Source organism: Gopherus evgoodei, chromosome 18 (assembly GCF_007399415.2).
Source record: "Gopherus evgoodei ecotype Sinaloan lineage chromosome 18, rGopEvg1_v1.p, whole genome shotgun sequence".
Classification (NCBI taxonomy): domain Eukaryota; kingdom Metazoa; phylum Chordata; order Testudines; family Testudinidae; genus Gopherus; species Gopherus evgoodei.
Window position 1 is genome coordinate 3810124 of NC_044339.1, and position 143741 is coordinate 3953864.

Here is a 143741-nt window from a genome sequence, read left to right on the forward strand (position 1 = left end):
AGGTTGTTCCAGGTGGAGAGGACAGCAGGATAGAGAGTTTATAGGCATGTCTCAAAACAAGCCCTTGGTTCTGTGACTCTAAATGGCTGAGCATCTGAGGTCCTGTTTAAGCCCAGCAGGTGAGAAGCCAAGAAGTAGTCAGCGCCTCTTCTAGCCAGGTCCAGGGAAGAATCCCTCAGGATAAGAAGGTGAGTGCCCTTGCCCTCGAAGGCCCTGAGCAGACTTAGTCCCTGGGTCTCTCTCCGCAGCCCGAGTCTCTGGCTGGCTTTGCAGGCACAAGCAGGAAGATCTGCTCAGATCCTTGCCTGGAGCAATTCTCCATGTGGAATGTAGGGAGAAAGCTGCTGTGGATATTCTAGTGCTGCTCTGTGAAGATCACTGTCTGCTGTGTGAGTCAGTGTTGCTTCTGGGGGGAGGGACAGGGAAGGGACGCTGCTCTGGAGGGCGGGTGGGGGGCACCCAGTGTCCCATCCAGGCATCTAGTTTTTCTGCTGCACTGGAAATTTCTTATTTCTCTCTCTCCACTCTCAGCCTTGTGAACTGCCTGCTGGGTCTGCATTGCCCATCCTTCCTCTCCAGGGAGCATTGTGTCCTGCAGTTGCACTCACTGCCAGGGCTGGTCAAATATTTTTGGATAATTCAAAAATTGCCCAGTCAAGGGCATTATCTGGCTCGGGAGCAGCAAGGTCTGAGATGGCAGGAGCTGAGCAGAGGAGCTCATCTAGCTTTGCCCCACAGCCTCTGTGTCTGGTTTATCTCTGACATAGCTCGTTCCCTTTTGCTGAGCTTGAGCTCCCTCCTGAGCTCTATAACTCATGCTCTGAGGATCAGGAATCAGTTCATTATGACTCCTGTATACAGCACCAACCCAGCTACAAGGATGGGACAGAACCGAGCAACGAGTCTGCAGCCTGCTGGATTGAAATCTGGTGGGAGGGAAATGCACTTGGTTTGGCTGAAGTCACGTAACACCCTGGGTTTTCCCCAGAGGCATTAAATAAAGGAGTTAGAAATACTGTTGGAACAAATTCACATTCTGTTCTCCAGACCTTCATCACCCTGAGTCAGACAGGCCTGGTGCAGAGACTCTCCTTGGGTTAGATTATAATCAGAGACACTAGAGATGGAAAAGACCATTAGGTCATCTGCCTTGGTCAGCCCTGGGCTGTCCCCTGCTGTGTATTATCTAGTGCTTAGTTTGGAATGACTCAAGTGATAGAGCTTCCATAGCTCCCCATGGGAGATTTTTCCACACTCTAATAAACCTAATAGTCGGGATGGAAACATTTCCTGATATGCTGCCTAAATATTCTATTGCTCACATCCATCCCATTACTTCTTCTGACACCCCCTTGGGTACCCTGAAAACACGTCTCTCTTCTTGGTGTTTCTACCCTTCAAATTCTTGCTAACAGTTATCATCATATTTTCCCTCTGTTGCCATCTAGCCAAGTTATACATTATGGTGTCACAGGAATGGCGCCACAGTTAAGACTGTAAACAGCTTTCCTCTATTAGCCTTTCGAGCCCATTTTGATGCCTCATATCCAGCTTCCTCAAAACTAGTCCCTTCTGCCTGAAGTTGTGCATGTGTAGCCTTTATTCAGAGGGGAGTTCTTCTGGAAAGTTTCAGATAAAGTTGGTGTTGTGCAGATACGGGCCTTTGGAAAAGGAGTTTGTCCTCTCCTAGATGGTGTTTTCTGTAGAGTGAAATCTCAGAAATGACTCAGGGTAGAAACTGCAGCCTCCCTTTCTTCTTTAATCCTTGATAGGATCCAGTGCACGGGGTGACTGCAGAGATGCTTTGGTGCAGAATCCTGGCAAACTCCATAATGGATTTTGGAGCATCCCATAAAAATTGGAAGTCAAATTCTTCTGAGGAAAAGAGAAAGGAGCATGAACTCTGGCAAGTCAAGTGTAAAAGTATATTTAAGCAGGCCAAAAAAGAAGTCAAAGCGCAACTAGAAAAAGACACAACAACTAACAGCTATATTTATTTGACAGTTCTATATATTAACTACATCAGAAGCAGGAAGTTGCCAAACAGTCAGTGGGGCCACTAGACAACTGAGGTACAAAAGGAGCACTCAAGGAAGACACGGCTATTGTGAAGAAGCTAAATAAATTCTTTGCATTGGTCTACACTGAAAAGACTGTGAAGGAGATTCCTACACCTGAGTCATTCTTTTTGGTGACAAATCTGAGGAACTGTCCTAGGCTGAGGTGTCACTAGAGGAAGTTTTTGAACACATTGATAAATAAAACAGTCATAAGTCATCCGGGCCAAATGGTATCACCCAAGAGTTCTGAAGGAACTCAAATATGAAATTGCAGAATTACTAACTTTGGCATGTAAACTACTGTTTAAATCAGCTTCTGTACCAGATGACTGGAGAATAGTTAATGTGTCATCAATTTTTAAAAAGGGTTCCAGAGGTGATCTTGGCAATTACAGGCCAGTAAGCCTGACTTCAGTACTGGGCAAACTGGTTGAAACTATGGTAAAGAACAGAATAACCAGACACATAAATGAACATGATTTGTTGGGGAAGAGTCAACAGCTTTTGTAAATGAAAATCATGCCTCACCAATCTATTAGAATTCTTTGAGGGAGTGTGATAAATGATTGAGGAGGGGACACCCAACCAGCCAGTTAGCTATAAAGTTCCTCTTGGTGGCTGTTCTCTGCTTGTTTTATCTGTAAAAGGTTAAAAAAGTCTCCCTGCATAGGTAAAAGAAAGGGAGTGGGCACCTGACCAAAAGAGCCAATGGGATGGCTAGAACTTTTTAAAATTGAAACAAGATTGTTCTCCAGGGAAGAGGCAAACAGGGCAGCAGTTATGATGTGAAAAGCTGAAGGCCAGGTATGAAAATCACCAGAATCATACCTTGAAATTGCTTATTTGGAAACCCAGATATGTAAGTAGATCAGAAAATGTGTAGAAAGATGTGATTAAGTTTATTTTGTTTATTTCTTATGGCTTGTGGATTCCTCTGTGCTAACCCCAAGTGCTTTTGGTGCTTGCAGCCTTTAAGCTGAACCCCCAGAAAACTATTTGGGGTGCTTAATTTTTGAAATTGTTCATTTAAAAATCTAGCAATAGCCTGAGTTTTCAAATGTATTTTCTTCCTTTTTGTTTTTGATAAAATTTACCTTTTGTAAGAACAGGATTTGGATTTTTGTGTCTTGAGAGGTTTGTGCACATTTTTTTAGTTAGCTGGTGGCAACAGCTGATTTCTTTGCTTTCTTTTTCAGCTCTTCCCCAGAGGTGAGGGGATGAAAGTGCTTGAGGGTATCCCACAGAAAGGAATTTCCAAGAGCACCTTAGCTGTTACCACTCAAGAAACAGATCCTGGAGTCATTGTGGATAGTTCTCTGAAAACATCTGCTCTGTGTGCAGCATCAGTCAAAAAAGGGAACAGAATGTTGGGCATCATTAAGAAGGGATAGATAATAAGGCAGAAAATATCATATTGCCTCTGTATAAATCCGTGGTACACCCACCTCTTGGATACTGAGTGCAGTTCTGATTGCTCCATCTCAAAAAGGATATATTGGAATTGGAAAAGGTACGAGAAGGGCAACAAAAATTCCATCTGAGGAGAAATTAAAAAGGCTGGGACTCTACAGCTTAAAAAAAGAGATGACTAAGGGGGGTATTATGGAGGTCTATGAAATCATGACTGGTGTGGAGAAAGTGAATAAGAAAGTGCTATTTACCTCTTCACATAACACAAGAACCGGTGGTCACCCAATGAAATTAATAGGCAGTAGCTTTAAAACAAACGAAAGGAAGTACTTCTTCACAGAATGCCCAGTGAACCTGTGGAACTCATTGCCAGGGGATGTTGTGAAGGCCAAAAGTATAACTGGCTTTAAAAAGAAATTAGATAAGTTAATGGAGGATAGGTTCATCAATGGCTATTAGCCAAGATAGTCAGAGACACAAGCTCATACTCTGGGTGTCCTAAGCCTCTAACTCTCAGAAGCTGGGAGTGGATGGTGGGATGGATAACTTAATAATTGCCATGTTCTGTTCATTCCCTCTGGGGCACCTGGCATTGGTCACTGGGCTTGATGCACCATTGGTCTGACTCAGTATGGCCCTTCTTATCTTCTTACTATACAACGATCCATCAGGTTCCAGCTGAGTTTAAAACTTTGCAGAAGGGTGTGTGAAGACCCCATATGAGATATAGTCATATAGACAGATTTCCTTAGTAGTAACCATGTGTTCCTCCTCTGCCTCCCCCTGACGTGCTTTTGGGTATGACTAAACTGTAATTATGGTGTGTGATTGCAGTTCGAGCTGACAAACTCGAGCTAGCTTTAATCATGCTGACTCAGGTCCTGGAGCTGTGAAGCTGCCGCAGCTAATGTCAGCGTGGGCTAATCACAGAAGGAATTACTCAGGATCCCAGAGCGGCTGGCCCTCAGAGACCGAGTACGGGCTCTTGAGACGAGAGGGACTGAACTGGAGGAGCTAAGGGAGACAGAGATGTACAGAGAGGAGACTTTCCAGGACACAGTAGACGGGTCCCACTCCCCCGTCTGTCAGCCTCTGTGCTGTTGAGAAGGATGAAAGTCTCAGGAAGAAGAATATAAAGCTGGAGCAGAAGGAAAAGGTTCCATAGTGGGACCCTCCCTCCATATGATGTCATGGCATCCCCTCGCACTGAGGATACCCCTCCGGGGGGGACCCCATGTATTAGGAAGAGACAGATAATAGTAATGGGGGATTTGATCATTAAAAATACAGACAGTGGTTTTTGATGACTGGGAGAACCGCATAGTGACTTGCCTGCCAGCTGGGTGCAATAACTGCAGATCTCTCAAGATATCTAGACAGGCTTATATGTAGGGCTGTGGAGGAACCGGTGGTCATGGTACATGTAGGTGCCAATGACGTAAGGAATGGTAGGAGAGAGGTCCTGGAAGCCAAGTTTAGGCTGCTAGGTAAGAGATTAAAGTCCAGAACCTCCATGGCAGCATTCTCTGAAATGCTTCCAGTTTCACCCACAGAGCCAGTTAGATAGGCAGAACTGCAGGGTCTCAATGCATGGGTGAAACAATGTTATTGAGATGAGAAATTTTGGGGGAAAGGAGGAGCCTATGCAGGAAGGATGCACTCCACTAAACCAAAATGGAACCAACTCTTGGCATGTAAAATGTGTAGTTCACAGCAGAATTTTTAAACTGAGGGCTGGGGGAAAGCCAACAGGTCTGGAGGAGCACATGGTATGGACAGAAACATCCCTTAACAGAAAATTTGGTAAAGCAGACATGCTATATCCTAGTAAAGAGGAGAGAATAGAAGTTGATAAAGTATAGATAGGAGCTGAAGAGAAACAGTCAAATGAAAGAAGAGTCACCATTCAGTTACATCACATGAAGGCAGACAACTAAATATTAACAAATTTTACAAGAGCTTGTGTACAAATGCAAGAAATCTAACTACTAAGAGGGTGAACTAGAGTGTCTGGTGTTAATGGAAGATATTGATATAAGAGGTATAACAGAACCATAGTAGAATGATGATGATCAATGGGACACGATAATACCAGGATACAAAATGTATGGGAATGACCAAGTAGGTCATGGTGGTGAGGCAGTGGCACTATATGTGAAAAAAAGCATAGAATCAAATACAGTAAAAATCATAAATGAATCAAACACCTCAAGAGAGATGCAAAGACACCATTAATGACTTGAACCCACAAGAGGAGAGGCAATTCTTGATTAAGTCCTAAGTGGAGCAGAGGATGTGATCCAAGAGGTGAATATAGCTGAACTGCTCAGTAACCATGACCACAATGTAATTCAATTGAACATCCTTGCAGGGAGGAGATAGTATTTAATTTAAAAAAGGGGAACCACACAAAAATGAGGAAGCTAGTTAATTGGAACAGTCAGACGAGTGAAATGCCTGCAAGCTGCATGGAAACATTTTTAAAACACCCTAATAGAGGCTCAAACCATAAGCATATCCTAAATAAAAAAAACAGAAAGAGGACCAAAAAAATTCCACCAGGATTAAACAACAGAGTAAAAGCAGTGGTTAGAGGCAAAAAGACATCTTTTAATAATTGGCAAAAAGAACAGGAGTACTTGTGGCACCTTAGAGACTAACACATTTATTTGAGCATAAGCTTTCATGGGCTACAGCCCACTTCCATGCAAGCTTGTGCTCAAATAAATGTGTTAGTCTCTAAGGTGCCACAAGTCCTCCTGGTTTTTTTGCGGATACAGACTAACACAGCTGCTACTCTGAAAACTTTAACAATTGGAAGTCAAATACTACTGAGAAAAATAGAAAAAATGATAAACTTTGGCATGTCAAATGTAATAGTATAATTAGGCAGGCCAAAAAAGAAGTTGAAGATAAACTAGCAAAAGACAAAAATTAATAGCATTTTTTAAGTACTTCAAAAGCTGGAAGCTGCCAAACAATCAGTGGGGCCACTAGACAATGGAGGCGCTAAACGGGCACTCAAGGAAGATAAGACCATTGCAGAAAAACTAAATGAATTCTTTGTACTGCAGAGGATGTGAGGGAGATTCCCACACCTGAGCCATTCTTTTAAAGTGACAAATCTGAGAAAGTGTCCCAGACTGAAGTGTCAGTAGAGGAGGTTTTGGAACAAACTGATAAATGAAACAGTAATAAGTCATCAGGACCAGATGGTACTCACCAAAGAGTTCTGGAGGAACTCAGATATGAAGTTGCAAAAATACTAATTGTGGTATGTAACCTGTTGCTTAAATCAGCCTCTGTACTAGGTCACTGGAGGATAGCTAATGTAACGCCAATGGTTTAAAAAGGCTCCAGAGGTGATCATGGCAATTACAAGCCAGTAAGCCTAACCTCAGTTCCAGGCACTTTGGCTGAAACTATAGGAAAGGACAGAATTATCAGACACATAGAAGAACACAATTTGTTGAGAAAGAGTCAGCATGGCTTGTGAAAAAGAAAATCATGCCTCAACAGTCTATTGGAATTCTTTGAGGGGATCAGCAAAGGTATGGACAAGTGTGATCCAGTTGATATATTGTTATTGAACTTTCAAAAGTCTCTGATAAAGTCCCTCAGCAAAGGCTCTTAAGTGAAGTAAGCTGTCATAGGATAAGTAGGAAGGTCATCGCATGTATCAGCAAAAGATAGGAAACAAAGGGTAGGAATAAATGATCAGAGAGAAGTACTGGGACCAGTGCTGTTCAACATATTCATAAATGGTCTGGAAAAAGGGGTAAACAGTGAGGTGGCAAAATTTGCAGATGATACAAAATTACTCAAGATAGGTAAGTCCAAGGCTGACTGTGAAAAGTTACAAAGGAGTCTCACAAAACTGGGTGACTTGGCAACAAAAAGGCACATGACATTCAGTGTTGATAAGTGCAAAGCAATGCACTTTGGAATATATAATTCCAATATACAGTCAGAATGCTGGGGTGTAAATTAGCTGTTACCACTCAAGAATGAGATCATGGAGTCATTGTGGTTAGTTCTCTGAAAACATCCGCACACTGTGCAGCACAGACAAAAAAGCCATCGTATGCCCACACCTTGAATACTGAGTGCAGTTTTGGTCGCCCCATCTCCAAAAAGTTATACTACAATTTGAAAAAGTACAGAGAAGGGCAAAAAGGTGATTACGGATATGGGACAGCTTCCATTTGAGGAGAGATCTGTTCAGCTTAGAAAAGAGAAAACTAAGCAGGGGATATGATAGAGGGCTATAAAATCATACATGGTGTGGTGAAAGTGAGTAAAGAAGTGTTATTTACTCCTTCACATAACACAAGAACTAGGGGTCACTCAATGAAATTAACAGGCAGCACATTAAAAAAAAACATTAGAAAGTACTTCCTCACACAATGCACAGGCAACTGTGGAACTCATTGGCAGCGGATGTTGTAAAGACCAAAAGTATAACTGGGTTCAAAAAAGAATGAGATAAGTTCATGGAGAACAGGTCCATCAAGATGGTCAGGGATGCAACCCTATGCTCTAGGTGTCCCTAAACCTCTAAGCGCCAGAAGCTGGGACTGAATGGCAGGGAATGAATCACTCTAAAATTGCCCTGTTGTGTTCGTTCTCTCTGAAGCACGCATCATCACTAGTTGGAAGAAAAGGATACCGGACTAGATGAACCATTGGTCTGACCCAGTATGGTCATATTTATGTTCTTATGTACTCACTTGGGATGTAGGAGACCTCAGTTCATGCCCACCCCCACCTGAAGTGCCCCCATCTCTCCTGTTGATGCTGCTGCACTCTGAACAAATAGTTACAAATATGTTATTGAAGCAGGGAGTTGTGCTCTAGCCCCCAGGTTATTGAATTATTCTCCTGCCTGTGCTGTGTCTCTCTCTTAAAGAGTCTTTTGGGCCAGAGAGAGACAGAGAGAGTGCTTGCTTGGCCATATTTTATGATTAGCTGAGTCAAGTGAGGCCCTACCCTTAGCTGATGGCATCTCTTTGTCTGTCAAAAGGTCAGGGAATAGCCAGAAAAGTCATTCTGGATACAGTGAAATCCCATCATCCCAAAGTTCTGGCCAGTTCCCACAAGTGGACCCCTTATGCCCAACTCCATCTTCTCCCTCCAGCCAGGCACCTTGTCCCCAACTCCAGCCAACAGCCCCCACCCTCTGGGCCTCTATTTGCATTTAAAAAGTTGTATAATACGCAGAACTCAGCAGACATGAGCAACCAAGTGTGTAACCCACTGATTCAGGGTTTTGTATAATTGTTACAACATCACTAAAGACTTTAAACAAAATATCCTGTGTTGGGCAAGGGAATGCAGTGTGAAATTAATGGATGATCCATTTAGTCACATTTCAGTTGTGGGAACTACACTGGAGAAACAAAAATCACCAGCAACAGCCCATTCCAGGCACATAATTACACAGCAGATTGGTTGACTGGGGGTCTTTCCCAGCAGTAGGGAAAAAATGGTGATCCAAGTAACTATAGGCCTGTTAGTTTGACATCTGTAGTATGAAAGATTTTGGAAAAAATTTTGAAGGAGAAAGTAGTTAACGACATTGAGGTTAATGGTAATTGTGACAAAATACAACATGGTTTTACAAAAGGTAGATCTTGCCAAACCAACCTGATCTTAGACAAAGGAAATACAATGGATCTAATTTATCTCGATTTCAGTAAGGCATTTGATACGGTTCCACATGGGGAGTTATTAGTTAAATCAGAAAAGATGGGGATCAATATGAAAACTGAAACGTGGATAAGGAACTGGTTAAAGGGGAGACTACAACGGGTCGTACTGAAAGGTGAATTGTCAGGCTGGAGGGAGGTTACTAGTGGAGTTCCTCAAGGATTGGTTTTTTGACCAATCTTATTTAATCTTTATATTACCGACCTTGGCACAAAAAGTGGGAATGTGCTAATAAAGTTTGCAGATGACACAAAGCTGGGAGGTATTGCTAACACGGAGAAGGACCGGGATATCATACAGGAAGATCTGGATGACCTTGTAAACTGGAGTAATAGTTAATAGGATGAAATTTAAACTTAATAGTGAAAAGTGCAAGGTCATGCATTTAGGAATTAATAACAAGAATTTTAGTTGTAAACTAGGGACACATCAGTTGGAAGTAACAGAGGAGGAGAAGGACCTCAGAGTATTGGTTGATCACAGGATGACTATGAGCCGCCAATGTGATATGGCCGTTAAAAAAGCTAATGCAGTTTTCGGATGCATCAGGCGAGGTATTTCCAATAGAGATAAGTAGGTGTTAGTACCGTTATACAAGGTACTGGTGAGACCTCATCTGGAATACTGTGTGCAGTTCTGGTCTCCCATGTTTAAGAAGGATGAGTTCAAACTGGAACAGGTACAGAGAAGGGCTACTAGGATGATCTGAGGAATGGGAAACCTGTCTTAGGAAACGAGACTCAAAGAGCTTGGCTTGTTTAGCCTAACCAAAAGAAGACTGAGGGGAAATATGATTGCTCTTTATAAATATATCAGAGGAATAAATATCAGGGAGGGAGAGGAATTATTTAAGCTCAGTACCAATGTGGACACAATAACAAATGGATATAAACTGGACACAGGAAGTTTAGACTTGAAATTAGATGAAGGTTTCTAACCATTAGAGGAGTGAAGTTCTGGAACAGCCTTCCAAGGGGAGTAGTGGGAGCAAAAGACCTATCTGGCTTCAAGACTAAACTTGATAAGTTTATGGAGGGGATGGTATGATGGGATAGCCTAATTTTGGCAATTAACTGATCTTTGATTATTAGCAGGCAAATATGCCAAATGGCCTGTGATGGAACACTAGATAGGGTGGGATCTGAGTTATTAGAGAGAATTATTTCCTGGGTGCTGGCTGCTGAGTCTTACCCATGTGCTCAGGGTTTAACTGATCACCATATTTGGGGTCAGGAAGGAATTTTCCTCCAGGGAAGATTGACAGAGGCCCTGGAGGTTTTTTGCCTTCCTCGGCAGCATGGGGCACGGGTCACTTGCTGGAGGATTCTCTGCAGCTTGATGTCTTCAAACCACGATTTGAGGACTTCAATAACTCAGACATAAGTTAGGGGTTTGTTACAGGAGTGGATGGGTGAGATTCTGTGGCCTGCGTTGTGCAGGAGGTCAGACCAGATGATCATAATGGTCCCTTCTGACTTTAAAGTCTATGAGTCTATGAGCAGTACCATATAAGAAACAGGCAGATCTCCTCTCTTACTGCCTATAAAGGATAAATATACTCCTTTTGCAAATGTGTTATATACTGCAAACTTTTATTTATTTTTTATAGATTATCAGGGTGAAAAGGGACCTCAGGAGATCATCTAATCCAACCCCCTGCTCAAAGCAGGACCCAGCCCCACACAGATTTTTACCCCAGTTCCTTAAATGACCCCCTCAAGGATTGAGCTCAGAACACTGGGTTTAGCTAGGCCAATGCTCAAACCTCTGAGCTACCCCTTCCCCATGTAGAGTAGCATTTCTTCATCTGAGCAGTCCCCTTGGGGTAACTCACAGGATTAAATACAACTCACTGCTACTGAGGACTTCAGAAGAGGGCCCTGTACATTCCAGCTATCCAGCTTGGAAATACAATTGAAGATGCTGGGACGTGTCTAGGCTTAGAACCACAATAAGAACTTTAAATGCAAAGTGAGGAATAAAGCAGTTTCCGTGAGTGAGAAAGTGCTAGTTGAGGCTGCAAAGCTGTTTCCATTTGAATCCCCCTTTTTTTTTCAGGTTGCTTATAACTTCTGAATTCTTTTCCTTTGGGAACAGAACTTTCAGCCCAAGAGGAACTTTTTGTTTCTTAATTTGGCAAACGTATAAAAAAAAGCACTTTCCCCATGTAAGCAGAGTCAGGATGAGCTCTACCCTGACATTTGGTGGAAAGAATTTCAGAGAGTGTATTTGCATAGGCACACCTACCCCATCCCAGGCTGCCGAGCTGTGGGACTGCTTTGTGACAGAAATGACTCAACCTCAGTTGGTGGTACTTGCTAGACAAGGGACATGGGTTCCAAAACCCAGTGAATGGAGAGAGGCTGGGGACAGGTATCTGTGCCTGGTGGTGCAGTCTCCTTGTGGAGCTAGAAGCACCAGTTACAGCCCCTCCTCTCTCCACTGTGGAATGTCAGAGTTGATTTTTTATTCCCTTAAGAATCTAGATACAGGTGACTGAGCTGAATTCACTTTGGGCTAATGGTGCACTAGCACGGGGGCTCCCCTACTATGAGCTGAGATCACTAAGAGTTGAAATCACTAAAGAGCTGAAATTACTGAGAGCGCTGAGTACTGTGCTAACTAGTGGGGGAGCCTGAAGCTATATTGCGGAACAGAGCAGCTGGTGGAGTGGAGCAGTTTGTGGGGACGGCTGGAGCGGATCACTGGACAGCTGGTGGAGCAGAGCGGCTAGCAGAGTGGAGTAGCTGTGGGATGAGTGGAGCGGCCCACAAAGTGAGCAGAGCCGAGCAGTTTGCAGGGACAACTGGAGCAGCTCACAGGAAAGCTGGTGGAGCAGAGCAGCTGGTGGAGTGGAGCAGTTTGTGAGGACGGCTGGAGGAGCAGAGTGGGGCGGCTGGTAAAGCGGAGCAGTTTGTGGAGAAGGCAGAAGAAGAACCCATGGAGAGGCAGGGCAGTTGGCCCTGGACCACGTAAGGTGCCCCTTTCTACCCAGGCTGGGGGGAGGGACCTCTGCAGATAGACTCTCGAACTTTGGGGCTGCACTGACCCAGGACAGAGACTTTTGGATTGTGGGACTTTTGGGACTGTGGGTGATTTGGGGGTTGCTGGACTCAAGAGCCCAGGGAAAAGGACACAGCCCAATTCCCTGGGGTGGGTCTTTGCTCACGGTTTGGTCTAGGAACTTTAGCTGAGGTGTTTTCCCAATTTAGTGCTTGTTGTTTATCTCATGTAATTAAACCTTTTCTGCTACACCGAGACTCTGTGCTTGCGAAAGGGGAAGCATTGCCTCTTTGAGGCACCTAGGGGTGTGTGTAAGATTTTCCCAGGTCACTGGGGGGGGGGGGCTCGAGCTGGTTTGGCATTGTGTTATTGAAATGGAACCCCTGGATACTGAACCCGGCCCTTGTTGCTGCCAACTCAGAGGGGCAGAAGGGTTACACCCATGTAGAAATAGTCTTCTGCATTGGTTATTTTAGACAGCCAAGAGGGCCAAAGTGTGATGCTTGGGGAACGAGTCCTTCATGAGTGGGGCCAGGACCAGACCCGAGAATGGATCAGCAGTTGAAATGTTGTTTCTGAGCATGCTCAGTGCATGACAGAGCCCTGAAGGTTTTAGGAAAACCCTGCCCCTTTTCTGATGTCACTACCCAAACACCCTGCCCAGCCTGACAGAAGGGGGATTCCTGGGATTCCAGTCAGTCAGAGACAGGGTTGTGCCTGCAGTTACTTGCATCCTCTAGTTAGGTTGCTGTAATTTGTAGGTGCAGATCAGGACCCCTGTCCTTCACCTGGGTCATGAGTGTCTGTTCAAACAGGGCCCATTGTAGGACCAGGGCATTTGCTACCATAGAATATCAGGGTTGGGAGGGACCTCAGGAGATCATCTAATCCAACCCCCTGCTCAAAGCAGGACCAATCTCCACACAGATTTTTGCCCCACTTTCCTAAATGCCCCCCTCAAGGATTGAACTCATCACCCTGAGTTTAGCAGGCCAAAGCTCAAACCACTGAGCTATCCCTCCCCCCAGTTTAGTGTCCTAACTTGCAGGCTCAGATAATTGCAGCTTGAGAGCTCAGTGTACCCCCTTTGCTGTTGACAGTGCAGGGACATCTGTGCAAATGGATTTGTGTGCACACCGATCTGTGGGGAACAGCTGCTTTTTATGGGGTTACTGGTATTCACCTTTTGGCAAGAGGAGCTGGGCACAGACCAGGGGATTTGCCATCCATTAGTTACTTTTTACCTTCCATTGCCCTTCTGTTTAAAAAGTTTCAGTCATCCAGTGAATGAGCAGCTATAACAGCCTGTTATTCAGAGCCCAGACACGCACCATGAGTAATGAACAGTGAATAGGTGAACAGTTCTAAAAATAGCATAAGGCTAACCGCTATTTGTCCAAACGATTTGACCAATAGCCATGAATAATGAATCCACTGGCAGAAACTGGGCTCATCTTGGGAATGATTCAGAAAAGAGTGAAATTCACCAGATCATTTATCACAATGAACAAGTCAGACATCCAAGCTTTCCTGTTTATCCAGTCATGTATTTCAATTGGTATCATACCTACAGCTGAGTGGCGCTGTATTCCAACTAAATACAAGCCTTCGTCCAAACAGATGTCTCTAGATTTATTATTGGAGACAAGTCAGGTGGCGAGTTATCAAAGCACATGACTGGGAGATGACGGATCCCAGTTCCAAATACAGAAATGATACAGACTAGCAGCAGTCACACCATGAGGCACAGGTGCTGTGGACACCTTGAGGAGGCTGCCAACCTTCCACATTATAACCACCTGGGACCCCAAGAACATCACTTGGAAATGAGAAAGGGGCACATTGTAAAAGAAACTCGCAAACGGGATAACCCAGGTGCCAGGCTTCTCAAATGAGCTTCCTCACTTGGAACTCTAACGGGTATCTTCCTGATAACTGATCACTCAACTTACACCAGGAAATAGCCGGCCTGTTTTATGAAGAGCCAAAGGCGCTGGAGCACCCATGGAAAAAATAGTGGGTGCTCAGCATCAACCAGCCACCCACCGATCAGCTGTTTGGCAACAGGCAGAACGCACTGGGGGAGCAGGGGCAGAGCAGGGGGAAGAGGTGGGGCAAGGGTTCTGAGGGTGGGGCAGGAAGAGGCAGAGCGAGGGCAGGGTCTTGGGGGAAGGGGTAGAGTGGGGCAGGGCCTTGGGGTGTAGCAAAGCCATGCAGAAAGAAGAAAGTTGGCACCGGTGTGAAGAGCATTAGGTTCTCCACAACATTTTGCAATCCCAGACCAAACACTGTCCCCAGCTGGGATTCAGGCTGTAAATATGTGTCAGTAATATAGGAGACAAATTTTAAAAGGACACTTGTAGGTTTAGAAAACCAAACCCTGGCAAGGCAGAGAGCCCCAGCATGGGTGGCATGTGAACCGCCAGCTGGGGGAGGTTAGCCCCCACCCCTTCTGCCCAAGGCCCCGCCCCTTCCACATCCCCCACTTGAGCCCAGAGCACCCTCCCACCACAGCCACTGGCCCCCACCCCAGGCTAGTGCCCCCAGCCCTGGAGCGCCCCCAGCTTCCCCCTCCCAGCCTGAGCGTGCAGCATGGCTCCAGCCCCCCGAGCCCCTGAGCGATGGGAGGGTGAGTGGCACAGCCTGAGCTGGGGCCACCTCACAGGGAGACTGGACCCACCCCGAGCAGAAGCAGGGGGGGGCCTGGAGGCAAAGCATGGGTGGGGCCATGTCTGGGCGTTTGGCTAGGCACAGCCTCCCCCAGCCTATGATACCCACTGCCCCCAAGCCCCAGCAGGCAAAACTGGACACACAGCCTAAAGATAGAAATCTGGCAAGGCTGAGCTGAGGCCTGCAAACAGCATCCCGAGCTTCGTATCGGAGACCTGGACAAGGTCAGCGCCAGTAACGTGAGCCACATGCCCTCACTAGACTAGATGCTGCACAGCGGCAATGAATGCATTCCTAACCCACCTTCCCCCTGGGACAGCCAGACCACAGTAAGTCTGTCGTCCCTGGAGCTGGGGGTGTGGTGTCCAGGCTGGGGAGACAAACCTGCACTAAAAACACCAGTGGTGGTGGGAGTGGTGAGAGGGACGAGTTGCCTCACACATGATCCTGTCTAGGACTCTAGGCGCAACCTTGGGGCTGCTACCCCAGCTGGGTGCACCGCTGTGCTGGTGGCTACGTTCTAGTTTTAGCGCTGATCAGACTAGCATGGGTGTGGCTATTCAGGCTGGAAATTATACCTCCAGCTCCTGTGTAGACGTAACCCAAGGATTAAATTCACCTCAGGCAGGGGGGCCTTTGCACCACACAAATCATAGTCAGGCCCTCACTTATGTGGTGCTTAGGACTTGTGCTATGCAGGGGGAAATTTCATATCAAGACCTCTGCTCCCCCTGGGGTGGAGGGAGGGAGACAGAATGTGTCTCTCTTCTTCTTTCTCCCCGAGGCCAGGCCAGCAGTAAGAGTGCTAAATGGGCTCCGTTTTCCTTACTGAATGATAGCCTGGAGGTTACTGTAAGTCTCCCATTCAGGGAAGGACCCTTCAGGAGAGAGTCTGACAGGAGACCTGCTCAGTTGAGTGATGAGCTACTGTCCAGCTCAGTAACTCATGCAGTTACTAAGTTTCTGAGCCCACTGCTGCAGCAAAGTTGGAAAACAGACCCTCTGGCCTATGCCCTCTCACCGAGGGGGGATGTGCAGCAGAGAGCTGTCTAGCAGCACCAAGAGCTCTGGTGTCTTGTGGATGTGGAGCCAGTTGTCAAAGACATTGTAAAGGTAACACAGCCAGAACTGCTGAAAGCTCTCGGCCTGACAGTCCTGGTGACCAGATGCGTTGATTTAGCCAGGGGAGAGGCGCAGCCTGGACAGAGGCAGGGCAAGCTTTCCACCCACATCCTTGCCTGTCCTTGAGGCTCAGCCTTCACCTACGGGAATCATCTCCGAGGGGAGAGGGGAGGTCAGTCCTCATGGGCCAGTCAGTCCTTGAGCTCTCTGCTGACATTCCCAATCAGAGGCCTGTAGAATTTAATAGGGATGAAACTAGTGAGGACATATCGATATTACGCTACAAGCCTATAGAATTGAATAGAAAATAAATCCTTTCCATGGGTGTTTTTAAAAGAATTTTATTGTAGAGCCAGAATTCCCCATTCAGTTTTACAGGATGGTTCACAATCCTGGTAGCTAGGATCTTAGCCTCTACTCAGCCTACAGGACCTTTTCTTAAGGTGGAGAATGGTGGTGGCTGGACACTCATCCACTAAGAAGTGAGCTGACTCTCCCAAGTCAGCCTACACCACCATACTGCATGTTCCTAATGGTGTCTGTTTGCCTTCTGGATGAAGAGCTTGTCCTTCAAGGTTACTATTCCTGCAGCAACCAGTACAGAGAGTTGAAGACATGAGTGACTCACAACCAAAGGACCTTCTATGAACTGTCTCATCTCAGTAGAGAAAGCTACCATGGTTTTAATCCCAGCTAGGGGAACAGCAGATGTGTGAGGTGTGATGGCAGTAACCTCCCATCGAGATGTGCTGAGCTGGTAGGACATACAGATTGGTTTATACACAGCTGGCAGGAATGCAGGCTGGGATTTCTGGGTTAGAAAGAGCTCTTCTATCCCAACAGCATTCTGAGGGCTCCAGGGACCTCAAGCCCTAACCATCCAGAAACAGAGACGTGCTGAAGAATATTTGATCAAAATTCACTCCAAATGTTGAGACATGTTGAAGAAACATGTTGTCAAACTGTCTGGGCTGAAGGCCTGACCTCCATGTGGTTTGTGTGGTTACTAAAGTAACCAGGAAAATTCTCCCTTTGCCTTTATAAGCTGTTTGAGGCAACGAACACAACTTCTGGGCTTGCAAAATGCCTAGTAAATTTCCTGTGCTGCTCTGGAAAGGTTTGTTAACAAACCAATAAATACCAACCTTGCATGCTATAGATTTGTTTTTGTCACCGTCAGCCTAGCTCATTTCATCTGCTCACATTTGATTCTCTTCAAGTTCTGCAAGAGCTCTGTGTCTGATGCACTGCCACAGAGAATGGCTGACTTCCTCTTGGAGAAAGGAATTTCCATCACAGGGCTCTGTCTGAGCTGGGGAAGAAGTCTGGCTTCAGCCAGAGGTCTTCTTCTTAGAGGCATTTCTTTGCACCTTCCTCTGAAGCATCTGGCGCAGACCCCATCAGAGACAGGACACTGGGCGAGACGGGGATCTGATCTAGGGTGGTAATTCCTGCCCCAGGAACAACTCCCTGGTAAGGCTCCTGCCAGGCAAAGCTAGTTACTGAGCATGGAGAATCCTGTCACTCCCACTGGAATAGCAAAGCAGAATTTCTTATATGTCAACATGCATCCTTACCGAGCCGTGGTTCCCAGTCAGGTACCTGCTCCTTCCCTGCTGCCTATTTAGATCCCACTTTTCTCCAGGAAACAAGCAGCAGGCTGCCAGTCAGCCCCAGAAAGCAGCTCTTTGGTTAGAGACTCTGTTGGCAGCTGGCTGCTGTCCTTTGCAATCCCAGCAGCAGTGGGGGGACAGGGTTTTCACCCCCTCAGTTCTAGGATAAATGTACTTGTCCTGTCACATGCCCTGCTCTCTGAATGGAGGTTAGCGAGGTGAGAATCACTACCTTGTCCTGAAGTGCTGCATTGTCCTTCCAAATGTCATTTACATGGTCTGAACTTTGTTCAAACCAATCATGGAAATCCTTAGGGCAGAACCAGAACTGCCATGGCAAGTCCCAGTCTTCGGCTCTGAAGGCTCCATCAGCTCCCAGATGTCTGCAGAGAACTTGCCAGGAGCTGGGCTAGACTTCAGCCCACATTCCCCACAAGGAATGGAGCGGCTGAGAGAGTTGTACGGACAGCCAAGAAAATCCTACAGCAGGAAGCTTCATTCAGCTACAGGTAAACTTTGAAAACAGCTACTGCATATGACACTAAGCAGGGGGGAGTGGTAAATATGCTGGAGCGGCAGTCCCCAACACGGTGCTCGTGGACGCCCGCCCGCGTCCTGGCTGGCGGTCAAGCATCTGCCAAAATGCCACCGAAATTTGGTGTCATTTCGGCGGATGTTTGACCACTGCCATGGTCCTTCGTCTGGCGCCTGCCAGACGAAAAGGTTGGGGCTGCTGCGCTGGAGGGTAGGGATAGGGTCCAGAGGGACCTAGACGAATTACAGGATTGGGCCAAAAGAAATCTGATGAAGTTCCACAAGGACAAGTACAGAGTCCCGCACTTAGGATGGAAGAATTCCATGGACTGCTACAGGCTGGGACCGACTGGCTAAGCAGCAGTTCTGCAGAAAAGGACCTGGAGATTACAATGGACAAGAAGCTGGATGTGAGTCAGCAGTGTACCCTTGTTACCAAGAAGGTCAATGGCATCTTGGGCTGCATTAGTAGGAGCATTGCCAGCAGATCGAGGGAAGTGATTATTCCCCTCTATTCGGCACTGGTGAGGCCACATGGAGTATTGTGTCCAGCTTTGGGACCACCACTATAGAAAGGATGTGGAAAAATTGGAGAGAGTCCAGCAAAGGGCAATGAAAATGATCAGGGGGCTGGAGTACATGACTTACAAGGAGAGGCTGAGGGAACTGGGCTTGTTTAGTCTGCAGAAGAGAAGAGTGAGGGGGGATTTGATGGCAGCCTTCAACTACCTGACGGGGGGTTCCAAAGAGGATGGAGCTTGGTTGTTCTCAGTGGTACCAGATGACAGTACAAGGATCAAAGGTCTCAAGTTGCAGTGGGGGAGGTCTAGCATGGATATTAGGAAACACTATTTCACTAGGAGGGTTGTGAAGCACTGGAATGGGTTACCTGGGGAAGTGGTGGAGTCTCCATCCTTAGAGGTTTTTAAGGTCAGGCCTGACAAAGCCCTGGCTGAGATGATTTAGTTGGGGATTGGTCCTGCTTTGAGCAGGGGGTTGGACTAGATACCTCCTGAGGTCCCTTCCAACACTGATATTCTATGATATAGTCCAGCACAATGCTTGATGGGAAGACAACTCAGAACTGCTGGTCTCATGTTGGAAAAGAACCTATCTCCAAAGTGGTCAGACTTGAAGAGAACTGCTGGGGCTAGAATGTGGTGATCACGTTCATGTCAAACTGGATGGAGAAAAAGGATGGAGAACTCTAGCTGTTGTAAAGAAAAAGAATTCAGTGCCAAGATCATCATGTTCATCAACCATCAACATCTACGGTTTGCAGCTCAGAAAGAACAATCAACAGAGCAAACTCCACAGATGCAGAACAAAAAGAAGACTCAAAGATTCCAAACGGACCACAGTCAGTCATTGCAACTAATAGACAACCAGATGACCAAGTTGTTACATATTCAGGTTGTGAAATTAGAAAACCAGTACGATTCAGAGACACTCAACAGTCGGATCCATACTGAACTTCAAAGACAGTATAAATATTGTAAATGACAGGAATGTAGAACTTCAAGGGGGAGATGTAATAGAACGCGACACTGTTCAGCCTCTAGGTGGGGCTGCATGTGACATCACTTAAGCCAACCTCAGCCCTACCTGGCAGAGCATTCAAGGAGCTCGTAGTGAACACATCTGGTGTGTATCTCTGGGAAGGACGCTCTGTGGCCAGTCGATAGCTGTTGCAGAATCCTGACCTGCTAGTAGCAGCCCTGCAATCTACCACCTACCTGCTTCCGCTGTGAAGAGACTCCTCCCCACTCCCTCAGTGCAGATACCCCCAATGGAGAGACCCCTACCACCCTCCAAAGTTCAGAGACCTTCCCAGCCATCCCAGTGCAGAGACCCCCATCTACTCCGCCCCCTCTCAGCTCAGACACTCCAATGCTGAGATAGGAGGTGTCCAGCATGGCCTGTCCCCACCAGAGTTAATGGCTCAGTAGAGAGGTTTGGGGCAGGGCGGAAAGAGGGCTGGCTTTCCTCTCTTCCCCTGGGACTGGGCAGCAGCTTCACATGGAGCAGGCTATGGAGGGCTGAGAGGACTGTCTCTGCCTGCTCTGCTCCTGAGCCCTCCTATCTCCTGCCTGGGGCTGGGGCAGGCCTGCCCCTTAGCTGTTGAGCTGTCTCCTTGCAGATCCCATGAACAGCAAGCAGGGCCCTGACCTTTTCCCGCACACATGGCTCTGCTAAGGCTGGGCTCTGTGGTCTCCGTGCTTTGGGACCCACTGAGTCATTCATCTGACTCACTCCGCGGCTGAGTTTCCATCACCCTAAATTATTCTGATTTACTAATCCTGAAATCCCCTTCCCCGGGGACCTTCTCCTCAAGGCAGTGAGGAGCAGCCCCACAGCTCTGTTAGCAGGCAGGGAAGGGGCTGAAAAATGGATCAGTGGTTCGGCTGCAGGACGCAGAGCTCTCCGTATGCAGCTGCCACACATGTGGGTCATCAGACACAGCCTCAGGACCAGGCAGTCCCAGCTGCTGGGATCTGCCATCACCCCTGCAGAAGGACTCGCTCTGCCTGCTGGTGCTGGTGGAACACTGTTAACTTCTCACAGTGCACTGCGGGGGGGGGGGGGGCGGGTCACCTGACAGTGCTTAGGAGGGGCGGGGAGCTGTGCCGGGGGCAGGTCTGTCCCCTGACCATAAAGGGGCAGGGGTGGGGGCTAGGAAACTGGCTGTGTGGGGCAGCCCTACAGCAGAGACCGCCCGAGCGCCTGTGGCTGCCCTTGTATCTGGGATTTCCCTGCCAAGTGCTCCCTGGCTGATAGCAAACACATTGCGCTCTGGGAGGGGAGATGGTGCTGACTCTTATCTAGCTGGTTTGAATTAGGCAGCGAGGCTCTCTGGAAACATTGTTCTCATTAGCTCCTCGCGCCCGCCCTGGCGCCGGCTCGCTCATGGTTTATTGTGCAGTTTTTGTTACAAAATGTTCACCAGACCCCACAAAAATGCAGCCACTCTGCACGCTCGCCGGGCCTTGGCCAGAGCCACAGACGCTGCTGGGGGCAGCTAATGTGCCCTCCACTCTACAGGCCAAGCAGAGCCCTGATCTGCCCCAGGGCACCCACTCAGAGCCCTGCCCTGCCCAGGGCACCTGCCCACAGCCCTGCCCTGCCCCAAGCGCCCACTCAGAGCTCTGCTGAGCCCCAAGGCAGCTACCCACAGCCCTGCTCTTTCCTGAGGGCCGGCCACAGCCCTGCTCTCTCCAAAGGGGCTTGGCCAGAGTCCTGCTGTGTCCTACAGGCCCTGCCCCGCATTCAGTGGCGGCTCCAGGCACCAGCGCACCAAGCCAGTCGCCGTGAGGGTGGCTTGCCTGCGGGAGGTCTGCCGGTCCAGCGGTTTCGGCTACAATTCAATGGTGGGTACGCTGAGGCTGAGGGACCGGCGGACCTCCTGCAGGCAAGCCGTCCAATCCAAGGGACTGGGGACCTCCTGGAGTGGCAAAAAAGCTAGAGCTGCCCCTGCCCACGCTCTCCTAAACCGGGGCCTGATGGCACCACACCTTAACACTAGGACCTGCTGCAAACCACACCTCACCACTGGTGGCTGCAGAGAATCAGTGCCTGGGCGCACTCACCACGGGGATCCTCCAGCATGGCGACACTGCAGACAGCGCTGCTGTCACCCTGTGATTAACACAGAGCCCTGGGTGCTCAGTGCTGCCCAGACGCAGCCAGGTGAGGCTCTAGACATTTTGCCGCCCCAAGCAGGGCCGCATGCCGTGGGGGGCGCTCTGCCGGTCGCCGGGAGGGCGGCTGGCGGCTCCGGTGGACCTCCTGCAGGTGTGCCTGCGGAGGGTCCGCTGGTCCTGTGGCTTTGGTGGACCAGTGGGAGGTCCACTGGAGCCGTGGGACCAGCGGACCTTCCGCAGACGTGCCTGCGGGAGGTTCACCGGAGCCTCCAGCTGCCCTCCCGGCGACCGGCAGAGCGCCCCCTGCGGCATGCAGCCCCAAGCACGCACTTGGTGTGCTGGGGCCTGGAGCTGCCCCTGGAAGCAGCACAGATAGGCCTTGGCCCAGTGTTTACACAGCAGTTAGGCGGCACACAGCCATGGAGTCAGAGCTGCCAAGGCCAGAAGGGACCATTGTGATCATCTAGCCCAGGGGTAGGCAACCTATGGCACGTATGCCGAAGGCGGTACGCGAGCTGATTTTCAGTGGCACTCACACTGCCTGGGTCACGGTTACCAGCCTGGGGAGCTCTGCATTTTAATTTAATTTTAAATGAAGTTCTTAAACATTTTAAAAACCTTATTTACTTTACATACAACTATAGTTTAGTTATGTATTCTAGACTTATAGAAAGAGACTTTCTAATAACGTTCAAATGTATGACTGGCACGCAAAACCTTAAATCTGAGTGAATAAATGAAGACTCGGCACAGCACTTCTGAAAGGTTGTTGACCCCTGATCTAGCCTGACCTGCTGGGTAACATGGGCCAGAGACCTGCCCCAGTGTAATTCCTAGAGCACGGGACAGGAAGGGATGACGTACCAGACTTCTCATATCTTTCCCACTTCAGGTCTGTCTCTGTTGTGTCCCCGATGCCATCCTCACTCTCACTTGGTTTGTTCTAGCCTGTTACCCTGCCCACAGTTCCGGACATGCTGTCACCTCTCAGCCCTTCACCCAGGTCCCTCCCTAGCTGCTTTCTGGACAGCTGTGCCCGCGCCCAGACCCCCCACACTCATGAGAACACTCACAGAGTGACACAGCTGCTGGGCCTCCTTGGCTACTGGACTCAATGACTGGCCCATGTCAAGAGATTCGTGTCTCCTGGGCTCTGGTGGTGACTGGGGTGGGAAAGTGCAGAAAAGGGGCAGGCTGCTTCTCCATTCCCCTGCTACTCCTGGTTGCTGCTGCTCCCTCTGGGGGAGTCAGGGCTGGTTGGGGCTGCCCTGGATGGATGCTGTGAAGCTGTTGCCTCACATGCAGGAGCACAGTGCCAAGAGACGGGGGCGCTGGACCAATGTCTATAGGGTGTGCAGGGGGTGGGGGGCGCTGAGAGCCATTGAATCAAACTGTAAACCCTGTCTGTGATGAAAATCACTTCCAGCCAGCAGGTGCAGCAGCACCCATAGTTTCAGCCCTTATGCTGGGGGCAGGCAGGGAACAGAAACACAAGGTCCATGCATGGCCTGTAGAACATAACACCCAGCACAGCTAGAACAGCCAGAGGCAAGGGGCAAATGTCTTCTTGTCTGCGTATCCCGTGTGTGAGCTCCAGCAGTGCCTGAGCCCAAGCGGAGGGCTTAAGGCCCAGAGCTAGTCTGCAGTGACATTGCGCTGAACTGGCCTCCAGCTCTCGAAAGCTAAGGTGGAGCTGAAATGGGCGAGCCCCCCGCAGCTTGGGAAGGGGCTGTCCACTCATTGAGTAGCGCTCTTCTCTCTGAATTAGAGCTGACTGCCCCCGCCCAGGCTAGGAGACATGGGACCAGATTCTACTGTGAAGCTGGCGGAACCCATAACAGTCTCTGGGTTAATCTGGTGTAACTGCAAACCGGGTCTTGGCCATTGCACTGTTTCCTGGAGGTGCCACTTCTGATGTAGCCATGGTCTGCGTCTCTATGCTCTCGGAGCCCTCTTCACAAGATCAGGCTGGTGCTCTCAGTAGATTCCTGCTTGGTTCATTAGATTTTGTCTCCCTAAATCCGCCCGGCACATGCTCTGCACTTCCTGTCCCGAGCTGCGGGGGCACCTGCCCCATGCAATAGCTGGTGCTGTTCACCCCAGACCCACTGGCTATTGCCTTAGGGGAGGAAGTGGGCGTCTCTCTTGGTATCTCAGCTGGGATGATGTTTTCCAGTGTGCGTTATTTTGCATTTATCAACATTGAATTTCATCTGCCATTTTGTTGCCCAGTCACCTGGTTTTGTGAGATTTTCCTGTAACTCTTCAAAGTCACTTTTGGATTTAACTATCTTGAATAATTTTGTATCATCTGCCAACTTTGCCACTTCACTGTTCACTCCCTTTTCCAGATAGTTTATGAATATACTGGACATCCCAGTATAGATCCTTGGGCACAGGCCCGCCGATAGCAATTCCGGGCCCCAAGGCAGAACAGTCTATTACCTGCCGAGAAAGCAGCTTTCTGGCCCCCTGCCCAGGGAATATCCCCATGGAGGGGTCACTGACCCACCCCTCCCACACGGGATCACCTGGTGCAGGGCCAGGCAAGACGACAGCCTGGTTAGCTGCAGCAGAGAAGAGACTATGCAAGGTGGAAAGCAGGAGCACGGCCAGGGGCCGGGAGGAATTCACCTTGGCACTGCATCCACCAGTGCCAAGGGGCCATAAATCCCCATCCCTCCAAAATAACCCCAGCACAGGGGCCTTACTGGACCCCAGAGACAAGGGAGCAGGACCAGGGGGTTCCGAGGCGAGGCAGAAGGGGACGTGGTCAGGGTCAGCCTGTGTCCTGGCTATTCCTAGCTGCCTGCAGGCCCATGGGGCTCCGGCAGCCAGAGCAGAGGAGAGGGCAGCCCTCAGGGCTCCACCCACCAACACTGAGAGCTCAATTGCCAGGAGGCACAGGCACCCCCCTCTGACCCTGCACGGAGGGGGTGTGACCCAAAGGACCTGGGTCCCCAAAAGTGTGTGGATCTGAGTCCCAGAGGCTGTGCTCCCCACCTGCACCATAGCAGGTGCCTGCTGGTGGACTGTGCCCCCCTCTGCTCCCAGTGGGGAGGTGACTAAGAGGAGCCATGATTCAGCAACATGGAATAATGACTGGGATAGAGACGGTGGCTGGGCAGGAACAGGGGCCATGCAAGAAACTGGAAAGGAAGATGGCAGGAAATCCTCATCCACACAATGGACAATTAGCCTGTGGAACTCATGGCCACAAGGCTCCTGGAGACCAAGAGCTTACTAAGCCTCAGCTCAGAGGCCTATTTCAGTGCTGGGGCACACCTACAGTTAGTAGCACCCTATCTCATCCTGGTGACATTACTGCTTAATGTATCAGTTTGTTCCAAAACCTCTTCTACTGACACCTCAATCTGGGACAGAGCTTCCGATTTATTGCTCAGAAACAATAGATCTGGTGTGGGTGTGTCCCCCACACCCTCTGCAGTGGAGACTGAGGTACTTGCTCTGTCTTCAATGCCAGCCCCAGTAAACAACATTTCCTTACTTCATGGAGGGGTGCGTGTGAGCGGTTATTGGGAGCTGCCTACACAGCAGAGGGCCACTGGTTAATTACCCCCTCTGATACTAGGAAGAGGATAGATAGATGGACAGTTCAATGTATGTTATGGACGTTGTATATAAAAGATAGCTAGATCTGTGTATATGGCAACGGTTTGAATAAAGAGCACTGTCCACAGGCTCCTATGACTGCAGACATGCCAAGTCTCATGAATTGCTTGCGGGAATCGCAATTTCTAGGTAAAATCAGGCCTACTCATGATCTCGTGATAGAACTCTCAAAATTTGAGGATATTTTTTTCAGCCATGGCACATTCTTAAAATGTGTTTCCAGTCAAACAGGGGTTACCTCACCCTAAACAAAGGAATGCGGTTTCTCCACCCAGCAGCAGCTTCCAGAGACAATGAGAATGCATTTACATGTCAGATAAACAAAGCTATCGGGCTAACTGATGGGGAGAGACACAGCTAGCTACACTCTAGGAGGGAGGTAAAGAGGTGGGGGAAGGCCAGACGCAATGAAATCAACTGATTGCATACAGTAATACTGTACCATGTAAGGTCTTTGGTGATTAATACCATGGTGAAATGTCTGTATGAAACGCGATAGGAGGAATTATGAAAACTCATTGATATTATGTTTTAAAGTGTGTGGCCAAACCAAGGAAAGCACAGCAAACTGTCAGCCCTGGGCAGCTGCTCCCCTGCCAGTCTGGGAAGTGGGAGAGAGGGGACCCCACTGCAGCTTCCCAGGCCTGGGGAGGGTGAAGAACCCTATGGAGCAGAGGTGAAGCTGCAGGCTGCAGTGGGGCTGAAGTGAGGAGAGTGAAGACTGATGGGGGTCGGGGGCTGTATTGATGGTGGGTTGTGAGCAGATGAGGCTTTGCTGAGAGGGTGAACTGAGGGCAGTGGGGGTCGATGGGGCAGTGATGAGGGTTGGGGGACTGAACTGAGGGGGTTGGGTCAGGAGAGAACTGATGGGAACTTGGGGGATGGGGTTAATTGTTGGGCAGATGTGGGGGTGAGAGCCCCTGAATGTGGGGGAGTGGGGAGCACCAATTGTCACATGCCCATTCCCTGAGATGGGCAGGGGGAATCCAAACATCAAGCAACTGACCAAAAAAACACAATATGAACTTTGTACATGTGAAAAGAACAGGAGGACTTGTGGCACCTTAGAGACTAACAAATTTATTTGAGCGTAAGCTTTTGTGGGCTACAGCCCACATCTTCGGCCAATCACATGATTCTGGGGGGTTCGACTGTTGATCTCTTGATGCTGGCAACCCGGTGAATGTGGAGCATTGTTCATAGATGTGTAGGTTCAACAAACTTGGCTGTGTGCTGTAAGTGCAACTCTTAGCAAGCTAGGGAGTGGGTTTTAAGTGCTGTCCTGGTCAGATAAACAACCCGCTCAGTGGCCCATCCAGAGGGGTCCAGTGCTCTGATCCCTTGCTACCCCCTTGTTTGTCCGCCTCCCTCTGCATTCCCCAGTCCCATGCGTGCACAGGGGCTGGCGGCGCTCGACGTTATCAGCCCTGTGAGTCGGTGGGAGAAGGTTGTCCCAGGCAAAGACCATGATTACCAGGATAATACACACCAGCCCGGGGCACACAGTGCAGCCCAGCCCAGAGGCACTAACCCAGCTAGGGGTGGGCAGTGGTGTATTCGGGGAATGCCCCTTTCACTGAGCTCTGAACTCAGCAGGCCAGGCAGAAGCCTTTTCCCTTCCTTTCTAAGGGCTCCTGTGACCGACAGACTCTTTCCAGGTCCCTGCTCAGTGAGACGCCAGCATAAATATCCCAGCGGCGTGGAACAGCTGCTGAGCCACTCAGGGAGCGAGGAAAAGTTGCCAGGAGCCGGGCACTGGCTCACACGCGCCAGCCCCACATACAGGCCATTCACACAGATCCACACTGTTGACAGAGCCAAAAATAACTCCAGCGGCTCCATTTAAAAACCCTCCCGCTCTGAAAGGGGGAGCTTCCCCGAGGACAAGATCAATATTTATAAACGCTGTGACTTCCGTGACCTGGTGATTTATACGGGAACTGGGCTGTCAGGCTCAATTCCTGCAGCCCCTGCCTGGTCGCTAGCTATTAATAGCCTCAGTCAGGCTTGCTGCGCCCAGGGGAGGTCTGCTGGGCCTTGGTGGTTCTGCAGAGACTGCTGCTCGGGGGGCCGGAGGATGTTGCAAGCGAGCTGGGATTCTGTACTGGGAACACAGGCAGGAGCTGCAGTCACACATCAGCCCCCTCAGCTCGCAGGTGTCTTGCCCGCTGGTCTCTGGGCAGAGGCTGGAAAGAAGACAGGATGGGGATTGCTGGATGCTCTGCTGCACCCTAGGCTGAAAGATGGAGGTGTTGAGTGCACTCCACTCCCACAGGGACTGAGGACTGTGCCGGGCCAGGAAGGCAGCGCCTCACATCCTCAGGGCTCCCTCCCACTCCTGAACTGGCTTCAAAGAAACTCACATCACAAACATGCGCACCATCCAGCGACAAAACCCTCACTCTGTGTCATGGTATTTCTTGAACTGAAGAGGAGGGTATCTGCAGTGTAACTTCAACAGATGCAAAGGCTCGCTGTGTACACACACTGCAGGAGAAGGCTGCCAGCCTTTCAACTGCTGTTTTTGCAACTCTGTTATTGGACTGATTGCAGCTGCATTGTGGAACCAGCTCCAATGTAATCCCAGCAACACTGATAAGCAACAATATTAGACTGGAGAAATGTGACCACACGCTGGTGATGTACAATAAAACCATTCTGAGGCCACTGGACAAATACAGAATGTCGATAAGAAACCCACAAAACAAAGAGATGTAGTCACTTGGAGTTTAGAGAAGCTGACACGGGGGAGAACCAACAACTGCTGAATAGCTGCAGTGCAAGCCAGAGATTTGATCACAGCTCAACACCAGAATATCCTCAACAAGAGAGAGGAGGGAGAAGAGTCACTGTGGGCCTAGCCCAGCATTCTGACAGAATAGAAGGACATACTGCAAAGAGATGGACACCTGGAGGCCAAGCTGAAGTTAGATACAGACCCCCTCGTGGAACCCAGGAGACGAGTCACACGCAGAGTTCTATTAGCCCCGACAGAGCCGCTGAAGGAACTGGCAAGCCTGACATTCTTATTGTAGGAGAAGGAGATGTTTAGGAAGAGGCAATGCAGGACTCAGAGACGTTAAGGACAGAAGGGACCATCATGATCAGGCCAAACTCCAGCAACTCTGAAACTGTTGCTGGGAGTGGAATATTAGGCTGAATGCAGATGAGCTGAAGCTGAGGAAGACTGTGATCCCCTGCATCAAACATCTATTGACTTCACAGGGACTCCAGCCAGATCCTGATGCACAGGAAGGGGATATAGACTCATAGACTTTAAGGTCAGAAGGGACCATTATGATCATCTAGTCTGACCTCCTCCACAATGCAGGCCACAGAATCTCACCCACCCACTCCTGTAACAAACCCCTAACCTATGTCTGAGTTACTGAAGTCCTCAAATCATGGTTTGAAGACTTCAAGCTGCAGAGAATCCTCCAGCAACTGACTCCTGCTCCACTCTGCAAAGGAAGGCAAAAAACTCCCAGGGCTTCTGCCAATTTGCCCTGGAGGAAAATTCCTTCCCGATCCCAAATATGGCGATCAGCTAAACCCTGAGCATGTGGGCAAGACTCACCAGCCAGACACCCAGGAAAGAATTCTGCGTAGTAACTCAGATCCCACACCATCCAACATCCCATCACATGCCATTGGGCATATTTACCTGCTAATAATCAAAGATCAATTAATTGCCAAAATTATGCTATCCCATCATACCATCCCCTCCATAAACTTATTAAGCTTAGTCTTGTAGCCAGATATGTCTTTTGCCCCCACTGCTCCCCTGGAAGGCTGCTCCAGAACTTATCTCCTCTCATGGTTAGAAACTTTCATCTAATTTCAAGTCTAAACTTCCTGATAGCCAGTTTATATCCATTTGCTCTTGTGTCCACATTGGTACTGAGCTTAAATAATTCCTCTCCCTCCCTGGTATTTATCCCTCTGATATATTTATAAAGAACAATCATATTTCCCCTCAGTCTTCTTTTGGTTAGGCTAAACAAGCCAAGCTCTTTGAGTCTCCTTTCCTAAGACAGATTTTCCATTCCTCGGATCATCCTAGTAGCCCTTCTCTGAACCTGTTCCACTTTGAATTCATCCTTCTTAAACATGGGAGACGGGAACTGCACACAATATTCCAGATGAGGTCTCACTAGTGCCTTGCATAACGGTACTAACACCTCCTTATCTCTACTGGAAATACCTCGCCTGATGCATCCCAAGACCACATTAGCCTTTTTAATGGCCATATCACATTGGCAGCTCATACTTATCCTATGATCAACCAATACTCCGAGGTCCTTCTCTTCCTCTGTTACTTCTAACTGATGCCTCCCCAGCTTATAACAATAGTTCTTGTTATTAACCCCTAAATGCATGACTTTGCACTTTTCACTATTAAATTTCATCCTATTACTATTACTCCAGTTTACAAGGTCATCCAGATCTTCCTGTATGATATCCCGGTCCATCTCTGTGTTAGCAATATCTCCTAGCTTTGTGTCATCTGCAAACTTTATTAGCACATTCCCACTTTTTGTGCCAAGGCCAGTAATAAAAAGATTAAATAAGATTGGTCCCAAAACCGATCCCTGAGGAACTCCACTAGTAACCTCCCTCCAGCCTGACAATTCTTCTTTCAGTGCGACCCATTGTAATTTCCCCTTTAACTAGTTCCTTATCCACCTTTCAGTTTTCATATTGATCCCCATCTTTTCCAATTTAGCTAATAATTCCCCATGTGGAACCGTGTCAAATGCCTTACTGAAATCGAGATAAATTAGATCCACTGCGTTTCCTTTGTCTAAAAAATCTGTTACCTTCTCAAAGCAGGAGATAGGTTGGTTTGACATGATCTACTTTTTGTAAAACCATGTTGTATTTTGTCCCAATTAGCATCGGGCACTCAGGCAAGTTCTGTGATCAGGAAGCTTAAGGTGCACTTTGCAAGGTCTGGCATACCTGGCACACTCTGCTCAGACAATGGACACAATATATGGCAGCAGAATTCAATGATTCTATGGCATATGGGGATCTGAGGAAGTTGTCCCCTCGGTACCCACAAAGCAAAGGAAGGAGGCAGAATCAGCAGTAAAGACAGTCAAGAAACTGATGGCAAAGGCATAGTAGACAGGAAGGGATCCCTACCTGTCAATTTTGAACCATCACAGTACACCAGCAACCAGACAGTAGCACAGCACAGGGATTGATGGACTTGAGAACCAAGGCTCTGCTTGCCAGGAGGGGTAGTCTACTGCAGCCCAGGGGGGAACCACAGCCAGCACACAGAAGGAGCTAAGAGCGCAAAGGAGTGAAGAACCTGAGGCCGCTCTGCACAGGTATGCAGGTCAGGTTCCAATCATCAAATAGCCACACAAAGCAATGGCAAAAAGCAACAGCCCCCACTGCAGTGGGACACAGGTCAGAAGTGGTAGAGACAGACTCAGGACATCAATGGAGATGAAACCAAATACAATTGTGGAATAGTGGCAGACAGCCGGCACAGCTGGACAGATAGGGCAATGGCCAGGACCAGGAGGACTTAGAAAGAGCCTCAGCATCAGCTGGCCTGACGTAGGACAGTCAAAAGACACCAGGGATATGTGGAACCCTTCTGCCGGGTGGAGTCGGCAGCAACAAGGGCGGGGTTCAGTATCTAGGGGTTCATTTTCAACAATTCAACACAAAACCGGCTTGAGCCCCCACCCGTTGACCTGGGACAATTACACGCCACCCCCTGGGCACCTCTAAGAGGCAATACTTCCCCTCTCACAATCACAGAGTCTGAGTGTAGTAAAAGACTTTAATAAAAGGAGGGAAGTAACTCAGCATTAATTTGGGAAAACACCACAACTAGAGCTCATAAACACAAACCATGAGCGAAAGACCCACCCCCAAGTAAGTTGGGCAGTGTCCTTTTCCCCTCAGAGTCTTAAGTCCAGCAACCCAAAAGTTCCTTTAACGTGCCCGTCCCTTCTCTGTACCCCACTCACAGCTGCTTTCCTTGGCCTGTGCAGCCCGACTTCAGAGGTTCATCCACAGAGTTCACCTCCAACCTTGAGTGGAAGGCAGGGAGTGTGTGGGCCCTGTTTAAGGGTTCTAGACACCATTTGACCCTTCCTCTCTCCATGGTATAATAAAAGAGCTAATTTAGACTCAACTGAGAGTCTTCTTACACTAGGTCTAATTTTGGGACAGTGTCTCTATTACAAGAGACTGCCCAGTGTTCACCAACAGTGAGGCTCCCCCACTAACAGCTGAAATCGCTGAGAGCTATGTTCAGTGTGTGTGGGGGGCAGCCCTGAAGACATCTTGGCCAGCGGGCAGTTGGTGGAGAGGCGTGCCAAGCGGCTAGCCGGGCAGGTGTCCGTTCAAATGAGATCAGCCTCTGAAGTCTTTTCCCACAGCTCACCACTAGATGTCAGGGGAGAGCTCATCCAGACTCTGTTTATATATGAGCAACAGGAAGGTCCAAGTGGACACCACCCAATAGAATGAAGGCAGCGACTGGGGGGAAGCAAGTCCCTCTCCACACCGTGATAACACAAACAAGAAGTGGGAGACAGGTTTGAAGACCAGGCCACTTAAAGGATCATAAAGCCTAACAGGCCGCACTGGATGGGCAGCACGGGCCATATCCCTAGGGTGGGCCTTATACTAGTAACCTCTGGCCAGGCCCTCCAGCAAATCAGCAAATTCTGGCACTGCATGGAACTTGGAGAGAGGAGCTCAGACTGCAGAAGGGAAAAGTTTAGAGGAGGCCCCAGGAAGTTGGTCTGTGTGCACATGGCTGGAATGTGAGCTGCAGTTGCAGCAGCTCTGTAAATAGTTCTCTTAATAAAGATCCAGTAGAGTTTTAGAAATGTGGCATCGTCACAAATTAAGTTAAGGTCACAAATGAAAATAAAGGTAATGATCCCAGGTCCCTTCGTATGAATATTTGTCCATCCCACCAACTATCTCATAGCTTAGCACTGATTGAAACCTTTGCTCAGCAAAATGCTAGCACTGGAATACCAGGCCTGCTGTACAGGGCCAGCTTTATGACCCGTGGGGCCCAACTGGAATACTTGGCGGTCCGGGGCTTCGGCAGCATTTCAGCGGCGAGGGATCCGCTCTGGGGCTTCAGCGGCACCGAAGGACACCCCGCTGCCGAAATGCCGCCGAAGACCCCCAAAGAGCAGGACCCTCTTAGGCAGGGGCCCGAATCTGGGGAATTGGTGGAATTGGCATAAAAATTGCTGCTATGGGACAAGACTGAGGCCCATAAGCACAGCTTGAGAGAGTGGTGGCAGGCAAGGGCAGAACCAGGGATGCTGCAGGTTGGGTTTCAGGGGCATTGGACAGACTTGAGGGTGTAGGGAGGCAGAACTAGAGAAAAACAAGTGGTGATGCAGAATTATTACTCATAAGACAAGCTGGCAAAGCAGGGGTAATATGAGCTAGAGCTGAGGTCCATAATGCAATGTGCTCTGCTCTCAGCTCTCTGTTCCCGTTCTGAGGAATCACGCTTTGACTGTTTTGATCCTAAATCAGATCGCTGGGGCTGGAGATGAAAGTGTCACAGACCTGGAAGGAGAGTTTGCTTCTAGTCCATTAGCAGAGGTGTGAGTGAATAAATCTGGATTTTGGTACATGGAGAAGCATAGAACATGCACTTTACTTGGCAACCCAGAGTGTCTCGTTGGGTCCGTTTGGAGGGCTTGTTCCTGGTGTTTCACTCCATTAGGAGCTGTGTTATGCCAGTGCATGTAAATAATTATTCTGGCACTGCTTCCCCAGTGGAGTGTTGTGTGAGAATCCTTCTGCACTGGCGCAGAACTGGCCCTAGCAGCCTGCACTGCCCCTCTGTTTCAAGCGGAGCCTGTTCTCAGGACTGCTCATGTACTAACTGCCCAAGGCTACTGACTTTGATGCCCCGTGGGAACTGCACTGAGCCAGATTGCTGGGTGTTCTCAGAAAAAGCATATTTCCAAGAGACCAAGCCTGGGGCCTTTTCAGATCTGACCCCCTAAGAAACTGATAGTGAAAGAACAGACATCTGAATCTCATGAAACTCCTCCAGCTTTTTTGGCTGAAAAATGAAGACACCTTAAAAACAAACAAGCCAGCATCACTAACTTGAGATTTTCTTTGCAGGGATTTGCATAAGAATGAACACTCATGTCTGCACCATAAACCCTTGGAAACAGAGAGGTTTACAATGGAAAGCTGAACTGTAAAAAGGCTGAATGTCCCCCAGAATATGGGGCTGCATAACCTGTGTGGTATAAATGAAACAGACCTCTCACAAAGTCATAGAAATACTCAATTTGTTCAAACTCCAACAGTGGTCTCCAGCGTTGCAAAAGGAGTATTACAACCTAGATATGGGAATTGTGTGGGGCGAGCAGTCACCCAGATCCTCACTTAGCATATGTATAGGCTTTGAGCTGGTGGCATGACACCCAGCTGGAGGAGACATACCCTCGCTAACTGTGATCGAGCTACTGCACTAAAAATAGCAGTGCATCCACCATGGGACTAGGGGCTAACCGTCCCAAGTACAGACCTAGTGTGTCAAATAGAATCATACTCAGGTGACTAGCCCTCCCATTTCTTGCTCTGAAGCAGCAAAATTACATGCCCAGCTCCAGTCAGACAAATCCTTAGTGTGATGATCTAACAGCATGTTGCAGTGACCAAAGCCTCTGCTGGGTGAAAGGTGCACTTGGATCTTACCTGAAACCATAAGGGCGCAATAAAAGCTCAAATTCCCACACCACCATATGAGTCCAGTCAAGAAAAACACCCAATATTGTGAGATTCATGTTAAAGTTGTGAGTGAGTGGGATGTCCCAGGTTTGGAGAGTCCTGAGCATGAGATGGTTTCCAGCGTTGAGACAGTCCCCCCAGGAGATGATCCAGTCTGAAATGATCCTTTTTAAAACACCCAACCTCTGAGGTGGTTCGATGTTTTAAGTCCCACTTGGTCTGAGTCTCATTAAGAAATGGACGCAGTTTCAGCTCTTTGGCTTTACGCTTTCTGTGCTTATCAATACCTCGGAGACTATCTGACCCTCTAGGACCTGGAAAATAGGCCAGGAATGATACAAGATCAGCCATACCCCCCCATGCCTGGCCAGAATCCAACAAAACAGGGGCGAGGGGGCTAGGAGAAGATCCGGCTCAGCCCCCCAAACCTACTTTCTGAGTCGTGCTGTGGCCTGTGTACATGCTGAGCTCTGCAGGCAAAGCCTGCCAGGACCATGGTGTCCCTGGGGAAGGCTGCTGCCTGCACCTGGGTCTTGGGGGAGGAGGGAGATCCTAAGAGGATGCAGGAGGAGGGAGGGAAGGAGAAGGGGAGTCCCAGGGGAATGGGGTAGATCATGATGTGGTGGGGGGACAGGTAGTTCCCAAGTAAGGGTGGAGATGCTGAGGTCCCATGTCCGACTGCGCCAGGCCCACTGGGGAGTGGGGAGGCGCGTCCCAGGGGAGGATCGTGCATTAAGCGATGCTGTGGTGGACAAGAGCCAATGGGTCCCAGCCCTGCAGGACCGGAGCCACCACCGGAAGGTGATTGTGGGGCAGGCTTAGTGCCCCTAGGAATGTTTCGCCAGCCGCCTGTGCCCAGCAGCGAGTGAAAAGCGGCCTGGTTACAGTCTGGTAAGAGCTTAGGGGAAAGAGTCTGGTTTCACCACAGCCAGTTCGACCAATCTGTAGGGCCAGATCCTGCGCTCACTGTGGACAGCAGAATCAGGCTGGGGCACGTGGTTTCCAGCGTGCCTATTTTGTGTGACATAATAGTGACACCTAGTGGTCAATCTGCAAATACACCCCCATAAATGGTGTGATACAGCATGGCCAGAGGGCAGCAGGAGACGGTTAGAAGGGAGCCTTATCCCTGTAAGGGGAAGAAAGTTTGCTGTAGATTAACTAGAGCACCTGAAGCCAATTAGAGCACCTGCAGTCAGTCACCTGATAAAAACCCCTGCTTCAAATCAGACAGTGTGGGAGTTGGAGCAGAAAGGATTGGTATTGGAACAGAGAACAGTTTGAAGGGAAGCAGAGGACAGTTTGGAGAAGTGCTGCAATGGGGTAAGAAGTCCAAGACCCTAGGTAAGGGCACCTGGCTTGTGCAGAGGGAGGGCAGGAACCCCCCCCTGCCCACAAGCTGAAGGGCAGGAGAGGGAAGTAGCCAAGGGGAAGGAACCGCCAGCTCAGGTGGTTCCCCACTATCCTCAGGGCCCCTGGGCTGGGACCTGGAGTAGAGGGTGGGTCCAGGTCCCTCCCTCTCCACTCCCCTCCTCAAGGACACTAGTGGGGCAATTAATATTCCAATTCAGGGGCAAGAAATGGTGCCCTGAATCACCCCCCCAAAGAAGAGAAAGCGTGAGACCCATCATAATAGTGCTGGCAATTTGCCACAATGGCTACACTGAAAACTGGTCCCCATTTCTTAGCGGGGTGGCCTGAAAGCTCCCAGCATGGAGCAGTAGGTGAGTCTCTGGTACTGCGAAGTCTGCAACTTCTAAACTCCTGGGACAGGCCCAAAGGCTCAAGAGAGTGACCTATACTGTGTTTAAAACGTCCCGGTCCCTTGTGGGTCCATCTTCTGATGGTCTAACTCTGAACTAAGCCCCCGCCCTTGTGTGCGTGTGTTTTCCCAGTGGATACACAGACTGAAATGCATGCACTGTGCCTCTCTTCCCTCTGGCGGTGAGTGGGGACCTCTGCCCACCTCTTCCTCCTCCCTCAGCGTCCTTCCAGGCACTGCAGGTTCCTGTGAAGCAGAGACCCATATCTTGCCTGGATATGTTCCCATCTACTTCTTCCAACCACTGTCCCCTGCACCCTCCCCCATGGGCCATTGCCCCTGGCAATCACGGGTACTACCTTCGGCCCCCGATGCAGAGTCCAGCAGTGGTAGGGGGCAAAATGCATCTGTGCTGGCAGAGAGCTACTCCTCTAACATGTGGAGAAGCAGAGAGATTTAGGAATGATGGAGTTAGAAGACTGGATCTGGGAACAGGGGGAGACTAAGACAGGGGGAGACTAAGACTTGCTGACCAAGGAGATTGGGACTAGGCTGAGAAATCTGAGGAATGGAAAGTGGGACTGGCTAGGTGAGGAGAATGAGACTGGAACAAGGAGCTGGTGTGTGAAAGAGTCAGGACTGGGACAGGGACTGGTTGGAGCTAGTGCATGGGGTACTGCTGACAGAACAGTCTGTGATCATGTAATTAAACACTGTCTCATAATGCAGATACACAAGGGAGCAGAATTAGGATTGCACAGGCAACCTTAATTCTGGCATTTCCTAACTTTTCAGTGTTTGTGACTTTGCAATCTTAGTAATGTTCTTTTAACATTGTTTTATGTAAGAACATAAGAATGGCCATAATGGCTTCCAGTGGTTCCCCCTTATTTATATCTGTAGTCGTTTATGCCCCCAACCCCAAATACCTATGTAACCCTTCTGCCCCTCTGAGTTGGCAGCAACAAGGGCCGGGTTCAGTATCCAGGGGTTCCGTTTCAATAACACAATGCAAAATGAGCTCGAGCCCCCATCCAGTGACCTGGGACAATTACATACCACCCCCCCGGGCGCCTCTAGGAGGCAATACTTCCCCACTTTCAAGTACAGAGTTTGAGTGTAGCAAAATCCTTTTAATAAAGGAGGGAAACAGTGCGGCATCACGTTGGAGAAACACCACAAACAGGATTATAACACAAACCATAAGCAAAAACCCACCTCCAAGTACATCTGGCAATGTCCTTTCCCCCTTAGGGTCTTAAGTCCAATCACCCCAAAGTCCAACAACCCAAAAGTCTCTGGTCAGTGCCACCCCAGAGTTCAAAAGTTTATCTGCAGAGTTTTACCCCCTCCAGCCTGGGTGGAAATAGGGGCGGGGCGCACACACACAGGGTGTTAAAGGGGACCTTACATGGGCCAGGGCCAATTGCTCTGCCTCTCCATGGAGTTCTGCTGCAGCCTTCACCATGACCAGCCCCACTACACCTGCTGTGCCACTCCTCCAGCCACCCCCACAAACCACTCCACTTGGCTCACTGTTCCATGGGCTGCTCCAACATGCTGCAAACTGCTCCGCTCTGCCAGCTGCTTAGCGATAGATCTTCAGGCTCCCCCACTAGTTAACACAGCACTCAGTGATCTCAGCTCAGTAAGCTAAGCTCTTTTAGTGATTTCAGTTTGTAGTAGGGAGCCCTGGTGCACCATTGACCCAATGTGAATTCAGCTCAGCAGCCTCTAGATACACTCCTAATGGAATCAAAATTAGCTCTACTCTTTAACAGTGAAGAGAGGGCCCAGGCCAACTACATACACCAGGCCCCAACCTCTCTCATTTCAATGGGTTTTGGCACCCATGTCCCTTGTCTAGCAAGTGCTATTTAATTGATATTGAGACATCTCTGTGATAAAGCAGTCTCATAGTTCCTCATTCACATAATCAGGGTGACAACACTTTATTCCTCCTGCCCCAATAACAAAGAAATTGGGGAACCCAGAGCTGTCAAAATAAGCATCCCAGGCTGCCGTGGGCTATGCTAGATGGGGTGGGTGTGCCAATGCAAATACCTAAAATTCCTTTCCCACACTCCCCATAATTCACCACCAGATGTCAGGGTAGAGCTCATCCTGACTCTGCTTACACCTACAACTGGCGCCTGGCTCTGAAGGCAGCATGGAGACCAGCAGCCGCTGGCCGGGTGCCCGGCTCTGAGGGCAGCGCAGAGAACAGCGACCACCGGCCGGGCGCCCGGCTCTGAAGGCAGCGTGGAGACCAGCGACCGCTGGCCAGGTACCCGGCTCTGAGGGCAGCACGGAGACCAGCGACTGCCGGCCGGGCGCCGGGCTCTGAGGGCAGTGTCACACCAGCAGCAGTGACCACCAGCTGGGCTCCCGGCTCTGAGGGCAGCGCGGAGAGCAGTGACCGCTGGCCGGATGCCGAGCTCTGAAGGCAGAGCGGAGAGCAGTGACTGCCAGCCAGGCGCCCGGCTCTGAAGGCAGCGCCACATCAGCAGCAGTGACTACCGGCTGGGCGCCCGACTCTGAGGGCAGCGCGGAGAGCAGCGACCGCCAGCCGGACGCGGAGCTCTGAAGGCAGAGCGGAGAGCAGCGACTGCCAGCCGGGTGCCCGGCTCTGAGCGCAGCGTGGAGAACAGCGACTGCTGGACGGGCGTCCGGCTCTTAGGGCAGCACCATGCCAGCAGCAGCACAGAAGTGTTTGTAAATATGTAACCCACACACCTTCTGGGTGTGGTGTTGCGTCCCATCTAGTGGCAGTGATAGTGGTTAAAGAGAGAGATTAATGAGTTTGCTCTACAGCATTAGCTAAAAAGCAGTTGGTTTTTAGTTCATGAGATAGAGGCTCATGCACTAAACTCCAGAGGCCTCAGGTTCAATCCTGCCCACCAACAACCAGGGTCTGTCAGTGTCACAAGTAGGAGCTTGTCTGGGATTTCAGCTGGGAGGTCTCTGAAGCTTGGCATGTGCTTTCTCAGCTAGGGGAAATATGTAACCCACTCATCTCCTGGGTGTGGTGTTCTGTCCCATCTAGTGGTACTGAAACCCCTTAAGAGAGAGAAAAGAAGCCTGCTTTAAGCTCCAAGGGTCCCTGGTTTGATCCTGGGGTCTATCAGTGTTACAAATGGATTTGGCAGCAGCTGATGAATCATAGAATATCAGGGTTAGAAGGGACCTTAGGAGGTCATCTAGTCCAACCGCTGCTCAAAGCAGGACCAACTCCCAGATAGGCTATTTGCCCCTAAATGCCCCACAAGGATTGAACTCACAACCCTGGGTTTAGTAGGCCAATGCTCAAACCACTGAGCTATCCCTCCCCTCCCTCAAATGGTATCTGAGAATCTATATGGATAGAAATTCCATGCATGAATAATAAGTGTATATCAGTAGGAACATACTACCAACCACCTGACCAGGATGGTAATGGTGACTGTGAAATGCTCAGGGAGATTGGAGAGACTGCAAAAAACTGACAAACCCAATGATAATGGGGGATTTCAACTATCCCCATATTGGCCAGGAACATGTCACCTCAGGACAGGATGCAGGGATAAATTTTCTAGACTCAATTAATAACTGCTTCCTGGAGCACCCAGTCCTGGAGCCCACAAGGGGAAGAGGCAATTCTTGATTTATTCCCAAGTGCCCCCACAGGATTTGGCTCAAAGATGAATGTAACTGACCTGCTCAGTAATAGCGACCAACATGTAGTTAAATATTACATCCTTCTAGGGGAGGAAATACCAAAGAAACCCACCACCGTAGAATTTAACTTAAAAAGAGGAACTATACAAAAATGAGGAGGCTAGTTAAATGGAAATTGAAAGAAACAGTCTCAAGAGTGAAATGCCTGCGAGCGGCATGGAAACTATTTAAAATACCCTAATAGAGGCTCAATCTAAATGCATACCCCAAATAAAAAAAACAGTAAGAAGACACACAAAAAATGCCACCATGGCTAAACTGTAGAGTAATAGAGGCTGTTAGAGACAAAAAGACAAAGTTTAAAAACTGGAAGTCAAATCCTACTGAAGAATATGGAAAGGAATATAAACTCTGGCAAGTCAAGTGTAAAAGGATAATTAGTCAGGTCAAAAAAGAAGCTGAAGACCACCAACTAAAAAAAGACACAAAAATTAACAGCATTTTCAAAAAAAAATACATCAGAAGCAGGAAGCTGCCATAACAATCAGTGGGGTCCCTGGATGATTGAGGTGCTAAAGGAGCACTCAGGGAAAACAAGGCCATTGCAGAGAAGCGAAATGAATGTTTTGCATCAGTTTTCACTGCAGAGGACGTGAGGGAGATTCCCACACCTGAGCCATTCTTTTTAGGTGACAAATCTGAGGAACTGTCCCAGATTGATGTGTCAATAGAAGAGGTTCTGGGAAAGTGGATAAATTAAACAGTAGTAAATCACCAGCTTTTATGAAATTGCAGAAATACTAATTGTGGTACATAACCTATCGCTTAAATCAGTCTCTGTATTAGATGGCTACAGGATAGCTAATTTGACACCAATTTTTTAAAAAGGCTCCAGATGCGATGGCGTCACTGTGTCTCAAACTCATTTTGAACCTGTTACACCCAAAAGGGGCTTCTGGGTGTGAGACAGGAGGTAACCTTGCATGACCACAACCAGAGCAGCTCAGAGATGGCTCGACAAAGCCAAACCATTCCATGGAGATGTTTTGATTACATTTGAGGGGAAGACTGTCTCCTGCCCTACCACTTGCTGGTCAGGGTCCTGGATGGGGATGCGGGAGAACTAGGTATGTCCCTGTCTGCCTGTGAGTGATCTGGGATGAAAAACTGCGTTCTGAATCAGACAGAGTGAGGGACATGGTAACCAGGGTACTAAATATATAGGCATGACACAGCAGGTTGTGCTGGTGGGGGAATGGCACTATGTGTGAAAGAAAGTATACAGTCAACTACAGTAAAAATCTTAAATGAATGAAACTGAACCATAGAATATGGATGGAAATTCCATTTCTGAATAATAAGAGTCTAGCAGTTGGAATATACTACTGACCACCGGACCAGGATGGTGATGGTGACTGTGAAAGGCTAGAGAAATTACAGAGGTACAAAACCAGAAAATCCATAATAATGGGGGATTTCAACTGTCACCATATTGATGCAGAAATAAAATTTCTAGACACCATTGATGACTGTTTCTTGGAGCAACTAGTTCTGGAACCCACAAGGGGAGAGGCAGTTCTTCATTTGGTCCTAAATGGAGCACAGGATCTGGCTCAAGAGGTGAATATAGCTGAACTGCTCAGTAATAGTGACCATAATGTAATTCAGTTGCACATATTTGTAGGAGGGGAAATACCAAAGACACACACCACACCATCATTTAACTTCAAAAACGGGAACTACTCACAAATGTCGAGGCTAGTTAAATACAAATTAAAAAGAACAGTCACAAGAGTGAAATGCCTGCAAGCTGCATGGAAATTATTTAGAAACACTACAACAGAAGCTCAAACTAAATGTATGCCACAAATAACAAAAAAGCAGTCAGAGGACCAAAAAATGCCACCATGACAGAGTAAAGTAGGAGATTAGAGACAAAAACTTTTTAAAAGTGGAAGTCAAATCCTACTGAGGAAAATAGAAAGGAGCATAAATTCTGGCAAGTCAAGTAGAAAAGTGTAATTAGGCAGGCCAAAAAGAATTCAAAGAGTAAGTAGCAAAAGACACAATCACTAAGAGCAAAAATTTTAAAGTACATCATAAGCAGAAAGCTTGCCAAACAATCAGTGAGACCCCTGAACAATCAAGGTAGTACAGGAGCACTCAAGGCAAACAAAACCCTTGCAGAGAAGCTAAATGAATATTTTCATAGAATCAGAGAATATCAGGGTTAGAAGGGACCTCAGGAGGTCATCTAGTCCAACACCCTGCTCAAAGCAGGACCAATCCCCAACTAAATCATCCCAGCCAGAGCTTTGCAAAGCCTGACCTTAAAAACCTCAAAGGAAGGAGATTCCACCACCTCCCTAGGTAACCCATTCCAGTGCTTCACCACCCTCCTAGTGAAAAAGTTTTTTCTAATATCCAACCTAAACCTCCCCACTGCAACTTGAGACCATTGCTCCTTGTTCTGTCATCTGGTACCACTGAGAACAGTCTAGATCCATACTCTTTGAGGCTCAGGTGATCTTCAGTGGGATTCTGCCTGTTCCTAGAGAAGGGCAACAAAGGTGTGATTATGGCCATCAACAGATGGCTCAGGCAGTGGTGCTATAAGGAGGGCTTTGGGATGTATGGCCACTGGGAAGCATTCATGGACAGGGGACTGTTCTCTCAGGATGGACTTCACCTGAGTAGGGAGGGAAATAGACTTCTAGGATGGAGGCTGGCACAACTGATTAAGAGAGCTTTAAACTAGGAACTGGGGGGAGATCTCCAGGTAATCTCCACGCCAGATTTTAACATTGAGAGGGAAGAAAATGAAGCAAGAAAGGATACTGTCATGGGTAGGAGAATGGACATATGGAGGAAGGGTACTGTAGATACCATTCTAATAGGTGATACTGGTGGTAGAATGTCTGGGCCTAAATGGGTAAAGAATGTGAGTGAAGCCAAACAGCAAGAATTAAGATGTTTGTACACCAGCGTGAGGAGCCTAGGTAACAAAATGGAGGAACTAGAGTTACTGGTGCAGGAAGTGAAACCGGATATTATAGGGATAACAGAAACATGTTGGAATAGTAGTCATGACTGGAGTATGGGTATGTACTGTTTAGGAAAGACAGAAATAAAGGCAAAGGTGGTGGAGTAGCATTGTATATCAATGATGAGATAGACTGTAAAGAAATAAGAAGGGATGGAATGGATAGGACAGAGTCTGTCTGGGCAAAAATCACATTGGGGAAGAAGGCTACTAGAGCCTCCCCTGTGATAGTGCTTGAGGTGTGCTACAGACCGCCGGGATCTGATTTGGATATGGATAGAGACCTTTTCAATGTTTTTAATGAAGTAAATACTAATGGGAATTGTGTGATCATGGGAGAGTTTAACTTCCCAGATAGACTGGAGGACAAGTGCCAGTAATAATAATAGGGCTCAGATTTTCCTAGATGCGATAGCTGATGAATTCCTTCACCAAGCAGTTGAAGCACCAACAAGAGGGGATGCCTTTTTAGATTTGGTTTTGGTGAGTAGAGAGGACCTCATAGAAGAAATGGTTGTAGGGGACAACCTTGGTTCGAGCAATCATGAGCTAATTCACTTTAAACTGAATGGAAGGATAAACAAAAATAGATCTGTGAGTAGGGGGGTTTGATTTCAAAAGGGCTAACTTTAAAGAATTAAGGAAATTAGTTAGGGAAGTGGATTGGACTAAGAACTTGGGGATATAAAGGTGGAGGAAGCCTGGAATTACTTCACGTCAAAGTTGCAGAAACTATCAGAAGTCTGCATCCCAAGAAAGGGGAAAAAATTTATAGGCAGGAGTTGTAGATCAAGCTGGATGAACAAGCATCTCAGAGAGGTGATTAGGAAAAAGCAGAAAGTCTAGAAGGAATGGCAGATGGGAGTGATCAGCGAGGAAAGCTACCTCATTGAGGTCAGAACATGTAGGGATAAAGTTAGAAAGGCCAAAAGCCATGTAGAGTTGGACCTTCCAAAGGGAATTAAAACCAATAGTAAAAGGTTCTATAGCCATATAAATAAAAAGAAAACAAAGAAGAAGTGGGACCACTAAACACTGAGGATGGAGTGGAGGTTAAGAATAATCTAGGCATGGCCCAATATCTAAACAAATACTTTGCCTCGGTCTTTAATGAGGAGCTTAGGGATAATGGTAGGATGACAAATAGGAATGAGATATGGAGGTACCTCCATATCGGAGGTAAAAGCAGCAAAGAGTCCTTTGGCACCTTATAGACTAACAGACGTACTGGAGCATGAGCTTTTGTGGGTGAGTACCCACTTCGTCAGATGCATGATATGGAGGTAGATATTACCACATCCAAGGTAGAAGCCAAACTCGAACAGCTTAATGAGACGAAATCAGGGGGCCCAGATAATCTTCATCCAAGAATATTAAAGGAACTGGCACATGAAATTGCAAGCCCATTAGAAAGAATTTTTAATGAATCTGTAAACTCAGGGGTTGTACCATATGACTGGAGAATTGCTAACATAGTTCCTATCTTTAAGAAAGGGAAAAAACGTGATCTGGGCAACTACAGACCTGTTAGTTTGACATCTGTAGTATGCAAGATCTTGGGAAAAATTTTGAAGGAAAAAGTAGTCAAGGACATTTAGGTCAATGGTAACTGAGACAAAATACAACATGGTTTAACAAAAGGTAGATTGTGCCAAACTAACCTGATCTCCTTCTTTGAGAAGGTAACAGATTTTTTAGACAAAGGAAATGCAGTGGATCTAATTTGCCTTGATTTCAGTAAGGCATTTGACACGGTTCCACATGAGGAATTATTAGCTAAATTGGAAAAGATGGGGATCAATATGAAAACTGAAAGGTGGAAAAGGAACTGGTTAAAGGGGAGACTACAATGGGTCGTTCTGAAAGGAGAATTGTCAGGCTGGAGGGAGGTTACTAGTGGAGTTCCTCAGGGATCGGTTTTGGGACCAATCTTATTTAATCTTTTTATTACTGACCTTGGCACAAAAAAGTGGGAATGTGCTAATAAAGTTTGCGGATGACATAAAGCTGGGAGGTATTGCTAACACAGAGAAGGACCGGGATATCATACAGGGAAGATCTGGATGACCTTGTAAACTGAAGTAATAGTAATAGGATGAAATTTAATAGTGAAAAGAGCAAGGTCATGAATTTAGGGATTAATAACAAGAACTATTGTTATAAACTGGGGAGGCATCAGTTAGAAGTAACAGAGGAGGAGAAGGACCTCAGAGAATTGGTTGATCACAGGATGACTATGAGCTGCCAATGTGATATGGCTGTGAAAAAAGCTAATGCAGTCTTGGGATGCATTAGGTGAGGTATTTCCAGTAGAGATAAGGAGGAGTTAGTACCGTTATACAAGGCACTGGTGAGATCTCATCTGGAATATTGTGTGCAGTTCTGGTCTCCCATGTTTAAGAAGGATGAATTCAAAGTGGAACAGGTTCAGAGAAGGGCTACTAGGATGATCCAAGGAATGGAAACCTTGTCATATGAAAGGAGACTCAAAGAGCTTGGCTTGTTTAGCCTAACCAAAAGAAGGCTGAGGGGGAGATATGATTGCTCTCTCTAAATATATCTGTAAGCAGAGTCAGAATGAGCTCTACCCTGACATCTGGTGGTGAATTATGGGGAGTGTGGAAAGGAATTTTAGGTATTTGCATTGGCACACCCACCCCATCTAGCATAGCCCATGGCAGCCTGGGATGCTTATTTTGACAGCTCTGGGATCCCCAATTTCTTTGTTATTGGGGCAGGAGGAATAAAGTGTTGTCACCCTGATTATGTGAATGAGGAACTATGAGACTGCTTTATCACAGAGATGTCTCAATATCTGTTAAATAGCACTTGCTAGACAAGGGCCATGGGTGCCAAAACCCATTGAAATGAGAGAGGTTGGGGATTGGTGTATGTACCTGATGGTGTGCCCTGTTCCCCATTCCTTTTGAGGGCCTGGAACACCAATTGCACATTCTCTACTGTTGAAGAGTAGAGCTAATTTTGATTCCATTAGGAGTCCATCTAGAGACTACTGAGCTGAATTCATGTTGGGTCAGTGGTGCACCAGGGCTCCACTACCACAAGCTGAAATCACTAAATGAGTTAAGCTTACTGAGCTGAGATCACTGAGTGCTGTGTTAACTAGTGGGGGAGCCTGAAGCTCTATTGCTAAGAGGCTGGTAGAGCGGAGCAGTTTGCAGCATGTTGGGGCAGCCCATGGAACAGTGAGCAGAGTGGAGCAGTTTGTGGGGATGGCTGGAGTGGATCATGGGTCAGCTGGAGGAGTGGCACAGCTGGTGTAGTGGAGCTGGTCAGGGTGAAGGCTACAGCAGAACTCCAAGGAGAGGCAGAGCAGTTAGCCCTGGCCCACGAAGGTGTCCCGTAACACCCTGTGTGTGCCCCCCCGCATTTCCACCCAGGCTGGGGGGAGTAAAGCTCTGCAGATAAACTTTTGAACTCTGGGGTGGCACTGACCAGAGACTTTTGGGTTGTTGGACTTTGGGGTGATTGGACTTAAGACCCTAAGGGGGAAAGGACATTGCCAAACGTACTTGGAGGTGGGTTTTTGCTTATGGTTTGTGTTATAATCCTGTTTGTGATGTTTCTCCAACGTGATGCCACATTGTTTCCTTCATTTATTAAAAGGATTTTGCTACAGTTAGACTCCGTGCTTGTGAGTGGGGAAGTATTGCCTCCTAGAGGCGCCCGGGGGGGCTGTATGTAATTGTCCCAGGTCACTGGGTGGGGGCTCGAGCCGGTTATGCACTCTGTTATTGAAACGGAACCCCTGGATACTGAACCCGGCCCTTGTTGCTGCCAACTCAGAGGGGCAGAAGGGTTACATATCAGAGGAATTAATACCAGGGAGGGAGAGGGATTATTTAAGCTCAGTACCAATGTGGACACAAGAACAAATGGATATAAGGAAGTTTAGACTTCAAATTAGACAACAGTTTCTAACCATCAGAGGAGTGAAGTTCTGGAACAGCCTTTCAAGGGGAGCAGTGGGGGCAAAAGACATATCTGGCTTCAAGACTAAGCTTGATAAGTTTATGGAGGGGAGGGTATAATGGGATAGCCTAATTTTGGCAATTAATTCATCTTTGACTACTAGCGGTAAATATGCCCAATGGCCTGTTATGGGATGTTAGATGGGGTGGGAACTGAGTTACTACAGAGAATTCTTTTCTGGGTGTCCGGTTGGTGAGTCTTGCCCACATGCTCAGGGTTTAGCTGATCGCCATATTTGGGGTCGGGAAGGAATTTTCTTCCAGGGAAGATTGGCAGAAGCCCTGGGAGTTTTTTGCCTTCCTCTGCAGCATGGGGCATGGGTCACTTGCTGGAAAATTCTCTGCACCCTGAAGTCTTTAAAACATGATTTGAGGACTTCAGTGGCTCAGACACAGGTTTGATACAGGAGTGGGTGGGTGAGATTCTGTGGCCTGCTTTGTGCAGGAGGTCAGACTAGATGATCATAATGGTCCCATTTGATCTTAAAGTCTATGAGTCTATGATTCTTTGGAACCCCCCTTATCCTTCTCTTCTGCAGATTTAAACAATCCCAGTTCCCTCAGCCTCTCCCCATAAGTCATGTGCTCCAGCCCTCTAATTACACTGGTCTACAATTTTTGAGAAGTCGTCTGCTTCAGAGATAAAATGTGCTATTTATTATGTATTTTGATGTGCTGAATTCAAATATGACAATTAAAACAACTGATTGGCTACTGTTTCTAACATATTTAAGTTTTTACATTTTATGTCTGTGTGTATTGTGTAGATAGTAGAGTTTTAATCATAAATTGTAAACCTAGGTCTTTTCATGTGTTTATGATTGCTTTACATGATAATATTTCACCGGTCCTGTTTATGTAACACTTTAAAAATCAGCAAAAAGGTTATATAAATAAAATTTATTATGAATCAAAAGGCAAAAAACTATTATGTACATAGTTTAGTCCTATTCAGTGTCTTCTCAGCGCTTCTTGGCTTGTCTCTTGCATTCATTAAATGGAGCATCTCTTGTCAATGTCCAGCAATAGTTTGCAAGCATTGATGGGCTCCATTTGCCCTGATAGCCTGCCAGGAGATTCCACTGCTGTAGTCTGGAGCCCAACAGCTCTGCCTTACTCTTGGGTAGTTCCAAATCCCTGACAAGGTCATTCAGTTCACCTTGTATTATGAGGTGTGGTTCAGAGGAGGAGGATGGGAGAAAATGTGGGTCCTGTGACATTGATGGTTCAGGACCAGAAGTTTCATCCTCTTCCTCGTCTGACTCAAGTGAGAATGATTCTGGTGCATCAGGAACCGGCAGTCCTTCTCCGTGGGGTACTGGGCGTATAGCTGATGGAATGTTTGGATAATGCACAGTCCACTTTTTCTTCTTTGACACACCTTTCCCAACTGGAGGCACCATGCAGAATTAACAATTGCTGGTATGATCTGTTGGCTCTCTCCAAATCACTGGCACTGCAAAAGGCATAGATTTCCTTTTCCTGTTCAACCACTGGCGAAGATTTGTTGCACAAGTGTTGCAGCATATGTGTGGGGCCCACCTCTTGTCCTGATCTCCAATTTTGCAGCCAAAATAAAGGTGATAGGCTTTCTTAACCATAGTGGTTATACTGCGCTTTTGTGATGCAAAAGTCACTTCAATACAAACATAGCAGAAGTTATCTGCACTGTTCACACAAGTACGAGGCATCTCTGCTCACTTTGGCTAAACAGAAATGTGTCCCTTTGCAAAATCAAACACTGACAAATAAGAGAGCACGACACTGTATGATTTCTAGAGCTGATATAGGGCAATTTGTTCAGCAGAGTGATGTAAGCTTCGTTATGATTGCATCATCCATGACTTCTAGGAATAACATGATACAATTCATATCATGTATGATGCAATACCAGCTTCAGATTGCATCATTCATTGTTTTGCCTAAAAAGCAAGTACTGTCCAAACCCAGTCATAGATTTATTCATAGATCCAGTCAAAGATGTATTTTAGTCATTTCTGGTTTAAATTAAGATCCTTTCACTTTATAACTCACTTATCCTCCACCATTCCCAAGTCAAGGGTCGTATATACTGACCCAGTAGCATATCTTGAAAACTAGAGCCAATCAACAATTTTAAGCATCATTTTCGTTCTCAGTGACTCAGAATTAGTAAAGTTGGACTACATTTATTTCAGAAGCATTTTGGCTGTAGAGCAGTGTTATTTTTGTTGCCCTCTGCTGGACTCCTTCCAGTTTTTCCACATCCTTCTTGTAGTGTGGGGCCCAAAACTGGACACAGTACTCCAGATGAGGCCTCACCAATGTCGAAAAGAGGGGAATGGTCACATCTCTCGATCTGCTAGCAGTGCCCTTACTTATACAGCCCAAAATGCCGTTAGCCTTGGCAAAAAGGGCACACGGGTGAGGAGAGGGGGAGTAAATTGACGAGATATACCCTGAACCACCCCGGACAATGTGTTTGACCCTACAGGCATTGGGAGCTCAGCCAAGAATGCAAATACTTTTCGGAGACTACAGGGCTTTGGGATAGCTGGAGTCCTCAGTCCCCCCTCCCTTCCTCCATGAGCATCCATTTGATTCTTTGGCTTTCCGTTACGCTTGTCACACAGCACTGTGCTGTGGACTCTGTATCATAGCCTGGAGATTTTTTTCAAATGCTTTGGCATTTCATCTTCTGTAATGGAGCTCTGATAGAACAGATTTGCCTCCCCATACAGCGATCAGATCCAGTATCTCCCGTATGGTCCATGCTGGAGCTCTTTTTGGATTTGGGACTGCATGGCCACCCGTGCTGATCAGAGCTCCACGCTGGGCAAACAGGAAATGAAATTCTAAAGTTCGTGGAGCTTTTCCTGTCTACCTGGCCAGTGCATCTGAGTTCAGACTGCTTTCCAGAGCGGTCACAGTGGTGCACTGTGGGATACCACCCAGAGGCCAATACTGTCAATTTGCGGCCACACTAACCCTAATCCAATATGGTAATACCAATTTCAGCGCTACTCCTCTCGTCGGGGAGGAGTACAGAAACTGGTTTTAAGAGACCTTTATATCGATATAAAGGGCCTCGTTGTGTGGACGGGTGCAGGGTTAAATTGGTTTAACGCTGCTAAAATCAGTTTAAACGCGTAGTGTAGACCAGGCCTGAGATGCATTTTACAGTGCTTTGCTGGTGAACTTTATACAATCTGTTTTACAAAACTGGTTTATGTAAAATCGGAATAATCCTGTAGTGTAGATGTACCCTCAGGCTGTAGAGCTAAGAGGACACAGCTGTTTTGTACCCTGGGGAATGTCACAACCCCACCTACTTTTTTTTTTATTCCATAAACGTCAAGCTCTAATCTTCATCTGCAAATAAAAACCAACTTCTGGAAAGTTAAAGAGAAGTGATAAAAACATCAAGGTCTTTGTCACGCCTATTACTCCTAGCAGACAACAGTAAGCATAAGCTTTAGTTTTATTTTGAAAGAGTAGATTTAGTGCTGGTGAAAGATATTGACCTATTTGACTTTCCATGGGCTTCATTCAGCCCCTTCTTGACCATATGTCTAAATATGCAGTTTTTAAATCTGACCATCTACTACTTTGTATGGGGTGTTGTAGCTGTGCTGATCCCAGGATATTACAGAGACAAGCTCCTTTATCCCATGTTACCGAAATATTGGGTCTACCTAGCTCAGAGCCAATAACAGCCTGACAGGTATAAGGAAAAGACGCTTTATTCTGCAGAAGAAAGGAGAGCCTTGCACCTTGGTACAAAAGACTCTGCCTCACATGAATTTCACAAACTTTTTATACAGTTTCAGACAAAGACCCTTGCCCCGTTAACACTTGATTGGAGGTTGTCAAACCCCACATCTGTTATCTGCTTAGTAAAATCCGGTTTGGAGGGAACTTCTCCTGCTTTAAGGCAGAAAAGAAAAGTTCAAAAGTTCAAGGTACTGTGTATGGGAGGCTTCTGCTTCCCCCAATGGCCAAACCCTTAGTTGTTAGGAGGGTTACCAGTAACTTTCACACCCAGATGATCTGTCATCAGTGTTTGAATCCCATCCCAGACCACTTCCACTTGGGCAAAACTGGTAACAGCAGGAGGCTCTCCGGCATTGGGGACGTGGACCAACCCCTGGGGAATATTTGCCACACTCTTTGCCAGAGGGTTACACACGTTGCTGGACCACAGCTCCAGCCTAAGCCACAGGCCTGCACTCTGCACCCCCTGTCCTGGAGTCAGGCGAGCGCACAGGAGTCCCACCGCTCATTCACTGGACTGGACAGGACAGGTCCAGCCCGCCTGACTGTAGGAGCCCCGCAGCAGCCGGGCCCAATCCCGCCAGACCCGACCCAGCTCTAGACACCAGTCCAGCCAGAGCCAGAGTCAGAGCCACCCATCCCGCCCAGGCCAGCCCCCGAGGCTGTTTGTCTTGTACTGCCCATGTCACGTGACCTAAGCGGCCACCTGAACGGGTCCAGCGTCACGTGATAAGGGAGCCTACCAGACATGCATCACGTGACCGGACCCCCCCCCCCCGCAATAGCAGCCGCCAGACCCGCTCTCGCCACGTGACACAGGCGGCCGTGCGGGGGGGGGGGGTGGCGGGGATAGCTCTGGCTTCAAGATGGCGGCGGCGCAGGTCGGGGCCTGGCGTAGCCGAGGGGAGCCTGTTGTTGAAGCTTTATTGTTCCTGCTGCTGCCGCGCCGCTCCCAATAAAGGTAACCATGGAAACGGCGGGGCCGCGCCGCAGCAGCCACAGGCGCCAGCCGGCCCGGGCTGTCCCGGAACCGGGTGGGGCGCCCGGGGGCCGCAGGGGAATGGGGATTCCCGCCGCGACGCGCCCCGGGCCCCGAACCTCCAGCCTGGCCTGGGGCCTCCGTCCACACAGGCCGAGGGAGCCCCCTCGCTCGGGGTTGTTCCCCCCGTGCCGGCTGAGGAGAGTCCCGGGCTGGCGTGGGTCCCCCTGTCAGACAGCGGCCGGCTGCAGTGAGAGCGGGCCGGGCCCTGCCTTGTGCGGGCCCTAGTGCCTCGGGGGTGGCTGGGCCTCAGGAGCGAGGGGCGCCCTTTTCCCCGCTCCCCACAGTGGGTCCCCGGGGTAGGCCATGGCCGCTCTGCCCGAAGCGGTTGGCTGCCTGGAGGCGTTTTTGCGCCTGCCCCGGTGCTGGATCCGGCCAGTTCCCGTGTCTGGGGGACTCTGCTGGGGAGTCTTGGGCTGTTGTTCCTGTTTTAACTGGGTAGAAATCTGACTGACGTAATTAGCAAGGCTCAGACTTTGTCATGGTTATTTTTAGTAAAAGTCATGGACAGACCAAGGGCAGTGAAGGACAATTCCCAGAGGCTGTGACCCGCCTGTGTCCTTTGCTGCTGTGGCTCCCCGGTTTCCCCCACCACTGTGGTGGCTGGGAGCTGTGGGGTTCCCCCTCCACCCATGGTGCCTGGAGCTGCAGAGTGACTATGGTTCCCAAAGAGAAAATGGGACACCCCAGCCGCAGCCTTCCACCCCCTGGGCGAGGCTGTCAGGGTGGCTGGAACCCTCAGGAGTCTGTCACCTGTCACAGGAACTTTGCAGGGGCCCTCCTGTCACTGCTTCTCCACTGGCACTGGAACCCTGCCTGGGCCCCACTGGCTGGCAGCTCTAGAGTCCTGCAGCCCCTTGGGCTGAAGCAGAGAATGTCAGGGAGGTCTCTGGATGTCCGGGATTCAGTGACTTCCATGACCTCCCTGACATAAACATAGCCTAATAGACTAACACGGCTACCCCTCTGATACTTAATAATTAGGGACATTCCCAGATCTCTTATTCTGGGCCCGCAGCCCTGTCTGCTCTTCTAAGATGTTGAAAACGAGATTGTCCTATTTATTTCTCATCTGACAACAACATGAACGGGCTTAAAAATTGCTGCGCTGATTGCTGGGCTCATAAAAATATTTTAAAATTACTTAGTGGGGTAGGAATTAAAATCCCAGTTGCTGTCTGGGTGGAGTTCTTCCCAGGATTCCACAATAGTGCTCTAGATGAAGGCATTAATTAAGTCATTCTTAGAATGCTGTTAGGGTTCAGAATTATGCTATACACTTTAGTATGATCTTATCCTCATTAGTAAACATATATCATATAAGGCACACATAAGAAAGCTGAAAAGCCTGTCCTACGCAGTCAGCTGTGCCCAACTAATGAGTGTTACTCAGATTTTTCTTTCTTTCTTTGCAAAGTAGGGAGAGAGATCACTTTCTTTAGATTGTTAAATACAATGTTTATTTAAGCAAATTAGAATGTAAATGTATGAAAAAAATTAAATGTCTTTTTCTTTAGTTACACTTTTCAATATCAAGTCTCTCAAATATAATTTAATTCCTGATAGAGGACCTACTTATAAAATACATCATCCTAATGCAAGTATTTTTAAAATATTATTATAGATATTTTTTCCCTTCTTCCTTATGCATTTCCTTCGTAGATTCCCACCCTTGGGATGTATATATTCCTCACCATATAAACTTGTGATCTGGAAAGCAGTAATCAGTAGCAGACTATATTTATGCTTTCATATCTCTGGTGTTACAAAAATAAGAAATGAGGGTTTATAAAGAGCCATGGTCCTTAACCATCTCCCAGTTCTTTTGGCATACCATAAAATCAGAACGCTTGCTAATCCCAATCATCTCTGCTTTATGAGCCATCTTTAGTACTGTTTTAGCTAGTCGGAGGATGGAATGGGCTTGTGTTTAAGACAGTAGACTGGGATGCCACAGGCTTCATGTGTGACTTTGGGGACATCGCATGGGGCAGATATTGTGAAGAAAAAATTCAGCATCCGAAAGCTTCCATTTGGCCACTCAAGTAAATGGTCAGATTTTCAGAAAGAGCTCATTTCCTATTTGAGCATTATTCTCAATGGGAGCTGATGAATTTTTTAAAATTTGGCCCTTAATTGCTCTGTGCCTCAGTTCCCTATTTGTAAAATGGAAATGGTAGTGTTTCCAACTGCAGAGGGGAATTGTGAGGATACATTCATTAATGACTGTGATGGTGGCCATATCAGAACCTAAAGAGAGAGATTTTAGGATTTAAAACCTTAGGAGATTTCTCCATGGCCAATGCTGAGAAGAAAACCAGCCTTGAGTGCTGTGTATCCTGTGAGGCCAAGATGTTTCTCTTGGGGATTAGTACTCCAGGGAAATTCTGCAACAAAAAATAAAAATTCTGCTCACAATATTTCAAAATTCTACATATTTTATTTGTCAAAATAACACAATATAATCACACCATTTTCAATTATCTTTGATCATTTATTTCAAAATACCTATCAGCCAGTATGTCTGTAACAATACAGACAACAACAAAGATTCAGGAAATGTTTTTTTGACAAATAGATTCCTTACTAGACATATTAATATAGAACTTTCAATAATAATTCATTTAAACTACAATACAGAATCATATTTCTTGCACCCCTCGGAAGCAGTGCAAACAGGGCCACCCAGAGGATTCAGGGGGCCCGGGGCAAAGCACTTTCGGGGGCCCCTTCCATAAAAAAAGTTGCAACACTATAGAATACTATATTCTTGTGGGGGCCCCTGCGGGGTCAGGGATCAGGGGGAAAATTGTCCCACTTGCCCCACCCTCTGGGCAGCCCTGAGTGCAAAGGCTTGAGGGAGTCAGAGGTAACGGAAGAGCTGAGGGAGAGGGAAGTAAATTGCTGGGAAGGAGCCTGTGTGTGAATTTGAAGGGTTGTTGGGTATGGGTGGGAAAAGTATGGAACAGCTTTTTAGTGGGTGGGGAGGGATTGTTAGGGAGCTTCCCCCAGGCAGACCCTGGCTTAGTCCTAGCTTCTCCCATTCAGTCAGGCACATCTGCCCCCTGGTCCCTATGTGTTCCTGCACCCCCATGTGTCGTTGTACCTCTGTCCACATATGTTCCTCCTCCCTCACTCAGACATCCACTCCCCCATCCCCATGTGGCCCTTCTCCCCCTCCCCCTGTGTGGCTTTGTATCCTGTCCCCATGAGTCTCTGTGCCCCCATCCAGCCACTCCCTTGTCCCTATGTAGCTCTGCCTCACACCCAATCACCATGTGGCCCTGCACCTCCCTCCCCACTTTGGACCTGTGCCTCCACTCTCATTCAGGCCCTGCCCCAATCTGTCCTCGCCCACTAGGCCTTATGAGCCCCAGCACGCCATGCTGTCTCTCTCCCCATAGTCCCTGTCTCCTGACAGGCAATGTGAAGAAGGCAGGCTCTTTCCCTTCCCTAGCTGGCCTGGAGCTACTGCTTTGTTCTATCGCCACAGCACCCTCTGGTGGGAAAAAGGTGGGACTGCAGCAACATTTCAGGAGAAGCTTTTTTCTGTGCCAAAAAAATAAAATATCCACAGCTTATTAATTATGCACGTGCACAGTAGCACAGAATTCCCCCAGGAGTAGATAAGGGAGTCTCACATACTGATCCATCTGGTCTCTCCCCACTTCTCCTCTATTAGCTGGACATACTGGTTGTTTTGAAGTTGCTTATGAGAGAAGAGCAGCTGGCATTGCTTTTATAGAGCAGTACTGAGGGATTTGTTTTGGAATAGGATAATTCTATAGACTTTATAAACAAATGTGAGGAAAATAGGCACCATTTTGGGCTGACAGTGTCTTTCCAAAAGGTTTTCCTTTAAAAGACTTTCAGTGAGGATCAGGACTCATTATGAACTGCTTCATGCCTTGTCTGATATCAGTCTCACTGGAACAGTATGAGCTCCTGTGCTTTATTAAAAGCAGACTGGCACAGGAGAGCTGGTTAAAACTGTGTAAACACTACAGTGAATTACAATGTGGAATCTGTGTGTCTGATGTAAACTCGCACAATGAACAGAAATTCAAATCTGCAACTGGCATCCTGTGTGTATTGCAGATGTCACTGAAAACCTGTATAATCTCAGTATCTCTCTCAGCATTTTTGGGCACAATGAGGCATGTTAGGAACAAAGTTTTGAAGCAAACTTTGACTTTGTTTTTTGTTGTTTCGGTTTCAACAGGACTTCCATGATTGTAATTTTGTACTTTGATTAGAGCTACACTGTTCCAAGTAGGATAGGCGGCAACCCTTGCTTCAAAGGATAATGGAAAACTCACTGTGAATAGTTGGGACATATCAATTTGTTTTTCAATCTATTTTATTTCCATTCAAAGCATCAGTGCAGGCAGATAGCCTAGGAAAAGAAGCACTGCTTTTGCTGTATTCTGCCGCGTTAGAGATTGAGGGAGACTGAATATAGTCAAAGTATTGCTTGTTTTCCTCTGTCTGCCTGCACTGATGCTTTGAACTGAAATAAAATAGATTGAAAAACAAATTGGTATGCTCTGGCTCATCATACTGAATTTTGCATTATCCTCTGGGAGCACTGCCTGCTCCAGCATTTTGGATCACCCAAGAGGAAGGTAATGACCCCTCAGTTTCTTTCAACTCTTCAAAAGACTGTCACTTGTGGTGGGAGAGGAAAGAAAATTGATTCATGTATGTGGTGTTCTGGCTTTCCAATAACCCTTTTTCTAAGGTCATCATCTTGATAACAAGAAGACAGGAAACTTGTAACACACACAAAAAAGTATTTAAATTTTGAGTTAAGACAGTCACTCTGTCCTTAACTCTCACATTTACAGAGCACTTGATATGGCGGCTTGCTCATTTTTCAGAGACTGCTGCAATGCCCAAGGGACGGCACAGTGAAAGAATGGGAAGGAACAAACGTTGGCTTTCTGTTCACTTGTGTTTATTGATTTAGCTGAGAACCTTTAAAAACATGATTTGAGCAGGTGCAACGTGGGCATTGACAGGGCAGGCTCACCTCTCACTTAGAGGGGTCATCTCAGGAGAGAGAAGGAAGTTTGCCCCAATGACCAATTCAGGGCTTAGCTACTCTAAGCAGAGTGCAAACAAGGGAGCCCAACTAGTGCCGACAGTGATAAGATATTTCATGATGCGGGCTTTAGACTGATCAGCTGTCAGACAGAAGTGACTTTTATTTATAGCTGGATTATTCTCTTTGCTGATTATTCTCTTTATTCTCCTTCATTTTATATACTTTACATGCATTGTAATTTCCTAGAAGCTTAAATATAAAACATTTCCCCCTAACATTCTTACACTCAAAGTCTTAGACAGCATTCCCTTGTTTAGCCCCTTATTAGGCAATATTATCTTTTTTTGTGCATTGTTTTTATCACCAGTGTCCGCATTGCCCAGGTGTAGCAATAGCATTTGTTAGCAAAGTTCTGTCAGCAGGGGGAGTCCACGACTGTGGATCTGTAGATGGTTTAAAAAGTAGTACTGAGTTATTGTTTGTTAATTTCTTGGTCATGCAATGGTGGTTGATTTTTGTTTTTTAAAGAGTAGACAAATAAAGACACTTGAAATCCCGAAGAGTTTCTCCATCATGTTATACATTTTAAAGTTAGTCACTTTGGTACTAATAATCTTTAAACACAATGTTTAAAGCAGGTTTTGGTATTTTTATCGGTATCAGCAGAAGTGTTGGTCAGAACCATATATATGTTAGTTATGCAGTGCCAAGGATATAAGAGCTTCGTGAGTGCAATGGCATTGGCACGCTGACAAACCCTGATGTTAACAGCTTTCTAACAGCATGAGAGCACCAGGTACTCCTGAGGTAATTCTGTGCCAAAAAATTAAAAATTCTGTACACAATATTTTAAAATTCTGCAAAATTCTGCGGATTTTGTTTGTTAGTAAATAAACATAGAGGCTTCAACATGGCAGTGGGGAGCACAGGCCACTTTGTGCATGGAGGTGGGAGATCACCCTGCAGTCCTCCCTTTCCACCCAAGTGGGACAGGGACTTGGCAGTGAGGCTGCACCTGGCCCTGACGCAGCGCAAGGGCTGGACCTGTCCCAGAAACACCCTGGGGTCCTTCCCCTTCACACCAGGTGCGCCAGATATGGGCAGGCAGGCTCAGCCAAGCAGGATCCAAATGTAGAGGGGCTTGTGAGGGGAAGGGGGGGAATCTAGATGTCCACACAGAACCCTCTCACCCTACAAATCTGGGTGCGGGAGGCTTGGTGGCAGGTCCATGGGGGATCTGGATGCACAGAGGCTTGGTGAGGGGTTCCAGATGCAGAGGCAATGGGACTCTGCAGGGGGGTCCAGGTGAAGGTGGTTGGGGCTCAGCAGGAGAGGTCGGGGGAGGGGATGGGGCTCAGCAGGGGTCTCTGGGTGTAGGGGGTTCAGTGGAGGGAGGGGGTCCAGGTACTGAGGGAGTGGGGCTTGGTGGGGTGGGGAAGCTCTATGCCAGGGGTCGGCAACCTTTCAGAAGTGGTGTGCCGAGTCTTCATTTATTCACTCTAATTTAAGGTTTTGCGTGCCAGTTGTACATTTTAATGTTTTTTAGATGGTCTCTCTCTACAAGTCTATATATTATATAACTAAACTAGTGTTGTATTGTCAAATAAGGTTTTCAAAATGTTTAAGAACATTTAAAATTAAATTAAAATGTTGATCTTACGCCACCGACCCACTCAGCCCGCTGCTGGTCTGGGGTTCCTTTCACCTGGGCTGGCAGTGGGCTGAGTGGGGCCTGCGGCCGGGACCCCAGCTGGGAAGGGTCTGGCAGCCAGAACCCCAGACCGGTAGCGGGCTGTGCGGGGCCGGTGGCCAGGACCCCAGCTGGGAAGGGTCTGGCAGCCAGAACCCCAGACCGGCAATGGGTTGTATGGGGCTGGTGGCTGGGACCCAAGCGGCAGTGGGCTGAGCCGCTCAGCCCACTGCCGCTCAGGGTTTCCATCCGCCAGTTCCTGCCAGCCGGGATCCTGGCTGCCGGACTCGCTCAGCCCAGTGCTGGTCTGGGGTCCCGGCCCTGCCCACATACAGTGGGTACCTACCTTCTCCCTGTTTCTGGCCCATTCTCTTCCTCTCTCTGCACTGAGCTGAGGGTGGGAGTGGACCAAGCACAGGGCTGGGGGTGAAGGGTCTGGCCAGGAGCTAGAATGAGGGAGGGGGCTCAGGGTTGGGACAGGAGGTTTGGGTGTGGGGGCACTTACCTGGGCAGCTCCCATGTGGTGTGAGGGGTGCAGGTGGGAATGTGAGTGAGGGTGCTGGGACTCCCATTTGGTGCTCACAGTGAGGGTGGGGATGTGCAGGGTGCATGGGATCTGTGGGGGGCTGGGGATGTGGGGAGTGCAAGAGTCAGGGCAGAGGGCTGGGAGCATGTGAGGGGGTGCAGGTGTCAGGGTAGGGGGGCTGGGTATGTGTGGGGGTGTCAGTCAGGGCCTGGGGTCATGGGGGATCAAGGAGTCAACAGAGGGCTGGGTGGTACAGGGCTCAGGGCAGGGGTCTGGGGGTGTGTGGGGGGGGATCAGGGCTCAGGGCAGAGGGCTGGGTGACTGCACCCCCCCGAACCCTCAACCCCCCCCCCGCTTCTTGTCCCAACTACCCCCTCCTGGAACCCCACCCCCTATCTAAGTCTCCCTGCCCCTTATCTCCTGACTGGCCCCCCAGGGCCTTACCCCCTACCTGTCCCCTGACTGCCCCAACCCTTATCCACACTCCCACACCTAGACAGACCCCCTGGACTCCCATGCCTATCTAATCGCTCCCCGCCCCCTGACAGGATCCCCAGAACTGTGAACCCATACAACCCCCCCACCCGCTCCCTGCCTGCCCCAACCCCTCTCCACACCCCTACCTCCTGGCAGTCCCCCCAGAATTCCTGACTCATCCAACCCCCCCAGCTCCTTGTCCCCTGATCAGCCCCTCCAGAGACCCCCCCACCGTAACTGCTTCCCCAGGACCCTCTTTGCTCCCTGTCCCCTGACTGCCCTGATCCCTATCCACCCCCCAAACAGACCCCGGGACTCATATGCCTCATCCAACCCCCCCGCTCCCAGACTGCCCCCTCCAGAGACCCCCACCCCAACCACCCCCCAGTATACTACCCCCTCATCCAACCCACCCTGCTCCCTGCCCCTTGACTGCCCTTACCCAACGCCCCCCCCCAGCCGGTCCCCTTACCATGAGGCTCCTCGCTCCTCCGGAGCCCTGCTGCTGCTGCCGTCACACACACACACACACACACACACCCCGCGCTCAGCCCTGCTCTGCCCCGCCCCTCAGAGCACTGTGCGTGCGGCAGCAGGGCTCCGAGTGAGCGGGGAGCGTCTTTCCCTCCTCATGGAGCCAAACGCTGTCCCGCGGGAGCGCGCAGCCCCAGCCCCCCCGAGCTCTGCACAGGCAGTGGCAGGGCTCTGGGGGAAGGCGGGGGAGGGGCCGGCGGCTTGGTGCGCTAGGCCAGCGCTCCGGCGCGAGACCGTGGACCCTGCGGCTTGCCACGTCGGCAGGATTTTTAATGACACGCAGAGTCCCAGCAGGCAGCCGCGTGCCATTAAAAATTGGCTCACGTGCCATAGGTTGCCGACCCCTGTTCTGTGCCATGTTATACAGCATGTCAGACTAGATGATTGCATTTGTCCCTTCTGGCCTTGGAGTCTATGAAAATGGTCCTCAGTTCCCCTCCAAGGCAGGAAGCTCCCTGCATGAGAAGGCATGAAATGGCCTGCTTTTCCTCATATGGTTCTTCCTCTCTTGATCCATGAAGAAAGACTACTGGAGGGGCTAAGTCAGCTCAGCAAGTGTCTTGGCTCTCTCTCCAGGAGACTCCCTCGCACAGCCCCTTCTTTTGTTTAAATTGCAATGGAGTAGCATTGAAAATTAACAGAGGCAGCTTTCTGATCAGAAGAGGAACAGTGTTCAGATGACTCTGGTGCCCCAGAGGAACCAACAACTGCACAGTTAAGCTGTGCTGTACAGAGTTTGAAATCACTAAAGTGAGCTCACAAATCCGTGAGCTTGGCTCAGAAGTGGCCTCAGTGATTCAGGCTGAAAAAGCAACAAAATTGTCTTTTCTTTTCAGGTAGGAATGGCAAGAGGCACATAGAGAACATGCTATCAGCGCTCAGAAGATAAATAACCAGCAATAATGATGACCTGATAGATACACCCAGTACAGTCCAGGCAGTAAGCCAGCTTTCCAAAAAGTCATCCATAAAATGTCTGGAAGCTGAAGCCAGACGTATTCAAATTCGAATTAAGACACACGTTTTAACAGTGAGTGTAATTAACCATTGGAACAAACTACCGAAGGAAGAGGTAGATTCTCCATCTCTTAATGTCCTTAAATCAAGACCAGACACCTTTCTGGAAGATATGCTTTATCCAAATAGAAGTTTTTGGGCTAAATCCAGAGGTAGCTGAGTGAAATGTAATGGTCTGTGATGTACAGGACGTCAGGTTAGATGATCTAATGGTCCCCTTTGTCCTTAAACGTTATGAATAAAAGATATGTAGTCTGCCTAGGGGGCATTATGCATCTGTGGTGGTCTCGGGGAGAGAGAGGGAACAGGGCAGAGCTCTACTGTAAAAAGCTTGGGCCAGGTATGAAAAATTATCAGATCATATCTAGAAATAACTCATTTGAAACCCTAGATATGTAAGTAGATCAGGAAATGTCCAGGAAGGCGCAATTAGGTTTATTTCTTTATGGCTTTTGGATTCCTCTATGCTAACCCCAAATGCTTTTGTGTTGGGTTGTAACATTTAAGCTGGACCTCAAGGAAGTTGTTTTAATGCTTAATCCTTATAAGTGATTCTTTTTAAAATCTAGCAATAACCTGAGTGTTCAGATGTATTTTCTTCCTTTTTGTTTTAATAAAATTTACCTTTTTTAAGAACAGGATTGGATTTTTTTTGTCCTAAGAGGTTTGTGCACATGTTTAATTAGCTGGCGGCAACAGCTGATTTCCTTTGTTTTTCTTTCTCAGCTCTTCCCCGGAGGAGGTGTGTGAAAGGGCTTGAGGGCACCCCACAGGGAGGAATTCCCGAGTGTGCCTTCCTGGGTTCTCAAAGAGTTTTTGCACTTGCGTGACGGCAGCATCTATCTGGGCAAGGTCAGAGAAAAGCTATAACCTTGGGAGTTTAATACAAGCCTGGAGTGGCCAGTATTAATTTTTAGAATCCTTGCAGGCCTCCACCTTCTGCACTTGAAGTGCCAGAGTGGAGGAAAAGCTTATGCTCAAATAAATTTTTTTAGTCTCTAGGGCTATGTCTACACTACAGGATAATTTCGAATTAACAGAAACCGGTTTTATAAAACAGATATTATAAAGTCGATTGCATGCGGCCACACTAGGAACATTAATTCGGCGATATGCGTCCATGGTCCGAGGCTAGCATCGATTTCCGGAGCGTTGCACTGCGGGTAGCTATTCCGTAGCTATCCCATAGTTCCCGCAGTCTCCCCTGCCTCTTGGAATTCTGGGTTGAGATCCCAGTGCCTGATGGGGCAAAAATCATTGTCGCGGGTGGTTCTGGGTACAGCCTCACCTCTCCCTTTCGTGAAAGCAGCAGACAACCATTTCGCACCTTTTTTCCTGGGTGAACTGAGCAAATGCCATAGCACAGCAAGCATGGACCCTGCTCAGATCAATAGCGTACTGCTCAGATCAATAGCGTAATCGTGGACATTGTAAACATCTCACGCATTCTCGTGCTGTCTATGGTGAACCATAAACTGCAAAGGCAGGCGAGGAGGAGGCAGCTACGGCAGCGCGGCGATGAGAGTGATGAGGACATGGACACTGAATTCTCCCTAACCGCAGGCCCTGCGCTTTTGAGCTCCTGCTGGTAATGGGGGAGGTTCTACCCATTGAACGCCGATTTTGGGCCCGGGAAACAAGCACAGACCTATAGGTTTGCAGGTGTGGGACAATTCACAGTGGCTGCTAAACTTTCGCATGCGTAAGAGCACTTTCTTTGAACTTCGTGACTTGATTTCCCCTGCCCTGAAACGCCATAATACCAAGATGAGAGCAGCCCTCACAGTGGAGAAGCGAGTGGCAATAGCCCTCTGGAAGCTTGCAACGCCAGACAGCTACCGGTCAGTCGGGAATCAGTTTGGAATGGGAAAATCTACTGTGGGGGCTGCTGTGATGCAAGTAGCCAAAGCAATCATTAAGCTGCTGCTATGAAAGGTTGTGACTCTGGGAAATGTGCAGGTCATAGTGAATGGCTTTGCTGCAATGGGATTCCCTAACTGTGGGGGGGCGATAGATGGAACCCATATCCCTATCTTGGCACCGGAGCACCAGGGCACCCAGTACATAAACCGCAAGGGGTACTTTTCAATGGTGCTGCAAGCACTGGTGGATCACAAGGGACGTTTCACCAACATCCACGTGGGATGGCCAGGAAGGGTTCATGACGCTCGTGTCTTCAGAAGCACTACTCTGTTTAAACGGCTGCAGCAAGGGACTTACTTCCCAGACTAGAAAATAGCAGTTGGGGATGTTGAAATGCCTGTTGTTATCCTGGGTGACCCAGCCTACCCCTTGATGCCATGGCTCATGAAGCCATACACAGGCAGCCTAGACAGTGGTCAGGAGCTGTTCAACTATAGGCTGAGCAAGTGCAGGATGGTGGTAGAATGTGCATTTGGCCGTTTAAAGGCTCGCTGACGCACATTACTCGCTCAGACCTCAGCCAAATCAATGTCCCCTTCGTTATTGCTTCTTGCTGTGTGCTCCACAATCTCTGTGAGAGTTAGGGGGAGACCTTTATGGTGGGGCGGGAGGCTGAGGCAAATCACCTGGCCGCTGATTACGCACAGGGCGATTAGAAGAGCTCACCAGGAAGCGGTGCGCATCAGAGAAGCCTTGAAAACGAGTTTCATCACGGGCCAGGGTACGGTGTGACTGCTGTGTTTGTTTCCCCTTCATGAACCGCCCCCCTTATTGACTCCTTCCCTGTAAACAACCCACCCTCCCCCTTCGATTACAGCTTGCTTAAGGAAATAAAGTCACTATCGTTTAAAAAACATGTATTCTTTATTAAAAAGTAATTATAAAAAGAGGCAAAGAATTAACAAGGTATCCCGGGTGTGGCTTGGGAGGAGGATAGGAGGGAAGGAAAAGGCCATTAAGCACATTTCAATGTAATGACAGCCTTTTGGTTGGACTGTCCACGGGGGTGGAGTGGGCGGGTGCACAAAGTGCACAAAGCCTTCCCCCACGTGTTCTTACACGTCTGAGTGAGGAAGATATGGAATGTGGTGAGGGTGGTTACACAGGGGCTGCAGCGGCACTCTGTGACCCCGCTGCTCTTCCTGAAGATCCACCAGACGTCGGAGGATGTCAGTTTGATCACGCAGCAGCTCCAGCGTTGCATCCCGCCACCGCTGATCTTCCTGCCTACACCTCTCATCTCGAGCGTCTCTCCTATCCTCACGTTCACCGGCATCTTTCCTGTACTTTGCTACCACATCCTTCCACTCCTTCAGATGAGCTCTTTCATTGCGGGTTACTTCCATGATTTCAGAGAACATTTCATCTCGCGTCCTCTTCTTTCTCCGCCTTATCTGAGCTAGCCTTCGGGATGGAGTAGGGAGGCTTGAAAAATGTGCAGCTGCATGAGTGAGGGAAAAAAGGGAGAGAAGTATTTAAAAAGATACATTTTACAGAACAATGGTTATACTCTTTCACAGTGAACAACACTATTCACCTTACATAGCACATGTGATTTCACTACAAGGTCGCATTTTGCATCTTTTAATATTGAGTGCCTGCGGCTCTGGTGTTACAGATCTCACAGACGCAGGTCCGGGAATCACAGTTCAGCTTGCATGTGTCCATGGTAAGCCACTGTCTTTCAGCTTCTCCAGCCTTCATATACACAGTGCCCTCTGATGCTTCTTTCCTGTTAACAAGCAGCAGCAAACGCCAACCCGTCCCCTCCCCAATCCAATTCTCTAGGATTGCTTTACCCCTCCCCCCTCCACATGGCTGGTATAATGAAAGATCACTGCTAATCACCCCCTTCCCCCGCCACCACCACCGCGTGGCTGCTAGCTGGGAAGATTCCTGCTGGCCAAATGCTAAAAAGCTCAGCGCTATCCTTCCTCCCCTCCCCCCGCTTGGCTACATGCAAGGAAGGATTTCTTTTAAGCAACAGCCCAGTAGGAAAATGGCCATCTCTGTCCCCTTAATTAAATTCCTTAATTTCAACCAGGTTACCATGAACGATATCACTCTGCTGAGGATAACAGAGCGAGATAAAGAACGGATGTTTCTTGAATTCCAGCAATCACCGGGACCATACGCAGCTATGCTTTGTCATGCAATGATACCCGATTACTTGCTACATGCATGGCGTGGTAAAGTGTCCTACCATGGTGGACGGAACAAGGCTGCTTTGCCCAGAAACCTTCTGCAAAGGCTTTTGGAGTACCTCCAGGAGCGCTTCATGGAGATGTCCCTGGAGGATTTCTGCTCCATCCCCAGACATGTTAACAAACTTTTCCAGTAACTTTACTGGCTGCGGATGCATCCCAAGCCCTCATGGCAAATCAATCATTAAAAAATGCTTGCTTTTAAACCACGTTTTATATTTACAAAGGTACACTCACCTGAGGTCGCTTCCATGGCTTCACTGTCTGGGCTAGTGGCTTGGGAGGGCTGGGAGGGTAATTCCATCTGGGTCACAAAAAGCTCCTGGCTGTTGGGGCTAACGGAGTGCTGTGTGCTTGCTGCAAGGTCGTCCTCCTCTTCCTCATCCTCCTCATCTTCCCCCTCCTCTGAATCCTCAGCCATGGTTGAGATTATAACCCCCACCTCAGAATCCACGGACAAGGGGGGGGTAGTGGTGGTGCAGCCCCCTAAAATTGCATGCAGCTCAGCGTAGAAGCGGCATGTTTTCGGCCCTGACCCGGATCTTCCGTTTGCTGCTTTGGTTTTCTGGTAGGCTTGTCTGAGCTCCTTAACTTTCACACTGCACTACACTGAGTCCCTGGTGTGGCCTTTTCCCATCATAGCCTTGGAAATTTTTTCAAATATTTTTTCATTTCGTCTTTTGGAACGGAGTTCTGTTAGCACTGAATCCTCTCCCCATATAGCAATAAGATCCAGTACCTCTCGTGTGGTCCATGCTGGAGCTCTTTTTCTATTCTCAGGAGACTGCATTGTTAGCTGTGCTGATGAGCTCTGCATGGTCACCTGTGCTGATGAGAGCTCCACGCTGGCCAAACAAGAAATGCAATTCAGAAGTTCACAAGGCTTTTCCTGTATACCTGGCCAGTGCCTCTGAGTTCAGATTGCTGTCCAGAGCGGTCACAGTGGTGCACTGTGGATACCGCCCGGAGGCCAATAACATCAATTTGCGGCCACACTAACCCTAAACTGATATGTTAATATCGATTTTAGTGATACTCCTCTCGTTGGGGAGGAGTACAGAAATCGATTTAAAGAGTCCTTTAAATCGATATAAAGTGCATTGTAGTGTGGACGGGTACAGCTTTTAAATCGATTTAACACTTTTAAAATCGGTTTAACTGCGTAGTGTAGACCAGGCCTAAGGTGCCACAAGTACTTCTGTTCTTTTTGCAGGTACAGACTAACATGGCTGCTACTCTGAAACGTAATAAGTCTGTGACTTCTGAGTCCCTTTACACTGTTGGCAAATCTTTCATAGGTGTGGTTTTCAGGAGTGAAATTCACCTGTGTGGAGCAGCCCAGCAAAAGTCCTATATGCCTTCAGGCTTGCTTGAGCTCCCAAAACAAGATTTAATGGGACTCAGATGGTACATAGGCATTGTGTGGGCCCTCTGCATGTGGCAAATGTCACCCTATGAGCTTGGCAAGAAAATCCCAGCAAGACGTCGTGTAATGTTCAGATGGTGGGTATAACCGAGTAAAATCAAACCCTGTTTTCACTAGAACTCTCTTCTCCACATTTGTGCTATTTCTCCACCAGATTGAAACTCTGAGCAGTTATGAGTTTAGAGCAGATTAAAAAGAAAGTGTCAAGACTGTTTTTATGATGGAAAAATATGATTTTGTTTGCATTATCTGTTCATTCTCCTCATTCTTAAATATACCTTAATTATAGTGGCCGTTCCTGTTATAATTACTGAATTGATCCTTAGAAAATTAATGAAAATTTTTAACAAAAACTGGAAGTTTTTTTTCAGCTGTTTCTTTCCACCTTGCTATTGGCTGAGAAAAGTGGTAACAAGGTATTTTGTTTTATCTGTAGCTGGTTCGCATTAAAGCAGTCCAGCATCTGAAAGAGAAAGAGGCCAGTAGACCACTGGAGCAATGGAGCTTCCCAATTACAGCAGGCAGTTGCTACAGCAGCTTTACACGCTCTGCAAAGAGCAGCAATTCTGTGACTGCACCATCTTCATTGGGACGGTGCACTTCAGAGCACACAAGCTTGTGCTGGCCGCTGCCAGTCTGCTCTTTAAGTCCTTGCTGGATAGCACAGACACCATCTCCATTGACGCTTCTGTGGTGACTCCTGATGAGTTTGCTCTTCTGCTAGAAATGGTGTATACCGGCAAGCTACCACTTGGCAAACATAACTTTACCAAAGTTATCTCTGTGGCGGACAGTCTGCAGATGTTTGATGTGGCTGTTAGTTGCAAAAACTTTCTCAGTGACCTCATCAGCTGCTCCACTCAGAATCAGGTAGTGAGGGACAGCTCCATTCAGACAGTAGATTCATCCAGAAATAATATTGATGCTAATGAGCCACCCCAGACTGAAAACCCTCCTGCTGAAGTTGCTATGGATGCTCAGCTTCCTGAAAAGGCTTCAGCTTCTGTTGGCCCTGAAGAATCAGAAATGGAGACAGTCACCTCCACCACAGCGCAAGAAATTACTGTGACTCACACCTTGGGCAATGAGGAGATTCTGGAGGAGGAAACCCCAATGGATTCAAAATCCCTCAATAAGGATTCAAATGCCCATGCTGACCACCATTCCTCTGCCAGACAGGACTGCTGTGAGGAAGGGGAGGCTGCTGAGCCTGTGAAGAAGACAGAAAAAATTGGTGATCCAGGTGAGCAGCTGAGACTCCAGTCACAGCCCTGTCTTCCAGCAATTTGCAGCTGAGCTGCTTAATTGGTTCATGGTGTGTGTGGGGCGGGGGGAGAGGAGGGTATGGTTAGTTTGGCTTGTGTTCCCCCGCTAATGCGTAGCTCTGAAGCAAGGGTCCCCTTCTAAGAATTCAGTGGATGCCCTCTTCCTCTTTGAACCTAAACAGATCCCTTCTTGCTTTGGGCGTTACAAAGTCTGCTTCCTGATGTACTGTTGTTATTTCACCTGTGCTGCTGTGAGCAAAGCCTGTTCTGCCTATATGTGGATTTCTGCATCTGACATACGGTAGAATCCATTTTCGGTGCAGAGGAAGGGAGGTGCGTAAGACAATCTGTGGAGCAATAGGTGACCACGGAAGTCTGCTAATAGTACTTTTGTCTTTAAACTATTGTTCACCATGAGAGGAAATAAAGATTGCATTGTGTTTTAAGTTCCTGCTTCCAATTAGTGGTAAACACTTTCCCCCCTGCAGGCTGGATGGGCTGTAAAAGGAATCTGCGGGTCAGTTTTTCCCTATTATACCAGAGGTGATAGAAACCCTGTGTAAAGTGCTAGTTATAAACTGATGACTGTCCATCATCTTATACTTTCCATGAATCCTTTCAACAAATGAGTAACTTGTCTCACTGTTACATGCAGAAGCAGAGATCAAAACCTGTAAGCTGGATTTCCTGCTTCAGTATGAAGATGTGTTTTCAGAGGCCCTTTCTGATACCAAGACAGTGCTAAAGAGACTGGATGAGTGCAGCGGAATTGAAGGGTCTCAGAGAGAGGTAGGTGTGTTTGCCAAACAAGCAAGAGGCTTTTCCCCTTCCCTCACACTTTTAATGGTCTCTGTGTAGGAAATCCCTTCCTGAAGTTTGCCAGAAATTCCAGCAAGTCAGATCTATGGCTCTGTCTTTCTGAAAATTTTTGACCACTGGTAGGCACCAGCCATAAGCCTTTGATTTCAAGATTTTTTTCTCAGTAAAGTATGCTTGTTCTTCAGATGGACAACACAAAGCAACAGATCTGCAAAACCAAACAGCAGGGAGGTTGGAGTGGGCTTTTTGGAAACAGACTCCTGTGTCATGTTGCTTGAAGAGCAACGCCCTGACTGGATGCATGTAGTCCAGAGATTTAAATTTATACAGCTCCCTGAGGGCACTTTTCATTTGTATTCTAGGCCTCACTAGTACTGGCTGCTTGCCTCCTATTTGTGTTGTTCTCTTTAGGGACAGTATCAGTTTATTATTGTAAAGGACTGATATATGAGATAGCAAAATTAAACTTTGTATGATGGGATATACAGACTCCTAACTTACCAAGGAGTTAATGAGAGCCTGTGGCCGCAGCCATCCTCACCCTTTTATACCTGGGCAAGGTGTCAAGCCTGGAGGGAGGAGATAAGAGGAAAAGTCCAGCTCGGTGGTGGGTGATTGGGAGAGGGAGTAGACTACTGGACAGGACTGGCAAGTTCCTGCAAAAAAACTAGTTTAGGACAGGACATTGGTAAATACTACTTTAAACTGGGAAAGAAAAAATTGTTGTTAGAGTATATTTATTAAAATTACTGAAATGCCTCATCTGTCTGAAGGCGGGTCATTCATCAGTTCTGTGTTCTAAATGCTGGGTTTTCATTCCTCACATCTGCTTGGGCTTGAAGCCTGTCTTATAGAGGAGGTATTTAAGGCCAAAGCACAGCCTTCAATGAGCACTTGGGCCACCGTTCTGTGCTGGACCATGAACAGACATCCTCGGCGCCTAGACCTGTCACTTCTCTGTGGACTAAATCACTGGCTCCACCTTCAGCTTCTGCACTGTACTTGAAGAGAGGCCTAATTACGTAGTCTTCTAAATCTCGGGCCCTTACTAGTGCTGAATCAATGAAGAAGCCAAAAGCATTCATGTTGGTGCCTCAGCCCAGGACTTCAGTTCTCACATGAGCGTCTGGTACCTTGGTGCCAAAGCCTTGAAACTGGGCCTCTGCTTAGTGCAGAATTGCCCAAAAATATCAGGGGAAAGCATTACAAGCAAGGTACTTCTTGATCCCAAAGAAAGAAGTGGATCTGAGAAGTCAAAGCAGGTTCATTAATTCCTTCATCCTCACCTGTCCTGAGGAGACTGGAACATGGCTCTTGAGCTCAAGGATGCTTACATCCATGTAGCCATCACAAGAAGCTGATGTTGTGTGGGGAAGAGGCAGGGTCAGGGCAGAGTGCTGCCCTTTAGTCTATCCTCAGCACTGATGGTGTTTGCCTCAGTTCTCTGCTGTGTAAACATAGTGGAGAGCTGCAGAGAGCCAGTTGCAGCTCCCTGATCCTTGGCTGCCTGGCCCTGAAGGACGTTAGAGCAGCAGGGGGCCTACTTGAACTTCACACTGGTGTAAGGTCTGTAATAGAAGTTATGCCAGTGGAGGATCAGGCATGGTGGATCTTGGCTCCACCATGTTCTCCAGCACACCTAGCCCGCCTCCAGCATGCCCTCTGCTCCAGCTGTCCCAGGACATTACACCATACCTGTGGGCTGTGTCCTGCCTTCATTTTTCTCTGACTTTGTAATTCTGCTCCTTTTATTTTTCAAACATAATGAAGTTTGCCTTCCTTTGATCCTACTATGAGCTGGTGCGCGTGGACCCCTGAGCCCGTGCAGAGCCCCTTTGACTTCACTGGGGCTCTCTGCAGGCTCAGAACTCTGCCCACACAGGATCAGTTTGAAATCCAAACTATTTTTTAGCTATCTGACTGCACAACTGCACTTGGACAATTTTTCAGCAGCTATATATAAATGCCAAATAAATGAGAAATGGATTTTCTGCAAACCTTCCAGAAAATCATTTCTGTGCTGTGAATGAGCATGAGAAATTTCGGTCCCAAAGGTAGTTGGGGAAGAGGAGGAACCTCAACCCATTGTAACTGAGAGCTTAGGCTAAAACTCCCTACTCAGCCAGGACTCTCATTTCCTGAGCTTCCTAATGGGATAAACAGGCTCTGTAGGCATCTACTCCAAATCCACACTTTATTTCCAGGGAGGGAGTCCTGGTGTCATCTTCAGGGAAACATAGTGCTGTGTGTTGAAGTAATGCTTAAAGTGCAAGTGCAAGTTCAGCTCAGGCTGTAATTGTGTCAGTGGCAGGACTGAAAGGGTTTTCTTTCCTTTGTGTTGTTTTACCAGTCACTTGTTGGAATCTTTCGTATATGCCTTCTGGCAGCAGTGGAAAACCTGAGGAGCTTTTGGATTCCTATGAATATTGCGTGCCTCAGTTTGCCGACTTGTATTGCTATCTATGGGCATGTCTACACTACAGCAGCTACAATGGCACAGCTACGGCTGTGCCCTTGCAGTACTGTGGTGTAAATGCTTCCTATATTGACAGAAGGGGTTTTTCCATCAGTTTAGTTAATCCATCACTGAGAGGGGATGGCTAGATTGATGGAAGAAATTCTAGCCACGTCTACATTGGGATTAGGTCAACCTAACTATGACACTGAGGGAGCAAAGTTTTTCACAGTCCTAGTCGATGAAGCTAAGTTGGTCTAATTTTTAAGTGTAGCCCACGCTTTGGTTTCAAGGGGTACACCTACACTGCAAAAAAAAAAACAAACCCCAAAACAACCACCACCTTATCTTGCAGCAGCAAGTCTCAAAGCCTGAGTCTATAGAGCCATAGTATACAATCTGTAGCTCAGGCTGAAGCTTGGGCTCTGAAACCCTTGGGCTATTTTTAGTATTGTAGCATGAGTCCAGCGAGCTGAGTCCTGGGCTCTGAGACTCATTTGCACTCATGTATTATTGCCAGACAGGGCCGGTGCCACCATTTAGGCGACCTAGGCAATGGCCTAGGGCGCCAGAATTTTGGGGGGGCGCTATTTTGCCGGTGGGGGGTGGCACGCAGGTCCGGTGGACTTACCGCAGTTATGCCGGCGGACGGTCCACTGCTGGAAAGGCTCTGGTGGAGCTGCCGCAGTCATTTCGGCGGACGGTGCGCTGGTCTAAAGGCTCCGGTGGACCTGCCGTAGGCATGCCTGTGGCAGGTCCACCGGAGCCTTTAGACCAGCGGACCGCCCGCCGGCATCACTGCGGCAGCTCCATCAGAGCCTTTCCAGCAGCGGACCATCCGCCGGCGTTACTGTGGTAGGTCCACTAGGGCCCCAGGGGGCGGCGAAATGGCCGTCCGCCTAGGGAGTCAGAAACCCTGGCGCCGCTCCTGTTGCCAGAGTCATACCCAAGGAATTAACATCTTTCCAGGGACACTCCTTGTGTTTAAAGAGACAGGGAGGAGTGCCTGAGACTCTACTTCAGAATCAGACAGTCCTTAAGAACTATAGACAGGTGACTAGATGGGTCCTGACAGAACAAAGGGGTAACTGCAAACTAGGTGAAACCAGCCCTCTGAATCTCCTAGAGGAGGAGGAGTGAAAAACAGAGACAGCAGTGTTCCTAAAGTCCTTAAAACCACAGAGACTGACCAGTTCAAGAGAGAGGAAGAAAGGGACATATTTCCTAAGTAAAGAGGAAATCTTTTTGGTCTAGTCTACACTATAGAAATAGGTTGATGCAAGGCAGCTTATGTCAACCTAACTGTGGAAGTGTCTACATTTAACTTTCACTCCCGCCAATGTAACTGCCTGGCTACGCTGACTTAACTCCACCTCCATGAGCAGCGTAAAGTAAAGCTCGATGTAGTTAGGCCACTGCAGTGTCAGTGTAGATACTGCGTTGCTTATGTCGACTTGTTACTGGCTTTCAGGAGCCATCCCACAGTGCCCCACACTGACAGTACAATCGAGACAATCACTTCTGGAGTGGACACGCACTGCTGGCACAAGGAGCAAAGTGTAGACACACACAAGCAGTGTAATTACTGCAGCGGCTGTATGCCTGTGTAGGTTAAGTTGACTGAATTTTGATGTGGCCTTTCATTGCCAGACCAGCCAAAGCTGAAGGATGCTGTAGTAATAATAACGGGTTGAAATTTAATAAAAAAAAAGTGCAAGATTATACACTTTGAGAGTAATAAAAAGAATTACTGCTGTAAGCTGGTGGTTCATCAGTTGAAAATGACAGCGGAGGAGAGAGATCTGGATGTATTGGTTAATCACAGGATGACTGAGTAAAGCCCTGTGAAATTATTTTATTTTTTAGCAAATTTTGTGTTTTATCCATGCACAGGATGGGAGACCCTGGGAGAGATGTTTTGCAGAGTGAGCCCACGCCACACTCTCCCACCACCCTGACTCTCTGCTTTAGGCATCGGGTCCTCATGCACAGGGTCACAGCACTGTTTGGGGTTGGCCCAACCACCCCTCCATCTTCTGGGGGAGGAAGTGGGCCAAACCATGTGCCAGGAACGTGTTGCCTGGAGCAGGGTGCCAGACCCAGGATAAGGGAAGTATTAAAGCCATTGTACAAGGCATTAGTAAGACCTCAGCTGGAATACTGTGTAGGATTTTGCTCACCTGTGTTCAAGAAGGAATGAATTCAAATTGGAACAGGACAGAGGAACGGAGAGCTGTCTTAAAAGAGAAGTCTGAAAGAGCTTGGGCTTGTTTAGTCTACCAGCAGGGCTGTCTGTAGTGGGGGGTGGGGCTGGGGACAAATCCACCTCCCCACTAGTTTCCCATCCGTCTGATACACACTCCCCCTCCCCCATCTGCCTGACTGCCTCTCTCCTCCTCGCTGTCTGCCCAGCCACCTGCCTCCTCTCCTCACCTTCCCATTTGTCTCCTCACCCCGCTTGCCCTCCCACCTCGCCTCCGGCCTCACCTCCCCACCCGCCTCCTCACCTGAGTATCAGGACAAATGGTGTCCCAATCGTACATTGGTTGGGATGTGGGACAATGGGCTAAATATTGGGACATTCCTGATTTTATCAAAGCGTGGGGCCCCCCAAAGTGCAGGGCTCAGGGCAGTTGCCCCAATTTACTGTACTCAAGGGACAGCTCTGCCTACCAGAAAGAAGGCTGAGAGGGGGTCTGATTGTTGTTTATAAATACATTTGGGGGAAGACACCAGTGAGGTAGAGAGCTATTTAAGCTAAAGGAAATTGTTCGCACAGAAACAACTGTGGATAAACTATCCATGAATAAATTTAGGCTGGACATCATAAGAAGGCATGGGGCTCTGAAACAGCCTCCCAATAGAATCATAGCTTTGCAGGACTGGAAGGGACCTTGAGAGGTCATCTAATCCAATGCTCTGCACTCACAGTCTCTTCAGACTAAACAAACCCATTTTTTTCAGTCTTCTCTCACAGGTCATATTTTCTAGACCTTTAATCATTTTTGTTCCTCTTCTGAGGACTTTCTCTAATCTGTCCACATCTTTCCTGAAATGTGGCACCCAGACCTGGACGCGGTACTCTAGCTGAGGCCTAATCAGCTCAGAGTAGAGTGAAAGAATTACTTCTTGTGTCTTGCTTACAACAGTCCTGCTAATACATCCCAGAAGGATGTTAGCTTTTTTTCAACAATATTACACTGTTGACTCATATTTATCTTGTGATCCACTATGGCCCCAAATCCCTTTCCGCAGTGCTCCTTCCTACACAGTCATTTCCCATTTGGTATATGTGAAATGGATTGTTCTTTCCTAAGTGGAGTACTTTGCATTTGTCCTTATTGAATTTCATCCTATTTACTGCAGACCATTTCCCCAGTTTGTCCAGATCATTTTGAATTTTAATCCTATCCTCCGAAGCCCTTGCAACCCCTCCCAGCTTGAACAAACTTTATAAATGTACTCTCTATGCCAAGTAGTGGTGACAAAAAACCTAGTTAGTTTAAAGATAGCGTTTGATAAATTTATGAGTGGGATTGTTTGACATGGTTGCCTTCTATGATGAGGGGGTGAGGCTTGATGGCTCAGGGGATCCTTTCTGGCCCAGTGTCTTATGTTCTGAATCTCATGCTTCAGGCCTTCAGCCAGTTCCCCCTAAGGGTCAGGAAGGAAACTTTTTCCTCCCTGCGAAAGTCTTATTTTATTTTTCTCTGCTTCCTCTGAAGCATCAGAGATGGCTATGGCAGGAGGGGGACTGGGGTGCAGGGGGGGGTTGAGGGCTCTGGCAGGGGATGCAGGCTGTGGGGTGGGACTGGGGATGAGGGGTTTGGGATGCAGGAGGGTGATTCGGGCTGGGTCTGAGGGGTTCAGAGAGCGGGAGGGGGATCAGGCTGGGGCAGGGGTTGGGGAAGGGGGGGCTCAGGAGCGCAGGCTCCAGGCAGTGCTTATCTCAGGCAGTTCCTGGAAGCAGCAACATGTCCCTCCTCCGGCTCCTATGCCAATGGTTCCCAGCCAATGGGAGCTGTCGGGGGCGGTGCTTGCGACAGGGGGAGCCTGTAGATGTAGGAGCATGAGGGGGAAGATGCTGCTGCTTCTGGGAGCTGCTCGGCAAGCTCTCGCTCCCCAGCTGAAGTGCCAGAGTGAGGCAAGCCCCTGATTCCGCTCCCCGACAGGAGCTTGAAGGCCAGATTAAAAGGCCTGACAGGTAGTTTGCCCACCCCTGATTTAGGGAGATCTGAGGTTTTTTGGTTAGAATCTCTCTGTATCTCTCGTATAAACTATTGCTATCTAATTTGGTTCTGGGCTGGCTGAAACCCGCTTGGAAATGAGAATAAGACTAAAATTGCTGTAATTTGGGGAAGCATGGAAGAGCTTTGCTGGTGTCAAATCTTATCTTCCTGTGCTGTCTGAGAGGAACTCAATTCAAAGTATTGCACAGCTCATTTGTTCCCTTTACTGCTAGGTTCAGATGAAATGGAGGGAGTGTTGATTTTTCCATGTAGAGTAAATGTCATTGTGCTTGTGGATCATTTCCATTATGTATGAGCCTGTCCAATTATTGCTGCCGTTTTGCAAAAGCAGGAATTTTTGGACAAAGTTATGAGGGAGTAAACTCCTTTATCCACAGCATCCTGAATAGTGGGCAGTTGGCTGAAACTTTGCTTTCTTTAGTAAAGGCAGTTCTAGAGAAATGCTCTCCATTGCTGGAAAAGGAATCCTGAAGTTCTGGTCTATGACAAGGCCTTTGTCCCTGGTTTTAGAGCAGGGATCTCAAACTCCAAATGACCACGAGGGCCACATGAGGACGAGTACATTGGCCCACGGGCCCCATTTACTGACACCTTTCCCCCACCACCACCACCACCCTCGGGCCCCTCCCACACTACCCCTTTGATGAGGCCCCACCCCTGCCCCTATTCCAACCCCTTCCCCGAAACCCCTACCCCAACCCCTCTCCCTCCCTGCCTCCAAGGGGTGCAGGAGGGGTGTGGCAGGGGCTCAGGGCAGGGAGTTGGGGTGTGGAGTGCAGGAGGGGTGAGGGATGCAGGAGGGGGTAAGGGTTCAGAGTGCGGCGGGGGGCTCAGGGCAGGGGATTGGGGTGCAGCGGGGGTTTCAGGGCAGGGGGTCAGGGTGTGAGGTGCGGCAGGGGGCTCAGGGCAGTGGATTGGGGCGCAGGGTGCGGCAGGGGGCTCAGGGCAGGAGGTTGGGGTACAGGGTGCGTCAGGGGACTCGGCAGGGGGTTTGGCTGCAGGACAGGTTCGGGGGAGCGGGCTCTGGCCCGATGCGCACTGAGGGCAGAGCAGGCTCCCTGCCCCTGGTGCGGGTTGGGCCAGAGCTGCTCTAGGTAAACACTGGGGGAAGGCAGGGGGGGCATGAGGAGCTGGCAGGCCTTAGAAAATAACCCCACGGGCCACATGTTTGAGACCCCTGTTCTAGAGTATGTCAGTTGATTGACATTTTGTGGGCTGAGGTTGAGATAGGGGTTCTCTAAGCGACATCACTGTTTTTTAAGGACCCTCTTGTCAGTTATCCATGAGAATCTAAAAGACCTCTGGTCTCTGAATTGGCAGCATTGGAATCGGAGTGCAGATTTTTTTCTGTGACTTCTGTGTGCATCATGACATTTGATTAACTTTGTAGTTTGGTTATAGCCTGCTTGTTTTTTCTGTGGTTCAGATATGTAAAACTAGTCCCTGTGCTATCCATACTGATGATAACTCTGTCTGCATTGAGAGGGGAAGGTTCTGATGGCTCTTTTACTTTTGCTTCAATGTGGGCACTTCAAAAATTGCTCACTGAAAAAAACAACTTCCTTTCACAGAGGATTGATCATTATGTCTCTGAAATTTTCCCAGCGGAAACCTTCCTTTTATAAATTGGAAGCCTTGTGTTGCAGGAGACTTTGCAGCAGTGCTTAGCTAGAAGAGTGTGTGCAGCCTGTCTGCAAGAGAATGTAAATAGGATTGAATTATGGAAATAGCAACTACCTTGTTTAGGGATTACTTTGTTAACCAAATGTACTTTGGATTGTGGTTGTGGTAGAGTGGGATGGGGGAAGTCCTGCACCTAGCATGACCCCTGTATCTTGTAGTTTTCCTGAGTTCCAAGGATCCATTCTGCTGTCCCTCAGGCAATCACTTTCTCTATGAAAGTGCGGTGCAGGAGCAAATCACACAATAATGGAGTTGCATGAGTTGCTCTGTAGCTAAGGTGTGCTAGATATCCTGTTCTAAACTCTGGCGTGTGGTTTTGGGGTTTTTTTGTTGTTTTTATCACATCTCATCATAACTTTTCAGAAAATGCCCTTTTGACTTTCATTAGATTAACTAATCGAGCCATTTTTGGATAGTGCAGCTGATTTGAGAGAGTACTGCTTACTGCCTCTGCTAACTCTCATAAATGTGTCAGGATTTGTCTTGCAGGAGGAGTACACGTGACCTGACTAATAACAAAACATGGTTTAAAACCAAGGAAGTTATTAATGGTGATGCATGTTGCTGTAGCACTAGTTATTAGCTGACCAAATTTAGATTTAAATAGGAATTTCAGAAGCACTTATAAGTTTCCTAGGAATTCCTTACAAGTTCTGCCTTTTCTCTTGCATGAGTTTCTGTTAAAACTCACTGGGCCAGCTGTTGTGTGCAGTGTTGTTCATCATATTGGTCCCAGGAGAAGGCTTTTATGAGCATTCTAAACAATGCTGGAGAAGCACCAACTCTCTGATGCAGATGTGGTGTTTAGGAACTTAGCGTTTTATTCACAAAAAGTGGTTTGATGTGTTCAAGGCTCTTTACAGTGAAAAGGGTTTAAAATGTTAATTTATAATAAAGGAAAGCTCAGATTCCATCTGCGTGTGATATTTCGTCAGCTTTTCCAGGACCTGACGGCATTTTTAAAGTGTCATAGCCAATATCTCTAAAATTCACTATTGAGGCTTCCCCCCAAATGCTGGAAGGTTCTCGTTCTCATGGCTGTGCCTGAGAGAGGCTGTTCTAGAAACACTGAGAACAGTGAGGTTTTTCATGTTCAGAAAACTCATCCCAACAAGTCCCCTTTCCTTCTCCCCAGCAAGTTGGAAAAACATTCACCAATATAGAGACAAGGTGGGTGAGAGAATATCTTTTATTGGATTGATTGTTGGTGAGAGAGAGAAGCTTTCGAGCCACACCTTGACTGGTCGCTTAGCTGCTTATGCTAAACAATCTGTTGCATCTTGCATTTTTCTGTGATGCTTGGAGTACCTTTCCCAGACTTGTGACTCAAAAGCTTGTGTCTCTCACCAACAGAAACTGGTCCAATAAAAGATATTATCTTACCCACTTTGTCTGTCTAATATCTTGGGGCCGACACAACTATGAGTGCACTGCATTCACCAAAACAACCCATTGAGAAAGACTTGCAGTCGGGAGCTTGAGTTAGCTATTCTGTTCACCTTTAATAAAAAATTACCAACAATGCTACTTACTTTCTCATATAAGCAGTGAAAGTCTGATCCTGGGAGGTGCTGAGCACTCTCAGCTCCCATTCACATAAGTGGAAGTGGAATGTGTTCTGCATCTCACAGCATCAGGCCCTTAAAGAAAGGGGCCACATGTGCAAAACCAGAGAATTTACTAGGCCTGGTTATCAACTTTTTATTCCAAAATGCTCTTCACATTAAAGATTTTTAAGTGAATACTCCAAATATGTTTGCACCATCATTATTCCCACAGGTCCTTTGTAACAGAACCCTTGATGTCTCTGTTCCTCTGTTTGGCAGTAAAAATACCATTAGCAGGGTAAGAGTTGGGGCTCATGCAGCTCTCCCTCTGTGGATACGCTTTGCAATAGCTCATTGCGCTGTCACGCAATCCTAATGTATGAGCATTTACCCCTGCTACTAAAAGCAAGTGCACCATCCCCGATGGGGCCTAAAGCAGCTACCTTTAGTCTTTTTACCATGGAAATGAAAGTGACAATGATAGCAGAAAATGGCCATTCTCCCTGGAGCTGGGCTATGTGCTCTGCTTCAAAGGTACTTTTGTGACATCTCTGGAGTCTTTAATAAAGGATGCCTGCTCTGAAGGGCCACCTTCTCCCCTTGAGAGTAAGACAGCTTGTGTCTTAAGGGGTGGTATTTACAACATTAATGGGCTCGATGGACTGGCCATGAGAGCTCCAGCTTACTTTTTCCCCCTGTTATATCACCAATAAATAATTTCCCTCGCAGCACAAGCATACCCACCCTATTGTGCTGATGTGGGACACAGTGATAGACTTTAGAGCCCCCCATTCTGACCTTACCACTGCTAGCTGAAGCTGCGGGTGCCTGTCATTGCTGAAGATCAGGCACCAAAACTTTTATGGTGTGGTGTGCCTGGTTTTCTGACTTGAGGTCAAAGGTTTCCAGATAGTCTTGCTTAAAAAAACCTTTCCTCTTTCCATGCACACAAGTGACCTCCTTGTTTTGCAGTGAAATCTAGTATTCCCCACTCCAGCCTTGGATTGCCAAAATTGCTTTGAATGCATTTTATTAGGTCCCTCAGCATTGCTGGAATTTGGCTCATGTACAGGCTTCTGAAGAGATGGTATTCAGATCAGGAATAGGGCCACTTGCCAGCTGCAATTTGTCACACTGACAACAAATATAAAAGCTGGCTGAGTAGGCTTGTCGTTCTCCTTCCTGAAGGCTTATGGGTGAATTAAAAAGACATGTTCCTGTAGCAGAATATGGAATTTGGTGTGGTTGGAGAGATGAGTGTGCCCCTCCTCTGGGCACCTCGCCAGTCGGTGGGCTGAAGCTCTCTGCTGAGCTAGGGGCTGTGGGTGGCTGACATTTTGTGTTCGTCTGCACAGAGCAGTTAGCTGTGTTACTAACCCCGGCTAGCATTTTCCTGTTGTCTTACAGATGCTAGTGGCATGCTTGGAAGATGCAGAAGAACAGTCAGCGTTCAAGCGACTGCTCAGCAAAGTGAGGGATGAGCAGAGTCTGGATGCTGAGACTGTTGTGTCTGTGCTGGAGCTGTTTCGAAACACGCATCCCAAGATAAAAACCGCACTAATAGAGAGAGAGCAGGACAGTGGAGAGACCCTGCAGCAAGCAGGTAGGAGGGCAGGTGTACCCCATGGGCATGAGAGCTTTAGAGAGCTGGAGCAGCTCTTCACCAGTTCCTCCAAAACCATTCAAGCATGTGGATTTCATTTCACTCAAGCCCTAGCTCTCTCTTGTGTGTGATATATCCAGAAACACTAACAGAGATCCTGAAGCTTTTCAGAGCTGGATTTTGCATTTCCACTCTGACTGCCTGCAGTGGAGCAATCCCAGACATTTCTTTACCCTTCACTCACTGTAGGTCTAAATCAATGGCTCGGTGGCCGGCATCGGCCAGTTCTCTGACTGTGCGTCGGGATTGAAAGCTCCTTTCTTATTTGAGTTTGACATAAAACAGTGGCCTTGCAAACCTGTCGTTAACCTCCAGCCTGCTTTGCGGCTTTGTGTTCTGTTAGATAAATGAGACATTTTCCTTTCATAGAGTTTAAAGAGAATAGTAAAGTGTTTTTCTCTGCTGCTTATGCTCAGGATAAGCTTTGTTATTCACTTAGATCTTTCACAGAGGCTCGCTCTCTCATTTCAGTGGAAAATACCTTGCTGTCACTTTTTTCAAACCTGACTTTTTTTTTCTTGTATTTCCAAACCTTTCTTCCCCAGAGAGCACAGAAGAGGGAAAGACCCTGTCTGCTCTATTACTGGAATACAGGGAAGAGCTGATTCAGAGCATAACACAGCTGAGGCCCATCATAGAGTTCTTAGAAGCAGGAGAGGAGGGACTTCTGACTGGCTTGGAGAAGCGGGTAACAAATCTGAAATAAGGAAAGCTCTGTATGTGTGTGTGTGTGTGTGTGTGTGTGTGTGTGTGGCTGCACAGCACTTTCTTATCACATGATTTGCCAGGTCACAGTTGCTTCCCTGACCTGGTAACTACCTTATTTACCCTGCAGAGCGTGGAATAGAAATAGTTAATAGTTCAGGTCCTCCCATTAACTTTCTAATTGAACTGTGTGAATCTGAGAGCTGAATTGCAAAGGTTCAGCACTGAGATGAGCACTCCCGGTCCCAGATCTACCTGCCGAATGTCCCACTGGCCGAGCTGTGGGAGGGGAGGCAGTTAGTGTTCTTTATAAGTTCTGTGAAAGTTCACTGTAGTGAACCAAGAGAGCAATGCCCTACCGCAGGGGTGGGAAGATCAGGTCAGGACATTAAAACACTAATGTTGAATACCCCCCCGCCTGATTAGTGGTCATGTCATTCTATATGTGTTTGTCTAAGTTGTCAAGTTACCTTTCAGGTAACTCTCCAAAGGTTTTGGCTTACTTAAACTGGGCAAACAGTTATTCATATGTGTAGAACATCCCCATATATGCAGAACATCCTCTTACTAATTTTTGATGTTCAGGGTAGTTGAAATTTACAAAGTGCAACACTTAGCATTTCCTGTTGGATTATCAGCGCTCACCTGTAAGTGACTGCACTGTGCACACAGACTGGACTAGCCTAAAGGACCTTCTGTTTTATACAGTCTAGCACTTTCTGCATTGTCTGGGGAGAGCTGTTTACAATCTGTCCATGCACACCAAAACTCGGAATGCTCTTGCCTGTGTCCTATGATATTTTTGGTAAAGGTGCCTGCAGCCTCATTTCTGTTGCAGTTAGTTGGGCCTGTTTGTTCCCCTATGACATGGTATTGCAATGAATAAAGAGTACCCTTGGGGCCACTGGTGTGAATGAAGCCTGCTTTCTGTCTGAGTGGGTTTGACTTGAGGGCACAGCACCTGAGCTGAGAATCTCTGTTCTTCCCTATGATAGTCTCCTAAATTACTGTTCATTACAGGCTCCTTTCATTAACTGCTCCCAGCAAAATATCTCTGAGCAGGAACTCTGCTGCCAGCCATTCTAGATGGCCAGAGAAGGTGCTGTTATCAGCATCCCAAGTTTACCCCTCCTGAATTTAGAGATTAGCCCAATGTTTGGTAAACTTCCTCCACTGAAGGAGACATGGTTAAGTGAGAGTGGGTACATGAAAAGAAAAGGTCACATATGAATGTAGTAAAGCAGTGAGCATCCACCACAGGTATTACAAGGCCTGAGGCACAGATGCTCCAAGAGGTTACATGGATCTGAGCTCTTGGTTCTTGATGCTGCCTCAGGAGTGTAGATCTGTATGCATTAAGAGCAAGTGGAGCTAGCTGAAATTTTTCAATTTTTTTGTTATTGGAAAAACAAAATCTTTTTTTTTTGAAGTCTTAAGTACTTTTCCAAAACTTCTGTTGTGTTTTTTGTTCTTTGTAGTGGTGTGTTTTGTTTTATTTATGAAACTGTAAAATGTAATGCGTAATTCTTTGTTGAGTGATGTCGCTATGGGCACCCCTGAACTCATAATTGGAGATTTATGGTAGCAGTGCCCAGTTGGGTTGCACGTGTGCGGTCCCCATCTTATGCTGCTTCAGGCAGTTAACTGGCATTGTGCAACCACTACCCTCCCATCTCCCCTCTACTTTGGAGTTTCGCACTACTGCTCTGCAGTAGAGAAGGAACAGAGAGGGGGTTGGTCGCACAGCAGCAATTAATCTCCAGAAGTGGCACGAGATGGGGGCTGAGCATGTGTGACCCAACTGAGCACTGCTACCATAAATCTCCAATTGTGAAGCAGGGATGCACAGACACCTAAAGTGGAGCACCCCCAGGGACACACATCTTGAAGAACTTACGTTTCTGCACAAGGAGAGTAACTTTCTCTTCTTTTTTTTTCCCACAACTCTGATTCACCCCAAGAGCAGTTTCATCCTGTGCATTAAATGTGGCAGGGGTCCAATGGAAATAATAGTACGTGATCATTTAATTAAAAGCTATCATAATGCATACAGACAAGGGGGCTGAATTAGGGTTGCATGTGCAACCTGAACTGTGCCATCTCCTAACTTGTGAGAGCTTGACTTTTCAATCATAATATTCTTTTAACACAACTTTTTTATGCAGTTTCCTAATTTAAAAAATAGATGGAAAAAACAAAAATTCCATTATGTAAAACCGTACCAACCCCCAGACTCGGTTATCAGCAGGGTCTGGACGTTTTAACAGCCACAGCACAGATCTACAACTTGAGCTAACAGAGTAATTTGTAGCAGGAGGAGATGAGGCACACTTTGCCAGTGGGTTTCACAGCTATTTGCTGACAGCCAAGGAATGTAGAGTCTGCTGTTTGTAAAGGGTTTTTTTGCATAGTGCCCATGCTTGCCCGTGTTTGGAATGTGGTATCTGTTATTCCTTGTGGAAAAAAACGTCTCTTTAGCTACAGCCTGTATTCAGGAAGTGCAATCTTGTATTCAGAGAGTGTTTCTAATCTTGTTCCAGGTATATGTTATACCATGCATAAGGGATGGTCCATGGCTGGGTCATATAAATAAATCACTGTTAACAAATAAGGTATTTATTAAAATAAGGTTTCTCTCCCTTCCACCCATATTCCAGGAGCAAAAAAAGAAAAATACCTGAAAAAACAAACCAAAAAAAACTAAATCCAAAAAATTTTTAAAAAGGAAATTTATTTTGAATAAATGAACAATCTTTTTGGAACCTGCAGAATGAAAATAAAATTGAAATTCTTTGTTGAACGTTTTCCATTTTTTTTTTACCAACTCTAAGTGCTAGGTTCAATGGAAAAATGTAATCTGACCTTGTGCATAGAGTGAGGTCAATAAACTACATATACTTATGTGATGGGTTCCCCAAGGTGCCACCGAGCCCTCTGTGCCGCCACTAGGGCTCCCTCTCACACTGTGATGCTGTGACAAGCCGAAAACCTCTCCAGCTACTGCACTTACACAGACATCCACCCAACTGCATTACATGAATGCTTCCACCCGCCCCTCATGAACCAACAATAGAGAGACTTCAGCCAATTCCCACTGCTTCCCAGCCTCACACCCCAGAGCTGTACCATCTTGCCCCCGTCAGAAGCCTGACCTCTGTAAGTTTATTACTCTATCTGCAACTTCTACAAAGGAAAGTGGATGTTCACAAGCCCTTACAACCCGAGCAGATTTCACAAGCACTTCAGCCAAAAAGCACTGTTTTAGGTAATATATAAAACAGGTTTATTAACTACAGAAAGACAGATTAAGTGATTATAAGTAAGAGGCATACAGATCAAAGTTGGTTACCTAAGAAATAAAGTAAAATTGCAATCTGAGTTCTATAAACTAGATAGAATTTGAGTCAAGCAGTATCTCACCCTGATAGATAATACAAGCAGGTTATAGATCTTCCATATACAGGCTGGAAGTCTCCTTCAGCCTGAGATCACCCTTCCCAGTTCAGTCCTTGTCCTCCAGACGTGTTTCCTCACAACCTAGTCTTCTGGTTGACAAATGTTAGTCACATATCGTGTGCTAAGATACCAAAGTTACAGGCACCTTATAAATACTTCAGAGTGTGATGTCAAATGCAGCTGAAGCCCTGGATACAGTAAATGCAATACTAGAAAAAGAATGAAAAGATTATACAGAAGTAATAGAGCACTGTGTAATCTTATACCATTTTAGGCCATCTTGAGTCATTCAGATATGAGTCATTAGGAATTTCTCGTAACTGGTTGTTTGCTTGTTCCTGCAGGTGATTCTGGATTGCTGTGAAGGCAGCTCCCACAGGGAGGCAGTGGAGAATCTGCTCAGGAAGGTGGTGGAAGAGAAGACCCTGAAAGCTGAGAGCTTGGTAAAACTCCTTGGGGCTGTAAAATCATCATTCCCTGATCTGCACCTTCTGCTAGACAATTTGGTGGCAGCAGCAGTTGTGTCTGATGGCACAGGTATTAATGGATTTAGCTCAACAAAGAGAATCCTAGAATCATAGAATATCAGGGTTGGAAGGGACCTCAGGAGATCATCTAGTCTAACCCCGGGCTCAAAAGCAGGACCAACACCAACGAAATCATCCCAGCCAGGGCTTTGTCAAGCCTGACCTTAAAAACCTCTAAGGAAGGAGATTCCACCACCTCCCTAGGGAACCCATTCCAGTGCTTCCCCACCCTCCTAGTGAAGAAGTTTCCTAATATCCTACCTAAACCTCCCGCACTGCAACTTCAGACCATTACTCCTTGTTCTGTCATCTGGTACCACTGAGAATAGTCTAGATCCATCCTCTTTAATATAATAAGAAAAGCCAAAGAGGAGTTTGAAGAACGGCTAGCCAAAAACTCCAAAGGTAATAACAAAATGTTTTTTTAAGTACATCAGAAGCAGGAAGCCTGCAAAACAACCAGTGGGGCCCCTTGATGATCGAGATACAAAAGGAGCGCTTAAAGACGATAGTCATTGCGGAGAAACGAAATGGATTCTTTTCTTCAGTCTTCACGGCTGAGGATGTTAGGGAGATTCCCAAATCTGAGCCGGCTTTTGTAGGTGACAAATCTGAGGAACTGTCACAGATTAAAGTGTCACTAGAGGTGATTTTGGAATTAATTGATAAACTCAACATTAACAAGTCACCAGGACCAGATGGCATTCACCCAATAGTTCTGAAAGAACTCAAATGTGAAGTTGCGGAACTCTTAACCAAGATTTGTAACCTGTCCTTTAAATCGGCTTTGGTACCCAGTGACTGGAAGTTAGCTAATGTAACGCCAATATTTAAAAAGGGCTCTAAAAGTGATCCCAGCAATTACAGACCGGTAAGTCTAACGTCAGTACCAGGCAAATTAGTCAAAACAATAGTTAAGAATAAAATTATCAGACACATAGAAAATCATAGACTGTTCAGCAATAGTCAACATGGTTTCTATAAAGGGAAATCGTGTCTTACTAATCTATTAGAGTTCTTTGAAGGGGTCAACAAACATGTGGACAAGGGGGATCCAGTAGACATAATATACTTAGATTTCCAGAAAGCCTTTGACAAGGTCCCTCACCAAAGGCTCTTACGTAAATTAAGCTGTCATGGGATAAAAGGGAAGGTCCTTTCATAGACTGAGAACTGGTTAAAAGACTGGGAACAAAGGGTAGGAATTAATGGTAAATTCTCAGAATGGAGAGGGGTAACTAGTGGTGTTCCCCAAGGGTCAGTCCTAGGACCAATCCTATTCAATTTATTCATAAATGATCTGGAGAAAGGGATAAACAGTGAGGTGACAAAGTTTGCAGATGATACTGAACTGCTCAAGATAGTTAAGACCAAAGCAGACTGTGAAGAACTTCAAAAAGATCTCACAAAACTAAGTGATTTGGCAACAAAATGGCAAATGAAATTTAATGTAGATAAATGTAAAGTAATGCACCTTGGAAAAAATAACCCCAACTATACATACAATATAGTGGGGGCAAATTTAGCTAAAAAGAGTGAGGGAAAAAAGATGTTGGAGTCATAGTGGACAGTTCTCTGAAGATGTCCACGCAGTGTGCAGAGGCGGTCAAAAAAGTAGACAGGATGTTAGGAATCATTAAAAAGGGAATGGAGAATAAGACTGAGAATATATTATTGCCCTTATATAAATCCATGGTACGCCCACATCTCGTATACTGTGTACAGATGTGGTCTCCTCACCTCAAAAAAGATATACTGGCACTAGAAAAGGTTCAAAAAAGGGCAACTAAAATGATTAGGGGTTTGGAGAGGGTCCCATATGAGAAAAGATTAAAGAGTCTAGGACTCTTCAGCTTGGAAAAGAGGAGACTAAGGGGGGATATGATAGAGGTATATAAAATCATGAGTGATGTCGAGAAAGTGGATAAGGAAAAGTTATTTCCTTATTCCCATAATACAAGAACTGGGGGTCACCAAATTAAATTAATGAGCAGCAAGTTTAAAACAAATAAAAGGAAGTTCTTCACGCAGCGCACAGTCAACGTGTGGAATTCCTTACCTGAGGAGGTTGTGAAGGCTAGGACTATAACAGCATTTAAAAGAGAACTGTATAAATTCATGGTGGTTAAGTCCATAAATGGCTATTAGCCAGGATGGATAAGAAATGGTGTCCCTAGCCTCTGTTTGTCGGAGGGTGGAGATGGATGGCAAGAGAGAGATCACTTGATCATTGCCTGTTAGATTCACTCCATCTGGGGCACCTGGCATTGGCCACTGTCGGTAGACAGATACTGGGCTAGATGGACCTTTGGTCTGACCTGGTACGGCCATTCTTATGTTATGTTCTCTTTGGTATCCCCTTTCACGTAGTTGAAAGCAGCTATCAAATCCCCCCTTATTCTTCTCTTCTGCAGATTAAACAATCCCAGTTCCCTCGGCCTCCTCATAAGTCATGTGCTCCAGCCTCCTAAGCATTTTTGTTGCCCTCCGCTGGACTCTTATTTTTCCATATCTTTCTTGTAGAATGGGGCCCAAAACTGGACACAGTACTCCAGATGAGGCCTCACCAATGTTGAATAGAGGGGAATGATCCCATCCCTCAATCTGCTGGCAAAGCCCCTACTTATGCAGCCCATAGTGCTGTTAGCCTTTGTGGCAACAAGGGCACACTGTTGACTCATATCCAGCTTCTCGTCCATTGTAATCCCCAGTTCCTTTTCTGCAGAACTGCTGCCTTGCCATTCGGTCCCTAGTCTGTAGCAGTGCATGGGATTTTTCCGTCCTAAGTGCAGGACACTGCACTTGTCCTTGTTGAACCTCATCAGGTTTCTTTTGGCCCAATCCTCTAATTTGTCTAGGGGTGACTTGATCACAGTCTATAAATACCTACATGGGGAGCAAATATTTGATAATGGCGCCTGCAATCTGTCAGAGACAGGTACAACGCAATCCAGTGCCTGGAAGTTGAAGCTAGACAAAATGAGACTGGAAATAAGATGTACATTTTTAACAGGCAATTTTTAACCAAGGCAGATTTTCATCACGGGCAATATTTAAATCAAGATTGGATGTTATTCTAGAAGATCTGCTCTAGGAATGATTGTGGGGCAGTTCTTTGCCCTGTGTTACACAGGAGATCAGACTGGATGATCACAGTGGTCCCTTCTGCCCTTAGAATCCATGAGTCTGTGAAATCTTCAAAGTGTTGTAGGCTCCGCTCAAATAATGGCCAGAAAGTCTGGATGTTTGTCTGGACTTCTGAGAACATCTGAAAACTTACTTTTATAACAGCAGAAATTGAGACTATTTTCACAAAACACCAGATGCGTGAAAGAACAATGGGGTGAGAGGACTTTGCCAGTGACAATGGTCTGTCCCTCCCAGGGCCCATGTTATGATACAGAGCAAGTGTTACCATATGCAAGCCCATAACTGCTTCTTGGTGAAATTTAAATCTAATGATTTTGAGACCATATTGTTAAATCTGTTAAATACAAGAGAGTGTTTCTGTCCAGTATCTAATTACAAATAAGCTTTAAGTTAATCACATGAACATACCGGCAGTGGTATCTATGGTTGCATACAGTGTTCCTTTTATAGGCATAGTTGCTGAACTCCACTATTTGATTGTAAGTGTCTGGGCTCACCCCTGCAGCACCTCCTGCTGGTGTCTCAGGGAACTAGCTCACTGCCAGCCAAGAGCACCCTCTGCAGGTCTCTCAGTGATCCTCCTGTCCTCTGACCCCATGTCCCCCCCAGGACCTGGTGTCCCTTTATCTGGGGTGCTGTCCTCTGGCAGTAACCCATTTTAGCCTCAGGGTCTCCCCTCCCTGGGAAACCCCCACCCACTATCCCCACTTCATCTCAGTATCAGGCTACTGTCAGTCATTGACTAGCCCCTGTGCCCTGGGGCAGACTGCAGTATTAGCCTACTCATCACTGGCAAGGTTGGGTTTGGACCTGCTGCCGCTGCCTTTGCCTACTCCTGGGCTGCCCTCTGCAACCCCCAGTACCTGTTAGCCTTATGCTAGGCTGCAGCCTGGCGCTTTCCAAGCTGGAGCTCCCCAGCCCTACTCCACTCAGGTAACCTGTCTCTAACTCCCTGCAACCAGGCCCTTCTTCCTCTTCAGGCAGGGGGAGATTGAGTGGGCCTCTGGCTCACTGCCTTTTATAGAGGCCAGCTGGGCCTGATTGGGGCATGGCCACAGCTGAGCCTACTTTCCTCCAATCAGTCCAGGCTTCTTGCCCCAGCCACAGCCCTTTCGTGTGCTGTTTCAAGCCCCGCAGGGCAGGAGCGGGTAATCACTCCACTACATTGGTGCACTGATGTGTTAATAGCATATTTGGCTGCTGCTACAGGTGTCCCCTTGTTTGAGAAAAGCAGATACCAAAGCCTCACAGGTACCAAAGCATTCAAGCACAGACATTGCCTTGCCTGCCTAGTATTTCATGTTAGCCAGTCTCATGGCTGAGGGAAATGTCTTTCCAGAGCTAAGGTTGTGACTAGCTTTCTTCTATAAGGCTGGTTTTAAGTGCCCTTCCCCAGGGCTTGGGATTTGTGTGGAGATTGTGGCCTAGATTTTCAGTTGGTGTAGATCCATTGAAATCAGTGGCTCTAGATGCCAGCTGAAAATCTGGCCCACTAAATGACAGGAGTCTCTTTGGTTCTGCAGAGCATATAGGCACTACAGTCTCCCCAGAGCTGATGGGTGTCCCAGAGATCTCTCTCAGGATCTTACAGGGTTTTATAAGAGAGCTAGATATAATATACATGACTAAAAAAAGAACCAGAGATGGAGAGTGGGCAAAGCTATAACCTCTGCAGCAGATGGGCCATTTAAACAGTTGCACCTTCCACATCATTAATGACCATATGAAATGTAGGTTCCCACACTGAACCCAGGCCACCCTTGGAGCTCTTTCCATTAGTGGCTGCAGTCCTGCAGTATGTAGTCATCATTTATACAGTTTGTTTTGCAAGTTTATAATGTAGCCCTATGAAAATCCAGCTCTAATAATCTAATCTAGAATTGGTGTTTGGCCTTGCCCAGGCAGGACGCACAGGTGTGTTGTGGAGTAAGTTAAAAGGGAGGGGCTTTCCTGCATCACAGGTCAGTGTCGATATAGTAACATGGAAGAGTCAGTAGTTCCTTCCCAGGGACAGGCCATAGGGTGACTGGTTGGCTGTCACGTAGACTGGAGCTGTTACTGCGTTTAAGAATCAGTGTGTGGTAGTAACGAGCCCTTTGAAGCAGTCCCTTTGTGATAGCTGCTGCTGGCGTCCTTGAACCTGCATTAATATCTGTTGAGTACAAAGCCTTTGAGTAGCGGTGCTGCTGTGTTTTGCCACAACTGCAGTTTGGAGTAGGTGGCTGGGCAGATTCAAAGTGTAACTGCAGCTGGAGACCACGAAAGTATAGATCACCACAACATTGGGGAGAAAAGAGTATAAATCCCAAATAACCACTGTGAATGCATTTCTGGTCATTTCTGTGAAAGATTTCAGGCTCCAAGGCGGTTGATCCCACATAGGAAGCCCTAGTGGATGCCTGCCTCCAGTGTGCCCCATTGCAGCCCCTTTTCTAGCTCCTCTAGAACCTCCTGCTGAGGTTCTGGCTGCACTTCTTCCTGCACGTTTTCTGTTTAGACACTCCCTGTCCATGGCTGCGCAGAGTTCTAGCACCACCTCGGCAGTGTTCCCTCTCATTTCTTACGTCCACGTACGGAATGAATTTTGTTATGTGCACCAATATGGAGGTGATGTGTGGTGAGAGTGGGGCTGAGGGGTTCAAAGTGTGAGTGTGGGCTCAGGGTGGGGCAGAGGGTTGAGGTATGGGGGGTAAGGGCTGTGGCTGGGGTTGAAGGCTTGGGGGGGATGATTGGTTTGGGGTGCAGGCTGCGGCAGGGAGAGAGAACTGCCCCCAGTCCTCTCTCGCTGCAGTAGCTCAGCCGGGGGAGGGATGCTTCTCCCCGGCCATGGCAGCTCTGGCAGGGCTGGGCTGGGTCAGGGGAGGGGCGCCTCTCCCTGCCTGCACAGCCCTTGATAGCCTGCTGCATGGCCGCACAGCTTAGAGGGAACTTACCTCCTCAACTGCCTCCTGATGCTGGTCACCGTGGCCACACATGAATCCAGGAAGTGGAGGTTGGGTGGGAGGTTCTTTGCCACCATGGGGCCAGCTTCCATTCTCTCGTTTGTTTACATCTCTGGGCAGAGTTTGCTTTCGCAATATCCAGATTCCCTTGAACAGCAGTGGGCGTTATTCGGACTATTCTGCTCACTGTCTCTATCCAGTACCTTTGTTTTGAAACTTTGACTCTGACACGTGTCCCTGGGTTTTCTGTTACTTGTCCCATGGAATGTTGTTTTTTGAGCTCTGGGGACCATCCTTCATTTGAGTGGGGTTGGAGCTTCTGTCCTACGTGGGCCTCAGTCCTCCCTCCTGGACCTCGAATAGGCCAGCATCTTTCATCAGTGCTGAACTCACTTAAAAATTAAAAACTAAATTGAAATGCAGTGAAATGTAAATGAATGTTTAGTAGAAAGCAAATTTGTGCTCATAATACTGAAAAATCCCTGTGACAAACATTCCGGGCAGATAGTTTGCCTCATCATTTGTTGAGCACCATTGCTTCCCTTGAAACATCAGACTCTGAATGTGGTTAATTATCTCGTGGTAATACCCATTCCAGGGAGGAGTATTCCCTCATTACATGAGTTGCATATACTGAAATTGAAATTGGAATAAATAGAAGCACAATGTTCTTTACCATGGAAATACAGAGTGAGGGAGAGTCCGCTGACACCGCACTGCACTGTGTGTCAAATTGAACTGCTCTGGATTTGGTACAGAATTACTGTGATGTGAAATGTACCTTATTGCTGTGGATGGAGTTTAAGTGACTCGTATTAAGCGTGCTTGCATTTTCAGAGCTTGACATTGTTACAAGGTTTGGAATAAATTCTAAGAACTAATGTTTGTTTAATGAAATCTTAAACATTAAATGTGAGAAAAAACCTACTAGCTCTTAGCCCAGCTCCCTGCTCAGTGCAGGATTGTTCCATGCAGCTCCAGGGTGCTACATTTAAAGCTAGACTGGGCAATGAGGCTTTCACCACTTTCCTTGGAAGACCAGGCCGCTGTCTCATTGAATTCACTGGCAGGAAGTTTTTCCTGATGCTCACTCTGAATCTTCCTTTTCTTAATTTCATCCATTAACTCCCATTGCCCCTTTCACCCAGTAAAGAGTTGTGCTCTCTCTTTAGAGTGCATACATTTCCAATTCTTTGAGAATCTCTGTCTATTCCTCAAGAGCCCAATAGCTCTGTAATTGTAACTCATTCCTTCCTTCAGCATCTGAATCACATTGGTGCTCTTTCCTGATTCACTCAAGTTTTCACCTATGTTCTGGTATTGATGTGCCTACAGGGGAATTTTGCATTCTAGGTTCATCACTTCTCAAGTCTTCAGAAGAGGCATTTTATTTATTTATTTATTTATTTATTTATGTTTGGCTGCTGATTTGCAATCCACAATTTGCTTTACTTTCTCCTAAATATTTTCATCAAAGATAACCCAGACCCAGATTATCTTGGTCATGTGGTTGTTTGGGTGTTTGGGAAATGGTGTAGTGTACTTGTACACAGCTGAAGAAGAGTTAACTGAAGAGATGAGTTACTCAAAGGCTGTGACTAATAGACCATAGGCCCCCTCAATGTAATGACAACTAAAAGTCAGGGGAATCAAAAGAAGACACTGTGAAGGATCACCTCACAGCATTGGCTTCATGTGCTAGACTACAAGATCTGTTGGCCTTGGCCAGAAGCTTAGCCTTTGATCTTCTGAACTAGGAGGACTGTGACTGATGCTTTGAATAGACTAGGAATATCTGTCTGCAGCCAAGAGACTTATATGTGTACACACACTGTACAGTTTATAATGTCTCCTTTTTATAGGGATAAGTTTAGAGTTGAGACAACTGAATGGCTAATAGCACTTGGCTAGACCTAACTAGAGGGCAGGTGGACACTGCAAACTTCTGTTACACAGTTCAGCCAGTGCACCTCCCACCTGCTACCGTCTATTCCTTCTGATCCCTGGGGCTCTGCTAGTGACCCTCAATCCTGACCTGGAGTATCTACCATCTGTTATTTGTATTGCAGTACTACCAAGACACCTCAGATCTGTCCTGCAACTCCCCAACCCCCAAAGCTCTTGTGAGGAGAATCTGTGCTTCCCTCAATTTTCAGATTACAGATCATTAGTGACTAGAACTGAAACCTATTTCCCTTGTGCTTGGATTTGGACCCAGGTCTCCCAAGTGAAAGAGTACTGCAGTAACTTTGTGTGCCATTGTGGCCCCCTAACTGCTTTATCCCCTTAGCTCTGAGCATCAGAAGGGCACAACATGCTGAACTGTTGTTTTCATTTGCATTCAGCCAGATGGACCCCAGAGGATTATGGGACCCAACTACTAAAACGATACCAAGAAAACTTTGCAGAGCTCTTCATGGACACGAAGGTGCTGCTGCGAGGGATCTCAGCTGCACAGAATTTAGCTCCTGGAGAAAGAGAGGTGAGAGGATTGTCTGTCTTTGTATTTGCCTAGAGCATGGTGTCCTAAACCCTGATTTGTATGTGGAAGGCTAGAGAGGACCCGATTATTCCATTCATCATTGCAACAAGGTGTGGGGATTTTTTACTGCAGAAGTTGGGTTAACGTCTCTCTAGCTTCCACCAGGTGCAGCAAAACACAACAAAAGATGGCTTAATGAAGCTAAAAGTTGCCAAACAGCAACTACTTGCTCCACAGCCAAGGGAATGACTTCAGTTTCTCTTCTTATTGGCATGTCTCATCACACATTGGTGCTCCTGTAAGCCCCCAGTCTGGCTGAACATTAGCGTCTGCAGGGCTCAAGCATTTTGGTCATGTGACACATGTTCATGGTATAGGTCTCAGCAGAACAATAGAAAAATGAGAGTCCAGATCTCCAGCAGGCAGATGGGTAGTTGGCTAGTCTGTGTCAGATGCATAGAAGTTCCTCTTAGTGTCTTGGTGCCTGTCTCTTGAAGGTAATGGAACAGATTGTGAAGAGGGAGACTGGCTCGAGTGGTTTCAGCTCACTGGTATCTGCAGCACTGGAAGAACAAACTGTGTCGGTGACTGCCGTTTGGCAGCTGCTACTGGCAGCACGAGAGGCAGAGCTTCCGTTGAACCTGCTCATTGAGGAAATCCGGAAGGAACCCGATGCAGAGTTTTTCTTCCAAACAGGTAGTGATATTGTACTCTGGACAAAGGTGCTTTCCTTCTAGATCCCACCAGATTCTCCCTGAGGTGCCTTTCTCATTGTTCCCACCAGATCCTTCTCCCCGCAGACATCAGAAGTGGATTATCTACAGATCCTCCCTCCCCCTAGTCAACAACAAATCCTCACAGATCTCACTCAGTCTACTTTTTTCTATGCTTTAGAGGTTCTTTCAGATCCCACCAGATCTTCTCACTTTCTGTGCTCTGTCCCCCCCACCCCTGCTTCAGATGTAGAGATGTACATCGACTCTCACCCCAATCCTGTGAAGTGGTGACTAAATACTTTAGAGGTCAGATAAGCATCTAGAGGTTTGGCTGCTTCTCTGAATTCCCTAGGACACCCTCTAACTTGCCTGGAAAAATGGCAAAAGCCATCTTGTGTGACTTCCAGCACACCCTCTTTATAGTTGGGGCCGGAAACACCAGAACAACAGCTTTCCATGTGGTGTTATGCATTGCTAGAATTGTGCAGCGTATTATTCATTGAAATGAGAGATAAGGGGGCACAGCTGGATTGGAGAACTTGTATTTACTGAACTCTTTCAAACAATGCATCGTTTGTCTCTAGAAATTAGCAAAGCTTTTGAGACCTGGGGAGGGTGTTTGACTTTCCCTTACTCACTTCCCCCTCCCTGGGGTCTTGCCAGGTAACAGCAATGCAAGTGTCTCACCTCCCTGCACCTGGTTAGCGTGTTCAGGAAAAAAATGATTTGAAAGAATTCAAGAGATACCATCAAACTGAAACCCTATCAGTTTGAAAACATAAAATAATGGTAAATCCAAGGCCATAGCTGGCACAAGTCCACTGCCTGTCTCTCCAAAACTTACTTCTGCCCCTGAGTTTCCCTGCCAACTGTAATCACATTTTCCTACTTTAAAATGATTTTCTTTCCCCAATTACTTAATAATAATCTCACACAAACAAGAGTTGAGCTCAGCTGGCTGATACACAATGCTGGAAAAGAGTGAAGCTGACTGTACACAAACTGCTGTTAAATGTACCACGTAAACACACTGGAAAAACTAGAGAAAATATATTTATCCTCTAATCTCTTCCACTGCAGCACTGCTGGTTACAAAAGCCGGCAGGATGCACTCAGAGAGAAGTGTGATGACTGTTTTAAATTGACAGTGTTCTTTAATGAAATCCCTTCAAAAGAATCAGGAAACCTGTTCTTCTCACCGCACCCTCCAGAGTGGACAAGCACTGAAAACTCCTGCTTTATCTCTAGTTGGATTTGTTCTTAGATGGTGTTTTCACAGCCAGAACTAATACCACCAAAGTCTGCACCTTAGTCTTTCACCCTCCGCCCGCTCCCAAAGGGAAGCATTCCCACTGAGGGAGGGGTCCGTATCTGAAATGGGGTGAATAGAGATAAGAGCCCGCAGGAACCCCCTCCATTCTTAATGTCTTCTCTTCCTTCAGTGGCCACCAGTGAAAGCACAGCCATCGAGATAATACTGAGACACAGCAAGCTGATCTCAGAGGCCATCAAGCAGAGAGCTGGACTGGAGGGCTTGGCTCCAGGAGAAGTGGGCCTCACAGAGGTGGTGAAAGAGGTACTGATGGGGTGGTAAGGTGGCCCACAGCTGTCCTCTGCTTTAGTGCAATGTACATCCCATGATCTTCCTAGCTTGAAATGTTCCATACTGATCCAAGTTGAAACCACTTAGATCAGAGTAGAGCGTGACATGCTGGCATCTGTTTTCTCAGAGGTCCCCTTCTCTTAGAATGAGGGGATGCCAGACATTTTATGCAAGGTATGCATGCAGCTCTGGCTCCTGGGAAGTTACCAATAGGTCCTCATTTTTGCAAAATGTGGGTGCCCTGACATACAGTACCAGCTCAACTCTGCAAAGTGGCATAGATGTCTTATGGAAAGCACAGCTGGCAACTAGCGTGGTGTGGACTGTCCTGTGGGTCAGCAGCTTCCAGACTGCCTGTCATACAAGTGAAGTATTCATAGGGGACATGCTGAGAATGATATGGCTGTGGCTATGACTTGGTGGATTTTAGCTGTCCTGTAATGTTGGCGAGCCCACCTTGGCATTCACCTGTAGGAAAGGGAGACTAGGCCACATCGAGCCTGTAGAATTAAAAGAGGCAGAAGCATTTGCTGGGCTCCTCAGTGGCTGGCTGGTTGGCGGGCGAAATTTATTCACAGAGCAGCCTGCAGCTGATCAGTTCTGCTTTTGCTAATTGATGTTGCAGCCTCTCTGGGGATTTGGTGTTATTTAGACTGACTACAAATATTTGTCAAAATGGAAAGTTCTCTCAAGCCTTGGCCTCATGCAGACTCCCTAGTAACATCCTCAACTCTTTCCATGCTGTTGCCTATGCCATACACAGTTTGTGTTTCTATGGCCAAGAAGAGCTACAGTGGGTATGGTACTACGGGATCAGGGTTGAAGAGGAGGGTAATACCCAAAGATCATTGGAAAGATTTGACTTTAATGTCCTATAAATCACAGCACATCCAGGCTATCTCCCAATGAAAGACTGGAGTTACCAGTTAGCTAACAATGTCATTGCCCTCAAGGAAAATGAGCTATTGGGAATCGAAATGGTCCCCACTTCCTTGGAGCAGCAGTGCTAGTTTGGCTCAGTCCAAAAGCAGCAAGTTGAGCACTTGAAGTACTGTAACATTTTCTTTTTTTTAAATCCCCAGAAGCCCTTCCGCTGGCGCAGAGTTATAAACTAGTTATAAACTTAGTTATAAACTAAGTAAAACACAATATCTGCCAAACAAAAGTCAGCAGTAGAGGAGGTTTTAGAACAAATTGATAAATTAAACAGTAATAAGTTACCAGGACCAGATGGTATTCACCAAAAAGTTCTGAAGGAATTCAGATATGAAATTAAAAAACTACTAACTGTGGTATGTAACCTGTCATTGAAATCAGCCTCTGTTCCAGATGACTGGATAATGGCTAATGTAACACCTATTTTTAAAAAAGGCTTCAGAGGCAATCTTGGCAATTACAGGCCAGGAAGCCTATTGGTGGCAGCAGCAGTTGTGTCTGATGGCACAGGTATTAATGGATTTAGCTCAACAAAGAGAAAGCTAAGGGGTGACTTGATCACAGTCTATAAGTACCTACATGGGGAGCAAATATTTAATAATTGCCTCTACAGTCTGTCAGATTCTGCACCAGACAAATTAGTTGAAACTATAGTAAAGAACAGAATTATCGGACACATAGATGAACACAATATGTGAGGAAGAGGCAACAAGACTTTTGTAAAGGGAAATCATGCCTCACCAATCTATTAGAATTCTTTGAGAGAGTCAACAAGCGTATGGATAAGACTAATACAGTGGGTGTAGTGTATTTTGATTTTCAGAAAGCCTTTGGCAAGGAGCCTGACCAAAGACTCTTAAGCAAAGTAAGCAGTCATGGGATAAGAAGGAAGGTACTCCTATGAATCAGTAACTAGTTAAAAATAGGAAACCAAGAGTAGAAATAAATGGTCAATTCTCACAATGAAGAGAGGTAAATAATGGGGTACTCCAAGGATCTGTACTGAGACGTGCTATTCAGCATATTCATAAATGATGTGGAAAAAGGGCTGAACAAAATTTGCAGACAATGCTAAACTACTGAAGATAGTTAAGTCCAAAGCTGACTGCAAAGAGTTGCAAAGGGATCTCACTTGATCGAGTGACAAAATGGCAGATGAAATTCAGTTTGGGTAAGTGTGAAGTAATTGGAAAAAAATAATCCAAACTATACATATGAAATGATGGGGTCTAACTTAGCTGTTACCATTCAAGAAAGCAATCTTGGAGTCATCGTGGATAGTTCTCTGAAAATGTCTGCTCAATATGCAGTGGCAGTCAAAAAAGCTAACACTGGATAGATAATAAGACAGAAAATATCATAATACCCCTGTATAAATTCATGGTACACACACATCTTGAATATTGTGTGCAGTTCTTGTTGTCTCACCTCCAAAAAGATATATTAGAATTGGAAAAGGAGAGAAGCCCAAAAATATGATTGGGGTATGGAACAGCTTCCATATGAGGAAAGATTAAAAAGGCTGAGACTGCTCATTTTAGAAAAGAGATGACTAAGGGATATGATAGAGGTCTATAAAATCACGAATGGTATGGAGAAAGGGTTATTATTTCAAGTGTTATTTACCCCTTCACGTAACACAACTTAGGGTCACCAAATGAAATTAATAGGCAGCAGGTTTAAAACAAACAAGAGAAGGGACTTCTTCACACAACTCACAGTCAACCTGTAGAACTTGTTGCCAGGGGATGTTGTGAAGGCCAAAAGTATAACTGGGTTCAAAAAAGAATTAAAGAAGTTCATGGAGGACAGGTCCATCAACGTCTATTAACCAAGATGGTCAGGGATGCAGCCCCATGCTCTGGGCATCCCTAAACTTCCAGTTGCCTGAAACTGGGACTGGATAACCAGATGGATCACTCAAAATTGGCCTGGCTTGTTCGTTCCCTCTGAAGTATCTGGCACTTGCCGCTGTCAGAAATGAGTTACTGGACTAGATGGACCATTGGTCTGACCCAGTATGGCTGTTCTTACGTTCTGAGCTCTGTGGCAAAAGGCGTGTTCTTCTGTTTCTCATAGGGGGTCTAAACCAAGCTAAAGCAAGTACAGGAATAAAAAAATATCATTGTCTGCCATGTAACTACTTCTTCTCTCTTATGTTTCTTTAGCTACTGAGTATTTCTTCTCAGAAGGAGAGTTCAGAGGCCTCCTTGAAAGCAGCTCTGAGCACTGCACAGGAGAAGTCTGTACCTGCCATCAAGATCTGTCAGCTGTTATGCACTGTTCATGAGTCTTTCCCTGGCCTACAGCCAGTGATGCAGGAGCTGGGGCATGTGGGTAAGAAACCTGCAGGTGCCACTCCAGTTCGCTTACACCAGTCTCTGGTAATTGGAGCTGTGTGTGGTTTAATGTAGGATCACAGCATGAAATTGCTGCCTGCCCAGCCCCTGTATTGTACTGTTAGAATGGGGTATTCACTAAAGGTGTGCTTGGGATCCTAGTGTTTTTACTAGGATCCTGGTGGATTCATGCATGTCCCCATGTACTAGGAAATGTACTGTAAGATCATTCCTACGTTAGTAGAGAGATAGATTGGTTGGTCAGCACCTATTAGACCATCTCTAATGTCAGTGATTCACCCACTCCTTTGTATGTGATTTCATGGGCTAGGCTTTTGCTCAGGAAACACTCAGGCTGTTTGTGAGCTGCTTTGCACGTGCACTGGTTTATTTTCATGTGGAGCTATCTCCACTCTGGCTGTTCACATGATATTGGATCTATGTAGGTTTCTGTGTTCGTATTGTAAACATATTAGCCATCTCATAGGTTGACCTAAGATAACAGTATTGTCCAGCACAAGTCTGTAGTGACATGACAACCCTAAAGCACAAGGACTATGCATTTAGTGGTTGTTTGAACAATCAGGCTGTTTCTCACACTGTACTCTGAATTTGGCCCTATTGTATGTATGCTTACCCTCTAATTCCATTGATCCAAGGTGCTCAGGCAGGATACAGCCAGAATGATCATGGTAGTGCCAGCATGGCTGAGGCTGTTCTGATTCTCAGACCCATCCAAACTCCAATACAGATATTTTATCTCAAACAGATAGACAGATCCTCCATCCAGATCCACATTCCCTATCCGTCATAGCATGGATGCTGACTGGTATACATCAGTACAGAGAATCTGTTCAAATGAAATACAAGATGTTCTCCTCCACTGTAGAAAGGACTCTACGAAACTTACTCTGTCAAATGTAAAAGATTCATTATCTCAGCACAACAATGTCAGTTATTGCCATCTCTACTTCTGATACCAGGCACCCTGCAGTACCTACTGTCGTTGATAAGCTCTCTGAGGGTCCACCTTAGCAGCCATCTCAGCTTTCCACGCTACAGTTCAGGGGTATTCCACATTTTCACACCTTATGGTGACTAGGTGTTCCTAACAGGCCATATGAGGATAGCACCTCCAGACAGAAAACTTTCCCCTGCTAGGGATCTAATTATTGTACTGGCAGGGTTAATGGGCCCACCTTTTGAGGCACCAGCTACATGTTTCCTGTTTCATCTTTCTACCAGAACAGACTTTTTAGTAGCAATAACATTGACCAGAACGTAAGGATGATAAAAGCATTAATGACAGGGCTCCTGTGTATGTTTTTTTAATAATGACAGGGTGTCTTCGAGACCTCACCCAAAATTTATACTGAAGGTAGTTTCTGACTTCCACCTAAACCAGATTATACATCTACCTGTGTTTTCCCCAAAACTGCATTCGAACAAAGGCAAGCTAAGCATCACACCCTAGCTGTTCATAGGTGCTCTTTTTACACTGATAGAACTAAGGCATTTAGGGTATCCCCCAGTCTGTTCATAGCTTATGCAGATGAAAGGTCAGGCCATTTCAACACAGAGACTTCTTAACTGGATTTCTATTTATTCTATGAATTAGCCCACATAGACCCACCAGTGAGAGTGATAGCTTTGCTCTGCTAGAGCACAAGCAGCTTCTGATGATGCTTTGAGCAATGTTCTGATACTAGAAATATGTCAAGCAGCAACCAGCTTTACTCAATAGTGGAAGCATCAAGATGTGATGCTCATTTTGGTCGGGCTGTCTGTAATCATTGTTGAGCTATATGGGTGTGGGGTTGTGGTGTACCTCAGAAAACAGTCGCTTAGCTTACAGTAATGGTGATTCTTTGAGATGTGTTGTCCACATCTGTTCCAGCGTTTGGTGCCTATGTACCCAGTGCACTTGAGTTGAGCACCTGTTGGCCAATGGTGGCTGTTGGGGGACCGTGCCTGTGCACTATGTGTCCTGGTAATCCCAAACGAGGGCATAATGGGCAGGATGACCCCAACTGCCGCTCAGTTCCTTCGGCAATACAGAATCCAGGCTTAATCAGACCCCATAGTAGCAGGAAGGAGGGCAGGTTATGGAATGTATTTGAATTACCAGTCTTGAGGAACTATAGTTCCTATAATTTGAGTAACCATTTTTTCTTCGTTGAGTGCTTGTCTATATACATTCCACTGCTGGGGTCTCACAAGTAGTGACCTAGATTACGGTAGGTGGGTGCTAAGAGTCTTCCTTACGCATCTGCCTCATATACACCTCCTGTGCGTTCTTTGGGTAGTTTATGTACTATAATAAGTATTGCAGCTCATTGGCAAGTTCAGTTCAGGGGGTGAAATCCTGCTCACAATGAAGTCAGTGGCAAAACTCCCACTGACTTCAACAGGTAGAGGATTTTCACCCAGGATGCCGTATCAGTCAGCCAGGGCCTGGGAACATCTTAAGTCCCAAATTCCTTGCTGCTCATACCTTAGAGGATGTTCACTGTAGCATATCCAACAGAGTGTATATGGTCTAATCACAAAAACCTATTTAAGATGCTGAAGGCTACAGGGAGCCTCAATGCTATGAGGTGGGAAAAGCTTCCTGTGCTGGTGTCAGGGGAGTAGATTTGGTCTGTGGGATAGGAGTAGGGTGGAACTTCAGTGGGGCTGTGAAATGGAAGAGATGAGATGTGGATGGTGCTGTCTTGGCAAAGGAGGGTGAATTGAAAGGTCACCTTAGAGTTTATTTTACGCTCACTACATTTTCAGTATGCCACAGATTGTCATCTTTAGGTTTCAGAGTTAATGGTGTATTAAAATACACGGGGAATTAACATCTCTCAGCTATTTTTCAGGCTGCCTGCAAACTCAGGGTGACATCACTGCATTGGTTACACTCGTTTTACATGTGCAAAGTTCGCTCCATAACAACAAAAGTTAGAAACAAACGTCCAAAACTGCAGCCTGGAGTTCCTGAGAAGAGTGCTGTGGCAAGGGGTGAATTCTGCGCTAGTTTCTATTGCCACAGATTTGCAGAATTCTACCTATAACGAAGAAGCCAAAACACTGTTTGTATTTGTATTGCCTCCACCACACCTATTAACCCCAAGAGGGTTCCTGTAGGCTGGAGTCTGGCAAACATTTTCCAGTTTGTGCCTTTTGGGATTGTGCCGTTGCCAGGGCTTGAAAAATTTTTAGAATCTCTGGAAAGGGGGCACCAATGAGTGAATTTAAATCAGTAGAGGTCTACCTAGAAGAGTATGAGGCACCCCAGGCTATGATGGAGAGGGATTCCTGGGACTTACCCCGTTCAATTAAGGGATCTGCATTCACTTTAAATGGAGAATTCAATGCTGCCTTATCTCTGGTTCCATCAGGGTGCCATCATAACAAAGGCCTCAAACCTGCAGATCTTTACCCACACAATAATTTCCCTCATGTGAGTAGGAGGCCATTTCAGAAGTGCTGAGTTCCCTGCAGCTCCGATTATTCTCATTGGTGCTGCAATGAGAGCTGAGTTCTTTTGAAATTCTGCCCAGGTGCTCTGTCGCTTTATCCAACAATCTGTAGATATTGGCATTTTTGACAGAGAAATGCAGGCCAGATGCTCTACTTCCTTGCCCCTGATATTGTCATTGTGACCTTCACAAAGTGGGTGTTAAGTGCTGCCATTTGGATGTGACTGTGTTCTACACGCATGCAGGCATCCATTCACACCTGTGCAGCGTAGTGCAGGATAAGGAGCTCTTAATAGGCAAGGGGTGAGGAAGGCCAGCACCTGGAGTTGTCAGTAAGCATTGAAATGGGAGTTATTGTCCACACAGGGCTCCTGACAGAGGGAAGTGGGGAGAAGGCTGGAATCAGGAAGTGGAAGGTGAACAGTGAATCCCAGATTGAAGCTATGGACAAGGAGGAGGAGAAGGCTGGGGGTGCAAGCACCAAGGAGCAAAAGGAGCCCCAAGAGAAAAGTCCCTCCAAGAAGAACTTTGTCTGCAAGGCCTGTGATAAGAGCTTCCATTTCTACTGCCGTCTGAAGGTGCACATGAAGCGATGTCGCGTGGCCAAGGGGAAGCAAGTGCAGTGTAAAGAGTGCAGTGAGATCAAGACCTCCAAGAAGGAACTGGAAAAGCATCAGTTGGAGGCCCATGGAGGGCCTGGAGCTGCAGGAACAACCAAAAAGAAGACGAAGCGGCTCCCAGTGACTTGTGACATCTGTGGAAGAGAATTTGCTCATGCCTCAGGTAGGGTTAGACCTGGGAGAGATTCCACAAGTAGAATGGGAAGAGGTGCTTAGATACCAGGGTAATTGCCTTGTTAACAACACATTAGATCTCCTGAAGTCAGAGCACTGGGGACTCTAGGGGAGATTGAGAAGCCCTGAACTGCACTGTGGAGAGGGGAATGCAGTTCAATTAATTTTACCTCCCCTGCTGATTGCCCCAGCTTTTTGCATGATCGTTTTTTCCACCATTGCATGAGGGTCATGTAGGAGAAGTGGGGCTGCTGGCAATTTAAAAGGCCTCCAGAAATAATTGCACTGCAAGATGGCCTGTTCAGTTCTTCAGCTGGTGGTAAGGAAAAGGCCAAAGCTTCTCAGTGCGCTGGGTTTCTTTTTCTCCCACCTCCAAGCCTCCCTGCTCTCAGCATGGCGGATGGGGTAGCACCGCTCTGTGGACAGAAGGAGTTCACTGCCATGTCATTCTTTGCTTCCCTAGCTGCCACTTGCTGAGAGAGGAGTTTGGGACTGCTTGCTGCTAAGAAAATCAGCTCCTCTGAAGTGAGGTTAGGCAGTCACCCAGTGATCTAGTGTCAGGACTGGGAGGGGTATTGCTTTTGCACAATATAACATAAGAACATAAGAACGGCCGTACTGGGTCAGACCATAGGTCCATCTAGCCCAGTATCCTGTCTACTGACAGTGGCCAATGCCAGGTGCCCCAGGCGGAGTGAACCTAACAGGTAATGACCAAGTGATCTCTCTCCTGCCGTCCATCTCCACCCTCTAACAAACAGAGGCTAGTGACACCATTCCTTACCCATCCTGTCTAATAGCCATTAATGGACTTAACCTCCATGAATTTATCCAGTTCTCTTTTAAATGCTGTTCTAGTCCTAGCCTTCACAACCTCCTCAAGCAAGGAGTTCCACAGGTTGACTGCACTGTGTGAAGAAGAACTTCCTTTTATTTGTTTTAAAGCTACTGCCCATTAATTTCATTTGGTAGCCCCTAGTTCTAGTATTATGGGAACAAGTAAATAACTTTTTCTTATTCACTTTCTCCACACCACTCATGGTTTTATAGACCTCTATCATATCCCCCCTTAATCTCCTCATTTCCAAGCTGAAAAGTCCTAGCCTCTTTAATCTCTTCTCACATGGGACCTGTTCCAAACCCTAATCATTTTAGTTGCCCTTCTCTGAACCTTTCTAATGCCAGTATATCTCTTTTGAGATGAGGAGACCACATCTGTACACAGTATTCGAGATGTGGGTGTAGCATGGATTTATATAAGAGCAATAAGATATTCTCCGTCTTATTCTCTATCCCTTTTTCTTTTTTTAATGATTTCCTAACATCCTGTTTGCTTTTTTTGACCTCCTCTGCACACTATGTGGACGTCTTCAGAGAACTGTCCACAATGACTCCAAGATCTCTTTCCTGATTAGTTGTAGCTAAATTAGCCCCCATCATATTGTATGTATAGTTGAGGTTATTTTTTCCAAGGTGCATTACTTTACATTTATCCACATTAAGTTTCATTTGCCATTTTGTTGCCCAATCACTTAATTTTGTGAGATCTTTTTGGAGTTTTTCACCGTCTGCTTTGGTCTTAACTATCTTGAGCAGTTTAGTATCATCTGCAAAGTTTGCCACTTCACTGTTTAACCCTTTCTCCAGATACCTTTGTGCCAGGTGTTAACTGCTGCCCTTGGTTTCCTGCCCCCAGGAATGCAGTACCATAAGCTGACGGAGCACTTTGACGAGAAGCCCTTCTCCTGCGAAGAGTGTGGTGCCAAGTTTGCGGCCAACTCCACCCTGAAGAACCATCTGCGGCTGCACACCGGAGACCGCCCCTTCATGTGCAAGCACTGCCTCATGACCTTCACACAGGCCTCTGCCCTGGCCTATCACACGAAGAAGAAGCACTCTGAGGGTGAGCCTGCTGCATCCCCATTGTGCCCCAGAGCCTGTGTGCCTTTGTGTGTGCTTGGAGGAGGAGCATGACCTGGCAGTTAAAGCACAGTTAAACTACAAGTGCCCTTTCTGCAGAATAGGATATTAATATTTACATACGTGGGGAGTCATGGCTTCATCCATCCACTCCTGGCTACCTCTGCTACTCCTGCCTTGCCGATGGGTTGTTCCTTCAGCCTCCCTTTTAATGGCTCCTCTGCTTTTGTCCTTGGCTGGTGCCTTTCTCCACCCTTATCTGCTGATAACGGTTTCAGCTACTCACCCTAGCGATTGATGCAGGTCATTCCCCAGCTGCCTCTGGCATCACTCTGTCACTCCCCACCTGCCATCTCACTCTCTCAAACAGACCTTCCCGTGTTCCCTCTCTCTGCCTTTGTTCTTCATGTCCACTCTCCTTCCTGTCTTCTGGGCCCGCAGCTCCAGTGTCTGTTGACTCCTCCCCTCAGCTCTTCATTGAGTCCTTTGCTGAATCACTGCTTCTCTCTGTCTGGTAAACCTGCCCTTTCCTCTCCGTCCCCACTGCTGAAACCCCAATCCCCGCCTGGGTCATCTTTTGCCTTGATTACTGCTGGCTTTCCTGCTTCTCTAGTCTGTTCCAAGCACAGCTGTGAAACTCCTCTGACCTCAGTGCCCACTCCTGGAATTCCTGGGTTGGCATCCTGACTTCTACTGTCTCCAATACAAGATCCAAGACCTTGCCTGGAAGGCAGCACATACTGTTGTCCCCATCTAGTCCCTGTCTCTTTTCCTCCCTCCTCCCCCCCCCCCACTAATTCTCATCCCAGTCCTCTGCCCCACTCTTTCCCCTTTGTCTCTTCTTCCTGTTCTCCGCTTTATACCTTCTAAGCACTGCCCTCTGTTCCTGGAACAACCCTGCTGTCCTTGCCTGCCTGATGCCCTCTCTACCTCCAATCTCACTGTTTCAGACAGGATTGAATTCATGGAGGTTCTATGGCCTGTGCTGTGCAGGAGGTCAGACTAGCACAGTTGTCTCTTCTGACCTCATCCATGAAAGCAACCTGCCTTCCCCTCTTCTCTGCAATAGATTTTCCCATAATACATTTTGGTTACAAATTCAAAACACAACACATTTCCATTTTGATTTTCAAAAACTGAAAAAGTTCTTGCTTTTAAAACATTTCCCTTCTGGAAAAAAGGTACAAAAAATAGAAAACGGGGAGAAAGTGAGGGGAACCCCCCCAAATCAAAACCCATTTTTAGAAGGTTTTGAAAAATTTAATGAAATTAAAATTTTTGCTTCATTTTAATTTTTTTCACTGAAAAATATAAAAATCAAACTGTTTTTGCAAAACGTATAAATTTCAAGGAAATTGCACTTCAGACTGAAAAATGTTTCAGTAGAAACATTCTACCTCTACTCATCAGTGCTTCCTACGTCATCCCTCACAGAATCATAGGACTGGAAGGGACCTCGAGCGGTCATCTAGTCCAGTCCCCTGCACTCATGGCAGGACTAAGTATTTTCTAGACCATCCCTGACAGGTGGTTCTGTTAGATGGACTGCTGCCTTGGGTGTGTTTCCTTGTCTCATGGAAGCTTTTAAGCTCGTCTGAGCGGAGAATGTGTTGCTTTGTTTGTAAAGCACATTGCAACCTCGTGTGCAAACAGCATAAATGTTTTACAATAATTCTGTGTCTGTAGAACAGCTAGTGGTTAAACGGTCTGCATTGTAGCTGCACGTATGGTTAAACAGTCTGCATTGTAACTGCACGTATGGTATTGTCTGTGTTTATAGTCAGAGAGAGATCGTCTTTTGCACACGAGGTTTTGTGGTTCAGAAGCCAGCATCTTTGGGAAGGACTACTTTTGTCTGGAAGTTTGTGCTGTGAGCAAGATGTTGGTTCCATGAGAGCTTTTGTGTTCTGTAACCTCCTGCCTCCTTTCCTGAGAAGTGAGCTTACGTTGTCCAGAAATCCTGTCCCCCTTGTCAGGGCCAGCTGAAGAAGTTCCAGCCTCTAATCTTGGCTCTCACTGCAGGGAAGATGTATGCCTGCCAGTACTGTGATGCGGTATTCGCCCAATCCATTGAGCTGTCTCGTCATGTGAGGACTCACACTGGAGATAAGCCATATGTCTGCAGGGAGTGTGGGAAAGGATTCAGGCAGGCCAATGGGCTCTCCATCCATCTGCGCACCTTCCACAGTGAGTATCTGAGCCCTGCCATGCCTCAAACAGAGTCCTTCCCATGAGGCAGAAAAGAGCAGCTGGAGCTCCTTAAATGCCCATCAGAATGTGACTGAGAGGCAGAGATGAAGGGGCAATGCCATGTTCAAGTGCCTGAGGTTCCAGACCACAGCAATCCTTGCTCTGCCAGGGGATGCAAGGGGGTGTCCTGGAGCTTCATGGGTGCTATGAATGACAGCAGTCTGGCCTTTCACTGGTGCTTCTATGGTAGGACTTTCCCTCCTGGGAAGGGAAAGACTGTTTGTTGTTAAGAAACTTTACATTCCGGACCTAAGGGTGGGATCTTCTCAAGGAAACAGCAAAGTCTGACAACACAGGCGGAAGGAAAGGGGCTCCAAAGAACCAACTGAGAATCTTCATCACTGTAAGTGACAGGGGAAGAAAGAGGGGAATGGTACCTACCCCCAAAGATCCAAAAACTCAGACATTTGCTATTGCCTGGAAATAACTAGCATCTCTTTTCCTCTCTCGCTCCCCTCTTTCTGCTGCCTCTTCTCATTTCTTTTCTTCTTGATCTGTCCATTTTCCTCTCTCCTCCCCACCCCTGCTTTTCACCCCCTCTTTGTGGGAGCAGATATTGAGGATCCATATGATTGCAAGAAATGTCGGATGAGCTTCCCCACCCTGCAGGAGCATCGCAAGCACATTCATGAGGTCCACTCCAGGGAGTACCATCCCTGCACTACCTGTGGGAAAGTCTTCAGTGCGCCATCCCTCCTGGAGCGCCACATGGTGACCCATGTTGGAGGGAAGCCGTTCAGCTGTGAGATTTGTGACAAAGCCTATCAGGTGAGCTGGCCTCAGTACACATTACCCCGACACCCCAGCAGGTTATCCCATCCCTCCAGCATACCCCATTGCATGTTGCTTTTCAGAGAAACCACTCACTGACAGTGTGCAGTTAGACACTCACACAGGGCAATGCCTCCTTTGCAAAAGGAACAAGACTCCTTGTTGCTCAGAGCAGGAGTTGTCCTGTGACCAGTAGAAAGAAAACAGGCGTACAAACAAGGACAATAGAAATCCGTAGGCTCTGAAAATGTGCCAGTTGCAAAGATTTAGATAAATGCCTGTCCTGGACTCCCCAGAATTTGAGCTTTGACTTCAGTATAAAGTTTCTAGCCTTCTTGGCTGCTAAGAGCCATTAGAATGGAATTCCCCATATTGCAAATGGCTCTGAAGCAGCAGGGTATGAAAATGTATCCCCAAATGGGGCCCGTAGTGAGGAAGATGGGAAAGAACTAATAGTGCTGTGCTTTTCAGATGTGGTGGGATGAATTTTTTTTGGTAGAGCTCACATGATCTCTGAGCCCCACTCAAGATGCTATACTGCTGTTGTAAATGAGTTACAGTAACACAAGCGAAGTATTAACTGTGCTGAGTGGCACAGGGTGGGTTGGGATCAGATCAGATGAGCAGTATAGTTTGCTGTGTCTCTTCCCACTGAGCACAACCACTGTATCCATATGACCTTATGACCACCGCCTGTTGCTGTCACGTTACCCTGTGGAACAGCTTTGCCATTGTAACACGGTTTGATTTATATCTTTACAGCAATTGTCAGGGTTATGGTATCACAACCGGACCCATCACCCTGATGTCTTTGCAGCTCAGAATCACCGCTCTTCCAAGTTCTCCTCACTGCAGTGCAGCGCCTGTGAGAAAACCTTCTCCAGCACTAATGCTCACAAGAAGCACGTCAAGGCAGAACATGCAGGTAAGAATCCACCACTGTGTGCTCTGGGGAGCCAGTGCTGTGGAGATCGAAGTGAGCTGCATGAATAACCCTAACCTGGCAGGATTGTGCAGAGCAGTCTCCTGAGACAGCACTAAATTCACTATATCCCTTCAAACCAGTCTCCTCCAGTGAGTCCCTCTCTAGGTATGTCTACACGACAATTAAACACCTGCAGCTGGCCTGTGTCAGCTCATTCAGGCTTGCAGGGCTCAGGTTACAGGGCTGTTTAATTGCAGTGTAGACATTTGGGCTTGGGCTGGAGCTAGGCTCTGGGACCTCATGTTGGGGGAGGGTCCCAGAGCCTGGCCTCCAGATCAAGTCTGACCATCTACAAGGCATTTAAACAGCTCCACAGCCTGCACCCTAATCAGCTGACACAGGCCAGCCCTGGGAGTTTAACTGCAGTGTAGACATACCCTCTGTGTGATTAAGTAGTTCTGTAACAGCCTCCCTTTGCTAAGTCATCTCTCCCAAGATGCTTCTCCTTACTGTAGTGAGATGGGTTATTGCTGACATGGCCCCCTTGAGAACCGGTGTGTGTCTAGATTGGAAGCCCTGACCCAGAGTGACTGTCTGATCTGCAAGGAACTTTGAACCCACACCTCTCCCATGCTCTTGTTTTCAGATGTGAAGTTCCTCGAGTGTGAAAAGTGTAAGGAGCTCTTCCCCACGCTGGCTCTGCTGCAGGTCCATGCCAAGTGCAGGCACTCAGGTCTTTGTTATTATGATTTATATTCCCATAGCACCTAGGAAAAGTGTGTCATGGACCAGGCCCCCGTTGTGCTAGGTGCTGTACAAACCCAGAACAAATAGCTCTTGCCCCAAAGTGCTTGCAATCTAACTATAAGACAACTGATGGATACAGAACAGAAGGGGAAGAACAAGAAACAATTAGACACGACTGGTCAGCACCAGTGGACTCAGCTCACCAGCAGCCTAACTGTTGTCAAGTGCTTTGTAGGCATCATGGGAAAGGAGAGTTTTTAGGAGGGATGTGAAGAAGACTAATGATATGGCTTTGTTGGTGTTTACGGGGAGCTCCTCCCAGACACGAGGGACAGTGCAGGAGAAAGCACAAAGGGTCTTGTTTGAAAATTTAACAAGTAAGCGATGGAGGCTGGCATCATGAGTCAACATCTCAGTAGTGAATGAGAGATGATAGGTAGAGTGGGGATAGGCTGTGAAGGGTCTTGAAAGTGAATACAAATAGCTTATGTTTGATATGGTAGAGAAGAGGGAGCCAGTGGAGGGATGCAAAAGGAGGGGAGTGCGTGTCATGGTCAATGCAACGAGCTAAGAGAATGATCCTTGCAGCAGCATTCTGAATGGATATGAGTGGGGCAAGGCTCCCTTTGTCAAGTCCCAAGAAAGAAGAATGTTGCAGTAATCAAGACGAGATGATGAGAGCCTGGAGGAGAGTTGTTGCTTTGTGGGTGGATAGGAAAGGCCATATCTTAGGGTTGTGATGGAAGAAGAATCTGCTAGATTTAGACATAGGCTGGCTGTGAGGCCCTAGAGAGCATTCCAAGTCACAGATGATGCCCAGGTTATGGGCCTGAATGACAAGCCTGATGGGGGTGTTGTCCACAGTGATCAAGAAAGGAGGTGGGGGAAAGGTTTGGAGGGCTGGAGAGATTAAGAACTCTGTTTTTGCCATGTTGAGCTTCAGTTGATGGCTAGACATCCATAAGGAGATGTCTGAAGGGCAGGCCGAGATTTTACTTAGGACAGAAGGAGACAGGTCTGGAGTAGTGAGGTAGATCTGTGAGCCGTCAGGGTAGAGATGGTAGTTGAATTTGTGTTTGCAGATGAGATTATCCACAGATGAGGTGTAGAGGGAGAGAAGAAGGGGATAAAGACAGAGCCTTGTGATACCACCACAGACAGCTGGGGTGGGGTATGAGGAGGATCCTCCAAGGACATGCTGAAGGAGTGATTAGAGAAGTAGGAGGAGAACCAAGAGAAGACAGTCAGGGAAGCCAAGGGAGAACATGATTTCAAGAAGAGTAGCATGATCAGCGGTGTCAAAGGTGACTGGTGGGTCAGGGAGGCTGAGAATAAAGGACTGGTTCTGAGATTTGGCAAATAGGGGGACACTGGAGACTTTGATGAGAGCAGTTCCAGTAGAGCTGAAGGGGAGAAAGCTAGTGTGGAGAGGTTCTGGAATGGAGTCCCACTTTTCCAGTTCCATACAGTGATCGTAGACAGCATGTTCCAGGTTTAGGTTGCAGTGGGGGAGGTTTAGGTTGGATATTAGGAAAAGCTTTTTCACTAGGAGGGTGGTGAAGCACTGGAATGGGTTACCTAGGGAGGTGGTGGACTCTCCTTCCTTTAGAGGTTTTTAAGGTCAGTCCTGACAAAGCCCTGGCTGGGATGATTTAGTTGGGAATTGGTCCTGCTTTGAGCAGGGAGTTGGACTAGATGACCTCCTGAGGTCCCTTCCAACCCTGATATTCTATGATTCTATGAGTTTAGAGCAGGGGTGGGCAAACTACGGCCCATGGGCTGGAACTGGCTTTGGATCCGTCCTGTGGCACCGCTGGAACCAGTCCCCTGCAGTCCCCGGGCAGGGGGGCAGAGGACTTCATGCTTTGCCGCCAGGCACCGCCCCCTGCAGCTCCCATTGGCTGGGAACGGGGAATCACGGCCAATGAGAGCTTCCGGGTTGTACCTGGAAGCGCGACAAGGGCAGTGCACACAAAGCCCTCCGCCTCCCCTCTTCCCAGGGGCCACGGTGCTTCTGGGAGCGGCGAGGGGCCAGGGGCAGGGCAGGCATTCAGGGAGCCTGCCCTGGCCCCAGTGTGTGCCACTGCCACCCCGGAGCTGCTTGAGATAAGCGGCGCCAGGCCAGAGCCCGAACCCCTCCCTAACCCCATCCCCCTGCCCTGAGCCCCCTGCCGCACCCCACAGTCCTCCTGCACCTCAACCCCTTGCCCTGAGCTCCCTGCTGCACAGGGGTTCAGGGTGCACCCCAACCCCCTGCCCTGAGCCCTCTCCTGCAGTCCGCACCCCTCATGCACCCCTGCCCTGCACTCCATACCCCTCCTGCACCCCACCCCCCTTCTCTGAGCCCCTCATACAACTCAAACCCTTCCTCTGCCCCAGTCTCTTGCCCTGAGCCCCTTCCTGCACACCACACTCCTGCCCCGGCCCTGCATACAATTTCCCCACCCAGATGTGGCTCTTGGCCCAAAAAGTTTGCCCACCCCTGGTTTAGAGAGAAGGGGAGGAGGGAGATGGGGCACTATTTGTGAGGTAGGTGGGGTCAAGGGTGTGTTTTTAAGATGGGACAAATTAAAGCATGTTTGTCTTGTGAGGGGAACGAGAGAAGGGTGAGAGATTAAGGAGAAGAATAAGGGAGGGTGTGATGGAGATCGGGAAATGGGTGGAGTCACTGGGGCAAGTGGAGGGGTTGGAGGAGGAGAGCAGATGAGAAACTTCTGTGTCTGTGAACAGAGAGGAGGAGAATATTGTGGGAGGGGAGGCAGGAAGGGAAGTCAAGCTGAGGGGAGGGGGAAGGTCACTCATATTTTGTCCATTTTTTCATGGAAGAAATCAGAAAGTTCCTGTGCAGAAAGAGAGGTGGAGGCAGGAAGAGGGTAGAGGAATGAGTCAAAGGTGGAAAAAAAGGCGGCTGGAATAGAGGACGTGGTGTTCAGTCCATTTGGAGAAGGAATGTGTTTAAGTAGGAAGATGGCAGAAGTGATGGAAGAGAGAACAAATGTGTAGTGGAGGAAGTCACATTGGTTGCAGGAATTTGACCAAAGAAACATTGGAGCAGGAGTGGAGGAAGCAGATGTTTGGGTGAGCCAGGGCTGAGGGTTCGGAAGATGGATCTTCCAATGGTCTTTTTAAATCAAGATTGGATGTTTTTTCTAAGCCTTCTGCTCTAGTTCAAACGGGAATTAATTCAGGGAAGTCCTATGGCCCGTGTTGTGCAAGAGGTCAGACTAGCTGATTGCAGTGGTCCCTTCTGGCCCTATAGTCTATGAATGTATGAGTTGAGATCAGAGAGGAAGGCGGGTGGATGGTAAATGACAGCAGCATGGCAGGGGAGAGGAGAGAAGGCTTGGTTGCAATACTGCTGAAAAGGGGAGAAGGTGTCGGAAGGAGGAGGACAGAGAGGTCAGTGGCAGTAGTAATGGGAGAGGAGAAGCCCAGCAGCCCCACCAGAGTCTGATGTAGGGCGGGGAGTGTGAGAGAAGGAGAGGGCTGCTGCAGAGGCAGTGTCAGGTGAAGGGATCCAGGTTTCTGTGAGAGTCAGGAGCTGGAGAGAGCAAGGTAAGAAGAGGTTGTGGATGGCTGAGATCTCGGTGGAGACGGAATGGGTATTCCAGAGACAGCAAGAGAAGGGAGAAGGAGAGAGATGTGTATGAGGGGTGTGGAGGTGGTGGCAGGGATGAGTTTGGCAGGTAACGAGGTTGGGGGATGGAGGGAGGGCCAAAATTTGGGGCACTTATCTCCTGAAGTGAGAAGGGGAGTGTGGATATGGGATCTGGATTTGAACTGGTGGGAAGAGATGGGAAGAGAAGCAGGTGGAGCTGGTGGGAACCGTAGAGGGGTGAATGTAACAGGAAGAGGCGATCGAGTCAATGCAGGCAAGAGAGGAGGATGGAGGCTGTGATGCAAAAGAGGAGGTGGGGAGAGCTGTGTGTGAGAGGCAGATGGTCAAGATAAAACCAGAACCCCAAAACAATCTGCACCATAGTGCAGTCACAGAGCGCAGGCAGGATCCCTCACCAGACACCATCACTCTCGGTGTCCCACCCCTGCACGCACCACTGTGTGGCTCATTGCAGAGCCTCTCACACACTGCTCCCCATTGTCTCCAGCAGCGCACTCCTTCCTCTCGTGCCTGCCCCAGCCCTGGCTCTCTGCTCCTCCAGTATGTTCCACTCAGAATGATGCTTTCTCCATGTCTCTTACACAGGGACCCAGCCATTTCGCTGCTTGTACTGCACAGCCTCCTTCCGCTTCCCGGGGGCCCTGCAGCACCATGTCACCACAGAGCACTTTAAGCAGATAGGGAGCACCTTCACCTGTGGGCTGTGTGGGGAGCTTTTCACTACTCAGGAGCTGCTGCAGAGTCACTACAGCGCTGAGCACCCAAAGGTTACGTTCGCGGAATGCCAGGCCACCAGTGCCCAGCTTGTGCAGGTAACTGATTCTTGCAGTCGCTGGCAGTCACCACGAGCTCCAGGCAAACCTCATGTAGGGGAGCCTGGAATAAGCTCCCAAAGTTGGAATGTCTCTGTTGGGGGGGTCTATCGCTCTCTCCTCCCCTGCATCCTCCCAGCCCCATTATTCTCTGCATTGGTGGGCATCCTCAAGTCCCCTACTTCCATTTTTTCTCCACAGCTCCCCTCTCAAAAAAGCCTTTTGTTCTGAAGAATCCAGTCAGGCCATGTCTGATAGGTCCTTCAGCTGCTTGGAGCTCCCTGGGCTCTGGTGTGCAAAGCACAGAGGTGGGACTGGTTTGCGGGGGGAGGAAGGAGGGAGCCCTGTCAGTATGTTAATACTTGCACACCAGTCAGGGTTTGGATAGCAGGAAATGCTGAGGCTCTGTTCAAACTGAAGTGTTTCCCCATCACAACCAGCCCTTTACCTCCACACTTTCTGTTCCACAGACCGTGTCGCCCATTCTCACCCATGCTCTCGGGGAACTTAGGCGGGATTGTTGGCGGGATGTGCGGAGCAGACTAGTTACCCAAATGAAGAGTCTATTGGAATCCAGATAACATTCCCCACTAGATAATAACTGTTTTGTAGTAGCCCAAATTTTAGGCCTGGAAGTTCATATTGTCCCTTTAACATTGAAGCTATCAGTAGAGAATAGCTCTTTGGATGTGGGAGCCCAGTGTGTGAGATTCCCTGGGATGGTGGTCCACTAGTGTGTAATCATAGAATCTTCATGATCCAAGACTGCATATGGTGCTAAATTGTAGCAATTTTGTGAAGAGAAATATTTAAATTCCTTGCCTGACTTCTCTTTTGCATCGCTTGTGCATGTGGCTTGGAGTTTCCCATTAGGCTCATGCCTATTGTAATTGCACTCCTCTGGTGCGAAAGTAAATGTTATCATTAGAGCTTGGGCTGAGAATGATGCAGACGTTGGAGCAGTTTAGAGGAAAGCCTGCGCTAAGTGTCTCCTTGACTCTCCCATTCAGGTGATTCAGACATCGGAGCAAGGAGAAGCAGCTGAGCAGATGATCACCTTGGACGAAGCCCAGCTTGCTGGCTCCCAAGTCTTTGTGACGTTGCCAGATCCCCAAGCTGGCTCAGAGCTGGTGGCGGTGACTATGGAGGACTTGTTTGATGACAAAGTAACTCTGATTTGTGAAGAGGCTAAGTGAGGCATGGCTGAGAGCACTTGGAAGGGAAGCCACCAGGCTGGCTCATCAGCTGTATGTGCCCAGGTGTGCTGCTCTGGCAGTGAGATTCCAGTTTTTTGCTGGAAAAAAAAAAACTATGTGTGAGACTGGCAAAATAAGTGACGCACTGCAGGCACAGCATGTCTGAGAGCATGAGAGATTGGAGGTAGTAACTCTGCTTGGAAGTCATGGATCCAAGATGGCGTCCTTCCCTAGCCGGGGCGCTAGGCAGCAGCTTTTGGTTCTGAGGGAGTGGGCCACATGTCCGTTCCAGCCCAAAGAAAATGGTTTGAGTCATAGGAAAAGAGAGAGATGGACCACAGCTAAGCAAGGGGAGTGGGGGAGAAGCAGAAGAGAGAGATGGAGGGAATTTGTCAGTCATAGAAACAATTGGGAGCTGCCAGTTCAACAATCAAGAGCCAGACGAAGCGCTGCTCTTAGCTATGTTGGGGTGCTGGTAACAGATGCTCATGGAGGAATCAGAGAGTATAAAGGCTGAACACGGACACACAGGATATTTGCGAGAGGATAGATCTGTGTGGATAAGGCAGCTTCTGGCACACTGCTTCTTCTCTTGCCTCCTCTCCCATAGCTACACAGCTCATGAGGCCCTCTGATGTGTCTACACTGCATTTTAAACCCATGGCAGCAAGTCTCAGAGCCTGGGTCTACAGACTCAAGTTCACAGGTTTCACTCTACTGCACTAAGAACAGCCGTGTACATGACTGGGTTTGAGCTCTGATGCCCAGACGTTCCCACAGAAAATTTTGCCGCAGCGGGGCCATCCCTTTGGATCTCTGCTCACACTGAGGTTTCAGGGGCATTACCCTAAGTATCTGTCTTAACCTGACAAAGGGAAATCCAAAGCTTAGTCATGGGAATGAAAATAAGGTGTCTGAGGCTGGCAGCTGTAGGGTCTCGGGATCAAGCAGGTGGGACAAACTGTTGTGCACAGTTACAGGATGTTGGGTCATCTCTATCAGCAGATGTAAAGTATCTAATTAGCTGTCTGTTCAGAAAGCGGCCACTATGCAGGTACGAATGGCCCAGCCTCGTCTCTCCTTTAGCCAGGACACTGAACTTGCTAACTTGGGGGTGACTTGGAGCCCTGTAGGATTTCAGCAAGTGGCCCTTTGCCTTTCTCATGCAGAGCCCTCCTGGGAAAGATGACTGTCTGTCCATCCATCCATCCATCCATCCCCTCCCCCCTGCACTCCACATCCTGGAGCTTCTTAACCTGTAAAAATGGTATACAGGAAGCTCTAACCCAAAGTAAAAAAACACTAGTTTCCAATAGACCCTAATGGCTGCAGCTGGCTCTGTTAACCTGTCTCCAGCAAGGGTTAGCAGTGCTTGTGTAGGCAGAGCCTAATCCTGGCCAAATCACTGCCATGGCCGTCAGCACAGCACAGCTACAATCGTTTGTGCCCTACACTAAGTAGTAGGGTCAGACCCACAGCTGGACAGCTACAACTTGTAACCTCTTTGTAAGATGACAAAAGCCGCACGATCTCCCTGCCTCCTCTAGTTCAGCTGAAGCTGCAGTGTTTGAAGAAAGAAGCAGCTAATCTGAGTGCTGTGGCCCATCATTTCTCAGGCGTTTAATACTATTACCGATGAATTGGTGCTAATGCAAATATTTCTCTCTGAGCACATAATGGCTACCACAATTGCACACAGTCATTCCCCTGCGGCTCACAATACATGGCTTTGTAAAACACTTTCAGATTCCTTGCATAAAGCTCGCTATCTGTGCCAGCACAATGCAAAACCTTCCTTGCTGTGTAATGGCCCCTTTAAGAATAAATTTCACAAAGCTTTCTTATCTGCAGTTTCCTAAAATATAATCTGATAATTAATGGTTTGCTGAATCCATTATGAAGTGCAATTAGATGGATGCAGAGTTCCTGCAGCTCAGAGGGAACTAGTAGCATTTATCTTCCTTTCCGTCATGCCAAAAGGTTGAACTCTGCCACTGCACTATTTACATACTGAGCAATGATCCTCACTGTGCCTCATGGGCCGAGCCTACGCAATGAGCTATACCCATTTAATCATACTGCCCAGAGCCACACAAGAGCAGAAGATGAACAGATCCTGGCTTTCCAACAGCCTCCTGTGCTGGTTCCTCTCAGTCACTAGTCTGAGACTGTTGTTAAATGGTCCAAACTTTCCTTGTCAGTCAGCTGGCTTGATGCCCTTATTACAACGTGAAAGAAGTGAGCAAATGGCCAAGGTGCCATTTTCCTTGCTGGGAGCAAAGGCCCAGTGAAGCAGACATTCTGCAGCATGAGTTTGTGGGTGAGAGCAAGTGGATGATCCTGCTGAAATGTTCCATAGAGTGTAGTGATGTGCTTCCACTTCTGAATCTCTCCCTCAGCCGCACACACACTCAGGCTGTCTGTCCCTGGGGATTTTAAGTAAGAAGCAAACAGAAGACACTTGAAGTGAAATTAACCCTGAATCCAAGAATGGCCAGGAGATGGTGCTCAAGGTCTTGGGAAGTGGAAAGGCCTCTGCTAACTTTTGCTGAAGCTCTTCTTGGACATTTCCAAACCTTCTCTCGCTGCTGGGCTCTTGGGCTCTTGAGAATTTGACCCAGCACCCCAAGAGTTAAAGCATCCCTCTGTTAAAAGAACACACCATGAAACTGGTTTGATGAGGCTTAGGGCCAACTCCCTCTCCCTAGGGAGGGTAAAAATGCTGCCGCTTACTGCTAGCAGCAATGAAATGGTGCAGGAATAATTCCTCCTTAGAAAAAGAAGAGTGAAGAAAATAGCACTGATACTTACCATATCTAAATATAATCGTCTTTCCTTTACAGGTGACCTTTAACAGAAAGGAGGTAGATGGGAGTCAGGCTCAGTGTCCAACACCTGTTACTGCACTAGGGGAATGTGTTTTGCCTCTCAAGGTGTGCATGTGTGTAGAGGCAAGTCCACAATGAGTTTGCCACAAAAAGCAGCCCAGAAGAGGCTCAAGGCTGAAGCAGCACAGAGGCTGAATTAATTCTTGCTGCACGGGTAGGACTTGTTCTTCTTGCCTGGCACAGAGACACTTCATCAAAGCAGTTTGAAGGAAGGCTGAAAGAGGCAGAGGTGGAGCAATGATAGTAAGACTCCAGAAGGGATGTAGGCCTCATGCTGGAAAGCAAGTTCTTGCTGTCAAATTGAACGTCGGGCAGCTTCTGTTGCAGCCAGCAAAGTTCTGAGAGGAGCCCGGTCAAGGAGTTGTCTCCTTCTTCAAGTAAATGCAGCTGTGTATTCCACGTAGGCGTGTGCATGCCCAGCACACCAGAGCTAGAGAAATTTGCCTAGCAGTACCAGTGAAGGGACAGCGCTCTTGCCTTGTGGCCATAGCCCCTACCCTGGCTACATGAGGCAGCGCCACCCCAGCCCTCCCTCACTTCCTTCTTCCCACCTGTGGCTGGACTTAGAGCTTTGGGTGTTCTTGACCTCACAACTTCTCAAAGAGTTTAGTTTTTTCCTTTGTTGTATCTAGTTCAGGGGTGGGCAAACTTTTTGGCCTGAGGGCCGCACTGGGATATGGAAATTGTATGGCAGGCCATGAATGCTCACGAAATTGGGGATGGGGTACAGGAGGGGATAAGGGCTTCGGCTGGGGGATGTGGGCTCTGTGGTGGGGTAAGAAATGAGGAGTTTAGGGTGCAGGAGGGGCTCTGGGTTGGGGGGTGGGGGGATGAGGGCTCTGGGGTGGAGCTGGGGATGAGGGGTTTGGGGTGCAGGAGGAGGCTTCAGGCTGGGACCAAGGGGTTCAGAGGGTGGGAGGGGCATCAGAGATGGGGCAGGCTGTTGGGGCATAGGAGAGAGGTAAGGGCTCCGGGGCAAGGCTGAGGATGAGGGGCTTGGGGTACAAGAGGGGCTCTGGGATGGGATCAGGGAGTTCGGAGGGCAGGAGGGGGATCAGGGCTGTGACAGAGAGTTGGAGCGCAGTGGGGGCTCGAGTGAGTGCTCTGGGCGGCACTTACCACAAGCAGCTCCTGGCAGCATGTCCCCACTCCGGCTCCGAGGCGTGGCCGGGCAGCTCTGCATGCTGCCCTGTCTGCAGGCACCACCCCTGCAGCTTCCATTGGCTGCAATTCCCGCCAATGGGCACTCCAGGGGTGACATCTGTGGACAGGGAAGTGCGCAGAGCCACCGGGCCATGCCTCTGTGTAATACGTAGGAGCTGGAGGGCAGATCATGTCAGCTGATTACTGGGAGCAATGTGGAGCAGGGCAAGCCTCCAGCCCCACTCCCTAGCTGGAGCGCCAGAGCTGGGCAAACCCACGACCCTGCTCCTCAGCTGGAGCTGAGGCTGGATTAAATGGTTTGACGGGCCGGATGTGGCCCACGGGCCATAGTTTACCTACTCCTGATCTAGTTAGTAGCACCCTTCATGTTAGAGTAGTGTTTGTTTTTCTCGGTGGTGTCCTCACTGGGGTTTAAACATCACTCTCTCACATGACAGATCTATCTCCACATGCACTGCTTGCTCAGTCTCAGCAAGGCCCACATCAAAGCATTGTATGTGTGACAAGTCCACCCCCCCACCCTAGGGTGCAACCTGGATCTGTGATACCACTGAGACCTCAGATTCACCAGCCTGGGTTCCCTCTCACACTGTGCTGCTGTGGCAAGCTGTAAGACTGCTCCCGGTCCTACACTTCCATCAGCATCCACACAGGCAGGGCTACGCCCAGCAGCAGTTACATGCAGGCTCTGGCCAGCTATTGCATGAACCAACAATAGGGAGGCTACAGTCAAAATAACCCCCACTTTCCAGCCTAGGATCCCAGAACTGTGCTGTCCTGCCCTAGTAAAAAACCCGATCAGTATGAATTTATTACTCAGTTTGCTCCTCGCTTGATGTGGAGAGGTCAATACATACCAGCCCTTGTTAACTGAGCTGCGATTTTCCCAGATACTTCACTCAAAAACACACTGGTTAAGATAAAACAAGTTTATTAACTACATAAAGTCAGATTTTAAGTGATAACAAACAGATCAAAGCAGGTTACCATAACTGATGGTACAAGCAGTCCACCACGTTTCCATATATAGGCTAGAAATCCCTGTAATCTGAGACCAGCACTTTCCCCAGTTCAGTGTGTTTCCAGGTGTTCTCTTGTGTGGGGAGTGAGGCCCTGAAACATAAGCACCGATTCTGTGGATGCTCTGGGGCTGGAGCACCCACGGGGAAAAACTAGCAAGTGCTCTGCACCCACCGGCAGCCAAGCTCCCCCCTCCTTGCCTCCTCTCCCCCTGAGCGTGCCACATCCCTGCTTGCTCCCTCCTGGCGCTTCCTGCCTCTACCACCTAACAGCTGTTTGGCGCGCTTAGGACTTTCCGGGAGGAGCGGGGATGTGGCACACTCAGGAGGAGGAGGAGGAGAAGTGGCAGGACAGGGGCAGGGACTTGGGGGAAGGGGGTGTGGCTGGGTTGGGAAGAGAGGGTAGGCAGGGAGTTTGGGGAAGGGGTGGAATGGAGGTGGGGCGAGGGCGGTGCAGGGGTGGAAAGAAGGGCAGGGCCAGGTACAGGGTGGGCGATCAAGCACTCATCAGGCAGAGGTGAAGTCTGTGCCTGTGCCCCCAAAAGATGTCACTCCCTATCTTGTATAGTCTGTCCATAAGGCTGGAACCCCTTTGTTCTAAGCCTAGTTCTCAGCCCAGTTTGTGGAAAAATACAGATACCAAAATGGAGTTCTGTATGAAGTGGTCTGGTTGCCTGCCTTGCTGGGTCATAGCAGCCATTAATCATAGGGTGGCTGAAGCATTCCCGGGTGAGGACAAGCCTTGTCCATAGTCCATTGTCTTTGTTGATAGGCCATTAGCACTGTCTTTAGCGTCTTGTTGCTGTACCTGAAAGACTAGTTGTGGATGTTACCCAGAGCAAGCACATTTGAAAAATGGATACACAGTCAATATTCATAACTTCAGATACAAAAATGATACATGAACAAATAGGATAATCATAGTCAGCAAATCATAACTTTTCCATTGACACCTCGCATGATACTTTTTGTACAAGGTGCGTCATAATTATGTCATGATCGTAACATAATTATACCACTATGATGAATATGGGGTGTAGTGTCACAGTACAATCTGCAGATTGTTTAGATCACCCTTGGGCTCCGAGAGTGCTGCTGCCTCATGTTCTGGAGCAGGTGCCTCTCTGAAAAAACAGAGGAGCCATTCCCCATTGACTGCACTCCACACCATCTGCCCACTCTCACTCCCCATTTCTCTTCAGGGATCCCTCTCATGAGATCCTGCTCTTCATGCATGTCTGTCTTCTGCAAGCTTTTGGAGCGGTGGAGGAGATTCTGCTGCAACACCAGGGTCATGGCTTCTACTCCCAGTACTTCCTGCTACCCAAATCCAAAGAAGGGATAAGACAAGTCCTTGACCTTTGCAGCCTCAACAAATACATCAGATACATGAAGTTCCAAATGGTCACTCTATCAACTGTTTTCTCCGTGTTGTCTCAGAATGACTAGTTTGGTGCTCTGAACCTTCAAGGTGCTCACTTTCATGTGACAATTTATCTGAGCCACAGAAAGTTCCTTCGATGCATTGTGACATAACACCACTTTTGCAGTACACAGTGCTTCCTTTCGGCCTCTTCTCTGCCTCCCCCTGCCCTCCCCGTTTTTTCCCAAATGCGTGGTGGTTGTATCTCAGGAAGAAGGGAACTCGCATCTTCCCTTATCTGGCATAGCGGTTACTGAGGAGCTGATCCAGAGAAGTTATTTCTCATGTCAGCACAACACTGCGCTTGTTTAACAGTCTGGGTCTCATTCTAAACAATGGAAAGTCAACCTTGGCTCCCAGTTGAGGTCACTGGGACCCTGTTATATTGCCTGACATTGAGAGTGTTTCTGCCAACCAACCATTTTCAGACAATTTGCCATCTTTGCCTCTGACTGCAGTCTCAGCCTTCCATGACAGTTCAGACGTGTCTGAGGCTCTTGAGCACCGGTAGTCCATTTTCCAAGGATGTGCCTTCAATCCCTTCAAATGTGCCTCAGGATGATCTACCATCCTACTCTTCATCCTCTAGACCAGCGTTTCTCAAATGCGGCCACCATGGCCACGTACAGTCACCAGTGGCTTTTTTTGTGGCCACGACAACCTCCTGGGGTGTGATTGGGAGGCTAGGGGACAAAGCGGCAGCCCCTCCACTCCCTGTTACTCCTGGATGCGCCAACTTTGTGTTTGCTGGTGCTGCCAGCATGGAGCGGTGCCCTGCAGGACCCCTGGAGATACATGGGGCATAATGCTGGGGGAGCTTTGGACTCTGTAGGCAGCTGGTGAGTTCCCAACCCACCTTCCTGGAGGCAGCAGGGCTCAGGCTCCGGCCTCAGGACCCTGGCGGCGGGGCTTTGGGCATTGGTGGATTACTGCATGGGTCGACAGGGCTCGTGCCTAGGGGACCCGGACAATTTGCTCCTTCTCTCCCTGCCCCTGGATGACTCCTCATTGCTCCTCCTCTTCCCCCTGAGGCCTGCCCCTGGGCTTGGCTGGAAGATGGAGCCTGTGGTAGGGTTTGCCTATTCTCCCTGCCCCCATGCTGAGCTGGTGGAGCTGCTCTCCAGACCCCCTCTTCCTCTGTCCCATACGCAGTATGGAGCTGGCCCGAGGGTCACCCCTCCCCATGCTGAGCTGAGCTGGCCCTAGCCCCTTTCCCCTCCCCCCGGAGCTGGCCTGAGTCACTTGCCCAAGTCCCCAACCTCTCCACGGAGGAGCCTGAAGACCTGCCACCCTGGGGCCAGAGCCCAAGCCCACGCCCTGCTGCCTCTGGTGATCAATTGCCAAGAACAAATGTAACCCGCACACCTTCTGGGTGTGGTGTCTGTCCCACCTAGTGGCACCGAGACCACTTAAAGAGGAGTTAGCGATCTGCTCTACAGCCTTCCCTACCTGGCCCTCCATACAGTTTTGCAACCCCAGTGTGGCCCTCGGGTCAAAAAGTTTGCCCACCCCTGCTGTGGAGGCTCATGCACTAAATTCCAGAGGTCCCCAGTTCAGTCCCGCCTGCCGACGACCAGGCTCTGTCAGCATGACACAAACAGGACAAAGGTGCAGTTTTGCCAAAGAAGTCAGGACATCTAGGGCCGAAATGGGACATATGGTCACCCTAGACCAGGGGTTCCCAAACTTTTTTGGTCGCACCCCCTCTTTACCTGGTGTGTGTTGTGCCGGGAGCTGGGGCCAGGAGTGGGGCCACAGCTGGGAGCAGGATGGGAGCTGCAGCTGGGACCACAACCAGGAACATCAGAGGCTGGGGGCAGTGCTGGGCCCCACCGTGACCCTTGAACTTTCCTCTGTGCCTCCCTAGGGTACATGCCCCACAGTTTTAGGGACCCACTGCCTTAGACTGTGGTAAGAGCTGCCCAGGGAACCCAGGCTGCTTTGGAGACTCCTGGGGCTGCCCCCCCACCCCCCCACCGAAAGCAGGTAGAGGCTCTGGGGCTCCCCACAGTGGCCTGGGCTCCCTGGGCAGCTCTTATCACAGCTGAAAGCCAGGGGCAGGAACATTAGGGGGAAGGGGAGGAGCAGGGGGTGTGGCTCATGGCGGGGTGGGCATGTGGGGTCCTAAATGTTCTTTGCGCCCAGGGCCCCAATAAATCTTAATCATCCTCTGGCTTTGGGCTCGGGCTCCAGCCCCAGGGTGGCAGGACTCAGCATTTACCTCCCCCCATCGTCCTTGACCCCCAGCTGCCTCCTTGGGCTTCTCCCCCATCCTATCACTCATGTCCCCTGCTGCCTCTCCGTCCTCCCGCCTCCTCCCATCGCCACTAACCTCCACTGCCTCCCGCCTTACCCCAGCCCCCATTGCCTCCCTGGGTTCCCCAGTCCAATTGCCCACAGGCCCTGCTGTCTCCCTCCCTCTGCCATTGCCACGAACTCCCTTCTGCAGCCTCACAGCCCAGTCCCCACCCACTCCTGCTCCTAGCTTCTTGACCATGGCCACCCACCTGGTAATGTCACCCTGGGTGGTCGCCCACATCTCCCTCCTGAAAGACCAGCCCTGGTTAAATCCACCATGCCTCCCCCACTCACCAAATATAGAAGTCAAACTATGGTGTTTAGATCCACTAAAGTATAGAGACAACTATGCGTTATTCTTACTACTGAGTCTGCGAAAAATAAACCTACATAAATACATTGCAATGATTTGGGTGTGTATATGTCCATAGTTATTTGTTTTTCCTAAAGTTAATTAAGTATTTTAGGAAAAATTGTCAGAGCGACCACCAGCAGGAGTTAGAAGCTGCACTCTGAGCACCACAAAATTTGTTGTGAGAACCCCCTGCTCTAGACAGACTGTTCATCTTCCACCTGGGTTCCTGGACTCCTTGTGGTGGTGGATGTGTCCAGAGAACATTTGCCAAAGCATTCCCTTTGTCTAGCCCTTGCCAACCAGGTTGGTTGTTACCAACACCTCCCTGATGGCTTGGGAGTGCAGCTGGGGGGGCTGTGGTCAGAGCAGGAGGCCTCACAGCATGCTGGAGCTTTGGAGCATCTACAGGGCACATCACACTTTTTGGGATTGTAGCAGAGACTCGGTAGATCATATGCTTATCGACAATACCACCGTGATGTATTATGTGAACAAACTAGGGGGAGCACACTCCAGGTTGTTCTGCCTGTGGAAGCAACAGTCTGTGGCAGTTCTTCCTCCAGCTGTGAAAGTTTTGCACTGAGGAGAACATTACCCCAATAAGTGTCCACTTGCTTGGGGTTTGGAATCATCTTGTGGACCATCTCAGCAGATATTTTTCCCTGAGTGACAGATGGTACCTAAAGACAAGTGTTCTCTAGGTCATCGTCACAGCTTGAGGTATTCCAACAATCGACCTGTTTGCTACAAGGGACAACAGGAAATGTCTTTTCTGCTCTCGAGGGGGCCTCAGTCCAGGCTCCCTGTCTGACATTTTCCACCTCAGCTGGCAATTAGCTCTCCTGTATACCTTCCTCTCAATCATCCCTCAGGTCATCCGCAAGCTTAAGGCAGATTGGGCCTAGCTCGTTCTCATTGCCCCAGCATGGCCCAGTAAGTTCTGGTTCTCTGACCTTCTCACACTGTCTATTCAGCCTCCCATCCTGCCTCCTCCCCATCCTGACTTACTCACTCTGAACCAAGGCCACACCTTGCATCCTGCACTCAGCTCCCTGCATCTCACGGCATGGCTGCTGCTTGGCTAAATATTCTGTGGCTGTCCAGCAGATCCTTCTCAATAGTAGAAAGGCCTATTCCATACAGACGGCCTATTCAGCTAATTGGAAGCAATTTTCAGTGTGGTCATTAGCTCACGGAATCCAGCTAGCACTGGCCTCTATCCAGGACATTTTGGAGTACCTAGTGCACCGTCAGTCGTTGGGGCTTGTGTTTAGTTCATTGAAAGTATATCTGGCAGCGATATCAGCATTTCATCCCCCCATTCAAGGAAGATCAGTCTTCTCCAATGCCATGGCAGCAAGATTCTTAAAAGATCTCTGTCTACATCCTTGAATCCAAAAGCCGGTTCCTCTGTGGAACCTTAACTCAGTCCTAGTGGTTTTACTGGGACCTCCATTTGAGTCTCTGCTATCTTATCCCTTTCCATTTGTGTCAGGAAAGTGCATTCCTGGTAGCAGTAACATCGACCCAGAGAGTGTATGCATTGCAGGTTCTGATGGCAGAGCCTCTTTTTATGCACAGCTCTCCAAAGACAAAGTGACTTTATGACAGCATCCAAAATGTTTATCTAAAGTGATTTCTTGGTTTCAGTTGAACCTGGTGTAGATTTGTCTGTGTGTTTTCCTAAGCTGCATTCCTCTCAGGAGGGGTAGTGTATCCATACCTTAGATGTCAGGCGATGTCCAGCCTTTTACCTGGTCTAAACCATTTCATGCTTCACCTCATTTGTTTGTGTCATGTGCAGATTGCATGACGGGTCAAGTAGTCTCTTCGCTGATGATCTCCAAATGGATCATCAAGACTGCATATGAAATAGCCTCAACAGGTGTGAGCTCACTCTATACGGGCAGAAGCAATGCCTGCAGCATCCCTCAGGAACATTTCCATATTGGACATTTGCAGGACTGCTACAAGGTTGTTGATACATATGTATCCCATGTTTATCTAAACTGATTTCTTGGTTTCAGTTGAACCTGGTGGTAGATTTGTCTGTGTGTTTTTCTAAGCTGCATTCCTCTCAGGAGGGGTAGTGTATCCATACCTTAGATGGACCATTATCCCATAACCATGTCTTCCAAGACAGATGCAAGCTTTGGTAGAGCAGGCCTGAGGTCCCTACCCATACGCAAAGGGGCACCAAATTTCCTGGTGCCCTGCACAGCTGCGTACTGCTCCAGCCCCGCCCCCACTCTCTACCCCTTCCCCAAAGCCTCTGCCCCACCCGTGCTCCACCTCAGCCCCACCTCTTCCCACGCCCCGCCTCCACTCTCTGCCCCTTTCCCAAAGCCTCTGCCCCACCCGTGCTCCACCTCAGCCCCACCTCTTCCCACCCCTGCTCTGCCCACGCCCCGCCCCCACTCTCTACCCCTTCCCCAAAGCCTCTGCCCCAACCATGCTCCACCTCAGCCCCACCTCTTCCCACCCCTGCTCTACCCACGCCCCACCCCCACACCCCTGAGGACTGAAGCAGGGCCGGGCCTGCACTCACCGGCAACGGGAAGTGCAGCAACCCAGCCCCAGCCGCACTGCCAGTGAGTGCCGGGGGGCTGTATCCCCTAATCCCCATGCCATCCTCACCCCCGTCCCCCTGCACGGAGGCCTGCCCCCCACACCGGGGGCTGCATAGGGCCCCAGACTAGCTAGGGACAGCCCTGCCTGCGGTCCTTGTTTAGTTGGACTCCGAGCCCTGCTTCCTGGGGCGGGGGTACTGCTTGCGAGTCGCCTACATGGCACACAGCTGCAGCTACACGACGAAGAAGAAACAGACACTAACTGTAACTGTGGTTCTTCAAGGTGTGATGCGGACGTTATTCCTCAACTCACTCTCTGTCCCATCTGCATCTGAGTCTCGTTTCCAGCGTTCAGTGCAAAGGAACTGGGGGAGGGTTGTGGCAGAGCCACCTCATGTAGCCAGTGTGGGGCTACGGCCACGAGGTGCAAGTGCTAACCCTCTGTGAGGACATTTCTCTGGCTCTGATGCTCGGGGCATGGGGCACACATCCAAGTCACTTCTCAAAGAACCACAGTTAGTAACTTTTTCTTACTCCAGTGGCCCCTGGTACTGTTGTCCTGTCATGTGCATCTCAGCTACTAGTTGAGCACTCTTGTTTAATGCCTCATGCTTCCCTGTACATTACATGGAATTAGAGGTTGGGGCTGGAATCATGACTGAGAAATTTGTTACTACAGTGACTACAACTGAGAGGTGGATCCTTATGGGAGGCATGGCCTTTCCAGCACCTCTGTGCTCTGTGCAGCCAGTTACTCACCAGCAGGACATCCCCAGGCAGCACTGCTTCCACTCCTGGTGTTCTCACCCAATCTAACAAAACTTCTGATTTCACTAACAGACTAGCCCAGCCATTTAGGGCGTCGGGTTCTTGCATTTGTATGTGGGCTGTTGGAAACAAAATCCCTCTGGGGATCCAAGCCCAGGAGTGTCCATCCTGCAGGATCTGTGATGCCTACCCCAGAAAGGAGCGAGACTGTGGCACCAGCATCATGAACCATTCGCTAAAGTGAAGTCCATCAAGCATCTCCTGCAGCACTGCAAGAATAATACTTCACACCCTCACTTCCAGCTCTTTCTGCGGTGATGAAATATACATGTCAGAGCAAATGGCAACATTAACAGCACCTGCATTCTATCTAGAAAGGCCATGTATTTTTCAGAGCACATGGAGTATGTACAATGTAAGCTATTGATTGCTAATTTCTTACTTTATGCTGTATTTCTTTTTTCCTCTGTAAAAATAAAATGTGAAAGACGAAATAGGTAACTACACTGCAAAATGTACATGAATTGATTGGGAGGAAAATGTGGTTTTCAGAAACTGTATGTGTGATTTTCAAATGCCCTCCTAGCTGTGGGATAGGAAGTGGGCAGCTGGACTGCTTGAGTTCTGTTCCATCTCTAAAACATTAACCAGGCGCTGGGCCTAAGTCACGTGCAGCCTTACACAGGAACTGCCAGACCTGAGCCCTCTAGCCCTTTACACTGTCTCCAGCAGGGCCCAGTGTCAGATGCTTCCAAGAAAGAACCTGCAAAATAACCTTCTACTGGACAGTTGGAGAGTAACGTAGCTTCTTCCTGACTGTGATCAGTTAATGGTCGTTGGCTCATGCCCTGAAGCAGGAAAGTTTATAGCCCTTATTGTGTGTGGGGGGGGGGCGTTGTTTCAGTCTGTTGAAATGATATTATTTAGGTTTTAAAGTTGAGCATCTGAAAGTTAGGAAACGACTGTTGCTCATCCCTTTCATGTGTCCATCGTGTACACGTTGAAAAAACAGTCTTTACATGGTTACAGACTATCTCATAAAGCAGACGCCCAATGGGCCCATAGTAAGGTTGCACAGTAATGGTAAAGTGGCATTTCTTAACTTCCGAGTGCTTGACTTTGCATTCTAAATAACATTCTTTAGTTTTTTCAAGAGAATTGCCTGTTTTGGGTTGGTTTTTTGGTTTTGTTTTTAGGAAGTTAAAAAACTAATTCTAGTACGTACAGAATACTCATCAAGCATCTCAGAAGAGTTAGAACCGGAACCTTCAACATTACAACACCAGCTTAGACCACATGAGCTACAGGACTGACTACATTAGTGGGCAGCAAGAGAACTCTGTTGGCCTGGAGGGTTGGGCGTGGACTCCTTGGTCCTCAGGATGGGCTTGGGGGAGAGCTCAGTCCAGCCTTACTTTCTCTTTTTGTCTCCTCCCTGAAATTGGAGGAGTTCCTGCCCCTTTTGTTGCCTCAAGAGGGGGGGATGTGATGCTGGGTCCCTATAGTGGTACCGGTGGTGATAGGAAGGAACCTGGCCTGCTGTGAGGGCTCTCTCTCCACCCTACTTGGGAGTAGGGGGAGCTCTAGTCACATGTGGTAGCCCCAGGAGAGAGGGGAGGAAGAAAGGATCACTAAGAATCTGTGCCAGCTCAGGGGACCCCTTTCTGGTTCTGTTCCTCCATACCAACTACCTAAAGCTGCTCCAGGAGCTCCCCAGTATTCCTTGTATAGTGGCGGCTGCTGCTTTGGTGTCTTTACTTCTTGTTCTGCCAGGCTGCCAAAAGTATGAAGACTGCAAGCCAGGGAAATGGAGATTTTTAACAGTTTGAACAGAATTTCATGGGACAAAGAAAAGGCACTTCTGTAGTCCAAGGGCATTTGCCTTCCTGAATATCAAATGTCTGCTAGAAATGATGAAGGTGTGAGAGCTTCTCAAATAAACAGTTGAGTATTAGAATAAATATAGGGATCACTACCTGCTATCCCTCCAATATTTTTTTACCCTAATGTTTTCATTATCCAAATAAATGGCTAATCCTAATATTCCCCTGGCTGCAGTGATACCGTGTCGCAATGAGTTCCACAAGTTAATTGTGTATTCTGTCAAAAAGTGTGAATGAGAGCGCTCACTTTAACTTCTCCAGATGATTTTTTTGGTTTATATAGCTTTGTCCTGTCCTCTCTTTTTTGTGTCCTCTCTAAATTGTCCTAATGTTATCCATCTCCCCACACAGAGAAATCTGATTTAAAATGTGCCAGTTGTAATCCATTTATTATGTGCCATGTTGATTTTGTGTAGTGTTCACTGATAGATTTCAAAATATAATTGTTAATGAGGATTCATCATCAAATGGGGGTGTTTTAGTGGAGCCCTGCCAGGAGCTGGTTCTCAGCCTGGTGTTTTATCAGTGATCTGAAAGAAAATATAAAGCCATTGCAGATAATGTTTGCTCATGATGCAGAGATCAGCTGAGTTATAACAGAGTGATCTGGATTTCTTGGTAAGCCTGGTGCCATTAAACAATGTGTATGTTAGTATGGCTGGATGTAAGGTTATATATCTAGAAACAAAGTACGTCAACCACTTACATTTAAAGGGATATCCTGGGAAGGACTTAGGGGTCATGGTAGTAGCCAAATGAATGTGAACTCCAAGTAGTGCTATGGCTAAGACCATACTTGGATATTTTAACAGGGAAATATCAAGTGGGAGTAGGAAAACTGTATTACGTCTGCACACACCTTAGGTTTGATTATCACTGGAACTGGAATATTGTGCAGAATGCTGGTGTCTGCATTTTAAAGGGATGTTGGAGAGGGTACAGAGAACAGCTATCAATATGATTCAAGTTCTGGAAACCTGCCTTACAGTGAGAGACTTGAGGAACTCAATCTATTTAGCTCATCAAAAAGAAGATTAAGAGGTGATTTGATCACAATCTGCAATTGCCTACAGAGGGAGAACATATCGGATACTAGGAAGTATTTTCATCTAACAGCTAAAGGCAAAACAAGAGCCAATGGCTGAAAATTGAAACTAGAAAAATTCAAACTGAAAATTAGGTGCAATGTTTTAACAGAGAGAGTAATTAACCAAAGGAGCTACTTAAAGAGGTCGTGGATTCTCTATCACTTGAAGTCTTTTAATTGAGATGGGCTCTGTCAGAGGTCTGCTATAGCTCATCCAGAAGCAAGGGGCTAGATTCAGGACTCACTGGATGAAATCTAAGGGCTATGCTGTACAAGGGGTCAGACTGGGTTACTAAGAATGGTCCCATCTAGCCTTAAAATCTACAACCGATGAATTGTTCCCCTTCACTGGTCCTTATCTAGTTCTGCTTTTTTCTGACATAGAGTGGTGAGAGCAGGTAACATCTGGCCTTTGCAGCTCCCTACAGGTGATGAGGCAGTCCTACGCCCTGTCCTAGGAAGCCGCAAAGTGACAAGGAAGGAGCAGAGAAGGTGGATCCTCTAAGCTTGTCTAGAGAGGCCTCACAGAAGCAGCCTATCAGAGCCCAGCAGGCCTAGCCCAAAGGCGCTGCTGGGCCTCAGCAGGTCAGGTCATGGCTGGGATCTGAGAGGGAATGAATGGTGCTCCTCTCTGGCTATGGAAACTTGAGGGCTAGCCAGAGTCAGTTTTCTGGCTGCATTTTGCAGAACTGGATTTGCAAGGAGAGAGAGGATCTAAGAACCTTACTCCTGATATAAGGGTGAAGCTAAAGGGGCCAGGTAGGAAGAAGAAGAAGAAGTAATGAATTGGATCGAGCTGTACGTGGCTGCTGTTTATAGAATCTCTGGGGTGGAACTTGGAATCATGGGTGGGCCTGAGTCCCCGCACTGGCCACATTTAAAGCAGCATAAACTCCAAGAGGATCAGGCTTAGTTGGGAGCCAGAACAAAGGGCTGAGTTTGAAGGGCCCAGAGCCAGGGCTGAAGTTCCTAGTGAGGGCAAATAGACTGTCTACTTATTGGACTCCTTACTACCGCAGAAAGGGTTCATTCAGACTGCGTGACTTGGTAGGAAGGCCAAGTCACTGAAGACCCATCAAGGTTGGCCGGCAGTCTGCAGGGAGCACCACGGGTGAGAAAAGGACTGTGGTGCTGCACTCAGCTACTTGCAGGAACTCCGGAGGTGAGTGACCCGTTATAAGTGGCCCCAACTGAAAACAATATTCAAAGTCAGATCATGGCATCAATTTATATTTAACAGCATGGCCATATTCTCATTATTACTTTCTACTGTCCCATTCTACATGTTGCTTTTTTATTGTCTCTGTGCACAGAGGTGTTTTCATTGAATGGCCCACAATGACATCTAGGGTTTTTTCCTGAATGATGACAGTACATTTCAAATTTAGCGATATGCAAAAGCAATTAAAATTGTTCCTTCCAATGTGCATTACCTAGCATTTGTCAACATTACATTTCATCTGCTGTTGCATTGCCCCTTTTCCTAGCTCCCTCTGATGTTCCTCACAGGTCTTTCTAGTCTCAATTAACCTAAATAATTTTGTATCATCAGCAAATTTAGCCACCTCACTGTTCCCTTCTCTTGCCAGGTCATTAGTCAGTCTGTTAAATACACACAAGTCTAGTGCAGTTCCTTGGGGAATCCTCACTGTTCATTTTTGCCATGATGAGCCAGTTTGTGATCCATGACAAACTTCACTTCCCACCGTGTGATTTCTTGGTTTCCTTAACAATCTGTTCTGAGGCGTCTGGAAAGTTCAAATCAATGAAATAAACCAGTTCTCCTTTACCCATTGCTTTATTGACACAAATAATTCTAGTAGATAGCAGATGCATGATTTTCCTTTATAGAAAAATATATACTGCTTTGTTCCTCTGTGTTTTACAATTCTCTTTTTAAATTATTGTTTGAACTCTGGTTCAGCTGAGTCTGCTGAGTCCTAGAATCCTCTTTCTTATTTGTAATTGCACTTTTTTGTTACTGAAGAGGCTTGGAGCATGCAGTACTTGGATGGTGTGTGCATAGTGATTTACATTTCTGTAACGTCTTTAATTCTGAAGAAACCCAGACTGTCTTACCGGCTGTATATCCAAAATCTCTTAACCCATATTTCTCTGATCTACGAAGTTTAACTGCACAGAGCAATGCTGTACCACAGTGTAGCAGAAGAATGCTGAGGATAGCTGAAAATACAGGAGCAATTTAGGGAGAATGTAATCACCCAAAGCGGGATGTGTAAGCTCAAAAGCTTGCCTCTGTCACCATCAGAACTTGGTCCAATAAAAGATATTCCCTCACCTATCTTGTCTCACAGAGTGGGATGTGACAGGACAATGGGGTTAATGTTTCCTACCCTTGCAGAATGTGCCATAGCATCCATCATCAGGACTGTGGATATATATCATGTCAAACAAGACATCTCCAGCAGCACAGTGCCCTCGCACCCTAGTTGAGCACTGGCTCAGTGCTAACTCAGGAGATTGTACCACCTACTGAACTGTCAAAACCACTTTCATTGGCACCTAGGCTTTCTCTAGAGCAGTGGCTGTCAATCTTTTTGGGCTCAGGACCCATTTGTAAATGTTTATGGCCTGTCGCGACCCAGTAAATAATCGGGGGGTGGGAGGCTCTGAGGTAGTTTTGGTTGCATCCTACTCCCCAGGGAGTTGGGTCCTGCCCAGAAGTCACCCCACAGTGATGGCTCCTGCAGCTTCTGTGCTGTGGGGCTGGCTGTGTGAGGCTCTCTGTTCCCAGTGTTGCAACCTCTGAGGTGCTGCTCAGATTTGGCCCCGCCCTCTGGCTGGACCAAATTTGTATGAGTGGAGTTGTGACCTGGCTTGTGGGGTTGCACTCAAATTTGGACCACCCGGACTCCCGTCATCATGACAGCTGGCCCAAACCTGAGTAGCGCTGGGACCCCAGAATTTGCAGTGCCTGGAGCAGGGAGGCGAGCCCAGCTAGCCCCAGGGGGCAGGAGCTACCACACAACCCTTTGAAACATTCTGGTGACCCAATTTTGGGTCCCAACCCATGGGTTGAGAAACCCTGGAATAGAGACCTCTCATCCGAGCAGTGGCTGGGCCCAGTTTTGTGTTGCTTATGGGATTCGACTTGGGAACTTAGCCCAGGCAGTCAGAAAGCTCACAGCCCCTCGTACACACTGGAATTAGCAGAAATGATGGCATAATAGAGAATGCAGCTGGAGCCTCATTGCTAGTATCTGTCTTGTTTCCCTCATATTATTACCTGTTTTCCTCTACTCCAGTTCCTCTGGCTGTAAAAGGCTCTACAGTTCTCTCATACCTAATTCTAGACTTTGCACCTAGCATTTGACAGGGAATCAGGCATTGCTGAGGGATCATTCTGAACTTCTCAGAGCAACTCCGCGAAGGAGCAGCAGAGAGGGGTCCCCTGACAGTGTCAGGGCTGTCAGGTACCTTTCGTCCAGACTGCCATGTGCCACAACTCATGCAAACTGGAGCCCTGCCGCTTCCATTGGCAACTTCAGACTCATCTGTCAAACAACCTGGCACGACGAATTGCTTTCTTTACCTGGCATATCAGCTGCTTGTCTCTTCCCTTGTTATGCCTTTGCTGTGTGTGTGAAGGGTTTAGCCAGACGGCTCTGGGCAAAACTGCAGTGCTTCCTCCGTGACCCACATGGTGCTGGGAGCTCACCTCTCTGCACCGATCGAACCCAATTTCCTTTCCCGTGTAACAAGCCTGTTAGCAGCTGGAGAGAACAGAACCAGGGCTGGCAGGTGCCAGCTGAGAGTTTGATTAGACGCACTGGGACAATCGAATTCCAAGGAGCAATCATTTCCCTTCAGGGGGGGTGTAAACAGATACGTAATGAGGGGCTAACCAGTGTCAGTAAAAGCAGCCTGGCTCGTTTGCACTCTGGAGATCACAAAGATTCTGCCAGCAGCAAAGCTCCCTGCCCAGAGACCAGATCCCACCATCGAGTCACAGAGGCCACCCCAGTGTGCTGGTGCGTTCTCAGGGGAACATGTGTTGTGCCTGGGTGCAGTAGCGACAGATCCCCCAAGTGAATGGCTGCACTTGGCCTGGGGAAGATGGAGGGTTCAGGGGTTCAGAGAATCCCAAGCCAGAAGGAACCATTGTGATCATCTAGTCCGGTCTCCTGTATAACACAGGCGAGGGAACTTCCCCAGCACAATCCCTAGAGCAGAGCTTTCACAAAAACATCCAGTCTTGATTTAAAAACTGTCAGTGAGGGAGAATCTACCTGGGTACATTGTTCCAGTGGTTAATTACCCTCACTGTCAAAAACGTACCTGTTATTTCCAGTCTGAATTTCTCTAGCCTCACCTTCCAGCCAGGATCATGTTAGACCTTCCTCTGGCAGACTGGAGAGCCTGTTAGCAGATATTTATTCTCCATGTTGGTACTTATAGACTGTGGTCAAGTCACTCCTTCACCCTCTCTTTGTTAAACTCAATAGATGGCGCTCCTCAAGTCTATCACTGTCAGGCAGGTTTTCTAACCCTAATCATTTTCATGGCTCTTCTCTGAACACTTGACAATTTATCAACATCCTTGATTTGCGGGCACCAGAACTACGCACAGTATTCCAGCAGTGGCTGGTCGCACCAGGGCCAAATGCAAAGCTCTGCTGCTGGATTTGCCAGCTGGCAGGGAGGGAGCGGAAGGCTTGTTACATGGGCTGGGCTGATGCAAGATGTTTTTGTGCTTGTCTCTAGGGAGGGGATGGGAGGGGTGAGTAGAGGGAGTGGGTTGGCAGGGATGCAGTGGGGTGGGCTTATCACACAGAGGAAAACAACAGCTTTCTATCACAACTTTACCCCATAGGTGCTTCACCAGTGGGTCACTGAGCACTGCAGGCGGAGATCCCAGCCCCTACCCATCTCCATAGCAGAGACTGCTTCTACCTGGGGCCTCCACCTACCCCAAGTGTGTGAACTCTGCAGGCCGCACCATTCTTCTCAGGGCAGATTGATACCTTCTGCTCCCCGGTGCCTACCTGGAATTCCCACAAAGAGCCTAGAGTGTCCATCCCAGCTCGGGGGATTTGGCCTAGCCATCTTCGCCAAAGAAACATGTTCCTAGCCTCTTTCTTAGAGAGCAATGCTAATGCGTCCAGGCTGCTGAGGACTTTATTCTGAACCTATGGTGGCCAGTAAGGGAGGCTTCCCTCATTAATGAATCTCCAACGTCATGCAGGGAAGCATCTGGGAAATAGGGGATAGCTTAATGGCCAGTCAGCCTTCAGGTCCCTGTGTCCCTGGGGGAGGCGGACAAGATCTCTTTATTCCCCAGTGAATTGTTTTTCCAGATTAGCCTCAGGATGTGGATTAACAGATATGGACGCAGATGGTGTGGCTGCCTTCTCTGCCTCCACCGAGCCCTATTTGCACACGTGTCCCAGATCCCCCCTTCCTTACCCTTTCCTGACGGGGCCTTTGGCGAAGTGCTTTTATAGCACAACCTTCCCCTGCCTTTATGGGACCCACACTGAACATGAGCCTAACTGTGCCGCATCCCTGGATTCGCCCCTAGAGTTGGGGGGCCACTCTTAGGTCCTCCTGCCCCAACCCTTGCAATTACAAGATGAAAACTGAGGGTGCAGATATGTAGCTAGATGGCAGAAAGGTGGCTGCTCCTCACAGCAGGATGCAGCCAGTTACGAACGCTTCTTGCCGTGATGTCCCAGAAGAGTTGGACATACATTCCAGCTGCCTCTAGGATGTCCCTTGCTTTTCTTCTGGCTGGTTTCAAGATGTCTAACAGAGAAACCTGGCCCCAGGCCCTCCCCAACCATTTCAGTGACTTGCACTCCCAACAAAGGTGGATAACTTGGCTCTCATCCTGACATGCAAGAGCTTCTTTGTTCCCTCTTGCAGAGATCGAAGCATTAGCCATTAGGCCTCTGGGAGAACCTTATCTCTGGTGTCCCAGGTGCTCCCGGAATCCCAATCAAACCTTTGGGGGATGTAGCCTGAGACTATCCCCTCAGGTAGGCAGAAACCACTTTCTCTGAAAGCATTTTCTGTGCCAGTGGCATTAGCATGAAGAGCAAAAGCATTACACACACTGAGTTTGTTCTGAATGAGGAGCTGTGTGTTAATGAACTAATTGCTTTACCTCGCTTCTGATCTCTCCTTGCTGCCCCTCTCCCTGACTCAGATGAGTTCTACCTGCAGGTTTGCCTCTCCTGTAATCAGAGATTCATAGAGTTTGAGGCCAACAGAGACCATTAGACCTCGTGTATAACACAGGCCCTGCTACCAGTGCATTTAGCCCAGTGACTTGGGTCTGGCTAAAGCCTCTGCCAGAAAAGCAGCCAGTCTGGTTATGATGACACCAAGAGATGGAGAATCCACCATTTCCCCTGGCAGTTTGTGCCAGTGGTTAGTCACCCTCACTGGGAAAAATGCATGCCTAATTCCTCATTTGAATTTGTCTGGCTTTAACCTCCAGCCATTGGTTCCTTGTTCTGCCTTTCTACAGCAGCTGCAGGGAATGTAGCAGCTTATTTATTTTAAAGAGTGAAACAAGCATGGGAAGCCCCCTCCCCAGACTCCAGGGCTCTGTGGCCTGCAGACTGTACCCCACTGGTGTAGGACCAGGCTGACATTATTGAGTGGCTCTTGGTAAAAGGTAGGGCAGCCCCTTGGGCTTGGAGGGAAGCAGCAGTTGCCTTTCAGATAAGAGGCAGGCACCTCATCATGTCATCTCACACCTGGGCCTGGTGGCACAGAGTGGCTGGTGGGGGTTCCAAGCACCCCTGAAATGCAATCCTACTCTGCAATTGCTGCTGCTGGGTCAGCTGGGAGAAGAGGTGCATCCGACGCACTGGCTATTCTGGTAGTCAGAGTCCCCTCTTCTCCATCGGGGATGTGTGGGAGGATGCTTGGTTGGAGCGTCTCTTCCCTTCTCCCCCTGATCTTCCCAGCTTTGCTCTGGACATCGCTAGCTGGAGAGGAAGTGAGTCAATCCATGCTCATGTATTGGCTCCTCTGCCTCCCTGCATCTGCTAGGTGGAGCTGCATTGCTGAGTGACATTGCTGTTGCTGGGCAGGGTGATAGGAGAACAACCCAGGGAGTGACTTATTTATTTATGCCCCCTGGTTTTAAACCCTGATAAAACAGACACGTCCAGAGATCTGCTTCCCATTTCCCCCCAGCCTTTTGCTCCAGGACGAAGCACAAGACATTTCAGCACAAAGAATTCATTCTCAAAGATGTTAGTGGCTGAAAAAGAGGTTTAGAAGAGAATGACCTTCAGTGTGGGCTATAATCTCACTCCCTGATGCTCTAATATGTCCCCCTCACACAAATACATACATCTGGCTTCCTCCAGCGAGCAGCCCTTCGAGAAAATCAATGAGGAAATAGGATTTGCCACACTTGATCAGACCACTGGGCCAGCTCCTCCACTGCCCTGCCTCCAGCCAGGGCCAATAGTTTATGCTTCTTAGGAAGGGGAAACACCCCCCGTTTACCCAGGCACTTCTGCAATAATCTAGATGGATGAAATCCTTTCTGGGCTCTGCATGTGACCAGCTCCTGCTTTGAAGTAAGAACTTAAGTTACCCCTGTCTCGGGCCCAATCTTGTTCCCATTTTCTCCTATGCAAATCCCAAGTGACTCCACCCTCCAAACTATCCCTGACGCGACAAGGCAGAACCTGCTGCCAGAGCTGCACAACCGGGGTTCCAGGCATTGGTCTGAATTTCAAGGAGCTGTTTGTGCCCCTGAGGAGGTCTCCTGCCAACACTTGCACAAACGGGCACTTGGGGCATGGGGTCTGCAAACGGGCACCGCCAATCCCAACGTATCATTCTCCTGTGCTATTGGCCATAGCAAATGCCTGACACTGAGCTCTAACTGGGCAGCGTCTGGGAGCAAAGCTTTCTACCATCTCCAGTGGGCTAGGAGCCTCCGGCCCATCCTGCTAGCTGTTGAGCTTGCCTCCCTTAAGCGCATCTTCTGTACCTCCTGTCTGGACTACACCGATGTGAGGGACCTGGGCATGACCTCATGAGCCCTGAGGACACTCCAGCTAGTACAGAACATGGCAGCATGTCTCCTCAGCAATGGGCTGCCCCAAGCGTGTCTGACTTGTCTCCTCTCCCTGCCCCAGCTTACAGAGACTATGGATTCAGGTTCAGGATCTCAGTCTTTATCTTCAATGACCTGAGGCCAGGATAACGAAAGGAGTCAAGATGAGGACAGTGTCAATAACTCCATGGCTCTGGCACCAAGGAACTTTCTACCAGCAGGTGCAGGAGACTGTGCTTCCTTGGGGTTGATCCCAGCCTGTGCCGTGACTCCCATTGGGCTTAAGGACCATCCCAAAGTCCCCACTTCCTCCTGCGAAGGCCGCTGTCACTGACATAACCCCTGCACCTTACCAAGCCCAGCCACTCCCTGGAACACCGACCTCTCCCCTGGTAAAGGAGGGAGAAGAAGCCACATGGGGCAGCTGTTCATCAAGTTTCAGGCACAACTTAAGGGCCCTGATGGCTAAATTCACAAGGGGATTTAGGCACACAACTCCCACTTTTAGGTGCCTAAATCCCAGAATCAGGCCCCAGTGGGATTCACCAATCCCCTGCTAAGCTGCCCCCAGGCCCTGTGGACACTAAATCTCTCAGTGCCCACATTATCACAGTACATTTCCCCTCAGTGCCTCTGGTTCTGGTTCTGCACATGTGCACTGCAGCCCCACGCCTGCTGTCCAGACGCCGAAGCTCCAGCACAATTCATAAACCGGGTGGAGAGAGGCATTTGTCTGCCTAGCTCATCTGCAGAGCCTGACCCAGGAGGTGTGCTCAGAGTGGGTCCCCTTAGGCAGCTTACACAAGGGGGAAGGAAAACAACCTTCCCTGTAACTGTTAGCCCAGTGGGCAGATTACTCACCTGGGCTTGGGGACGCCCCTGGTTCAAGTCCTCTTTCACCTGAGGGGAGAAGGGCTTTGCCATCTCTCCAGTGCAGGCCCCAGCCTTTGAGCTCCAGCATGACCTGACGTGGCCTCCTCACTCTCTCCCGTTGAAGCTATTCCACTGTAGCCAAATAACGGAAGAGTCATGGGACCGAGAGAGAGCGAGCACACGACTGGCTCTGAAGTCTGGGAGTTAGAGCACAAACATGGGAGACCCGGGAGCCAGTCCCCCTGCTCCAGTAACTCTCTACAGTTATTGCTCCACAGTGGAACAGCTTCCCCAGGAGGGCCTTGCATCAGACTGTCCCAGAGCCCTGTGTTAGAGAGGTGACAGAGCTCTGGCCAAATCCCTTCTCCCCTCAGATGGAGGGGGACTTGAACTGGGGGCTGCCCACAGCCCAGCTGCGTGCTCTAACCACGGGCTGCACGTGATGAGGGAAGTCCCTCACCACCTTCTCAACGCAGCATCCCCTGCCAAGAGCGTTTCCAGAGGAGAATCTCATGCAGAGGGATGAGCCTCTCTGCAGCCTAGACTGAGGCATGTGTCTCCGTGAGAGGGGTGGGGCTTAGCCTTGGCATCTCCCACTGCCTGGCTTGGGTCAGAAGCCACCTACCGTTCTAGCCTGAATCCCATTCTGAGGCTCCCATCTCTCCCCGTCTCTGGGCACCAGATTCAGGCTTTGTGGCTTGCAGGGATTTTCTGGGCACCTAGCAGTTAGGTGCTGTGATGCTCCGGTTCACTGCCCCTATGTGTCCTTGAGGTTCTGCAGTGATGGCAGCAGAAGCAGAACTTAGAACAGACGAACTCAAAGGGTGCAAATTTATTCATCCAACCCTTGGGTGATTATGAATCACAGATAAGTTTGGGGAAATCAGGATGGGCTTGTCAGCAGTTGGTGGATGGGAAAGGGCCCTGCTTGTGGCATAATCGGTTCACAGTTGACTTGACCATCTCTGCTCCTGGGCAGCTCACTCTGTGCATCAGGTGTCCATTATGATAACACCTGACCCCAGCAGAGAAACACCCTCCCCGCACCCCTAGGCAGGTGAATATTGTTCTTTTCCTTTTGAAGAGACTGAGTGTGACGTTCCCCTTTGGTGTTATCCAGGCCAGTGATCTGCCAGGTCACTCCAATCCTCAACTCCGGGAGCCAGCCTGACCCTGCTCTGCTGTGAGAACCCCCACTCATGGGCTGTTCATACACAGCCTCTGGCATGTAAGCTGCTCCTTGGATTGTGCAACCGAATGACACTAGCCAATATCTCTGGTCCCAGACCCTAGGAACCTCCGTCTTGCAGTGCCCACTTATGCCCACTGGATGCTGCAAGTTTACATGAGTTCGTCAATTTAACATAGAAATTGCTATGCACCAGGCTTGTTATCCCAAGGGGAGTCTCTGACATGCTTCAAACCAAACACACTGCTACTGCTTCAGGTGGACTAAACAAACACATTTATTAACCATAAAAGATAGATTTTAAGTGATTATAAGTCAAAGCACAAGAAGTCGGATTTGGTCAAATGAAATAAAAGCAAAACGCAATCTGAGCTGATCTTAATGCTTTCAGTGCCCTTACAAACTTAGATGCTTCTCACCACAGGCTGGCTGGTTGCCCTTCAGCCATGCTCTACCCTTTGATCAGCACTTCAGTCTCTTAGTGGTGGTGTCTGCAGATGGAGGTGGAAGAGAGGAAGAGCCTGGCAAACATCTCTCCCTTTTATCGTGTTCTTTCTTCCCTCTTGGCTTTGCCCCCCCCCTTTCAGAGTCAGGTGAGCATTAGTTCATCATAGGCTTAAACTGCAGCAAGGGAGATTTAGGTTGGACATTAGGAAAAAGTTCCTAACTGTCAGGGTAGTTAAACACTGGAATAGATTGCCTAGGGAAGTTATGGAAGCTCCATCTCTGGAGATATTTAAGAGTAGGTTAGATAAATGTCTGTTAGGGATGGTCTAGACAGTATTTGGTCCTGCCATGAGGGCAGGGGACTGGACTCGATGACCTCTCGAGGTCCCTTCCAGTCCTAGAGTCTATGAGTCTATGAGTCTATAGTCCCAAACTGATCAAAGGAAGGGGGGGTGACTCATTTGAGAGTCCAAAAGACCTTTTGTTGCTTCCTAGGCCAGTGTCCTTTGTTCTTGTGCGGCTGGGCTGGGTTTGAACCATACATGCCCTGATGAGGTGTGAACTGCCCCTCTGCTCTTGGAGAGTTTTTGTCTGGGCCTGTTTTAAGCCATAAGGACACATTTTGAGCCTCATAACCATATACATGAAATTACAACCTATAACATTACTGTAACAGCGATTACAATCATAACAATGCTCGGTGCATCATTAGCCTTCCAAAGACACCCGACATGACAAACTTTGCATTGGATACCACACAATCATATTATAAGGATGAACATGGGGGTGCTGGCTGTTCCTCAAAGGTACAGAGTGTCACACTAAGGCAGAGAGGTTACATGACCTACTCAGGCCACAGAGAGAGTCAAAGTCAGAACCATGGTAGGAACTTGGCAGTTCCTGGGGAAACCTCCTTGATCCTATCTCTCTCTGAAGACCAGCCCAGGCCCTGTTTGCTATTGTTCTTTTCATTAATAGTCTCCTATTAGGGCCCTTATCAAAAGCTATTTGAAAATCCCAGAATAACAAGCCCTCTGGGTCATCTGTATCTGCTCTTCCATTCATGGGCAAGGTCAAGGCAGGGCTAACCCTCACCACGCGCTACTGGTTGGGGTGAGTAGGGCTCATCCACACCTGGAGTGACTCTGGAATAGCTACTGCACTTTAAATCACACTTTCTTAATCCCGATTTACTCTCCGGTGTAGACAAACCCTTCCCAGGATTGTTCAAGCCAGGAGGACCCCAGCTGCAGCTCATGGAGCACTGCCTGGTGGCCAATGAGCTGGGAGGTTGAAGGGTGCCAGCAGCAGCTTTTTACCCCTGTCAGGGTCAGGCCAGCTAAGACCAGCTACTGGCTTGCTCCCCTGCTAACTCCCCTGCTAGGCAACTAATAGGCTCAGATACACTGTCCTGGAACTGCCAGTTTAATTGCAGCACCTGTTATTGCCTGCAGGCTCAACAGCCTGATTTATAAGCCCAGCAACAACAACAGAGCACAGCTGGTCAATACACTGCCATGATTCTCTGCTGTCCTGTGCTGGCCTCATTCCTAAACCCTGCCCTGCACTCTGCCTCATTCCAGTCCTGTCCCAGCCCTGCTCCTGCCTCGGACCCAGCCCTGCTCCTGCCTTCCTGGACTCCAGCTCTGATTATCGGCTCTTACTCTGTCTCACTTGGCTCTGGCATTTGAACTCCGACTCAAGTTCTGACCTCCTGATCCAACCACAAGGCTAGACTGCCTATGGCCCAGTCCACTGGCAGTTTACACAGCCCCAAAAATGCAGAGGCAAGGGATTCAGCCCACCAACATGAATCCAATTAAGACCAATTTCTCCCTGATGCAGCTGGTAGACACTGTACAGAACCTACAGGCCAGGGTATCTGCCCTATGGGCGCTGACCATGACCCTGCAGGCACATGCTGTTCCACCAGCTGCCCCAACAACTTGGGAGCCAAAGATGCCACTTTCAGATTAAACTGATGGTGATCATGACCATTTGTGAGGATTCCTGAATCAGTGCCAGCTCCTATTCCTATTACATCCCTGCTCGCTCCCCACAGACCAAGCCCAAGTAGGGCCTATCATTAGTTTGTTGACCAGCAAGGCCTTGGCTTGGCCCTTTCCTTTCTTGGAACAATCCAGTCACTTCCTAGGCCAACCGGAAGAGTTTGTTCAAGCCACGTTAGCCATCTTTGACAATCCCAACAACACCTGGTCTGCTGAGGTCACAGCTCAAGAGATCTAGCGGGGACACCAATCTGCTGCCAAATTTCATCGCTGGGCCATGGACTTCTAGTGGAATGACGATGTGCAGTGTCATCATTTTTGACTGGACCTGAACTCAGGTATTAAAGATAAGCTGAACAGATAAAACCTCTGCTTGGTGTGAGTGATTGAATTGAGTTATGTGTTACAATACGACCGCCTGATGGTGCAGAGCCATGAATGTG

At 48.0% G+C, this 143741-nt stretch overlaps 1 protein-coding gene across 4 annotated transcripts; it reads left to right on the forward strand.

Annotated features, from left to right (window-relative positions):
- The first annotated feature begins 51178 nt into the window (after positions 1-51178).
- On the forward strand, positions 51179-117122 carry ZBTB40 (zinc finger and BTB domain containing 40). Of its 4 annotated transcripts, XM_030537377.1 has the most exons (19): positions 51180-51317; positions 61413-61538; positions 66676-67482; positions 68160-68293; positions 79666-79861; positions 80467-80609; positions 84427-84619; positions 93047-93183; positions 93681-93879; positions 95342-95475; positions 98607-98775; positions 102611-103027; positions 104735-104941; positions 106981-107145; positions 107762-107976; positions 108742-108904; positions 109551-109637; positions 113856-114082; positions 115093-117122. In XM_030537377.1, the coding sequence occupies exons 3-19, from the start codon at positions 66738-66740 to the stop codon at positions 115276-115278; spliced, it is 3717 nt and encodes a 1238-aa protein (XP_030393237.1). In that variant the 5' UTR covers positions 51180-51317; positions 61413-61538; positions 66676-66737; the 3' UTR covers positions 115279-117122. The 4 variants fall into 4 exon arrangements, 3 of the variants coding, with proteins under 3 accessions (XP_030393237.1, XP_030393236.1, XP_030393238.1); XR_003997070.1 differs by lacking the exons at positions 61413-61538; positions 115093-117122 and adding an exon at positions 112478-112729 and having other exon boundaries at positions 51179-51317; positions 113856-113932; XM_030537376.1 differs by lacking the exon at positions 61413-61538.
- Positions 117123-143741: the final 26619 nt, after the last annotated feature.

Excerpts from the sequence above, each read along its gene's own strand:
- ZBTB40 (XM_030537377.1), top strand. The coding sequence starts at position 66,738 with ATGGAGCTTCCCAATTACAGCAGGCAGTTGCTACAGCAGCTTTACACG. Across the intron at positions 93,880-95,341 it reads AGAGTTTTTCTTCCAAACAG|TGGCCACCAGTGAAAGCACA; the intron begins GTAGTGATATTG and ends CTCTTCCTTCAG. Across the intron at positions 95,476-98,606 it reads TCACAGAGGTGGTGAAAGAG|CTACTGAGTATTTCTTCTCA; the intron begins GTACTGATGGGG and ends ATGTTTCTTTAG.